Genomic DNA, 144,179 nt, shown 5'->3' on the forward strand with positions numbered 1-144,179 from the left:
AATAAAGATTCATCTATAGTTTCTAACTACAGGCCCATTTCTTTAATAAATGTCGATGTGAAACTTTATGCAAAAATTTTAGCTAATCGTATACTTCCTCTACTGTCCTCTTTGATTTCTCTGGACCAAGTGGGATTTGTCCCAGGCAGAGAAGCTAGGGACAATACCTTGAAGGCACTCAATGTTCAACATTGGCTGACATCTTCCAACACCCCTGCGTTTTTCCTTTCCCTCGATGCGGAGAAAGCGTTCGACAGAGTGGCCTGGGACTATATGACGGAAGTCTTACGCAAAATAGGTTTCAAGGAACGCATGATGAACTATATCTTAACCTTATATTCGTCCCCAACAGCAAAAATCAGAGTTAATGGTCTTCTGTCGGACGCTTTCTCTGTGTCGAATGGAACTAGACAGGGTTGTCCCTTATCCCCCCCTTATATTTATACTAACCATGGAACCTATTATAAGCAAAATTAGAGCCAACAGAGATATTAAAGGAGTTGAAAAAGCAAATACTCATTAAAAATTAGCGGCTTACGCAGATGATATTCTTCTTTTTCTTACTGATCCCATCATAACAATTCTGAACTTATTAAAGGATTTTGACCTTTTCAAAAAAATCTCCAACCTCCAAATAAATTTATCCAAATCGAATGCACTCAACATTTCTCTGTCAGATTCCATTGTATCGCAATGTCACTCCAATTTCCCATTTCGGCTGGGATGCTTCAGCCATAACCTACCTAGAGATACAATTACCATCAAAACTAACTGATCTTTACAATAAAAATTTTGCCACCCATTTTAAAAACCATACAGAAGAACTTTCAAGACTGGAACAAAGGCAATTTTTCCTGGTTTGGTAGGGCAGCGATTATAAAAATGAATGTACTCCCTAGACTCTTATATTTACTCCAAACAATTCCTATAAAACTACCGTCAGCTTTCTTCTCCACATACAAAAGATTATGTTTAAAATGTATCTGGGCAGAGAAACCATCACGTGTCAAATGGGGTAAGCCAGTGTCCCCAAAATTGAAGGGGGGAATAGGTCTTCCAGATATTCAAAAGTATTACTGGGCTTGTCATCTGACTAGAATATTAGATTGGCATTTACATCACAAGACAAAGGCCTGGATAGGTATGGAAGAAGCTGTCCTCCATTTACCAATGTCTTATTTACCATGGATCAATCCACAAAAATTAACACATGAGTTCAGATCACATCCTCTAATAGCTCCCACGTTACAAATCTTCCATTCGGTTCGCAAGAAGCTACACATTGCCTCAGTTCCGGGCCCACTAACCCCAATTGACCAGAATCCGGACTTCCCTCCTGGTATTTCGCCTAAATCCGATGCTGACATATCTGCAGTGGAACCCATGAGAGCTAAATCCTTCTATCCCAATGGTCTGATATTATCTTTTCAAGAAATTTTAGCTCGTTTCCCTGGAATGAAGATTTCTTTCTTTAAATACCTTCAAATAAGACATTTTTTGCAAAGCTCTAACTCCCAATCTCTGTGGTATAGAGACCATACGCCGTTCGAAAACTTATGCTCCAAAAACAGACCCTCAAAGACACCTCATTTCATTTACCTATTCTTTAATGTTCCCAGATGCTTCTTTCTCAAATGACACCACATGTAAGAAATGTGGTAGAGAACTGTCCTTGGATTTAACACACGAGGACTGGCAAAACATATATACACACATACATTCAGGCTCCCTAAATGTTACCGCTCAAGAAAATGGATACAAATTATACTCTAGATCAGTGATGGCGAACCTTGGCACCCCAGATGTTTTGGAACTACATTTCCCATGATGCTCCACTACAATGCAAGGTACCAGAGCATCATGGGAAATGTAGTTCCAAAACATCTGGAGTGCCAAGGTTTGCCATCACTGCTCTAGATGGTATAGAACGCCTGACCGAATTCACAAATTCCATTCTACTATCCCTCCCACATGTTGGAGATGTAATCTAGCGCAGGGTTCTCTTCTCCACATATGGTGGGATTGTCCTTTAATCCAACCATATTGGAAGGAAGTCCATAAGCGCATCACTAAAATCACAACCTATACCCCAGACTACACGCCAGCTCAATACCTCCTGCATCATACATCTATTCAGCAATCGACTTATAAAAGATCCCTCACATTACATCTTATAAATGCAGCAAAGCTTTGTGTCCCCGTTCATTGGCGTTCTTCCTCTCCCCCCACTGTTTCTGAATGGCTCTGCAGAATAGAGAAAATAGCTGAAATGGAGGGCTTGATCTCTCAAGCGAAAGATACCCATACTAAATTTCATAAAACGTGGTCATGTTGGTCACATTTTAAGTGCTCGACTACATATAACACCCTAATATCTGTCTTTGTTTAGCTTGACCTGGGGACCCCAACTTAATATAATAGAATAAATTACATTTCACTGCTTTTATATAGCAGCTTGTACTCAATTCTGGATACTAATCCCTTATAAGGTAGACAACCATGTTGGTTGTTGCTCAGATTAAAGCCATACAGACCACTACCTTATATATAGTCTGATGTTAGGACTCAAATTATTTTCGCGCACAGTTTGATCCCATTAGGGGTGCGTGAGATAATATGGAATTTATAGATTCATTGTTACTCTAGTTTGTTACACCTTTTTTTGGTTTCTTATGAGATGTAGGTATGTGACTAATATGACTCCATATATACGCATGTGTTGTTTAAATCAATTTAATCCAGCTTGGAGTAATTTCATCTATATGATAGATATTTACAAGTCTGTTTTTTTTTTGTTTAATTTTTATTTTATTGATCTATGCATTTCTATCTTATGCCAAATATCAATTCATATTGTTGCTTTATTTTCAAATTCTGTATTTCATAATTACAATGATATTCAGATTTATGTTTTACTATGTGTATGTAACATGCAATTTTTGTTTTATCAATAATAATCAATAAAAACATTGAAACAAAATACTGTAGATGATGATGATATATTTAAAGACTGGAATTTTACATTGAGAAACATTATTCTGAAATTCGACAATTTTAAGATGTAGTTTTTCACAGATTGATGCATCTCTACCCGTCTTAACTTTTCAAACACTCTGACTGTCGAAAGCCCTTGTACACACGGTCGGAGATTCCGACAACCAAATCCGTCGGATATTGTCCGTCGGATTTTGTCCGAAACTGTTGCATACACACGGTCGGACAAAGTTGTCGGAAAATCCGACGTGATGACGTTATTTCGTTACGACGGGACTACGTTCACGCTAGTAGCCAATAGCTTTGGTGTAGGAATTTGATCTGAGCATGCGTGGCACTTTGTCCGATCGGAATTCTCTACACATGATCGGAGTATGTCCGATCGGAGCATTTTGTCTGAAAATTTTACGGACAAGTTGGAAAACTTGGTCCGATGTAGACCACACACAGTCGGAATATCTGACAAAACGGTCCGATCGGACACATTCCGTCGGAATCTCCGACCGTGTGTACAAGGGCTAAGATGCCCTTTTCTTTATACCCAGCCATGTTACTGACCTTTTGCCAATTCAGATAATTTGTTGCAAAATGCTCTTCTAACTCTTCCTAGTTAGTACCATTTATTTTGCTAGCTTTTTCTTGCCATATCCCCACTTTTTAGAGAGGTGTTGCTGCCATCAATTTCAAAATGACCTTATTTTTTTCTTAAAATTATACATTTTCTCAGTTTAAACATGTGATATGTTTTCTATTTTGAATAAAATATGGGTTTAGGAGATTTGTAAAACATTGCATTCTAGTTTATTTTAAATTTTACACAGCATCTCAACTTTTTTGGAATTGAGGTTGTACATCAGTTCAGGGACCTAGTACTCTTTACTCTGATAGCTACCCCCATTCAGAATGCCTGCCTTCCTCTGGTCCTTCAACCAGGCCATTGGCCACACCTGCCGCACTTTTTTCTGGAGAATCTCGTGCCACTGTGTAAGAGTTCTAAGCAGAATTTCTGGGTTTGCTGAGGCCTTAGACAGCAGGGTCACAGCTATGCCCATCAGACCTCACATTCTGAATCTGATCTTTGACTTTGCTCTTATACCATATACAGTAAGAAAAGAAGGTATCAGATGAGGAAGAATACTCTCCTTTTGGAGGCATCTGATGAGGACGATGCACCTGTCAGGGAAATCTCTTAAAAACTCAAGGAAATTATTGCTACGCTACTTTCAATGATATACTTGTTGTTTTTGGTTGAGCTTGTCTTATATGGAGACTGGACTTAACCGCATAACATTTTTTTTCTTCTCCTAAAGTGGGAGAGCCATTCCAGCCATTCACCTACCTCAAGAAAACCTTCATGAACCTCTGTGTTAAAGATCTAGGATATGAGAGGTTAGAGACATTCTTTAATGCTATCTGTGATCTGATAGCCTAAGCCATGCAACCTAGGAGATGTAAGTTGTGTCTATAGCAGTTTGTCATATTATTGCTTTCTGGACTCTGAGTGTGTCCCGAAATCCCAGCTCTTATACTTAGATAAGTACATCAGGGAGATTATGAGCTTTAGGAGTACGCTTCCCCCAGAAGAAAAAGGCTAATGCCTCTTTGAGTAGATTTTTCATCTGTCCCAGACATTCCAATGCAAAGTCTAAGACAGGAACTGACTTTTGCAAGAAGACTTGGCCTTCCAAACCAACCAAGGCTTTTGCACGGTGAGGGGGAGCCCCTACTTCTCAAAGTTAGGGGGACATTTTCAGGCTTTCTTGACCTTCTGGTCTCAGAACATTATCACCTGCAATTATAGTCTCTGAGTTAGCAGCCTTATCCTGTAAGCAGTCTTTCTTATTGTAAAAGGCCAAAGTTGTCTTGAAGCCTAATGCCTTCTTTCTTCCAAAGGAGGTCTCTACTTTCTACCTGAGGTGGGATATTGCCCTACACTACCTGTATGAGGTGTGTTCTGTGACAGTACACCTCTCTGTTACTGCTTCCTTTTCAGAAATTTCAAATCTCCTTGTCTCTTGTTCCACCATCACAAGTTGGATTACACAAGTTATCACCAGAGCCCTAAGTCTGAAGGATAGGGTTCATCCTTTTCTTGTTAAGGCAAACTCTACCAGGTCTGTGTTTCATGGGCAGTAAAAGGCACCCATTTTTTAGATTTGCATGGTTGCCACCTGGGTTTCTGTTGCACTTTTTTGTTTCATTCTCACAAGTGGATGCTCAAGACTCCTCTAAATCCAGTTTCGGGTGTAAGGTGCTACAAGCTGCTCTCCTAGTCTTTTGATCCCATCATGGCCTGTTTTTATATGGGCCTGTTGACATTTGTTTGCTTTGTTGCTCACCTCACAGTTGGGCTGCTTTTTGCTGTCCAATTTGGAATGTTTTAAAGAAGCCTGTGTTCTGTACTGTGCAATCAGTTAAATATGATTTCCTTTATGTATAAGGAAGGCAAGTCAAAGATTAATTTTTTTTGACTGACCAGTGAAATCTGTTTAGTGAAGTACAGTGGACTATATATGTCCCTCCCATGATCATATAATTCCCCTATTGCTTGACACACAATTGAGGTTAGCTAGAAGTGGGAGAGGTTGTATTTGGGGGGGAATGGGGGGGGGGACGACCCGCCCTGCCCCTGTAGTCTTTCTTGTAGCTTTTGCCAGTGGCCAATCACCTAATGGTAGCTGCATATAACTTAGTTTTAATGATTTAAAGAAGCATGGGTCCTCTACTATACTCCAGGAAATGGATTTTAACGGTAAGTGAAAAACCTTGTCTTTGTTACTACCCCTCTTCACACCATCCTTCAATATTACTAGACCAATCAAGTCACCTGAAAAACACAGAAGTCATTTGGTATTTTAGGGTTGTCTTCCAAGAACTTTACTAATCTCCTTCAATCTACCATGTCTCTATGTTTCATCTGATCATTTCCCCCAGTGTTGTGTTCTCAGCATGTGTGTATAATTGTATGCCTGGTTCCCAACACACCAACTGGCTCTTTGTGTATGCCCCATCAGTCCCCCACCCATTGGCCAGTTTGTAGAGCATCAGTTGGGTGCCAGATGCTGGAATGCTGTCTGTGTTCCAACATATGGCACTCAAACAAAGCCAGTACTGGCATAAGAGAAACCGCATTACCGCTGATCAACTAATGCAGGGAGGCGGTAAGAGCACTGCCAAAATCTTCCAATTTTGGGTGGGGACTGGGGAGTTTAAGCAATACTGTAAATGCGTTTTTTTTCCCCCAATCACTAGGGGTGGAACTGATCCGTGATCCGAACGGGTCACCCTGTTTGGATCAGCACACCACGCCGTGGAGCGCTCTGCTGAACGCGTGGCTTTGGAAAGGTCACGGCTTTGGCCTAGCATCAGAGCAGCGGCCATCTTGGTACACCCTGCGGCGGCCTGCTGTCTGATCAGGAAGTGATGTTTCGGCACCGCCATCTTGCTACACCCCACACTCCAGCACAGTAATAATAGAGTGAGAAGGGGCAAGCGGACATCTTGTTACACCCACCGGAGTTTTCGATTTCACAGTTATTTTCAACACAAATGGAGCTTATATGCTTAAATACAGTATTTGTAAATCTGATGGACTGTTTAGATCATGGGTCTTCAAACTATGGCCCTCCAGTTGTTCAGGAACTACAATTCCCATCATGCCTAGTCATGTCTGTGAATGTCAGAGTTTTACAATGCATCATGGGATGTGTAGTTTCACAACAGCTGGAGGGCCGTAGTTTGAGGATCCCTGGTTTAGATGTTAAATTTTAAAAGCAGCAGCAAATGTGACAGAACACCTCTGATTTTCACATTTAACATTTAGTCCGTCAGATTTACAAATACTTTATTTAAACATATAAGCTCGGTTTTGTGTTGAAAATAACTGTGAAATCAAAAACTCGGGTGCGTGTAACAAGATTTGTCTTGTTTTGCTGATCCGAAAAGCAATCCGATCCGTGACTCTGATCCGAGGAACGATCCGATCCGTGAGTTTTTTGATCCGTTGCACCCCTACCAGTCACTGATCCCAAATGCGGGGAGTTTCTTGCTACACCCACTGACACCAATGTGGGGGAGTTACTAATACTGAAACTGACACCAACACTGGAACTTATTTTACTTCCACTTTCTTTTCTGTGTACATTTATACTGCAAAAAATGCAGCATGGGCAAAACTTTTGCACGCTGGGAGTGCTTTTCGATCCATTCATTTTGAAAGGGCTGCCTAACTCAGTGCTAGGCACAGTGGTGTATTTTTGTTTTGTGCTGCCCTAGGCAAGAATAAAATCAGGTGCACCCCCCCTATCTAAATTTGTCCCAGCCCAGGTGTAGTCTACTGTTTTTCTCTCGGGGTCTGGTGAGGAAGCTGCATCCATTCACAGTGAACAGCTGTAGCTTTCTCATCATACCCTAAGCCATGATTTCTCCAAATGCCACATATGCGGTCAGTGGAGCAGAGGATGGGCACAGCAGGACATAGGACGGGGTCAGCAGGGCAGAGGATGAGGCTGTACTGAAGGGCAAGGCCATCGTTAATATTGACTGGACCCTGGGCAAGCATTTCCTTGGGGCCCCCCCATGTAATTTTGCCCCCCCCCATCATTACACAGGACTCCCTCCCCCATACTACCCTAATTGCTACATAGGACCTCCATTCCCCATATTACCCCCATAATTACAGGGTCCCCCTCCCACATCATTACACAAGACCCCCTCCCCGTACTACCGTATGCCTATCACTACACAGGACCCCTCCCATACTACCCCCCATTATTACACAGAATACCCCTCCCACAATACCACTATCATTACACAGTCCCCTCCATACTGCATTGCCAATCATTAACCATCAGTGCTCTGCTGTTTCTGCAGAAAGGAGGGGTATTGCTGAGTGTGGAGAAGCGGGGAGGGTTTTTTTTGCTGAGGATGGAGAAGCGGGGGGGTAATTATTGAGGGTGGAGAAGAGGGGAGGGGGGTTATTGAGGGTGGAGAAGAGGGGAGGGGGTTATTGTTGAGGATGGAGAAGGGGGGGGGTTATTGTTGAGGGTGGAGAAGCGGGGAGGGGGGGTTATTGTTGAGGGTGGAGAAGCGGGGAGGGGGGTTATTGTTGACGGTGGAGAAGCGGAGAGGGGGGTTCTTGTTGAGGGTGGAGAAACGGAGAGGGGGGTTACTATTGAGCCCACAGTTGTCAGTCACTGCCCTGCACTACAACCCACAGCAGCCCTGCACTTCCCCAAAAAGTTCTGCAACAGCTGAGATTCCCTAAAAAGTTATCACGGGTGGTGAGACGGGGAGCCCGGCTCAGGACAGCACAAAGTGTCTCCGAGGGATACGGTATACTCACTGTGCAGAGCGACGTTCTCTGGCAGCCTGCAGAGGAGGGATGGGAGGGGCGGAATGCAGCATGTCACCGGAAAAGAGACTCCGTCCACTCAGACTGAGATAAGGGGAAGGGGTGGGCCAGTAGGAGAGACACTGTGGGGACGTGATTTCACTAAACCTGTTCCGGTGTTCTGCTGAGAAAGTTCCCCAGCGGATAAGGACCCCCCCTGTACTTGCGGAACGAAGCGGAACACAGTCAACTATACACGGCACGACGACCAAGGAGAAAGCCGGGCTCCTCCGCTAGCAAAAGAACAGAAGATAGTGGAGGAGCCCGGCGAGAAGACCCCTGAAATTGGAAGAAGACCCCCGGAGCTGCCTAATAAACTACTTTAAAAAACTGTGTTGTGTGATTTTTTTTTTATTACCACTTTTCCCCCCCAGGTGAATGGGTAGGGATATGAAGTCCGGCGGACCTCCGCCAAAAGTCTGGCGGATTGTCCCCCGAAAATGTATGGTTGTGTGTGGGCAAGTCCGCTCGTTCAGAAAGTCTGGCTGCTTGTCCGCCGGATAGTCTGATTGTGTGTACTCTATGTCCACTTGGATGGTGGGGCTTAAACCTGGACATAGGTTAGAATGTAGTGCGCAGGCGCCGTGTACAGCTGACTGACTGTGTTCAGCTTCAGCTATTTGCAGAGACTCTGTTGTGCTTCCTACTGCGCAAGCACAGTACAGGGGGTCCTTATCCGCCGGGGGAACTTTCTCGGCAAGACACAGGTCTGGATAGAAAGGAGGAGAAAATCAATGCACTTGACTTATCAGCATTTGAGGCCCTCCAACAATGAATGGGACCTGGGCAGATGTCCCACTTGCCCTGCCTTAAAGACTTCCCTGCTGATGGGCCCTAATAGGTGGCACTGATGATCAGTGCCCTGATTATCAGTGTAAATATCCCCTTTTGCACTTGCTGTTTGCCAGCTCTCTCCTCTCATACTGTGACAGTGTGAGTAAAGGAATGCCGATACCCGGCAAGTTTTTTGCAGATCGTTATCAGCTGTGATTGGACACAGCTGATCATGTGATAAAGAGCCTTTGTGATTGGCTCTTTACCCCGATCTGTGAGCAGCTGTGTTCAAAGGACACAGCTGCTCACAGATCGCAAGAGATGCAGTTCTGGGAGGGCATCAATAGGCACCCTCCCAGAGCTAGATAACTGCGCTGTAGCAGACATTTGCTATCACGCGGTCGCCTGGTGGGGGGGGCAGCGCGATAGCAAAAAAATGCTGCTCAAGGCAAATGCCTTGTTTCTCTTGTGGCAGATACCCCCCTGGCTAGGCACCCTAAGCACACGATAAGTCACTGTCATTTTGCAGCCCTCTAGTGTCAGGGGCCACACTAAGGCCCTCTAATTTTCAACTTGACCACCAATGATTTATACAATGCAACTAGTCTTCTGGACAACCATAAATATGGTAATGATAGGGGCGCTGGAATATAAACCTTAATTACAAAAAGTGTAAAACTTATTAATCATAAACTACTAAAGTGATAGACAACCTGTCACCATACAATAATAATCATGTAACAATTGCAAAACGCTAATAAATAATAAAGTCCCAATTGAATGCTAGAGAACAACATATATCCACAGTCCATACAGTGATTCATTTAGTGATAAACTCCGACTATATCCATTTGCCAAAAAAAGACTGAAATCTTCTAAAGAATTGTGAAATGTCCCTTCACCAAGATTTGGACACGGACAACACCCAACCGTGAAGATATAGTTGTCTTCTTACCACATGATGTTGACTACTTTAATTAAAAAGATAGTCAGCTGAGCTTGTGCAGGTAAATCCCAGCTCACGTGGAATAAGATGGGTCTCTATGGAAAAAACCTTCCTCCTCATAGACTCAGACGGGGCATAAAAAAGGAGAGCAAACAATATCCATAGTGTAACACCGATTTAATTTAAAAAATTTAAAAACATAAAGCCAAAAGGCTGCTTACATTTCCCAGTGCCCGACCTGGCACTGGGGCTGCTCGCTTAAACAAATCGTTTCATGGTAGGTTCGTAGTTCCTCGTTGTGTACGGCGTGCGTTCCACCGAATGCGGCTGACAACCAAAACGTCCGGAACTGTGCGTATACGAACGTGACCAGGTACCGCCTCGACGTACGTTTTGTTTTCACGTCCTCAGGAAGCGTACCTAGTCACAGGGTCAACGTTCTTTATAGTGTACCGATCAATCGTGTAGACCAATAGGATACACAACATTTTTTGTGCGCAGCCTCAGTCCCACTCAAGGCTTAATGGATAATCTATTGTTCACAAAACATAACTTGCTTACATAATACAGTTAAAAATTCGTACTACAAATAAAAAATAATTGCTATTCACACTATATCAGAGGGAACAGAGAACCATAAATAACAAAAATTACAAAAATTAATATTAATTAAATATCTTATCAATTCGTTCTCATTCATTGCCAAAAAAAGGAGAGGGATTTACCTTCTCGTAATTTACATGGTTGGCCTCTAGATGTCAGTCTACAGGCGAAAATATCTTATGCCACTGATTAAACTAATAATTGTTTTTTAAAAATAGATGTTTAATTGCACTTTCTTTAATTTTGTTGATACTGTTCCCAAAGAAAAATATATTAATAATCATCACAATTTGGCCTTCATATATTTCCCAAATAATTTAAAAAATTATAGAAAATCCTTTCATAACCATCATCAACAATCTCATTTTTTATCCAATTTATAATCTCTATATTATAAATTGATTTAAAAAATTCCTCCTATAAATATATTATTAACTAAACTATGTGTTCATCTTGTCTATAAATATATGGAAACCTATCCTCTATAATGAGATGGATTCCATTCCAAAAAGAAACGCTCTAGATCGAAAAAAACGGCCTCAATTATTTGACAAAAAACAATTTAGGTTGAGCTCTATGTTCATTCCCAAAGGCTGCATTGTCTTTAATTTATATATCCATTTTGTTTCATTTTTTGATATTTCCCTCTTCATATGTGTCCCTCTCCAATGTTTTGAAATCTTATCAATCCCATAAAATTTGCAAAGTGAAGGCTCACTTCCATGATGTGATTTGAAATGTCTTGACACGCTATGATTGGGAAAACCTTTCTTAATATTTGTGAGATGTTCATTGATTCTAATTTTTAACTGTCTGGTGGTTCGGCCTACATACTGTATTGAGCATTGGCATTCTAGCACATAGGTGACATGATCCGAATTACATGTGATTAATGGTTTGATTTTATACTCCATTTTCGTAACTTGTGATTGAAACTGGGTAACCTTTTTCGATGAGCCAGGTTTTCTAGTTAGCCTACAGGCTTTACATCTGGTACAATAATGAAAACCAGACCCATCCAGAAAGATTGAAAGCTTTTTTGGGGGATTTGGGACATTACGGGCTATTTGGTTTCTCAAACCTGGTGCCCTTCTGTAAATAAATTTGGGGTTTTGTGGAATTATAGATGCTAGATCTTTATCTTGCTGCAAAATGGGCCAATCTTTTTTAAAAATGGTTTCCACCTGTCTGTACTGTCTATTAAACCCTGTCACAAAGGCTGTGGCTCCTTGGTGCTCTGGTTTGGCTTTTGATACCAATAAAGTTTGTCTATCCATCTGAGACACCTGTGTTACAACTTTCTCTACAGTTTTTTGGGAGTAACCTTTTTCTAAGAACCTACTGGTTAGAACCTGAGCCTGTGAGTGGAAGTCAGACTCTTCCTCGCAGTTACGTTTTAATCGCATATATTGTCCTTTTGGAACTGCTCCTATCCATTGTGGATGGTGACAACTATGTGTAGGCACGTAACCATTTCTATCTGTAACTTTGAAGTAAGTTTTGGTAACAAACTTCTTATGCTTTTTTGTAATAGTGAGGTCCAAATAGTTCACTTCTTCCTTACTATGTTCGGCTGTGAACTTCAAGCAGTAGTGATTACCATTCATCTGATTCAAAAATTCTTTGAAGATATCCAAAGTACCTTTCCAGAAAAGAATCACATCATCGATGTATCTTTTATAAAAAATTAGGGATTTATTCATGTTATAGATGGTTTCTGATTCCCATCTATTCAGAACAATATTGTCTACACTGGGAGCATAACGTGCTCCCATGGCCACTCCTGCTATTTGATGATAATAATCATTATTGGCCCAAAAAAAGTTATTACTCATCGCGAGGTCAAGGCCTTTAATTAAATAATTTATTTGAACCTTCTTGAGTTTAGATTCTTTTGTTAGTGCCCACTTTATTGCTGCAAGTGTGTTCTTATGTTGGATATTAGTGTACAGTGGACTCAATGTCCACCGTAATTATGATGGTGTCTTCTGTTGCTACTAAATCCTGTAGAAGCACTAACAGGTCTCTACTGTCTTTCAAATATGAAGGACTTTTTGTCACCAGTGGTTTAAAAAAACCATTTAGATATTCCCCTAGTCTTGCAAACAAGGAGTCCATCCCGCTTACTATAGGTTGGCCTGGTGGGCACTCATTATTTTTATGTATTTTTGGTAATATAGACATTACTGGAATTTTTGGAGCATATGGTATAAGGTAATCAGCTTCCTTTTGGTTTAAAATTTCTTTATATAGGCCCTCTGTTACCCAATTTGTGAGTTGTATTTTTAATTTTGAAGTAGGATCTCCTTTTAATTTATTATAAGTGTTTGGATAATTTAATAGTCGTCCCATCTCCTGGTAATAGTATTCACGAGATAATATCACCAGGCCTCCCCCCTTATCTGCTGCTCGTACCCCTTTCTGTTTGTTTTCCTCTATCATTTTTATACCTTCCAAATAGTTTTATTTTTAGCGTGTCCTTTAATTTCCAAATTCCTCACATCATGCTGCACCATATTTTTAAAAACTTCTATATGGTGATGCATTCCTTTGTTAGGATTGAATACAGAATAGTTTTTTAACCCACTATGTACATATAAGGGCTCTGTAGTGGAAATATTTGTTTTTATATTAGGGTTTGCAAAATATTTTTTAATATTGAGTTTCCTCACATATTTCTCGATGTCAACAAATAATTCAAACTTGTCCACATCTTTATTCGGTGCATATTTTAAACCCTGATTTAATACTTCTAATTCTTTCTCTGAGAGCTCAACACCTGCCAAATTAAAGATACCCTCATTTATTTGTCTCTCTTTCTTTTTTTTTTCTCCTGCCTCCTCTCTTTCCTTGTTTTCTATAAATTCTTGTGGAGGGTGGGGGGTAGTAGGAGGAATACGGTAAGGTCCTTTCCATCCTCTCCATTCCCCCCCTGGTGTTGGTTTTGATAGGGCCCAGGCCTCCCTCTAAAATTACCTCTAAAGGAGCCTCTAGGGGGTCTCGGGGGATATTGATTCCTCGGAGGTTCATAATAATTATAATCAGGCTGTCTATTTTCCAAAGGACCGTATCTATTATAAGTCTGTGTTGGATAGGGAGAAGTATGAAGATAGGGATTGGATGGTGGATAGTGATGAATTTTGGAATTTCCTCCTTGTTTACTAATTGTTTTCTTGGGGGTGCTAAAAACTTTTTTAGCTTTAGCTACTGGTTCTAAAGTAGATTCCCTAGCGCCTGAAGTTTCGCTACCAGATGTGGCTAAAAGAGTTTCCTGCCATTTATATACTTTATTTTGTTCAAAATCTTTAATATCCCTCTGATACTTTTTAATTTTTTTGTTTTTGATTTCACTTTCATATTTAGCTAGATGGCTCTGTAGTTTTTTTGCTCTTTCTGAATATTCATCAGTTGTACCAAATGGCACCATTCTTTCTCTAAGATCTGCGATTTTGGCTTCCAAAATCGCAGATTTAGCTTTTCTTTTTCTGACCATGAGTTGCATCAAATTTTGCTCACAGGCATTGAAAAACTGGTACCATTCATCCAACATTTGTAGGTCTTCAGTCCCTTCATTGGGACTGATGTCCCACCTGAGTCTCCTTGGAGTCAGGTTCTTTTCCATACACATATCAAATGAGGCTACATCCCACCACAGCCTTATTTGTTTCTCCATGTCTGCTTGCAATTGTCTAAAGCCTTTTTCTAAATCTAAATTGGGACTAGGAGTCTGTTGAAAAACTTCCTCTAAATGAATGTGCCTTTCTTTCAGTTAGTTCTGAGTCACAGATTATTTATATTTTTTTCACACAGTGTTTTAGTAAGTGGCGCAGAGTTTATTTACTGCTGTTTTTCAGTTGTATGTACACATTTATTCTGGACAACCATGCCATGCCATTAATTGAATTATTCACAACTTTTAATAACCACTGCCTTACCGCCTGCAATGTCCTGTGGGCAAGAGGGTAGTGTAGACAAAGGGATGTACCCATATATCGTGGCCTACATCTGGGTTTATGGCGCGCGCATGCCCCCCACCAGTACTTGCAAGTCCCAGCCAATGATTCAGGGCCTGGATCTGCTGTATACAATCACAGGCCAGAGCTCTGCACAGCCGGATCTGTCATTTTCTCATCCTAGCAAGTTGTAGTATACTGTACAAATAGTTAAGCACACATTTAGCCCCTTGCTAACCAGTGCCATTAGTACAGTGAAAGTGTATAGCAGGGGTAAGCAACCAGTAGATGGCGGCCAAGTGATTGGTAGATGACAGTCTGGGCTTGCTGACCCACTATTCCAGAGCACCACACAGTGCAATGCAGAGAGGTGCTACTTGTAAAGTTGGAGCTGTAGTAGGGAGCAAGAGCTGCATAAGCCGTCATATGCCTCATCTGTGGTGTCGGCTCCTGTCCCATGCGGAGTGATACCAACTGCACTCCACCTCTTATTTTGGCCGGCGGCCTCTAGAGTGGTGCAAGCAGCAGGAAATGGTGGTTCCCTGATGATATAGTGTAGACATATATAGATTTAAACAAATGTTTATTCAAAATATTTTAAAAAAAGACATCCATATAAGGGATTGGGTTATCAATAAAGCCCATAAACATATAAAATCACATGGCATAACATCACATCAAACGGTGTTATATGGAGCTTGCCAACACGGCACGCAGGCTGCTTCTTCAGGGCTTCATTCCAAAGAATCTGGCTCCACATGTCAAATCAAATTGTCCAGCGTGTTCAAGCTAAGGGGAGACCAAAGATAAACTGTCTTGCTGGTATCAGACATATAGAAAAACTCCCAGCAAGATCACAAATCGATTAATATATCCACTCCCATCTGAATGCAACAAATTGCTCGGGGTCAGATCGATGGTTCTACAGTCTCTTCGCAGGATGAATAATATCAGATGAATCCACAAGTGAGGGTTCCTTGTGTATACATAAACGAGACATTCATTAAAAGCAGAAAGTCCACACGACCCCTATACCAAAATGGACGGGAGGGCGTTGGGTTATATGTGTAAAGAACCCACAGCGGTATGTATCAGGGTCTCCCGAGGACCCAGTGATCCAGCATATATATTGTTTGAGATGTGTAGAGCCATTGATCTGACCCCAAGCAATTTGCTGCATTCAGATGGAGTGGATATATTCAGGGCTGCTGTTAGAAATCATGGGGTCCCATACAACCTACCTGCTGGGGTCCACTTTGACTCCACCTTTGGTCCTGTCTTTAGCCCCACCCCCTCCCCTGACCCCACCTGCTGTGTGCATCTTCTAATGTTGATGTTCATAAGACAGTGAGGATTCTGGGGACTCTATTCAGATAGTAGTATCACTCACTGTGTGATGCACTGCTGCCACTCCGCTGCCTCCGCCGCCGGGACTAGTGCTGCTGCTCCCTGTCAGTGTCAGCAGCCTCAAGTTAGTCTCAGCATCTGTCCTGAGGAAGCCGAGCATGTGCACAAAATCACTTTGTCTGGGAAGGCAGCCGGATGACCTGAATTATAATCTAGCAGAGCAGGTTGCAGTGTGGGGTATGTACTTACACCAGTCCCTGCAATGACCACCTGGAATCCACAACTCACCTGATGGGGCCCAGGAAAATGTGTTTATACACCCCCAAAGCATGTAGGAGTGGGGGGGCTTACTTTAGTCCGCATGAAGTGTCTCTTAGAAATAGTTTGCGCAAGATGAGATACTGCCCGCTCACCAATCCTGCGACAACCTGGCCCAAGGGAAAGAAGTTTTGGAACAGACTCTTGGGAATGCCCGACTGGCAACCCAGCAACCGGAAGGGCCAGCGGCATTTGTATAGGTGCCCCACACAGCAGATCAGGGGGTCTACTACAAGTAACCTGTGGCGGACTGTGTCGCTGCTTCCAGGAAAAGGTCACCACCTTGCTTAGGTGTGATGTCTTCTCAGCAGGGAAAAACTTCTTCCCTCCCAGGCTTCCTCCAACTCGTCCTCACCACATGTTCTCTTCTCATCTCCCTCTGTCTTCTTTGCAGCCTCCTGGTGTTCTCCACCCTCCCCCTGGGCATGCTGGGGGCTACAGTCCACTCTTAGGCAATTGCTATTTGACCACTGGTACCCATGACTACATGTCCCATGATCCTCTCCTGCTCTGACACTTCCCTCTCATTGGCTCTGGCCATGGCCAATGAGCAAAGATAGAGAGCAGACGGAAATCCTGATCGGCCCTGTTCTCTGCGTGAGGAGGAGGGTGAGGAAATCCCCCAGCAGCTGCGGCTCTGCCTGAATCCCTTCAGTGAGCTTGTCAGTGTCAGCACTGCTGTCTTGTGGATCCTGTGGCAGCGGTGGCTGGTGGTATTTGGGGGGTGTGGCTTGTGTGGGCACTCGCTACATTATTATGCCCTTTTCTTTTTTTGCCAGACAGGAACTATACAGCTGCCACCTGCCGGGGCCCCTGATGGGACGGCCCAGTACAACAGGACAATTTGATTTGAGATGTTTGGAGCCAAATTCTTTCAAATTAAGCCCTGAAGAAGCCGCCTGTGTGCCGTGAAACATGTTGGCAAGCGCCATATAACACTGTTTGATGTTATGCACTGTATATGTGATTTTATATGTGTATGGGCTTTGATAGCCCAATCCCTTATATGTATGTCTGTTTTTTTAGATTTTGAATAACTGTTTGTTTTAATCTATATATGCCTATGCTATATCATCAGGGAACCACCATTTAACGCCCAGCTTTTCAATTTACCTCCTTGCACTGTTCCAATATACAGGGCTGGTGCTCCCTGATAGCCGCTAAGCTGTTTTAGCCTTTGGCCTTGACTATATATTCATATGACTTGACTTCTATTATATTCTGTGGGTTTGGTGCACTTTGTGAATTCAGGAGTTTTTTGTGTGCTTTCAGAAAATGTACCACGCCTCCAGGATATAATAGAAGTCTATGGCAAAGCTAACCCAGGAAAGTTGCAGATGCACTGCGCTGCACAGTGCAGGGAAACCACAGCACATTAAGGGTTTATTTACATTTGCAGTTTGGGGGGGTAAAACCCCATAGTTAAGACAGTGGCCAAGGGTGTACACATGTCGCAGCCACAGCAGGAGTTGCCCTGTCATGGTTGGTGGGTGTAGCACCTGCCAAGCATGACCCATTCAAATGAATGAGGCCACTCTGCAAGTGCCCTGCAACCTTGTGTAGTACAGCAAACAAGGGGTTAAAGCAGGCATCATTGCATCTCACCACCTGGTTTAACCCTGCGGAAGCATGCACTTGTGGGGAGATTGCAGAGTGGCCCCATTTACTTGAATGTGTCATGATTGGCAGGCGCAGCACCCACCAAAAGCAACAGGGGGGCTTTTTGTGCACCTTTGGCTGATGCCTCAGCAGCTAAAGTGGGTCAGGATGGGGGGCAGTAAAACCATGACTAAATCGCAGTTTTACCCCCCAACTTTACGTGTGAACAACTACTGAGGGTTCCACTGCTGAATGCAACTAGGGGCTCATTCACAAGTACAGCAGGCATTGCTGCTCCCCTGAAAAGCGATCTGAGTGTGTTTGACAGGTGGTGAGGAGGCGATATCTTGCCTCCTCACCACCTGATTTATTATTATTTAACCACTTGCCGCCCGCCCTATAGGCAATTGACGGCGGCAAAGTGGTTTCATAATCCTGACCGGACGTCATATGACGTGATCAGGATTATGAGCCGCTGCGCGCCCCCGGGGGCGCGCATCGCGGCGATCGTTGTTGCGGGGTGTCAGTCTGACACCCGGCAACTACGATCTCGGTAAAGAGTCTCCGACGGAGACTCTTTACCATGTGATCAGCCGTGTCCAATCACGGCTGATCACAGTGTAAATGGGAAGAGCCGGTAATCGGCTTTCCCTCACTCGCGTCTGTCAGACGCGAGTAGAGGAGAGCCGATCGGCTGCTCCTCTGACAGGGGGGGGTCTGTGCTGATCGATTATCAGCACAGCCCCCCCGAGGATGCCCACACTGGACCACCAGGGACGCCACCAGGGAAAAGGTAATAAAGGTCATAATCCTCCCTAGACCACCAGGGATGCCAGTCAGCACAATGGGTGCCAATCAGTGCCCATAATGGATGCCAATCAGTGCCCACAATGGGCATCACTGATTGGCATGCATTATTGTTTGGCACTGATTGGCATCCATTACTATAGTATAACACCGATGCCGCCTATGAGTGCCCACCTGTGCCGCCTGAGTGCCCACCTGTGCCGCCTATGAGTGCCCACCTATCCATGCCCACCTGTGCCGCCTATCCATGCCCACCTGTGCCGCCTATCCATGCCCATCCGTGCCAGCTATCAGTGCCAATTTGTGCCACCTATCAGTGTCCGTCCGTGTCGCCCATCAGTGCCACTTCATTGGTGCCCATCAGTGCCGCCTTATCAGTGCCCATCAGTGTAGCCCCATCAGTGCCCATCAGTGAAGGAGAAAACGTACTTATTTACAAAGTTTTGAAACTGAAACAAAAAAAAAACCTTTTTTTTTTCAAAATTTTCTGTATTTTTTTATTTGTAGCGCAAAAAATAAAAACCGTAGAGGTGATCAAATACCACCAAAAGAAAGCTCTATTTGTGGGGAAAAAATTATAAAAATTTCATTTGGGTACAGTGTAGCATGACCGCGCAATTGTCATTCAAAGTGTGACAGCGCTGAAAGCTCAAAATTGGTCTGGGCAGGAAGGTGTTTAAGTGCCCTGTATTGAAGTGGTTAAAGAGGAAGTAAACCCTGATGAGTTTACTTCCTCTTTCATTCCCTGCAAAGGTAAAGCATAATGGACTACTATGCATTGCATAGTAGTCCATTATGTGTCACTTACCTGACACAGGAGCCAGCGAAGTCACCGCTGTCCCCTGTAGTACGGCGCATCCATCTTCTCGGTGGGTCTCGCTGCTCCGCCGCTGTCATTCGGCGAAGCCGCGATGATGTAACTCCTGTGCATGCACACGGGAGCCGCCACTCGCGGCATATCGCCGCTGACTGCGGCGCGCTCAGTGCGCCGCTGTCTATGGTGCATGCGCCGTAGACAGCGGTGCCTGTCTTTCGGCAAATCTCTCCTAAACTGTGTAGGTTTAGATGTTTCTTGGACCTACAGGTAAGCCTTAATCTAGGCTTACCTGTAGGTCAAAGTTGGTTGAAAAGGTTTACAACCACTTTAAGGTACTTATATAGTGCTGTCAATTTACAAGTATATATACCATAGCTTGTAGGAGCTATAACTTTCATGTAAACCAATCAATTCATGTAGCCATTTTCTATTGTATATGTCTTATAGCAGAAAGTAAAACATGTTTTCTTCATGCCACACTTCCCCATTCTTGCACCCCTCTTCATGCCACCCTTCCCCATTCCTGCACCTCTTCATGCCACCTTTCCCCATTCCTGCACCCCTCTTCATACCACCCTTCCCCATTCCTGCACCCCTCTACATGCCACCATTCCTGCACCCCTCTTCATGCCACCCTTCCCCATTCCTGCACCCCTCTTCATGCCACCATTCCTGCACCCCTCTTCATACCACCCTTCCCCATTCCTTCACCCCTCATCTTACCACCTTCCCCATTCCTGCACCCCTCTTCATGCCACCCTTCCCCATTCCTGCACCTCTTCATGCCACCTTTCCTGCACCCCTCTTCATGCCACCCTTCCCCACGCCTGACACTCTTCCCCATTCCTGCACCCCTCTTCATACCACTCTTCCCCTTTCCTGCACCCCTCTCCATGCCACCCTTCCCCATTCCTGCACCCCTCTTCATACCACCCTTCCTAATCCCTGCACCTCTCCTCTCCCCCACTCCCCATTGTTCCATCCCTTTCCTTTCACATTGCTCGGATCTCCTACAGTCACGTGTCTAAGCACAATGCATCGCCAAGACACGCCCCTTCGCCCAATTCGCGCGCTTCAGCCATCCTCCTCCACTCAGCCCCGCCTCTGCCCCCACCGACGCCGTTTGACGTCATCGGCTGGAGCCGGTCTCGTTAAGTCATACTGCGCGACGCGGGAGAGATGGAGCACCGGCTGGCGAGGGAAGCCGAGCATTCATTGTGTGATCGCCGTTCCCAGGGAGAGGAGAAGGAAGAGGAGGTACACCTCGGGGGGCTGGGAGAGAGGTGTATGGCAGGATCGGGGGGGCTGGGCTGGGACAGGCAGCATGGAGTTTGTGTGTTGTACAGGTGGGAGGAGTACAGGCCACATGCAGCCCTCCAGCTACACGCCCCAGTATTCCATGACCCCCACACAACTTCAGAGCTCGCTGGGACTTGTAGTTCTGCTACCTCTCTGGGCCCAGTCTGTCTGGTGCCTTCTTCTGTCCTCGCAGCTGCTGTGAGATTGGGAAAGTAGAACTATGGGCACTTCTTTTTCATTTTGGATAGAGCAAGGGAGTATTATAACCTCTGTCGGTTTTTTTTTTTTTTTTGCCATCTGTGCCCCATCGGGGAGATTCCCTTCACTTCCTGTCTCGTAGCCAAGCCGGAAGTGAGAGGAAATCCCTCCAAATTAAGGGAATCTCTTGGGGGCCCCCAGGGTACCAGAACCAGTGTCCCCATTGGAAGATTTCCCCTCTTAATTTTCTGGAGACAACCCCAAATGTTGGGATTTTTTTTTCACTTTTAATGGTAAAAAGCACAATTCTAGAGGGTGAATCTCATCAATGGGGACACAGAAAGCAATACAAATTGACAGATGCTCTACTCCAATACTAAGAAAAACAAACTTGCGTTTATTTATGCATTAAGTGCCTTTGTCTTGCCAGCCATACAATATCCCAGCCTTATCTGCTAGCTGGGACTTGTAGTACCTCTGGAGTGCCCCCCTGTAGTTGTGGACATCTGGTATTGGCTCTGCTCTCTGTGACTTGCTGTGCTGGCTCTAGTAGTTCCACGTCTCATAGAGAGGCACAGGTTACTGATCCTGCTGTCCCAATGTGCCATGAAGATGCCTGTTCACATAGCACTGCATGCTAGATAGGGCACACGCAGGCATGGATTGTTGATGCATTTTTTTTTTTATCATCACCTTGGCTGCAAATGTCACAAAATACAGAGTTTGGGGTAAATGAGTCCTTGAGAGAATGCATCCCTAGTGGGGGCATGGGCACACACAGATTTATTTTCTCTATTCAAAAGAATTGGGTCGCCCATGAACTTTAATGGCATCCCAGTCTTAGTCCGGAGGGTTCAATATTGAGTTGGTCCACCCTTTGCAGCTATAACAGCTTCACCTCTTCTGGGAAGGCCGTCCACAAGGTTTAGGAGGGTGTCTATGGGAATGTTTGACCATTCTTCCAGAAGCACATTTGTGAGGACAGGCACTGATGTTGGATGAGAAGCCCTGGCTCACAGTCTCTGTTCTAATTCATATCTTGTATTGGGTTGAGGTCAGGGCTCTGTGCAGTCCAGTCAAGTTCCTCCACCCCAAACACGCTCATCCATGTCTTCTAAAGATCTTGCTTTCTGCACTGGTCTGCATCATTTGGTGGAGGGGGGATTATGGTGTGGGGGTTGTTTTTCAGGGGCTATGCTTGGCCCCTTAGTTCCAGGGAAGGGAACTCTTAAAGAGGAAGTAAACCCTGATGAGTTTACTTCCTCTTTCATTCCCGGCAAAGCATAATGGACTACTATGCATCGCATAGTAGTCCATTATGTGTCACTTACCTGACACAGGAGCCAGCGAAGTCGCCGCTGTCCCCTGTAGTCCGCCGCATCCATCTTGTTGGTGGGGTCTCGCAGCTCCGCCGCTGTCATTCGGCGAAGCCGCGATGACGTCACTCCTGCGCATGCGCACGGGAGCCGACACGCGCGGCAGCTCCGTCGCTGAGAATGCTGCGCTCAGTGCGCCTGCGCGCCGCTGTCTACAGCGCATGTGCCGCAGACAGCGGTGTCCGTTTTCGGGCAAATATCTTCTAAACCATATAGGTTTAGGAGATATTGCTTGGACCTACAGGTAAGCCTTAATCTAGGCTTACCTGTAGGTCAAAGTGGTTTGTAAGGGTTTACAACCACTTTAAGGTGGTGTCCGCATACCCAGACATATTGAACACAATTTTGCTCCTAACTTTGAGGGAACAGATGGGGGGCGGCCCCTTGCTGTTCCAACGTGACTGCGCACCAGTGTACAAAGCAAGGTCCATAAAGACACGGATGAGCGAGTTTGGTCTTGCCAGCCTCTACTCTGTTCTGAAGATTTGCTAGCTGCTATCTGTTAGCTACTCTTTTAGAGTGTGGATGTATAATGCTGATATGGGGCAGCTGGAGGTGAAAGAAGGCCAAAATCAGGCCATGCACATCCACATTCTCAGACACCAACTCCACCATGTGCTGTGCGGTCCCACCACCTTCAGTCATATGCTGTTTCCTAATACCTTTTAGGTCTAACGTGCCTTCCCTTTTTAAAAGGGTGTTTAGTATCAAATCTCTTTTTAATTTTAAGAAAAACATGTTTACAATTATCCAACTACCGTCATTCATTAAAACATACATTTCTCCTTTTTAATATATGAGCAAAGGGTTCTCAATTTTGTCTATTAAATTTCTTTGTTAACTTTCCCGTTACCCTTACCTTCTTATTCATTCTCACCACATTCATAAAAAAAAAAAAAAATCCAACCTTCCTCTCTCCCCCCTCTCCTCCTGTACCCCCTATTATCCCCTATGGGACAGTTGTTCCCCCTCTATTTATGGATATTAATAGGGTTTTAAGAATCCCAATTGGATGCCCATCACAGATTTCTCAATCTACCTCCACCCAGCTATTTTTCACAGGTAGATGTCCACCTCACAATAGCTCAAGAAAATTAATAATCCTAGTGCTTTCCATCTGAACACTAGCTTTTATTATGAACAATTCTTCAAAAATTACACTCAGATTCACTAAAGTATATGTAAGCCCTCTCTTCATAAAGCCTGTTCAATTTAAAATATAAATAAAGGGCGACATGCTATTGTATTAATATATAACACATTAATACTTTTTTTTTTTTTTCGTATACCCTCTAGTCTCAGCTACATAAGGCCCTGAGAGCTAGGGGATGAGAAACGGCAGTACACTGGTCTTGGTGAATGGCTGTGAAGCGGGGACGGGGGGGGGGGGCATGTTGGCACAAGTCTAATCATTAAAAGAGAACAGACTATTTCCAGGACAGCAAGAAAACTGGCCATGCTGTGCTCTCATGCTTGGTGTGGTCCGCTCTTAATGGTGAAGCAAATGGACTGGTAGGGTCTCTAGGTCTTTCACACAAAAGAAGCAATACAAAGATCAGGAAACATTATTCGTACATGGTACAGCAGACACAGATCAGGAATATGAAATGTTGGTAACTTCTGACATTCCTGTGTCCAGTAGAACATTCGTAGTTGTCCTCCCCTTCCAAACCTTATTTTACCTGATCTTTAGGTCACTGTGGTTCCCCACAAACCTTTTAAAATGAATACATTTGAGATTGAATAAAGCAAACTCCTTGTCACTGGTGGGCAAGTTCTGGAGCTTCCATACTTCAAATAGCAAGTGGCCAGTTGATGAGCTTAACCACTTCATGCAAAATCACATACATATACTTCATTTGCTTGCAGTGGTTATACGGGGGTGATGCCTGCAACACCGTTAACGTTTTTTAGAGCTAGTGGTTGGCTAACGAGCCGCACGCCTGTTATGACCAGCGGGGGGGACTTCCGCTGGTCTCACCAGAGCGACCATCCTACACATCCGCCAGCTGTTTGGCATCTCGAACAAAGCCAGAAACTGGTTTGAGTCCCCAATGTAAAAACGTGGAAGCAACGTCACTTCCGGTTTACTCGGCTGCCAATGGCGCCAATTTAAAAAAGACAGACCGTATTCCAAAATGCAGATTTTGGTGTTTTGAATACGTTGAAGTGCAAAGGAGGTATTTGGGTTCTTTTAGACCCCGATCCCTCCATAAAGTGTACCAGTCACCACCTATTACTGTCAAAAAATATGTTTATATTCCTTGTGACAGCAATAAGTGATAAGATTTTTATTTTTTATGTTCACCAAAAATATAAAAAAAAATTTAAGCGCCCGTCCCCACGAGATTGCACACCAAAGAAACCGCATGCGCAAGTCGCGCCTCCAAATGTAAATGGAGTTGAAATCCTATCCCACACTCTGCTTGAGTGCTTCCGTCAGTATATCCCACTTCCCCGTAACATAAAAGGGCCTGAAAGGAGACAAAACAAATTTGAAACAGTAATACCAATAACTAAGGCTATATTTGAGTAAGGAGGGGCGGGGGTAAATGGGGGAGGGGGTAAAGAGTATAGTGGTTGTCCTTAATAAGGGAGGAGAGCTGGGTGAATGAGAGGGGAAAGAGAAATTGAGCAGATGTTAAAAAAAAAAAAAATGTAAATCTACATTAACCTCATAACACCCAAATTCAGGTGCAGTGCGGGTAAACGGCAGCGCATCAGTGTGAAAGCAGTCTTATAGGGGACAGGAAGGGCTCATTAACATTTGTGGTTTGAGGAGCGGTAAAACCGCATGGCTCATTATGACCCCCAAGCGGTTATTAAATCACTTAGGTGGCCCTCACTCTTTAAAAGGTTTGTTACCCCAATGTAACATGCTCCAGCCTCCTCTTCCCCTAATCCCACCTCCCTGTGCCAGTGGGCAGGGTATCTTCTCCCCACACCCACTGTCGCCATTTATAAGTAGCTTGGCTGTGCAGGGCTCCACCCACATGGCCCTGTCATTCAATCATAGTCTTGTATATAGTCCTATCGCACATGTTCCTGGGAAACAAGGCTCATCAATAGTGGGTGTTACAGCAATTGGCAGCCGGACCCTGGAGACATCTAGAAAGTGTACATATTCGCCAGCACACCATGGATCACCACAATGCACCTGTGGGTTAGCTGCACTGAGCCATAGACTTTTAAGACCTCTTGCGGGTGTGGTGCACTTTTGGAAAGCTCACCAAAACTCCTGCATTTGCTGTGCTGCAGATCAGTGTGAAAGCAGCCTAATGACCCTTTTTTTTTTTTTTTTTATAAGTGCTAATGGGCTCCTTACTAAAGTGCTGTGCATGTGATGTTTAACCACTTCAATACCGGCGTATAGTAATATGACGCCCGCAGATGGGATCTCCCATCCTGGGCGGGCATCATATGACGTACTCCCTTTTGCAGCCGTCTAGGGGGTGTGCCTGCCGCGACGATCGGGACCCGGCGTGCGTGCCCGGTGGCCGCGATGTCCGCCGGACACCCGCGATTGCCCTGGAACACGGCAGGGCAATGGTTCTGTGTGTGTAAATGCACAGATCCCTGTCCTGTCAGAGGAGAGGGGACTGATGGTGTGTGCCCAGTAGAGAGGAACACCGATCGGTCTCCTCCCCTTGTGAATCCCCTTCCCCTACAGTCAGAATCAATCCCAGCTAACATAATTAACCCCTGCCAGTCACATTTATACAGTAATCTGTGCAATTTTATAGCACCGATCGCTGTATAAATGTGCATGGTGTCAAAAGTGTCCGATATGTCATCACAAAAAAAAATCGCAGATCGCTGTCATTACTAGTAAAAAAAGGCATAAATCTATCCCCTATTTTGTACACGCTATAACGTTTACGTAAAATTTATCAATATACGCTTATTGGAATTTTTTTTTTTTTTTTTTATCGTAGCAAAAGGAGGTGATCAAATGCCACCAAAAGAGAGCTCTATTTGTGGGGGAAAAAAGGACGTCAATTTTTTTGGGTGCAATGTCGCATGGCCGCAATAGTCAAAAAGTGTGACAGCGCTGAAAACTAAAAATTGGTCTGGGCAGGAAGGGGATGAAAATGTGCTGTGAAGTGGTTAATACACTGACATTTTTCCTCTTCCAGCTTCTACTTGCATCACTCGCCAGGCTGCTGGAAAGGTCCCGGGTGAAGTGAACTTTCCATCACTCTGCCTGGAATAGGAGCCGGTGATAGAGGAAGCATCAGCTTATGCAGCTTCTGCTTCCTCTGCTGTCAGCATCGGCTCCATGCACTCTGTCACTCTAAGATTGCGGTTTGGCAACCCGTTGATTGTGACCTGGGCTTGCCAACCCGCCATCCCTAAGCATGCTTCCCTGGTTTGAGGTCACGGGCCACATGGCATATGACATGTTCCAAAGGTGAACTTGGCTTTTAAATGTCAATCAGGACTATAAGTGTTAATGGAATAATGACAGCTCTGAGATTGTCATTGGCTAACATCAAGAATAAGGTGGCAGCACTTGTTCCAAGCTTTTTCATCTGCACTAGACGGGAGGTTTTTACATGGAGATAGACTTCCAGCCCTAAGGAAAATGGATATAAAATGTAATTGGGTCAAATAATTTTAAATACAGACTAGGGATAGGGTCTAATTAAGCATCCAGTGGCTATTTTTACAAATTTTCTTCTCCTGTAATCTAAGCACTAGAAATGAGGGGTGCGATAGGTACTGACAGAAGGTGCAATCATTCTACCCCTCCCTGTCCTGACAGGAAGTCGGAAGAAACATTGCCAGTGGGGACACGCAGGCAATTACTCAATACAGGCTCTAAACCTTCTCTGCTTTTATTTAAAATATACAATTCTGGAATTGGGGTATACATAAATGTTTACAGTCTCTTATGCTCTGGAAATATTAATCTCTGTTCCATTTGGGGATCAGCCACATGCACAATTGTGCAGTTTAATGTGCCCAGAGCGGTCACTGACAGCCGCCTGAGCAGACTGGTGACTGGAGGGCGATCGCATTTCTTTATTTGCAAACAAAGCTGCTTGGCGGGCAGCCATGTATCGTTCGCTCTCTTCCCCCAGCACTGTGTTGGCTGTGTACAGAGTTGGGGTGAGGGCTACACTGGTGCTTTCACTGGCAGGTAGAGTGTAAAATTAGAAGTGTTAAAGGATCACTCTTCCCAAAAATGTATATTTTAATCATAGGTGGTGGTGGGGTCCTTTTAGCCAACCTACTTTGTATGCTTTTAATATTACAACTGTGAGATTTCCCTGCCTATCCTATGAAATTGGTAATTTTTTTTATTTTTATTCTCTACCTATTGCAGAAGAATACAGGAATAAAAATTTCTTGTTTCCTCCCCTGGTTTGTGTGATATGCAGGCCCAAAAAAATGTACAGTTAACGTTCAGCCAGAAGTTTTGAGAATATAAATATATATTATATTGTATTCATGCATGCATTAGAATAAAACCTTTTGTGTGTAGCAGCCTCCACAGCACCCCCTATTTACTTACCTGAGCCCTTCTCTATCCAGCTGTGTCCTGTCCAGGAATGTCTAAGCGTCTGGGACACAGCAGTGGCGTCATTGGTTCCCACGGCTGTCAGTCAGCCAATCGGGGGCTGGGTTAGGGCTTCATTTCTGAATGTATACGCACGGAGCTCTGACTTGGCTTGGTCGGGCCCCATAGAAAGCTGCTGGCTGTGGGGGCACTCGATAGGAGGGAGGGGCCTGGAGCAAGAGAGAGGGACCTGAGAAGAGGGTTTGCGCTGCTCTGTGCAAAACCAACTGCACAGAGCAGGTAAGTATAATATTTTTGTTTTATACTTAATTTTTATTTTTTTATTTAAAGCGATTGTAAAGTCTCGTTAAAGACTAAGCCTTTTTCTGACACTTGTTTTCTTACAAGTTGTATATTTTATATAATATATTTTAATTATACTGTTTGTTAAAAAAAAAAAGAGACCCTAAAGAATAAAATGGCGGTTGTTGCAATTTTTTGTCACCCTGCATTTGTGCAGCAGTCCTTCAAATGCAATTTTTTGGGCAAAAAAATACACTTGAATGAATTAAAAAAAAAAAAAAAAAAAAAAAAAAAAAAAAAATTAGTGATAACTTTGTTTAGATTTTTATTTTTTCGTATAATGTGAAAGATGATGTTGTGTAGAGAATCATGATCTTCTTTTTTTCTAAGAAAAAAATAAATTGTGATTCTCATTTTAACCGGAATCGTGCAGCTCTGCCAAGCCACTTTGGTCATCACTACTTTTGCCTTATGGCAAGGTGCTCCATCGTGCTGGAAAAGGCATTGTTGGTCACCAAACTTTTTTTGGATGGTTGGGAGAAGTCGCTCTCAGAGGATGTTTTTGTACCATTCTTCATGGCTGTGTTCTTAGGCAAAATTGTGAGTGAGTTCACTCCCTTGGCTGAGAAGCAACCACACACATGAATGGTTTCTGGATGCTTTAGGCCAGGGGTTGACAAATTTGCTTTGAATTTAGGAGCCAGTTTTTTTTTTTTTTTTTTTTTTTGAGTGGTATGGATTGTCAGCTCCTGGGGTAAGGCCACTCATTTTCACCCCCTATCCCTAACTCACTATGGAGCACCCAGTCAATAACTCCATTGAAACGCTGTTACATCAGGGTTATGGGCTGACCAGAAAGAGAGTAAGGCTGGCAACAGATGGAACTGGCAGGTGGCACTATTGGCCCTGGTTTGGTGTTGGCAGGTGGCCCTGGTTTGGTGTTGGCAGGTGGCCCTGGCAGGTGGCCCTGGCAGGTGGCACTGGTTTGCACTGGCAGGTGGCACTGGCAGGCACGTGGAACTGCCAGATGGCATTGGCAGGTGACACTGGTTGGCATTGGCAGGTGACACTGGTTTGGAACTGGCAGGTGGCATTATTGGCGGTGGCACTGGTTTGGAAGTGGCAGGTGGCCCTGGTTGGTGATGGCAGGTGGCCCTGGTTGGCGGTGGCACTAGTTGTCACTGACAAATGGCACTGAATGGTGGTGGCAGGTGGCACTGGCAGGCACGTGGACCTGCCAGATGGCATTGGCAGGTGACACTGGTATTGGCAGGTGACACTGGTTTGGAACTGGCAGGTGGCCCTGGTTGGCGGTGGCACTAGTTGTCACTGGCAGATAGCACTTGTTGGTGGTGGCAGGTGACACTGGTTGGCGGTGACACTGGTTGGTGGCAGGTGGCACTGGTTGGCGGTGGCAGATGGCAGGTGGCACTGATTGGCGGTGGCATTGACTGGCAGGTGGCACTGGCGTTTGCAGGTGGTATTGATTGGCGGTGGCACTGATTGGTTTTTCTGATCATTTTAGCGGTTATCACCAACTCTGTTTTTGGTTTCCTCTGCCCATGGGTGCACTCGGCGACTACAGGCACCACTTGTGGACAGCGCAGAACTCCCCAGGGTGGTGAGTCCGGAGGGAATGAGCCCCTCAGGCAGCAGGGAGGGTGGGACTGTCACTGTCCTAAGTCCCCTTCGGGTGGCAGACGGGATAGGGTCACCATGGTTTAGAAACTAGCGTTTCTTCCCCCAAAGTATAGGCAATGGCAACCGGGTCACCTGCAGACTGCGCAGTGCCCATGGACACCCTGATGGCGTTCCTCAACTCGTTCATTGCTAGATGGAGGCGGTGCGTGGGAAGATGGGTGCAGTTAGGTGGCCTCTGTCCCCCCCCCCCCCCCCCCCAAGTCCTCTGGGGAGAGCTCTGGCACAGACTCGGGCCCCGATGAGGCTGGTGACCCCTGCTCTGTCTTGTTAGATGAAGCTGACAAGGACCGTTCAAACAGTAAGGATGAATCCGGGCCCAAAAAAGCACTTGTTGGAGCACTTATCACAGCTGTGCGTTATACCCTGAATATTCAGGAGCCAGCAGGCCCCCCTGCTGAGGTACCAGTCCCCTTTGGGTCCCGCAAGCCAGCATGTTCACCTATGGTGTTCCCGTATCTGACTTATTTGACAAATTCACCTACAGAGAATGGAGTTGCACGCAAAGGACCTTTTTTGGTCCCCAGACACAGGGCGGTGCGTTGCCCCTTTTGAGGAATGCCTTCTCGCAAAGTGGTCGGCTCCTCCGGTCGTGGACCCTCCAATATCCAAGTTAAATAAGTAACCAGGATCCCGGTAGTTGGAACTCCTGCATTTAAGGATCCCATGGACAGGAAGGCCGAGGCAGTGGCTCGTTCCTTGTTTACGGTTGTGGGGTCCGCTGTGCGACCAGTACTGGCATCTGCACTTGTGTCGCAGACACGGTCTGAGTGAGCAAAACTTTTGCACCGCGAATTGGGAGAGTGGCAGGCTTTTCCTGTCTGCGTGAAACTGGCAGACCAACTAGTGCAAGGCCTTATAGTACGTTTGTGACATGGCCCTGGATACCTCCCTCTGGTTCTGGGCTTCAATGTCAGCTGTGGTGCTGAGGCGCCTGATTGGCTGAAATGCTGGTCTGTTGACCAGGCATCTAAAGTCTTGACGGATTTTCCCTTCCTTGGCGAACAGCTCTTGGGAGCTTCTTTGGATGGCATTAATAAGCATGCCACCGGTGGTAAGTGTATTACTCCCACAGGCCAGGAAGGCTAAGGAGCCACGCTGTAGGCAAGGGCCCTCTTGTTTCCGTTCACTAACAGCTTTTCCGTCCACCTGGAGCTTCGGTGTATCGTCACCAGGACGACCACGGATGGACAAAAGCGTCCCTGGAACCGCAAGCCTGCGAGTATAAGGCTACTTGAAAGCCACAGCGGGATAAGCAGGGATCCATGGATTCAATTAAAGATTTAATCGGTCCAACTGGAATTAGCCCTGTCTCAAGATCAATTAGTTCCGCCTGTGGAAGAGAGAGCAGGGGAGGGCCATCTCGCCAACCCAGTTCGGAGGCTAACTCAGAGGACAAATCGGGTACAGCTGAGGAAAGTTCATCAGCATTTGATTTTGCCTTAGTGAATCCATTTATTACCGCAGTTAAGGATGCGATTCAGTGGGAAGAAAACCCGGAGCTTCCGTCCAAAACTAAAATATACTTTCCTCACCTGACCAAAAGGTTGCAAATTTCCCTCTAATGGATGAAATTAAGGAAGTGGCAGAAAGTGGACAAGAGACCCGTCGCCTACAACCGGTTTCTCAAGCTTTACCCGCTGGCAGAGGCAGACACCCAGCTCTTTGACTCCGTACCAACTTTGGACGAGTCGGTCATGCGATTAGCCAGGAACACAACGCTGCCTTTAGAAGATGCAGTCTCTTTCAGGGATCGCAGGATCGACTCAGATCTTAACGTTTATTAGGCGGCAGGGGGAGCCTGCAAACCAGCAGTGTCACTGTCTTTGGTCTCCAGAGCTACAAAAGTATGGGTGGACAATATCGAGAAGACCCTCAGGCGAGGCCTGGATCCAAACAAAATCATCAAAGCTCTGGATGAATTAAAACTGGCCTCTGATTTTATGGCAGAAGCTGCCATCGATATCCTGAGATGCTCCTCCAGGACTATGCTTTACTCTATCACAGCCAGAAGAGCATTATGGCTAAAGCCATGGTCTGCGGACCCATCTTCAAAGCAGTCATGGTGTTGCATCCCATACGATGGTAAGGCCCTGTTCCGCGAAAAGATGGATACAGCCATTACCCGAGTCACAGGCTGCAAAAGTGGCCTTATCCCTCAGGATAGGAATAGGGAAAAGAAGGTTCACTTCGCGACCAGCCACCCAGCAAAGATCTAGGGATGCCAGATCATACCGTCCCGGGAAAAGAATACAAAGGAGTTTGGAAGGGCTCACAAGCCACTTTTCTTAAGTTGGGAAAGCCTAAGGCTTCAGCTTCAATGGTTGAGAGCCAGAAGTCTTTTTGACTCCTTACCTCCTTACTCCTTTTGACTCCTTACCCACCCAAACCAAAGTTCAGTAGGAGCAAGACTCGGGTCTTTTGCCCAGGTTTGGGTGGAAAGTTGCACGGATCCATGGGCAGGCTCCATGGTCCGGCAAGGACATTTCTGGAGATTCAAAACCCGTCCTCCACCTTTTTCATTCCAACCCACCAAGATTCCGACCTCCGGAGAAAAGAGACAAGTTCTCTTTCAATATATCCAATTACTCCTTCACCAACAAGCGGTTCGGCCAGTTCCCGACTCGGAAGTTCACTCAGTTCTAGTTCCCAAGAAATCAGGAGGTTGGAGGCCTGTTCTGGACCTAAAGAGATTAAACTGTTACATACAGAAGAGCATTTCAAGATGGAATCCCTGAATACAGTAATTCTGTTGGTACATCCAGGGGATTGGATGGTCTCTATAGATCTTCAGGATGCATACCTCCACATCCACCATCATTTTTCAGGCTTTTCTCTGTTTCAAAGTGTCTCCCATTTGGAATCTCATCAGCTCCCAGGACTTTCACCAAAGTGTTTTTTTTTTTTTTTTTTCTATCCTAGCTCCCCTCCGGGAAAAAGGGGTCAGGGTCCTGCACTACCTGGATGACCTATTAATCCTGTCTCAACACAGAGAAACTCTGCAGGTGCAGCTAGTCCTGAACACTTTGACCAGATTCGGGTCGCTTATCAACTATGCAGAGTCAATTGACACCTACCCAGAAAATGACATGCCTGGGAGCTTTATTCAACACCCCAGAGAAAGCCGCGTCGCTCCCACCAGAAAAGATCCCGATATTGACCCAGAAGGTGAAGCAGGCGTTAGGGAGCCGATCCATGCCAGCATCAGGTTGTCTGAGCCTCCTAGAGTCCCTTTCATCCTGTATACCAATGTTGAAGCTGGTCAGGTGGCACCTGCGAGACTTCCAGTCAGGCTTTCTGGCGCAGTGGAGAAGGAAGCACCTGAGGCAATTAAGTCATCGCCTTGTCAATGAAGTCCAGCCTCTGGTGGTGGACAAGACCACCCAACTTTCTGGTTCACCGTTCCCTGGGACCCATCTCATAGTCAGTCCTTACTTTTAGTTGCAAGCCAACTAGGATGGGGGGCACACTTCCAAAACCAGCTAATGCAAGGGAGGTGGCGATTCAATGCAGAAGGGATGATTTCCAACATCCTAGAGCTAAGGGCAGCATGGATGGCTATCTTACATCTGGCTCCACTGCTCAGGGGCAAGGCCATATTGCTCCAGATGGACAACAGAGCGGCAGTGGCCTATGTTCGAAACCAAAAGGAGATGCGCAGCAGGTCCCTAGCCAGTGTGGTAGCCCTAATTATATCTTGGGTCGAGAACAACTTGATCGACTTTCGGGCCGCTTACATCCCAGCCCCCAAGAATCAACTAGCCGATCGTCTCTCAAGGTCTTTTAACAACATCGAGTGGTCACTGAATCCACAAGATGCCCTAATCCAGCCTTGGAATTTCCTGAAGGGGTATGCATTTCCTCTGGTTCCTCCAGCAGCTGACATCGGAGAAGGTCACTCTCCTGGGGGTCACCCCATACTGGCCGAGGAGACCATGGTTTCCGCTTCTAATCAAGATGGCTTTGTGCAATCCACTTCCCCACTCCGACAACCTCCTATCGCAAAACGACTTCTTGCACCCGCATCCGGAGATCCTGGACTTGAGGGCCTGGAAATTGAGCAGAAGAGACTGGGCAGCCTAGGGTGCTCACATGAAGTTATGCAAACTTTGTTGCAAGGAAGTCATCTACCAATACCACCTACTACAGGGTATGGAAAAAATTCACCCAGCTGGCAGAATCCAGCCATTTCAATCTGCTGGACCCTGGAGTTCATAATGTTCTACTCTTCTTGCAGTCGGGCCTGGACTTGGGTCTTAACACACTGAAAGTTCAGGTTTTGGCCTTATCAGCCTTAAGACGCACGCTGGGCACTGGAGCCCCTCATAGACCACTTTTTAAAGCGGTACTAAGGTTGTGTCCTAGGAAAATTCTTTACCCCAAGTGGGATCTGACAGCTGTCCTCAACGTCTTAGCCAGTCCACCCTTTGCACCCACTGAAGAGTGTACATTGGAAGATATTACCTGGAAAACGACATTTCTGATCGCCATCACATCAGGGTGCAGGGTGTCTGAAATCCAAGCTTTGGGAGTTAGAGAACCCTACGTCACATTTTTTTTTCCCCAGATAGGATGGTTCTGCAGCCTATTTATCAGTTTGTCCTGAAGGTACCATCAGTTTACCACCTTAATCAAGAATGGGTTCTCCCGGCCTTCGGAGAAGATCCCTCTTCAAATCTACATGAATTGGATGTGGCCAGGTCCGTAAGGCATTATTTAGAGTTGACACAGCAATTGCGCAAGGATCAACATCTGTTTATTATTCCCAAGGGTGAAAGGAATGGCGGCCTCCAAGACAACCTTAGCCAGCTGGATCGTAAAAATAATTCAGAGGGCATATCGGGCTAGTGGGCTCCCAGTTGCAGTGAATGCTCATTTGACGCAGGGAATGGCCTCTTCCTGGGCAGTCTTGGCGGGGGTCTCCCCTGAGACAATTTGCAGAGTGGCTAGTTGGTCATCCTTCAACACCTTCATGTCGCACTATAGCCTAGATCCGGCAGTCCTCACCTCCTGAGATTTTGGGGGAAAAACCTTAGAATTATCAGATCTGTAAAATCATTTTTGCAGTACCCTCCCTGTAAGCGAGTTATTTACCATTGGTATGCTGCCATGGAGGCACATGGAAAATTGAATACTCACCTTTCCATAATTTTCCTTTCCTGGTGCCTACCCATGGCAGCATACACCCTCCCTTCAATAATCCTTAATGTTCTGAAGACTAGTTACAAAGAATACCTGAGGGAGGAGTAACTCTGTATTTAAAAAAAAAAAAAAAAAAAAAAAAAAAATTACGTGGTCTTGTGGGTTGATCGAGGGTGGAGCCATCAACCATTGGTATGCTGCCATGGGTAGGCACCAGGAAAGGAAAATTACGGAAAGGTGAGTATTCAATTTTCTGTTTTTGTAGTTTCCAAGAAGGAAGGGGTACATCCAATCTTGGACCCAAAAGCCCTCTATCACTTTAAGGTGTAGATGTTCAGAATGGAATCAGTCGCCCAGTAGTTGCTGCACTCCAAGGGTACTCCCTGGCGCCCTTAGACATCCAGGATGCGTACCTGCACATATCCATATGTCTGTGGCAGCAGAAGTTTCTGCGATTTGCAGTCGGAAAATCCCACTACCAGTTTGTGGTTCTCCCTTCAGTCTGACATCAGCCCCCGTGTCTTTACTAAGGTTTTGGCTCTGGTTTTGATGTTGCTACAGCAACGTGGGATATCTAGGCTATCTCCTCCTGAGAGCATCGTCCACCTCAGAGTTGGAGGATGTAGCGATCACTATGCAGACTCTAAAAGAATTTGAGTGGCTGTTGAACCTAAAGAACTCTGATTGTACCGACTCAGCGTTTGGAGTACCTAGGCTTGCTGCTAGACTCAGTTTTCTCCCTTCAGACAAGCTGCAGACTTTCAGATCTACGGTAAGACTGCTGATGTACCGCAGGTGGTCATCTCTTTGCTTTTGCATGCAAGTCCTGGGGCTCATGATGATGGTCTCCTTTTTGAGGCTGTGCCATTTGCCCAGTTCTACACCAGAGTCCTGCAGTAGGACATCTTGTCTAAATGGGACAAATCTAAGTTGTGCCTGGATTGTCGGATTCAGGTGAGCCAGTCAGAGTCACTGATCTGGTGGCTGAGGTCCCTGGTGATTCAGGCCGGAAAGTCGTTCCTACCTCCTACAGTGGACAGTGATCACAAAGGACACCAGCCCTTTCGGCTGGGGAGGAATAATGGGGGTTAAGTCCGCTCAGGGCCTCTGATCGGCAACTCAGATTCTTTCGTTGACCAATCTGCTCGAACTGAGAGCGATCAGGCTGTGCCTCTCCACATGGTCAATGAGACTGCAAGCACGTCCGTTTTTAAGGTCCAGTCAGACAACGCCACTGCAGTGGCATACGTCAATCACCAAGGGTGGACAAGAAGCTCAGCTGCGGCGTGGGAGGTCCCTCCCATACTTCGGTGGGTAGAGCGCCATGTACCGGTTTTGTCGGCCATTTACATTCCCGGAGTGGAGAACTGGCGGACTATCTGAGTCGCCAGATACTGGACCCAGGAGAATGGGCGTTGCATCGGGAGGTATTCAGGCACACCAGACGTGGATCTTCTGGCCTCCCGTCTCCATCAGAGGTGGCCAAGATTCGGGTCCAGGACAAGGGATCCGTGGACGGACGTGTCAGACGCGCTGGTGGCTCAGTGGGATCCGCACCAGCTGATCTATGCCTTTCTTCCACTGAAGCTGTTACCACGTCTGATTCGCAGAATGGAAGACAAGGGGATCCCAGCAATACTGGTGGTCCCAGATTGGCCTTAGCGCCCATGGTACTCAGACCTCATGTGTCTAGTGGCAGACGCTCCCTGGCGACTGCCATTACGAGAGGGCCTTCTGTCTCAAGGTCCGATTCTCCATCCTGCTTTAACGGCATGGCTATTGAGAACCAGGTGTTGAGGAATCGGGTCTGTCGGACTCTGTGATCCCAACTATGTTGAGAGCACGGAAATCTTCTAGGAAGATATATCATTGTACCTGGATGGCCTACATCTCCATGTGTGAGGAGAAAGGTTGGCATCCGCGCTCTTTTTCCATATCCCAGGATCCTGCTGGCTGTTCAGCAAGGAGTAGACCAAAAATTGGCATTAAGCACTATTAGAGGGCAAGTTTCAGCTTTTGGTGACCCCTGGCGTCTCACTCATAGTGAGTACCTTTTGTTCAGGGGGTCTGTCATGTAGTCCCTCTGGTGCGTCCACCGTTACCCCCATGGGATTTAAACCTGGTGTTATCAGCGCTTCAAAATTCGCTGCTTAAAAATATCAGGGTGTCCCCCTGTTTGACGTTTTTTCAGAAAGTGGTCTTTCTAGTGGCCATCACATCGGCCAGGAGGGTCTCGGAACTGGTGGCCTTGTCTTGCAAGTCGCCTTATCTGGTTATCCATAAGGCTAAAGTGGTGTTGCGTTCGCAACCGTCCTTTCTACCGAAGGTGGTCGCGGCTTTTCCCATTGAGGACATTGTGTTACCATCTCTCTGTTCTAGGATAAAAACACCCTAAGGAGGTGGCCCTTCATGCTCTGGTCATGGTTTGGGCTCAAAGTGTATTTGTCTACCACTGCTCCCTTTCGGAAGTCAGAGTCGCTTGTTGTTTCAGTAGCTGGTTCAGAAAGGCATGGCTGTCTCATCAGACAGATTGTGGTACAAGCCTATGCCTTTAAGGGGCAGGTGCCCCTCTTTCTGGTTACGGCCCACTCCACAAGGGCAATCGGAATGTCTTGGGCTTTCCGACACCAATCGTCAATCGCTCAGGTGTGTAGGGTGGCGACCTGGTCGTCTGTCCCAGCGTTTACCAAGTTCTACAAGGTAGATGTCAGTGCATCGGCTGATACCTGTTTTTGGCCCGCAAAGTTTGCAGGAGGCTGTATAATTGCAATTGAATATGCAATATTTTACTTATTATTTTTTTTCTCTCTAACGCAGTACCTTTAAGTTAATACATTTGTTGCATTACATTCTGCAGTTTTTTGTGCGGTTGTGGGTAGTCGCTCCTGTTGAGGGTACCCTGATTTTGTGGTGGATCTCTCCACACACACGTGTGTGTGTGTGTGTGTGTGTGTGTGTGTGTGTGTGTGTGTGTGTGTTTTTTTTCTTCTTCTTTTTTTTTTTTTTTTGTAAAGTTTTACTTGTTCCCACTTGCCATGGTGGGTGAAGTTTTTTTTTTATGCTGTTTTTCCCACCCCTCGTTTGGCACTGCTTGGGGACGTCAGTGTCAGTCGGTGAATAGAAAAGAAAATAGGTTTTTTTTTTTTTTTTTTTTTTTTTGTATTCGCCGTAAAATCCTTTTCTGTAATTCACCGACCGACACAGAACCCGCCCCTCCTTTTATCTTAGTTATACTGCTTGTTGGCGTACTGAGGTCTGCTAGCAGGCAGGAGGGTTGATACCTGAGGGGACCGCCCCCCCATGGGCGGAACTGAGAGTTCTGAGTGTTGTATTACAACTTTGCCTAGTATTCTCCTAGAGGGGAGGTATACAACCCAATGGCTGAGAGGAGCTGTGTCGGTCAGTGAATTATAGAGAAAAGGATTTTACGGTGAGTACAAAAATCCTGTGTTTCGTGCTCTTCCCACGCCTCTGTCTCTGGGGCACGTGATCTGCAGCTGTCAGAATAGACGCGGTGGGGGCGTGGTCTATGCCCTGCAAAGTGTGGCCCACCCTCCCACTGTATTATAAGGAGGGGGTTAGCTGGACTACTCTGCCGCTGTGCTGGGACAGTTGTGGGTTATCTGGACCTCAGTGTGCTGAACCCCAATGGGCAGGGAGTGGTCCTTTTGGGTGTGCGTGCTGAATGTCAGGCGTTTCCAGGTTGTAACATGAGCCGAGTCACCACCAATGCGGGCTTGTCAGTCGTGTGGGGGAGTGTTCGTCTGTCCAGATTTGTGAAAATTGAATGGTGCGCTCCAGTGTGAAACGCAGCGCCATTTTAATCCGAACTCACAGGAGTGGCTGGGTGCGGTCACGTGAGTTTGCCTGCAGGATCGTCATCTTACACTGGAACACGTGGTCCGAGCTGTCAGAGCAGACGCGGCGGAGTAGTGGGTGCGGCTTTTTCTCCTATTGGACAGTATGCTGCCCGCCCCTGCTGTATATTGATGAGGCCGGGCGCGCTACGCTCTTCTCTGCCGTTTTCCGGGCGGCCGCCATCTTGTTTTTGTGTTAGGCCGAAGCCGGGTGTGAGGAATCGGGGAAGTAATGTGGGACGAGCCCCGGGGGGATTGGTGAGTACTTACCGCTGTGTCGGGCGGGCTGGGGATCGGGCGTTTCCAGGGTGTTTCTGTAATGGGGGCAGAGTCACTCCCAGATCAGTGGCAGCCCGAGATTTCCCGACACCCTGAGTCATCCGTGCAGAGGTGTCATTTCCGTGTGATCGCAGCCCGAGGATCCTCGCCTCCCCTGCAGGATGGTATAGTGTGTGTGTGTGCAGAGATCTATTACCCCCCTCAATAATATATAGATTGTGTGCAGAGATCTATTACCCCCTCTATAATATATAGATGTCTCTATAGTGTTGTGTTGCTCGGTTTTACGGTGGAAGATCACCTCGGACTTTGTCAGAATAGAAGATCGCCTCGTATTTTATAAGGGTGTTACTTTAATTTGTACTGTGTGTGGATGGAAGATCGCCTCGCACTGTGTGTGTGGCGGCGGTGGGAGATCGCCTCGCACTGTGTGTGTGTGTGTGTGGCGGCGCTGGGAGATCGCCTCGCACTGTGTGTGTGTGTGGCGGCGGTGGTGGGAGATCGCCTCGCACTGTGTGTGGCGGCGGTGGTGGGAGATCGCCTCGCACTGTGTGTGGCGGCGGTGGGAGATCGCCTCGCACTGTGTGTGGCGGCGGTGGGAGATCGCCTCGCACTGTGTGTGGCGGCGGTGGGAGATCGCCTCGCACTGTGTGTGTGGCGGCGGTGGGAGATCGCCTCGCACTGTGTGTGTGTGGCGGCGGTGGGAGATCGCCTCGCACTGTGTGTGTGGCGGCGGCGGTGGGAGACCGCCTCGCACTGTGTGTGTGGCGGCGGCGGTGGGAGACCGCCTCGCACTGTGTGTGTGGCGGCGGCGGTGGGAGACCGCCTCGCACTGTGTGTGTGGCGGCGGTGGGAGACCGCCTCGCACTGTGTGTGTGGCGGCGCTGGGAGACCGCCTCGCACTGTGTGTGGTGGCGGCGCTGGGAGACCGCCTCGCACTGTGTGTGGTGGCGGCGCTGGGAGACCGCCTCGCACTGTGTGTGTGTGTGGTGGCGGCGGCGCTGGGAGACCGCCTCGCACTGTGTGTGTGTGGCGGCGGCGCTGGGAGACCGCCTCGCACTGTGTGTGTGGCGGCGGCGCTGGGAGACCGCCTCGCACTGTGTGTGTGGCGGCGGCGCTGGGAGACCGCCTCGCACTGTGTGTGTGTGTGGCGGCGGCGCTGAGAGACCGCCTCGCACTGTGTGTGTGTGTGGCGGCGGCGCTGGGAGACCGCCTCGCACTGTGTGTGTGTGTGGCGGCGGCGCTGGGAGACCGCCTCGCACTGTGTGTGTGTGTGGCGGCGGCGCTGGGAGACCGCCTCGCACTGTGTGTGTGTGTGTGTGTGTGTGGCGGCGGCGCTGGGAGACCGCCTCGCACTGTGTGTGTGTGTGGCGGCGGCGCTGGGAGACCGCCTCGCACTGTGTGTGTGTGTGGCGGCGGCGCTGGGAGACCGCCTCGCACTGTGTGTGTGTGTGTGGCGGCGGCGCTGGGAGACCGCCTCGCACTGTGTGTGTGTGTGGCGGCGCTGGGAGACCGCCTCGCACTGTGTGTGTGTGTGGCGGCGCTGGGAGACCGCCTCGCACTGTGTGTGTGTGTGTGGCGGCGCTGGGAGACCGCCTCGCACTGTGTGTGTGTGTGTGTGTCAGCGGTGGGAGATCGCCTCGCACTGTGTGTGTGTGTGTGTGTGGCGGCGGTGGGAGATCGCCTCGCACTGTGTGTGTGTGTGTGTGGCGGCGGTGGTGGGAGATCGCCTCGCAATGTGTGTGGCGGCGGTGGGAGATCGCCTCGCACTGTGTGTGTGTGTGTGTGTGTGTGTGTGTGGGGCGGCGGTGGGAGATCGCCTCGCACTGTGTGTGTGTGTCGGCGGTGGGAGATCGCCTCGCACTGTGTGTGTGTGTGTGTGTGTGTGTCGGCGGTGGGAGATCGCCTCGCACTGTGTGTGTGTGTGTGGCGGCGGTGGTGGGAGATCGCCTCGCAATGTGTGTGTGTGTGGCGGCGGTGGGAGATCGCCTCGCACTGTGTGTGTGTGTGTGTGTGTGTGTGTGTGGCGGCGGGAGATCGCCTCGCACTGTGTGTGTGTGTGTGTGTGGCGGCGGTGGGAGATCGCCTCGCACTGTGTGTGTGTGGCGGCGCTGGAAGATCGCTTCGCACTGTGTGTGTGTGTGTGTGTGTGTGTGTGTGGCGGCGGTGGGAGATCGCCTCGCACTGTGTGTAATGATCCAACATTGATAATTCGGATGGATCTTGTCCTCCTCATCCAATCACGGACTGCAGTGTTTGCTGTCATGGCAGATATTGGGGGTGTGTCCTAGCTGGGCACTAATAGATATAAACACGGCACATTCACCCACTACTAGTGGTGGGTGGGGTGTGGTGGGTGCGGTGTAGTAGCCTCTGCAGTCAGAGATCAATGAGGTGAAAATGGCATGCGGTCAGTTCGGTGTATATAGAGATGGGTGAGGTGGATACGATCTAGTTTTCTATGGGGTGTGAGAGATTATATATATATATATATATATATATATATATATATATAATCGATAGTTATCTCTTGTGTATTGTATTTAGAATGATCGGTGTAAACGTGCTCTGTGTGAAATGCCATCTCATTCATCCTACTGAGTGGCAATGATGTGTAATGTGGAGCATCTTCTAAATGTCTTCCTTCAAAAACTTGCTGTGATTTGGTCAGCCATTGATGTCATTATTTCTTCTTCTTCTGATCTTCAGTGACCTGCTCTGGGTGGATGTAACCTCTGAGCCAAGTCCATGTTTCCATCAATCCTAGTAGAGGGTCACATGGGGGGGGGGGGGGGGTCGCAGCACCTCTGATGTTCTGGCAGGTTGCTCAGCGAAGTGTCTTTCTAATAGGTATACAGGTTACATCAAGTAGATTTTGTGCCCTCTGCCTCCACCCTGAGTCATGGTAACCAGGTTTCATGCATTTCTTCTGGATAGCCGCTCTGCCAGCCCTTGGCTGAGTGACTTTGGGGATCAGCATAGTACAGTTTTGTAGCGCAATATATTTTTAGTCAAAGTGAGTTTAATCACTTATAAAATATCAGATTCCCATTCTGGGCGTCTGGTGTGAAGCGGACCCCACCCCGAGCTCCAATTACCTCTTCCTGGTACGGATTAACCCCTTAGTGGCCAGCCTGTGACTCGAGGTCATGGCCCGTATAGCAGCAAAGGGGATTTCCAGCTGATGACAGATGGTGTGTTTGTGCAGCATCATAGTTTAAGGCTTTTGCTTTCTCATTTGTTGGTGTAATCTCCCTTCCTAGAAGCAGATCACATTGATCATAGTTTACATGCAGCTCCTCCATCAACTAGGAATTAATGTTGGCATTGTAGCTGCAGGTTTTCCTGGCATCACTTTTTTTTTTTTTTTTTTATTTATTTATTTTTATTCTATAGAGTTCTGCCATTCATGCATAGTGGCAGGGACATGCATGTGTTGGGTTGGAGGAGAAGCACCAAAGGGTTTTTTAAGTTTATTTTCTGTGAGTACATTTGCAGTAATGTGTGGGTGATTGACACTATTGTGCACAATTTTTGGTTTTCCCCATGTCCATTGTGTTTATATTTACTGGTAATTGGGGAAAACTTTTTTTTTTTTTTTTTTTTCCCCCCAGTGTTGACAAAGTGAGAATTTGTAGGCTGCAATTACTGATCTGTCCATAAAATGCTAATTTCCTGGTTGTCATGAGGCTTCGGCTCGTGTGTGTGTGTGTGTGTGTGTTTTTAATTTTATTTTTTGAGTCACTGACCAGCAGCAAGAATGGAGATGAGAAATTCTGACACTCCTTTATACCAAAACTGTTCAGGTTTGTGACTCAAAAGAATTGAAAGTATTGGGCTGCAGCATGGATCCAAGCATCGGCTGTCACCTGCCGCCTCTAACATAGAGAACCGAGTGATCACATGACCGCTGATCACTCCGTTCTGGGTCTTCAGGGAGAAGAACATGTGACTGTTGGCTCTGTAATGTCAGCCTACAGCACTGGGACGGTGCTGGAATAGCTGTCCAGCGCAGTCTGACCGTGTCTAGTGTGAATGTAGCCTAAAGCTGCTGCAGATGGCAGTCGATAAGATGCTTGATTTCAGATGGATGTAATCTGGATCAGCATAGTTGTTGCTTGACCTGGCCTCCTATTGGTAATAGTTTTCCTCTTTCTAGTCTTGACACTAGAGGCCTAGTGAATTGAATGACTCTGTACACAAAGTGCTTAGTGAGGTTGTAGTTTTGTTGCATACTTTGCTGACATTGCAATGTTAGGTCACTAGAGATGCAGCACTTGTGTTTTGCCCTATGTAATCCTGTCAGAGTAAATGAGCTGCCATTTGCTTTTCTTTTCCCTTTTTTTTTTTTTTTTTTTTTTTATACCTTTTTTGCCTGGCTGATAAGTATCCATAACAACCAGTCATTATCCATCAGCTTCCGTACTTTGTGTCATTCATCTAGAACCAGCATGCAGATGAGGAAAGCCATCTTTGTTGCCTCTCAAGGGGAGTGACACCTTGCACTTATGGATATGGAGTAGAATGTGACAGTCTTTGATGGTCCTAGGCCCAACGCTGTACTGTAGCTCATGTTTTTGAATACTTAGTTTCCCAAGGACCCTGCAGTGAGGTTGAATGAAGTCAAAGGTGCCTAGATGAGCTGACTGGAAATCGTAGTGATAAAGCAATAGCAAAGTCCGCTTTTGTGATTTTTGTCTACGGGTAAGCCTCTAATAAGGCTTACCTGCAGTGTAGGTAAAACTAATATCTCCTAAATGTGCACCTTTTTAAGGAGATATTTACACTGGATGCAGCTGGTGATGTCACTAGCACATGTGCTGTGAAGGTCTGGAATACTGTGCCGTATCTTCAGAGCTCCATGCCGGAGCCGAGCGCTCCCGCGTGCAAGTGATGCCCTTGTGACTCGACCACTAATGCAGCTGGAGCTCGCAAACCACCCATAAGGAAGACCGGGGGAAGATGGAAGCCCCATCAGTGACATCATGTTGCTGAAGGAGTTCATTCCAAGGTAAGTATTTCATAATGTGCTAGTATGCAATGCATACTAACATGTTATGCCTTTGCCTTACATGGAAACATTTTTGTCTAACTGCTGTGGTTTACTACTGCTTTAATGCAAGATCTTTTTTAACAAATTATGTCTTTACTGTTTTACCTTTTGCACTTCAGGTGTTGGAGCTTCCAGTTCCAGCATTCCATACTTTGATTTGTATTTTATAGTAGGAAAGGTTAATTGTTGGCTCATACTTAACAGAAGCAAGCAACTACAGATTATCTCTATCCTGACTTCTTCATATTCTCCAATTTTAGAGGTCCACCTCACCGCTGTCCAAGAAGCGACGTGTGGCTGTATCGGAAACTGGTTCAAGTAGCTCCTCCACTGTTTATGTGAGCACAGTAGCGGAACTGTCAGCCAACGTAAGTGCCCCACAAACAAGACCTTAAATAACTATCAAATACTATCCCGGTCTTCAGAGATTTTAATGATTTGGCTTTCTTGCAGGGAATGGCTCGAAACAGCACTGAAGCAGAGATTGATGAGGGTCTCTATTCCCGTCAGCTGTAAGTATCCTTTCAGTTGTGTGCCTCTTAATTGAATCTGTAGACCAGATGAAACTTCTGTTGTGGCAGGGTGGGGAAAGGATGGAACCTGTAAGGTTTTTGCTTTCTTTTTCTATTGGGGAGATTTTAACTCGCTGCCTCTCCCAGGTGAGGAGGATTACAACTCCCATTGGATGCTCCTTTTGGAGATTTTCCTTCACGTCTGTCTGGTAAGAGGGTTGTCCCCGAAACAAAGTGACCAGAAATCTCTATAATTGCTCCCTAGATGGCAAAACTGACAGGGTTTCTAATCTGTTGAAAAAGAAGCAGTTTGTAACCTAACAAGTCTCTATATAGGTTCTTATTAGTTGGTTGCTTCTGCAAAAAGCTAACATGAGTATCTTGAAACCAAAGACGGCACTTCTGGTCACTTTTCCATAAAGACTAGCCCATGGATAACTAGCACCTTTTTCCAGATGCAAAAGAATAGGACAGTAGAAAATTGAAACCAAATGGGCAATCCCTTAAAGTGTGTTAGCACAAAAGAATAAAGATCTTGTTTCCTTGGAGCCTGTTATACAGCACAGTGCTTGTGCAGTGTCATTTGGACTTTTGTATTATCTGAAATACCCGACTGATCCTGACAGCTATGCCCTCCCCTCTGCAAACTGACCACGATAATCATGGCTGCTAAGCCCTGACATCGTGGTCCGTTTGCGTGCCTCCGTCATCTGTAAAGGGACTGACCCCTTACCATGTGATCAGCTGTCAGCCAGTGAGAGCTGAGATCACATGATGTAAACAAAAGCTCAGTAATCGTGTGTTGTGGGTTTTTTTAAATTTATTTTTTTCCCTCCTCGTGCTGTGAGGATAAAAGCCGATCACCAGCTTATGTTAAAGGGACATCCTTTTCTGTTTATAAAATTTAGTAATTTTTCTTGGTATATTTTGGCCAAAATTTGTACCGCTACATATCTTTGGTAAAAATAACCCAAGTTGGTGTATTTGAACTTTGTGAAAGTTAGAGTCCACAAGCTGTGCCAATCTCTGAAAATGTATCACACCTGAAGTACCTATCTAATTTCTTGAGACCCTAACAAGCCAGGAAAGTACAAATACCCCACAAATAATACCTTGGCATGTCTACATTCCAAAAAGGTGTCAAGAGGCATGGTGAGTTTTTTTATTTATTTATTTATTTATTTTTTTTGAAGTTGTCGTTTTCCCCCAAAATTTTTTGCAAAATCAAGAATTATTTTTTTTCACAAAATTGTTATATTAGCAGGTTTATTTCTCACATACAGCATATTCATAGCACAAATTACACCCCAAAACACATTCTACTATTCCTCTTGAGTATGGCGATGGTACATGTGTGAGACTTTTACACAGCGGGGCTACATACAGAGACACAACATGCAGGGAGCACCGTCAGGTGTTCTTGGAGCATAAATTATACATATAATTTCTTGACTACCTCTTACACTTTTGAAGGCCCTGGAGATCCAGGGCAATGGAAATGCCCCAAAAATTACCCCATTTTGAAAAGAAAACAAAATGAAAAGGCTTTTATATTTTACACAATGTTTCTAACAAGTCATGTACATACCAAAAATTACACCACAAAATAGATTCTCCTACTCTTCCTGCGTATGGCAATACCACAAGTCTGAGACTTTTCCACAGCGTGGCCACATGCAGGGAGCACCGTCGGATGTTCTAGGGACATAAGTTTCAAATCTAATTTGTCTACCTATTGCACTTTTGTGAGCCACTGTAGTGGCATGGATGAGAACTGATGTGGCATCAACGAGTATGCTCAGTTTGGAAGGCCGAGCTGAATGTGGCCGGGTGGGTATCCTTTCTACCGAAGGTGGTCTCGGCTTTTCACATTAACGAGGACATGGTGTTACCACCTCTTTCCTAGACCGAAACACCCTAAGGAGGTGGCCCTTCACGCTCTGGACGTGGTTTGGTCTCTGAAAGTGTATTTGTCTACCACTGCTACCTTTCGGAAGTCGGGGTAGCTGGTCCCAACAAAGGCATGGCGGTCTCATCGGCCACCATTTCCAGGTGGATCAGACAGATTGTAGTACAAGCCTACGCCTTAAAGGGGCAGGGGCCCCTCTTTCCAGTTACGGCCCACTCCACAAAGGCAATCGCGATGTCTTGGGCCTTCCGACACCAAGCGTCTGTCGCTCCAGGTGTGTAGGGCGGCGACCTGGTCGTCTGCCAATACGTTTATCCAAGTTCTAAAAGGTAGACGTCAGTGCATCGGCTGATACCTGTTTTTGGCCCGTAAAGTTTTGCAGGTGGCCATATAGTTGCAACTGAATATGCAATATTTTACACTTTTTTTTTTTTTTTTTTTTTTCAAATAAAAACGCAGTAGCTTTAAGCTAATACACTGTTAAACATTAACATTACGGGGGGCGTGGCCTGCAGCTGCATGGTGTAGGACGCTCTTTCCATGAGCTCCGGCTGCCCTTCATCCTTTCTACCATCCTTGCGGACCCAATTGGCTCCTTTACCCGGTGCACTGCTCTGCCTCCCTCGGGAGAACCGCCCGTGCTCATGTCACCGCCGAAAAAATCTCAGGGAGCCCTCGCTAAGCTGGGAAAGTTCCACGCGGACGCTCCGGACCTCGTGGAGGAAGATGGCGCCGCCCCGGGCTCGGCCGCCGAGAATCCTCCTTCAGGCGACACGGCGCGCATTCTCGAGGCCGTAACCCTCTGCTGAACCTCTCTCACCTCCAGGATTGAGGAGATGAAAGTTGACATCTCCCTCATCCGCCAGGATCTGTACAAATTGAGGGAGAGGGTCGGTGAAACGGAGCGCAGGCTGGGGCAGGTGGAGGATGACATCCCTCCCCTCCAGATCTCCACCGAAAGACTGCAGCACCAGCTCACTGCTGTCCTGTGCAAACAGGACGAATTTGAGAACAGGATGCGACGCTGTAACCTTCGCTTTGTGGGGTTGCCTGAGAAAGCAGAGGGCTCAGACCCCCCCCCCCCCCCCCCCCCGCATTCCTTGAACGTCTGCTGATTGCAAACTTCGGTCGCGAGGCCTTCTCGCTCACCTTCGCGGTCGAGCGTGCCCATCGCCTGGCCTCAAGACCTCCGCCTCCGGGTGCCCCACCGCGCACATTCATCGCCAAGATGCTCAATTACTGCGATCGGGACGCGGTCCTGCGCCTCACCAGGGAGAAGGGTAATATCCCCTACGAAGACAAGTGTATCGCGGTGTTCCCGGATTTCTCCGCTGAGATTCAGAAGAAGAGGGCCCAGTTCACGGAGGTCAAGCGCCAACTCCGCATCCGTCATCTGGTGTACGCAATGATGTTCCCTGCTCGGCTCCGCGTTGTGCGTGACGGCAAGGCTCACTTTTTTGAAGATCCTTCGGCTGCTCTTTCCTGGCTGGAGCAGCGCCCAGACGATGCCCCTGCCTGACTCTGATGGTCTCTACGTGACATCTATGTGGCCCTGCCTTTGTTTCTTCTACATGACAGTCAGCCGTGCCACTAGCCGTGAGTAATTTTGAACCCCTGACACCTTCCCCTGGTTTGCTGGGCCCCCCCTCTTCCCTGTTACTTCAAAGTACCTGCGTGCCATTGATTGCACCCTGCATGCCCCTGCTCATGCTGCATGTCACTCTGGTCTTGTTTTACATGGGTCCCCTCGTTCCATAAACATTTTTGCAGCCGGGGACATGGACACCGCTTTTAGCAGAGACTCCTCCATGCCGAACCCCCCCCTACCCGGCCGCACAGCACAGTTGACTTATGTTCGCCCCCACTCCCGGCTGGGAATGTGCCTGGTCACGTATGCTCTAAGTTCCTGGTTGTTTCTCCTGCCGCCCATGGTGGCCGGGCGCATTCCCCACTGCCACTTCAAGAAGTGTTTCCCTGGCCGGCCTCAGTTCCCCTGTGTTTTGTGGGTTACTGTGTATTTTGTTTGCCTTGCCGGTCCAGTGTAGGCACTGTTATGTTGTTCCTTACCATTTTTAGTTCCTGTTTGATGCTAACGCACCATGTTTTTTCTATGTCTGTACTTACCAATTCATGTCTGACAGATACTCCGCTGCTTGTTCATGTGTCTCAAGTATTGCCTGTATTACCTCTGGCTTTTGTTTGTGCTATGGGGGTAGCCCCTGTGATGGGTGGCGGTGGCGTTCCCACCCTATACGCCGTCCCTCGCGGGGGCTCTCTCTCGGGGGTAGCTGGGTCAGTCTGGTTACCATTTGTTTCATTGATCCTGCACTGTGCCTTCCATTTGTTATGGCGACCCTTAAGGTAGTCACGTGGAACGTGCGCGGCCTGCGGGAGAGATCTAAGAGGGTTGCGGTGCTCTCCCACCTTAAACCGCTACGGGCTGATATAATGGTGCTGACTGAGATGCATATCACAGGTCAGCTGCAGTTATCCCTTAAAAAACCGTGGGTGGGGTGGATGTATCATGCCCCCTTTACTAATAATTCTAGTGGTGTTGCTGTCCTGGTGGCCAAATCCATCCAATTCCGTCTACATGATTTACACTCCGATAGACGGGGTCGCTATCTATTTCTGCATGTCACGGTTGGGGGTCTTGAATTTTTGTTGTTAGCCTTTTACATTCCCCCACCCTTTCAGTTTGAGGCCCTCCAGCAGGGAATTGATTTTATGCTGCAGCACCCCTCACTGCCGGCTCTATGGCTGGGTGATTTTAATTCTGTGGTGTCCCCTGTCCTGGATAGACTCACCCGTTCCCCTGGTCCCTCCTCTCCCTCGGGTCGGACTAGATTCGGCAATTTTCTTGCCGAGTTTGCTTTGACAGATGTATGGAGGTATAGATATCCTACCCGTAGGGAGTACTCCTGCTTCACGCCAGCGCATGATGCAATGTCCAGGATAGACCTGATTCTGTGTTCCCCCTACCCTGCTTCCATGCCTTTTGGATGCTGGGATCGGGACTAGGGTCTTGTCTGATCACTCGCCTTGCTGGGCCCGGTTTCGTCTGCCCTCCACTCCGGTATCCCGTCTGTGGAGGTTGAATCCGTTCTGGCTGACGGTTTTCCCCGATTTGGAGGCCGTTCAGAGGGAGTGGGTTCATTATTTTCGGACTAATACGGACTCTGCACCATTTGGGCTGGTTTGGGAAGCTTTTAAATTGCACGCCCGCATGTTTATGTCTATTCGTATCAACCAGTTTAAGAAATCCACGGGACTAGCGGTACAGCAGGCTGAGAAGTTGCTGGGGGAGCTGGAGAGCGCGTTTCTTGCCCATCCCACTCCCTCCAACTCCTCTAAACTGAGACTACAGTCTAGACTCACCGATCAGTTGCACCTAGATGGAGCGGGGAGGAAGGTTTTTTTCAGCAAGCAAAAAGTTTACGAATATGGGGAGAAGGCTGGGAAACTGCTGGCCTGCATGGCTCATCTGGATCACAGCCCTCCGGTTGTGGTCCAGCTCAAGTCTGCGGCGGGAGCCACGCTGTCGGATCCACAGGAGGTGGTTCAGGAATTTAGGCGCTTTTATGCCGAACTATACACCTCTGAGGCCGTCGGCTCCCTGGACGACTTGCGTGCCCTGCTGCAGACGGTAGACTTCCCGGTCCTCACGGACTCCCAGGTGGAGCTCCTGGAAGCTCCCATCACAGAGGAATGTATAGCGGAGGCGATAGCTTGCTTGCCACCTTCTAAGGCCCCAGGTTCAGACGGCCTGCCTCTGGAGTTTTATACCCAGTTTCAGGAGGCCCTGCTCCCCAAGCTCCATTTGTTATACACCCACGTATTTGATACCGGTGTACTCCCATGAATGAAGCACTGATTGTTCTCATTCCTAAGCCAGGCAAGGACCCCCTTTCCCCTGAATCATACAGACCCATCTCGCTTCTGCAACTGGACTTTAAAATCTTGGCCAAAATCCTCGCCCTCAGACTCAACAAGGTAATACTCCATCTCATACACACGGATCAGACCGGCTTTATGCCCAGAAAAAATACGGCCTTTTACCTAAGACGACTGTTTATGAACCTACAAGCCTCTCATGTTAGCCTAGATGCCGCCAAGGCATTCGACTCGGTGGAGTGGGGGTACTTGTGGGAATGCTTGCACAGTTTTGGTTTTGGCCCTAAATTTGTGCGCTGGATACAGCTTCTTTACCAGGCCCCCACTGCCCGAGTCCTTGTCAATGGCCAGATCTCCAGCCCCTTTTCCCTAGCGAGGGGCACGCGCCAGGGTTGCCCCATTTCGCCCATGTTGTATGCATTGGTGGTGGAGCCCCTGGCAATCGCCATCAGAGCGCATCCGGCTATCCGTGGTCTCCGTGTGGGTCAGCTGTCGGAGGTTATCAGCCTCTATGCGGATGACATGTTGTTATATTTGGAGGATGCCGGCCCCTCTCTGGCGGCGGTTTTGGAGGTGGTTCGTCGTTTTGGTGCTTTTTCAGTTCTCCGCATCAATTGGTCCAAGTCTCAAATTCTCCCCATTGATATCGCCGCCCCCACGAGGGCGCAGGCCTTATTGCCTCTTGAGCGTACGGACCGCATCAAATACCTCGGCATACACTGCTCTCGCTCCCTCGCGGACTACATCAGCCTTAATCTTGAGCCCCTCTACCCCCTTTTGAAGCGGAAGACCCAGGTGTGGTCCAGGCTCCCCCTCGGGGTCATGGGCCACCTGGGTCTTGTCAAAATGATTCTTCTCCCCAAGCTCCTTTACATTTTTTGGCATGCCCCGCTCCATGTACCGTCGCGACTGTTCGGTGATATGGAATCGATTCTTAACTCATTCATTTGGGGCTCTTCCAGGCATAAGTTGGCCTGGCAGACCCTCAAGTGTCCGGTTCGCCTCGGCGGCGCTGCCCTTCCCGACCTAGAGACGTATTATTTGGCCTCCCAGCTTTCCCATTTTTATTATTTGAACACATATTACAAACTGAGGTACTCCCTCCTGGTGTGCGCCTCGATTACAGATGTCATTGCGCATCCCTTCCAAATACTCTTTTGCAGACATAGAGCTGTCCCCTGCCCGACTTATAAGCATACCATGATTGCGCACCATTGCTGATTGTGGCGTGTGGTGCAGTCTAGGTCTGGGGCCCCCTCCTTGCACGCACATACACCTCTCTGGGATAACCTTGATATCCCGGAGCTGCTGGGGATCCCGGATTACAAAATATGGATATGTAGAGGGGTCATATATTTGTCTCATTTTTACACGACTCAGGGTGTTAAGACTTTCCAGGCTCTTAAGGATGAGTTTGGCCTCCAGAACCATGTGTTTTTCCGCTACCTGCAGGTCCGCCATGCACTGCAAACTCAGTTTGGGAATGCGCCTCCGATCCTGGCGCGTGCCCCCCTGGCGAGCCTGGCCTTTGGTGGTGATTCCCATAAGCTCACTTCCACCATTTACGCACACCTCACCCCTCGGGCTACGGCCCATGCTTATAGTCTTAAACCTAGATGGGAGGCTGATGTTGGACCGATAGAGGACGAGCATTTGGGTGAGATGCTGTCGGTGTCGACTGAGGTCTCCCCCAAATTGTCGGATAGGCTGACCCACCTATATATACTTCATCGCTCCTATGTCACCCCTGGACGGTTATCTAAGTACAAACCCGGTCTTGACCCTGCATGCCCCCGCTGCGGCGACCCAGCCAGCACATTTTATCATCTCATTTGGACCTGTCCCCCCATCCAAAGGTATTGGGCTCAGATAATCCAATTCCTGCACGACCATATGGGGTCTCCCCTCACACTCTGCCCACGCCAATGTATTCTCGGTCTCCTCCCCCTTCAGGAAGAAAGTAAATATCTTAGGATACTTTTACAAGAGACTCTCTTCGCTGCCAGGATGCAGATAGCTCGATTATGGCTCAGACCAGACCCCCCGACGGTCCAGCAGTGGAAGAGAGCTGTTAACCAAACTCTACCCTACAAAAGACTTATTTATTCCAACCGAGGATGCCCTACAAAATTCCATAAAATATGGGATGGGTGGCTGGATACTCCCCATAGCTGCACGGGGTAGACGATGTACACAGGGGGTTGGCAACAATTCTGTCTGGGCGCTCTATTGCATGTATACATGTATTACCCGCAGTCATGATTCTTGTGTACACTGTTTCTTTACCTGTCATGTCGGACATGGAATGTATCCCTCTTCATGGTGTGCGGCGCCTGTTGCGCCTACTTTTTGTTTGAGTATTGCTATGTCATCTTTTTTCATATACCGTATATACTCGAGTATAAGCCGAGATTTTCAGCCTCTTTTTTGAGGCTGAAAGTGCCCCCCTCGGCTTATACTCGAGTCATCGCTGTCTGTCTGCCCGATCAGCGTGTCGAGCAGACAGACAGCGGCCATTCTAGGATTCAAAGGCCGCGCCTCCGTCTCCGCCTTCGCCTGTGATAGGCGGAACACTGAATTTCCCAGCAGTCTGTGTTCCGCCTATCACGGACGTCCTCTCATCCTCGTCCGTAGTATGAGGATGAGCGGACGTCCATGATAGGCGGACCACTGACTGCTGGGAAATTGAGTGTTCCGCCTATCACGGACATCCGATAGGCGGAACACTCAATTTCCCAGCAGTCAGTGGGAAATTGAGTGTTCCGCCTATCACCGACGGAGGCGCGGCTTTTGAATCCTAGAATGGCCACCGACGAAGAGCTGCGGGCCGGGACGGGACGCAGGCCGGGACGGGACGCAGGCCGGGACGGGACGCAGGCCGGGACGGGACGCAGGCCGGGACGGGACGCAGGCCGGGACGGGACGCAGGCCGGGACGGGACGCAGGCCGGGACGGACACACACACACACACACACACACACACACACACACACACACACACACACACACACACACACACACACACACACACACACACACACACACACACACACACACACACACACACACACACACACACACACACACGGATGGATGGACACACAGGGATGGATGGACACACAGGGATGGATGGACACACACACACACACACACACACACACACACACACACACACACACACACACACACACACACACACACACACACACACGGATGCATGCACACACACACAGGGATGGATGGACACACACACACAGGGATGGATGGACACACACACACAGGGATGGATGGACACACACACACAGGGATGGATGGACACACACACACAGGGATGGATGGACACACACACACACAGGGATGGATGGACACACACACACACACGGATGCATGGACACACACACACACACGGATGCATGGACACACACACACACACGGATGCATGGACACACACACACACACGGATGCATGGACACACACACACACACGGATGCATGGACACACACAGGGATGGGCGACACACAGGGATGGACAGGCATGTCTCACCCTCGGCTTATACACGAGTCAATAATTTTTTCCAGTTTTTTGGGGGTAAATTGGGGACCTCGGCTTATATTCGGGTCGGCCTATACTCGAGTATATACGGTATGCTCAATAAACTTCACTGGTTAAAAAAAAAAACATTAACATTACACTTTGCAGTTTTTTTGTGCGGTTGTGGTCACTCCTGTTGAGGGTACCCTGATTTTGTGGTGGATTTCTCCATGCACTGTTCTTTTTGTGGGTAAAGTTTCACGTGTTTTATGCTGTTTTTTTCCACCACTCGTTTGGCACCGCTTGGGGCTGTCCCAATGGCTAAGAGGAGCTGTGTTGGTGAATATAAGAGAAAATAGGATTTTTTTGCACTCACCGTAAAATCTTTTTCTCTGTAATTCACCGACCGACACAGCACCCGCCCCTCCTCCTTTTATCTTTACGTTGTACTGCTTGTTGATGTACTGAGGTCTGCTAGCAGGCAGGAGGGTTGATACCTAAGGGACCACCCCCCATGGGCAGAACTGAGTTCTGAGTGTTGTATTACAACTTTGCCTAGTATTCTCCTAGAGGTGAGGTATACAACCCAATGGCTAAGAGAGGAGCTGTGTCGATCAGTGAATTAGAGAAAAGGATTTTACGGTGATTAAAAAAAAATCCTATTATCCTTTTACAGGCGAGGAAGCTGCTTCTGTTTGAGTGTACTGCACATGTGATCCGTTATCACACAGGCCATTTGATGGTTTGGTTGCGGACACAAACCAATGTGAAGGTTGGCAATCCTGTGGTTGTTTTTTTTTTTTTTTTATATATATATATATATATATATATCGATGGGTTTAGTGCCGTTTATGATTTGCTGCTGTTTAGGGGCTCTGGGCTTCAGCAAAATGGCAACCTCCAGCAAGAAGAAACCGGAATAATGCTGAAGGCAATTTACAGCACACGCTTAATTTTGGTTACATTTATTTATAATGTGGAATATTTGTTCCTTGCTAAAGAGCATTATTATATATATTTTTTTTTTTTTTTTTTTTTTTTTTTTTATCAAGTAGTTATGGGTAAAGTTTTGCTTTAATGCTAACCTGTCACAATTAAAAACTCCTGGCTTGTGGCGTTTTACCACACACCCTAATTAATTGTGCAGAATTTGGTGGCATCTTGCATAGCAGCACGGGGGAATTTTGAGCCAATGGCTCTGTGCTTTAATACCTGCTTTAACAAACGCTTGTAGCTTTTACTGGGTGATAGTCTTGTTAGGCAGGGTGTTTGAACATTTACTTGTTTATAGAACACATGCAGAGCTATTATCATGCCTCTCAGCTGGTGCAGGGCTTTTCTTGGTGTCATTACTTTAGCAATTTTGGTTGCTTTTTTTCAGCTATGTCTTGGGCCATGAGGCGATGAAGCGAATGCAGAACTCCAATGTTCTCGTCTCGGGAATGGGTGGCCTCGGTGTTGAGATAGCCAAGAATGTTATCTTAGGAGGTGTGAAGTCCGTCACCATCCATGACCAAGTAAATGCTGAATGGAGGGACCTTTCCTCTCAGGTATCCAGAGCTTTGTGAAACCTCTGCTCCTTTTTTATATAGCCAATGGGTTATTCTAAAGTTTGTAAATTTAACTTGTCTCTGGCAGTTCTATCTCCGAGAGGGAGACATCGGTAAAAACAGAGCCGAGGTTTGTCTTCTAAGTTTGGTTGAGCTGAACCGTTATGTGTCTGTATCGGCTTCCATCAAGCCCTTGAGTGATGAGCTTCTCTCGAACTTTCAGGTAAATAAAGACAACTTTAGTACAGAATGTCAATATTCTAATGTTTGCTTACCATTTTAAAACTATTGGATCAGGCATACTAGCATTTTCAGGAGAGGAGATCAATGGCCGACCACATTTCTCGTAACACTTTTTTCCCACATTTTAGTGGCAAAAACAATTGACAGCATGGATCAATGCAGTGCTAGTATGCTTGAGATGTTGAGCCAGACAATATTCCCTGCGTCCTCCTTGTAACCTTTTTTCTCTTCTACCCATTCCATCCCTTTTGCAGTTGGTGATCCTCACAGATTCCACTTTGGAGGAGCAGCTACGAGTGGGTGACTTCTGCCACAATCACAACATCAAGTTTATTGTGGCTGACACCCGGGGCCTCTTTGGGTGAGTGTTTTAATTTGTACATGGTTTTTGCTTTCCTATTAAAGTTTGCACAAAACGCAGAATAAACATGAAAAAAAGGTGGCTAAATGGGTTTTCTAAGACTAGAACTCCACAGTATCTCCAACCGGGTGTTCTGTCTGAAATTTTATATTTAAGGCATATGTGCACCCGACTAGAGCTATATGCTGCTGTTCCCAGTGCCGCACACAGGTAGACTAAAGCCAGGTACACACCAACAGTTTTTAGTTCCTACAACCCAGCGGGTTGCAAAAAAACTGACAGCTCCTGTCGGAGCCTCTGTACTAGCCATGGCTTTAGTTGACGCAAGCTGCAAATATGCTCCAAATCAAAGAATTGAAGGCAAATTAAACTTGACTAAATGACTCATTCATCCAGTCTATCCAAAAAAGTCTTGTCAGTAACTGGGATATAAACCTAGAGATATGGGTATATCATTTATTTTTAACTTTTTTTTGTTTGTTTTTGTTTTTTTACAGGCAGCTGTTTTGTGATTTTGGAAAGGAATTTGTTGTGCTGGATCCCAATGGAGAGCAACCTCTGAGTGCTATGATTTCAATGATAACAAAGGTATTCAACAATTCAGTTTCGCTTATGGAGCTATGTGAATTCTGATGGGACCAATTGCTCTCAGCTCATAATTTTAGTTACAGGTTGCTGTAGCTACTGTTTTATGAGATCTCTCTGGGACTTTGACACACCCTTGAAGTAATCACCTCTTTGCTATGCAGACACAAGAACTGTGTTTTCTTTCTATATTTCCTCACTCAGGATAATATGCAGGGTAAAGCGGGACTTTTACTGGATCTTCTTAGCTCAGCTTGTTTTTAATCTGTTTATGCCTTCCAGGATAACCCCGGTGTTGTCACCTGCCTAGATGAGGCTCGTCACGGCTTTGAAAGTGGCGACTTTGTTACTTTCACGGAAATACAAGGCATGACCGAGTTAAACAGTTGCGAGCCTGTGGAGATCAAAGTGCTAGGTGAGAACTGCGTTCAAGTCTAGAAAGCCCCATTAGAACTCTGTAGACTTTCTTAGAGCTTCTTTTCTCCTGATATTTTTACTCTTCCGAGATGTGAGCCCCCTAGCTTCTTGCATTGTGAAATCTGCACTCCAGGCACAAACTTTCATTCCAGTATTTTCCCCCTTCATTACAATGGTTGTAAATCCACTTGTGTTCACCAAATGTCATAGTGAATCCAGATATGACCATGTAAAAACAAAAGGGACATAATCACCCAGGCACCCAGTGAGTCCACCCACTACAAGCGCTCTGCAAATATTCAGAGGATGGGGGAGGATACAAGACCAGTCACCCTGGACTAGGAGAGAACTGAAGTGACTGGTCTTCATTAGAGGAATCTTATGCACAGAAAATATTTAATGCCAAAATATTGCACAGAACTGTAAAAAATACAGAAAGCAGACCATAACCTGAAGGATACGTTCACCAGTATGGAATGGAAAAAATGCACATTTTATTTATTTTGCAGGTAAAAAAAATTAGCTTTTTTAGAAGCCTTTAAAGCATTGCACCCACGATCAATGCATTGCAGGTGCCATTTCAGGCTCCAGCTGACTCAGTGCAGCTGTTTGCCCGTACCTCATGTGGGCAGGAAGACTCGATGAACTACTAGGAGCGCTCATGAGTGCCCCGGTAGTTCATTGAGAACTAGAAGTTGTCAACCGCATTGGCTGGTAGCTGTGGTTCTCCTATTTACTGAACCCTGTGAATGAATGGCATCAGGTGGGCAGAGCCCTACATGGTTTAGTGTTGTTCAAATGGTGACAACGGGTGCAGGGAGAAGATCCCACACTTCAAATGAAGTTCATACAAAAAAGCTGCGTGATGCGCTGTCAACAGTGACTTGGGGATAGAAAAAGGGATCCAAGGCTATCGATGACAAGTAGCTGCTAGTGTGTCCTCTCCCAAAGCTTGTATGGTTTGAAAGCTGTCTGGTATGGGGTAAAACTTTTTTAATTTTTTCTTCTCTTGTAGGACCTTACACGTTCAGCATCTGCGACACAACCAGTTTCTCAGACTATGTTCGTGGGGGAATTGTCAGCCAAGTCAAAATGCCAAAAAAGATTGGCTTTGTAAGTTTTTTTTTTTTTTTTTTTTTTGTGCACATGGGCTGAGAACTATTTACTACATGTGGCTCTCCCTTGCCTCTCTCCTTTATACACTGACTTTCCCATTACTGCGCTTTCATCTTACAGAAACCCATGCGGGAGTCCCTCAAGGAACCAGAGTTTCTGATCACAGACTTTGCCAAGTTTGACCGCCCGTCCCAATTGCACCTAGGCTTCCAGGCCCTTCATGCCTTCCAGAAGAAGCATGGCCGACTTCCAAAGCCTCGTAATGAGGTGAGTGTCAATTAAGATTTATTGCTCATTTACCTAGAAGGATATCAAAGCCCTTTCTGTCTAATTTATGTGTGTGCTTTTTTTTTGGTCATTTCAAGGCTGATGCAAATGAAGTTTTGGCTACTACCAAAGACCTTAATCAGCACTTAAATGGATCGGCAAAGCAGGAAGAACTAAAAGAGGATCTGCTGAGAAAACTGTCCTTCCAGGCTTTTGGAAACCTGGCTCCTATGAATGCTTTTATTGGGGGGCTTGCTGCACAGGAGGCTATGAAGGTGCATTTTGTGAGCACTTATTTCTTTTGGTTTTCTTCAGTTTTGCTGACTTTGCTGACTGTCCTTTTTGTCTTCAGGCACTTTCAGGGAAGTTCATGCCAGTTATGCAGTGGTTGTACTTTGATGCCTTAGAGTGTTTGCCAGAGGAAAATGCAGATGCCGTACTGACTGAGGAAAACTGCAGCCCTGTAAGTTTCATTGGTGGCCTACAGATCACTAACCCATTTCACTCTGGGTTTTATCTAACTGGACATGTCTGTGTTTTACTCGATAACAGAAAAATTGTCGTTACGATGGACAGATAGCTGTGTTTGGGTCTGAGCTGCAACAGAAGCTTGGAAAACAGCGGTATTTCTTGGTGAGTTGCTCCCTTCGATTTTTAATTTTTTTTTTCCAACACTTGTCTATTCATCTGTAAATGATATGTTACGTTTGGTTAAAGCGGCTGCAGTCAAGACACACACACACACACACACACACACACACACACACACACACACACACACACACACACACACACACACACACTTTCTCGCTATAGATGGATATTTTCACTCTATTTCTGCTGGCAATGCAGTACAAATTAAAAGGCAGAAGGAGGACGCCCCTCCTCTTCTCCGTACTGTGGAATTGCGTCCATAGACAGCGCTGCCCCACGCTCCCTCATGGGATTTGACTGATGGCAGTAGGAGCCAATTACTTCTGCTGCCTCAGCAAAGCCTGAGGAGAGCCGCTACAGATGGACACCGCTCTAGATCGAGTAAGGGCTCAGGTAAGAACAAAGTGGGGTTGAGGGTGCATACTGCTACCTAAGTGTGTGTGTTTTTTTTTTTTTTTTACTACCTTTTAATGCAGGGAATGCGTTAAAGTAAAACATGTTTAGACTTTAGAACAGCTTTAAAGGGTTACTAAACCAATGTTTTAAAAAAAAAATAAACACATCCCCCCCCCCCCCCCCCCAGCCTTTCTCAACCTCTTCAACATGGTGAAACCCTTGAAATGCTTAGAAATCTACAAATCATGATACATTAGTGTATTTGAGAGGCAGAAATGGCCCAATGCTGAAGGAACCCCTAGCAAACTCTGGAGGAACCCTATGGTTCCACGGAACCCTGGTTGAGAATCGCTGGGATAGATTGATAGCAGCGCAGCCATTGGCTCCCGCTGCTGTCAATCAAATCCAATGACGGGGGGGGGGGGGCGCGAGGCTGTCATTTTGTGTCTAGGGACGCAAATGCTGGACTCGGACATGCCCCTGACCCCAGGGAGAATGCTTCTAGGGGGTTTCTGATGCGGGGAGGTGCCGTGAACGCTGTTGGACCCCAGAAGGCGACGAACGGGGCCACTCTTTTCTAAACTAGCTGCACAGTGGAGGTAAGTGATATACTAATTAAAAAAAGAGAAGGATGCATTAAGGTGACAAACATGAGAGGGTTTACAACCCCTTTAAAAAAAAAAAAAAAAATGTACCATTTGTTTGTATTGCTGTTCTAGGCTAGATGTTTTGAATTTGAACATGTTGCAACAAAGCTGTTATGACATGGATCGAGTATCTTCAAATATGTAGATGTTTGTCATAATGGGTTCATTGTTAAGTGATCTTGCTCTGCTGTGTTTTTTTTTTTTTTTTTTTTTTTTTAACATCCCTATTTTGTGCAGGTTGGTGCTGGTGCCATTGGTTGTGAGCTGCTGAAAAACTTTGCTATGATTGGTTTGGGGACTAAAGAAGGCGGAGAGATCACAGTCACTGACATGGACACCATAGAAAAGTCTAACCTGAACAGACAGTTCCTTTTCAGAACGTGGGATGTTACGGTGAGTGGTGGCACAAGGGCATGAGCTTTTTTACCTTTCATCTGCTGGCATCGTTTTTGTTTTCATAAAATGACAGCCTTTTGGTGCATGCTAAAAAAAACAAAAATTTTGCCAAAAATAGCTCAGAAACCTTTAACTTTGAATTCTGTCCCAACAATAAACAGAATGTAATTACTGTGTCATCTCTCCTAACAGAAAATGAAATCTGAAACTGCTGCACAGGCCGTCAAACAGATGAATCCTGACTTGCATGTCACTGCTCACCAGAATAGAGTGGGACCAGACACTGAGAAAGTTTATGATGATGATTTCTTTGAAGCACTAGATGGTGTAGCTAATGCACTTGACAATGTGGATGCCAGTGAGTGATCATCATTACAAGTTTTATTTTTCTGCCTGACATGACTATTGCAAACAGAGCCCCTTGCTGTTACTGTGTAACTTTGACCTATTTGATAACAATGACTTTATTTTTAAGGGTTTTTGGCTAGCTGTCACAGAAGTTACTGATGTCTGCTGATACCCTAATGGCAGGAACTTCAACAACTTTGTATATACTGGTGTTTCATTCCATTGTGCATCACATTATCCCTTAGCATGGTTGGACTCCAAAGGTCAAACACTTTGGAATGCTGCCTTTGTAACTAATGGTGATGGGTTCACTATAATGAGGTGTTAATTAAAGTGGTTCTAAAGGCACAACTTTTTTTTTTTTTTTTTTTTTAATCTTACTGCGTTCTATGCGTTAAGATAAAAATCCTGTGTGCAGCAACCCAACCCCCCTATTAACTTACCTGAGCCCTGTCTTGATCAATTGGCTGCTGTGAGCCGATGGGGAGCAGGGCTGAGCCGCAGCTCTGTGTACAAATGGACACACAACCTGGCTTGGGTGCCCCCATAGGTAGCTGCTTACTGTGGGGGCACTTGGCGGGAGGAAAGGGCCAGGTGCGCCAGCAAGGGACCCGAGAAAAGGATGATCTAGGCTGCTTTTGTGCAAAACCACTGCACAGACCAGGTAAGTATAACTTGTTGGTTTAAAAAAAAACAAAAAAAATAAATAAAAAAACTTTAAAAGCGCTTGTATACCCTTATATTCAATTTTGCCGTGTAAACCTATAATAAGGCTTACCTGTAGGTAGAATGAATATCTCCTGAACCTCTCTGGTTTAGGAGATATTCACTTTTCATGTAGCCGCTGGACCTTGCTGGGAAGAAGACATTTGACGTGTGCAGAAGTGACATCTTCGTGGCTCTGGAGCCTCACAGCTCCGGAGCCATGAACACAGAAGAAACGTCTAAGGTAAAATGTCAGCTCCCTTGTGGTGGAACGGCCTGCAATACGGGGACCTCGTTCTAAGGCAAATATTTCATAATGAGCTAGTATATGGTGCGTACTAATTATGTCTTTGCCTTACTGGGCTGATTGGGGTGGGGTTTATTTATTTTTTAAATACATGTGTGGGTATACAAGCTTTAATATCACTTTAATGACATACAAAGGCCTTAATGTGATGATGTTGAAAGCCAAATGATTTTCTTAAATGGTTAATAAGGGAACTCTTAAAGTGGTTCTAAAGGCTCAAGATTTTGTTGCCTTCATGCATTTTGTGCAGTATCCTCCCCATACCAGAGCCCCATTGCAATCCAGTGATGTGCACGAGAGCCTCGGTTCTCTGGGGACTCGCCCACATTGGCTGCTTTTAGTCATAGCCAGTCAGCCATTAAGAGGGGTGGGGCTGAACCATGGCTCAAGAGCGAGCCTGCTCGGGTACCCCCATACAATCTGTTTTCTCTGGGGGCAGGAGGGAGAAGCCAGGAATACCAGCGGAGTATTGGGGCTGCTCTGTGCAAAAGCACTGCACAGAATGGTTAACTAACTTTTTGTTTAAAAAAAAGAACCTTCATTCTTTTTAAGCCCTGTCCCTTAGAGCAGAGGGACATTTTCTACACCAGATTTTGAGGTTCACAGGAGAGTATATATATTATGTGTATGTATGTATGTATGTATTTTCCCCCCCCCCCCCCCCCCCCCCCTCTCAAAAGGTATGTTGGGGAACCAACATACCTTTGGTATATTTTGCAGGGCACCCTCTATTAGCGTAGATTAATCTTTTTATAGTACAATGTGCTATTAACGTCTTCCAGACCGTCTAGGGGGAGCCTGCTGCATCCAAAGTTTTTAGCTATGGTTTTACAGGCGGAAAATAGGGTCTTGTGCATTTGTCCATATCAGCATCTGCTAAAAATATCCAGTAGGAACGGTTTGTAGGGCTAGAGTTAGCGGAGACCCCATGTTGTCATGAAGAAAATCTACCGCTTGTTTCCAGAATCCCTGTATGTAGGGTCAGGACCACAGGAGGTGGTAGAATGTAACTGTTTCTGTGTCCCTGATTAAATTTAGCCATTCTTGCGGGTGTGAGCTAATGTGCGTTTGTAGAATGTATGTTTTGGTTAGTCTGTCAGATAGTTTGGGTCAGATACTTTGTGTCCAATGCCTCATTCCAGTCTTCGGCCTCAAGGTTCCCTAGATCTCCTTCCCATTGTGTTTTTATATTGTAGGCTATTTTCGTTGATGAGGGAGTATGTCATTTCTGGGGGTCTTCACGTGACGCTGATTCCTTCTCTCAGGGTGGAACTGTTCTGATACAATACAATCTGTGTCTTGGGGTTCCAGTATTAAATGCAAAATCAGTCAGCGCAAAACAAAACCTTCTGTTTAAAGTATAAGTAACAGAGCAGCTGAACACTAAAGGTAAATATAACAAAAACCTCAAAGAAACATAAACAGAACAGTGCGGCGCTGGAAAAAAAAAACCCTATTGGTATTACCGTATATACTCGAGTATAAGCCGAGATTTTCAGCCTCTTTTTTGAGGCTGAAAGTGCCCCCCTCGGCTTATACTCGAGTCATCGCTGTCTGCCCGCTCGATCAGCGTGTCGAGCAGACAGACAGCGGCCATTCTATAATTCAAAAGCCGCGCCTCCGGCTCCGCCTTCGCCTGTGATAGGCGGAACACTGAATTTCCCAGCAGCCTGTGTTCCGCCTATCACGGACATCGTATCATCCTCGTACTACGGACGAGGATGATACGATGTCCGTGATAGGCGGAACACAGGCTGCTGGGAAATTCAGTGTTCCGCCTATCACAGGCGAAGGCGGCGGCGCAGCTTTTGAATTTTACAATGGCCGCCGAGGCGCCGACGAAGAGGGCACGGGACGGAGGCACGGCACGGCACGGGACGGGACGGAGGCAAGGCACGGCGGCAAGGCACGGCACGGGACGGAGGCAAGGAGGCAAGGCACGGGACGGAGGCTCGGGACAAAGGCTCGGGACACAGGTAGGCTGGACACACACACACACACACACACACACACACACACACACACACACACACACACACACACACACACACACACGGATGGATACACACACACACGGATGGATACACACACACACAGGGATGGATGGATGGATGGAGACACACACACACAGGGATGGATGGATGGAGACACACACACACACAGGGATGGATGGATGGATGGACACACACACACACAGGGATGGATGGACGGACACACAGGGATGGACGGACACACACACAGGGATGGACGGACACACACACAGGGATGGACGGACACACACACAGGGATGGACGGACACACACACAGGGATGGACGGACACACACACAGGGATGGACGGACACACACACAGGGATGGACGGACACACACACAGGGATGGACGGACACACACACAGGGATGGACGGACACACAGGGATGGACGGACACACACACAGGGATGGACAGGCATGTCTCACCCTCGGCTTATACACGAGTCAATAAGTTTGCCAGTTTTTTTGGGGGTAAATTGGGGGCCTCGGCTTATATTCGGGTCGGCCTATACTCGAGTATATACGGTATATAAAGTCTCTCAAGATGAACAACATAAAAAGGAAAATGATACAAAGTGAAAGAACCGTCTATGATGGTACTGATCGACAATCCTTCATTCTTCTCAGTGGATAGAATGCATACTGATATCCTTATACACCAGAAAACAGGTGCCAAACCGCTCACCTTAAAGAATTGACCCCTGACTGAACAGATGGGTCACATGGAGCATTCACCACTGCCAGTGGTCATATACCAGGATTCAGGCGGATCAAAAAGGTGCAACTCCGCTCCTTGGATATCACAGCGTTGTCATCAATGATGGCTCAAACTCCCCACATGGACATTATAAAATAGAAAAACATGTATAGTACAGACCGTATAGATAAAAACAAAACAAATTTATTGCCAAAAGACAGGTACTCTCATACATACAGAGCACTACAGCTAGTGCTGGATTATAAGCATGGATGAACGAAGTTCACTTAAACAAGGTGGTTGCAGTGACTTTCCAGGGTCCTCCCGCACGTGTATCGTCCTGAACGGGACTTCATCAGCGGATAAAGAGGCCCTCGCAACCATTTTCAAATTTATAGCCACCCACTAATTATCCCCAGCTGAATGAATCATGATTAAAAGCCTGTAGCCAATCAGGGGACAGATATTCACAACCATTTCCATCATCCCCATTAAGTTAAAAATAATCAACATATATAATCATTCACATGATTTAAAACATATAAATCACACTTACTAATATCAAAAGTCATCAATTCAGCTTAAAATTCATCTTGCTCAAAGGTAATGTAATGTTATACTCGTCAGTGTCAGTACATGTAGGAAAGCCAAACAAACTCAAGTCACATGTTCCGGTCACATGATCGGAATACAGTCACATGAGTAAGGCAGAGCCAATCACAAGAGAGAAGGACTCAATGTGTCACTTCTGCCCACGCTGTATCCACGGCAACATGGTAAACACAGCATGGCTGAGCACAGCAATGGGCAGGCCTGTAGCCACATGATGATCAAGTCATGTGACCGGTCTGTCATGTGACCGGAAGTCTCACACGCTCACTTTCCGCCCCCACCGTGCTACCGACATCTCCATCCGTACAGCACAATGAGCGCGGACGGGCGACGCACGATCACGTGACACGGCTCAATATCTTGTCTAGAGACACCTCACTTCCACCCACATCGTTGGTATTATCACTACCCTGACATAACAGTAAAAGATGTAATCCCTACCCTCCTTATATTGCCCGCATCGCCGAGGGCACCTAAACATTACTACAGATAGAGGAGAGGGCAGGGCATACACTGTCATCACCCTAAACAATAATCATTCTCCACTGCAGTAAAAAGTGCCCATACATTGTGCTATACAGCGCCATCTAGCGTGAGAAAAGGAGATTACAATATAGAATCCAAAAGGGGATTATAATAAGATCCATCAATATTACCAGGGATCACTCCCAAAGTAAAATGTTCTAAAAAAAAATTGATGTGTGAAGTGGCCTCTGGTGAATAAGAGTCGGAAACCAACTCAAGAAGCCGGACCAGGTCACATTAATTTAAAATGATATATTAAAATATAATTTTAACATTTAGAAGACCCAAATATTCAAAATCTGGTGTCACTGCAACCACCCTTTACAATACTAATAAAATTAGACATATATTGGCAATAAAAAGTAAAACATTAACAGTCACAAATAAAACAATTTGAATCAAATTTGACGTTGAGTCCCGTAGGGACTCCCACTTGGGTCTCATAAACCCAGAAGGATTCCCGGCGGCTCAACTGTCTGAATAAAGTTGCCCCCCCCCCTCCAATGTCGGGTAACCTTCTCAATACCCCACAATTTTAGTTTGGCCGGATTCCTATCGTGGAACAACTTGAAATGTTTTAGAGACGTTATTTGTTACAACGCCGTTTTTAATGTTGTGTTCTCCAATACGAATGTGCAAAGGTCGTGATGTTCTTCTGACGTATTGGAGACCACACTCACATTCCATCATATAAACCACTCCAGGCGTGGAGCAAGTAATCGATCTGATAAACTTTTTTCGTGGCATTCGCTACAAACTCTTTTCTTGTCTTAGGGTTGCAAGGTAGGGATCTGGTCGTCTGTAGAATTTAGTAAAAGCACAAAGTTCATGTGCTGGCATTTTTGGATGCTAGTTTTGGTTTCAAAGTTTTGCAGGCTGCTGTTTACAGATCTCGGTGTTGACATCTTTGCCTAGTTGCTCTGTTTTGTTTGGGTTGCTCAACCCCTCAATGTTTCACTGCTTTGGGCTGTCCCAATGAGCCATCAATATGAAGAGGAGCTGCGCCCCTCAATGAATGCTAGAGAAAAAAAGGGTTACTATCTGTTAAAGTGGTTGTAAACCCTTACAAACCACTTTGACCTACAGGTAAGCCTAGATTAAGGCTTACCTGTAGGTCCAAGCAATATCTCCTAAACCTATATGGTTTAGGAGATATTTGCCCGAAAATGGGCACCGCTGTCTACGGCGCATGCGCCGTAGACAGCGGCGCGCAGGCGCACTAAACGCGGCAAGTCCAAGAATGCAGCTGCCTAATTTGTTGACTCCCGTGCGCATGCGCGGGAGTGACGGCTTCGCGGCTGTCATTCGGCGGAGCTGCGAGACGCCACCAGCAAGATGGATGCGGCGGACTACAGGGGACAGCGGCGACTTCGCTGGCTCCTGTGTCAGGTAAGTGACACATAATGAGCTACTATGCGATGCATAGTAGTCCATTATGCTTTACCTTTGCAGGGAAAAAAAGAGGAAGTAAACCCATCAGGGTTTACTTCCTCTTTAAGGCTCTTTTCCAGGAATCTTTTCAGCATGGCTTACACAGAGAGAGGCGCCCCCCCCCCCCCCCCCCCCAACCTAGCTCTCGATAGATACAAGAAGATTCTGGATAGTGTATGTTTTTTATTTTATTGAACACCAACTAAGGGAGAGTTCCCAGCAATGCAGAAAAAAAAACATTTCAAATGTATAGCATGTTACAGACCTCAATATGTCTCCATCATAACAAATTTGGATGTAAATTGACTTTTGTTCACTGCCAATCAATTAGTCTATACTCGGTTTTAGCCGGTTCTCCTCCCTTCATTTTCCATTTTCTGACAAACATAGAAAGGAAGTAAGTATAGTTGGGGTAGGGGGACGGAAGGGAGCAAGGATGGAGAGAGGAAGAAGAGAGAAAAGAGGAGGCGGGGTGAAGGGGAGCAGCTAGGGCATGGGTGAGCATACTACCGTTGCTTTCGGAGTTTTGGTAACCTAAACTATGTGTGTTCAGTCAAGGGTTCAGGAGTGAGTTTCCTTCATCCAAATAGATGAAGATTTTCCAATTTGTCCAGGTTGCTAAATATGTCTTGTGCTTATGCTGAGCTGTGAGAACCAGGTCTTCCAACTTACTGACTTCCTCCACCTTCCTCAGCCAATCTATTACTGTAGGGGGGCAAGTTTGTTTCCAGTGCAGTGAAATGCATGCCTTTGCGGCATTTAGCAGGTGGCGAGTCAGCGATTTACATTAATTTTTTTTTTTTTTCTTTTGATCGGCACTTCGGATAAGTGAAGGAGGAAGAAAGCCGCATCCTCAGAAGTTTACGAAATACCAGAGTGATGCGTCTAACACCCCCCCCCCCCCCCCCCCCGAATCTCCATAGGTCAGGGCAAGACCAAAGCACGTAAAGCATTGAGCCCTCTTCCCTCCTGCACCAACAGCAGCGATCCGAGGTGTTGGGAAAGAACTTATTTAATTTAGATGGTGTGACATACCAATGCGACATGATTTTATAATTTCTTGTATTTTGGTGCATATGGATGTTTGGAGGGCACAATTGATGATCTTTTGTTTTTGTGTCTTAGAAAATTGTGCGATTGAGGTCTCTCTCCCACTTAGTGTTGTAGAGTAAGGGCGGTGGGGACATAGCATTGCTGAGCATGGAGTACATGCAGGATAAGGTTTTCGTGATCGAGTCAGTACCCCGGCACAACTCTTCAAACTCCGGTTGTCTAGTGAAATCCCTAGGGTTGGGTAATGAGTGAAGAAAATAATGCAACTGTACTGCCTTCCAGAAGGGGAGACGCAACACTCCTGTCAAATCGGTCAATTCCAATATGAAGGGCCAGTGCCCGTCTATCACAAATTCAGCGGCACAATCCAAGCTGGCTTCCCTCAGGCTGCTGTACTCATTGGGTTCTATACCCGGCAAGAAGTCCGGGTGACCCAATACCGGGTAGAGTGGTGAATGTGTTGAGGTCAAGGAATATTGGAAGGAGCACTGCCTACTGTGACGCAAGGTGGTGTCCAGTAGCGGGTGGCTCTTCAGATCTCCAGGGGCGGAGGGAAAAACACCAGAGCGTGCTTTTTTACCGATGTTCGTTTGGGTCTGCTCAATTTTTACAGAGTTTGGATTTCCCATTGCGCCTCCAGTCTAAAATGCAACCTAAGTGCAAGGCCATGTAGTATTGCTTGATGTCTTGCAACGCCAGACCTCCCTGTCATTTTGGCAGGGAGATGTAGATTCTGCTGATACGGGGCTTTTTATTTGCCCAGACGAAGCGGGTGAACATTGCGTGGACTTAAAAAAGGATCGGGGGATGTATATAGGGAGAGCCTGGATAAGGTACAGAAATTTAGGTGGGATGCTCATCTTTAGGAGATTACATCTCCCAAACCAGGAGTGCAATCCACTTTTCCAGGAGGACACGAGTCCTTGACAGAAATGGTGGGAAATTTAGATCAAAAGTACATTTTAATATTTGATGGGATAAGAGTTCCTAGGTATTTTAACGCTTCACTCGTCCATTTAAAGCGGAAGTGCGTTTGCATAGGGAGTAAAGATCGGGGGGGCACAGCAATTGCCAAGGCCACAGATTTTGAAAAATTGTTTTAAGTTTGACAGCCTACCGTACGTGTCAAATTCCTTAAGGAGGTTAGGGAGGGAAATCGTGGAGTTGGAGTGAACAGTAGGTCGTCGGCGTACGCCGCAATCTTAGTGTGTCCCCCACCATGAGTCCCCGGATGTCTAGGTTTAGTCTGATCTTACATAGAAATGGCTCCAAGGAGAGGGCAAAGAGGAGAGGTGATAAGGGGCATCCCTGTCTCGTGCCATTGGAAATGGCAATGAGAGAATTCCATTTGCTTTCACTTGCGCTGTGGGATTTTGAATATATTTTAACCCAGTTGAACAGCCTGTCTCCTAGAGCAATGTGTCTAAGAACTGCAAGCATGAAGGTCCAGTTTACCCTATCAAACGCCTTTTCGGCATCTGTGCTCAAAAATACACAGGGGGAATTCCTTTTATTGGCTACATGAAGGAGGTTAAGGACTCTGATCGTGTTATCCAGGGCTTCCTTGTTTGGTATGAAACCCACTTGGTCCAGGTGTACTAGGGTTTGGAGATGGTGCGCTAACCGGGATGCTAGAATTTTGGAGAATAATTTTAAATCTACCTTTAGCAGGGATATGGGTCTGTAGCTGCCGCACTGAGTGGGGGCTTCATCTTCTTTGGGAATCGGGGATATGTGGGCTTTCAGCATCTCTCTAGGGAAAGTTGTGTCGGACCCGATTGCATTGAAGAATGACACCATGTGTGGGCCTAATATGGGGAGGAACATCTTATAATTTAAGATAGGGTATCCGTCTGGTCCTGGGGCTTTACCTGATTTCGTGTGTCCAATGGCGGAGCCAAGTTCCTCCATGGTAATGGGAGCCTGTAATTCTTCTCGTTTTGTATCTATTTTTATTAAACTTAACCTTCCTTATTTTTAGGGTCTCCACCAAAAGACAGGATTACTATTTCCTCCATTTGATGGAATATGGAAGCTACTTTGGGCAGGAAAGCAGGGTTAAGAGAGAATAATCTTGTCCTGAGATATTATGCAAAATTGTTCCTCAATCGAACGCTTGAATTTCTAAAACCCTTCTAGTGGAAGCAAGTGCCACCAAAAGGACAGTTTTTTTTTTTTTTTTTTTTTTTTTTTAAGGTCAATCGTTTTATGGAACAGTCTATCGAATGGCTCCCTGCAAAGACTGTAGTACTGTGGATAACTCCCAAGAGGGGAACCGCCTAGATTTGGAAAACCTTTTTTGACTTCTAGCTGTAAGAAACCTTTTGATTAGAGGTTTTTCTACTAGCCTTTAATTCAGGAAGCGCTATAGCCGATACCTGTACCTCAAGGGTACTGACTGCAAGGTTTAGGTCTGCACCTACTTGGAGGAATTCTATAACCGCCAGGATCATAGAGCCTGAGATTCTGTTGATTGTACGCTACACCCCAGACTTTTTTAGTTCTTGTATATAGCATTGGTGGTGGCTTTCCTGCTAAGGATAGTATCTCTTACTCTTCCTGACACCAGGAATTGTGGTGCTATATGTGACTCAACCCTCCAACTAGGGGGAGGTTACACTTGTGCATCTACAAAAAGGCCCCCACAATCCCCCTGTGCCCCCACGAAAGGAGAGTAAGAAAAGATGGGAGCCCCCCCCACACCTTAGGGCCAAAGTCAAGAGTGATGGGACCTCCCTGACCTGAATCAACAGTCCCCGGCTGTTCCATGTTCACAGTCCAGGAAGTAACCCAGTGCCTTTTTATTTTTAATGGCTTAGAGGACCCGGGACTGTGCTGTGGATCTGGTGCTCCCCCCGTAGGTGTACCAAGATGGCTGCCACATGACTTCCTGTGACTGCGTCACTTCCTGCCTGTGCACTGGAAATTACGTCAGCTGTCCTTGCCAGTGAGACTGATACGGCCACACAAGGATGCCAGTCATGGAGAGAGGCTTACTGTGCTTTCCACTCCAGCGACGGCGGGAATAACCTGGGAAAAGCGGGCTACCCCCTGCTGTCGGCACGCTACCACCAGGGATGGACTGATCATGAGCACACATCCTCCTGCAGCTAAGGCACCTTACGCTGAAGGTTCAACTAATGGGGATATGAGAGGAGGCCCTTCTTTCTCATCTGAGTCCCTAGCAGAGGGGCCCATGGTGACCCAAGCCAACCTGCTCCCCAGAAGCACTGCCCCTGTTAGAGGACCTGGCCGCCGGGAGGCCCCTGCTACCTAGCATGTAGGCCAGACAAAATAAATAACTTGCTTGAAATTCCTGTCTGGTCAGAGGAAAATCATAATACTGAGGGGCCGTGGCCTATGGGAAGTCTTTTATAATGTGGATCATGTGTTTCCTGTGCTAGGTGGGAGGAGTCTCTGTGTAAGCTATCCTGGAAGATAACTGGGAATGCCAGAAAATTTAATTTGTTACTCCTCATAAAATCCTTTTGACGGCACAGCACTCTTTTGGAGTTTGCTTCCACTGCTTTATTATGAACTGGTGGCCTATACAGAGAGGCTTTTATGCAGAGGACTGCTCATAGGAGGGGGTTGAGTTTTCTTGCCTAGTGCCTCTTGGTAGTTGGCGCTATTTAAATCCCATCCGTAACAAAGAGAAGCTGTTTTTGTCAACTCAGAGAGGGATTTTACGGTAACACAAATCCTGTGGTGTGGTGTCCCCCCCCCCCCCCCCCCCCCCCCAATTTAGAAAACCAAAGCCTTCACTTGTAGCAGCAGCTGCCTTTGTTGGTGTTTTGCATTCATATTCATCAACCAGACTTCGATTTATTTATTTTTTTAACAAAAAATTTTGTCTAAAAATTACCTGTTATTGGAGCCTAAAGCGGAGTTCTGCCTGCAAATAAAAAAAAATAAGTCAGCCGTTACAAATACTGCAGCTGCTGACTTTTTTAAAATAAGGACACTTATCTGTCCGGGGTGCCGGTGATATCCTCACCCGAAGCCGACCGTCCCTCGGCTCTGGGTGGAGGCGCCGGTGATGTATCCAATAGTGTCCCCCATCGGATTGGTGTCCGCCCTGTACTGCGCTTTGAGAAGCCGAACATCTCGGAAGATAAACGGCGCCTGTGCAGTGAGTCCAGGTTCAAGTCCCACCATCCAAGTGGACATAGATTTAGAATAAATGGCTGAGCGAGGCCGCACCCGAAGCGTGGCGAGCCCGCGAGGGGCCTTGTTACTATGAGCAACCCTATGTCCACTTGGATGGTGGGGCTTCAACCTGGACTCGGTGCGTAGGCGCTGTTCTTCTTTGGAGACTTTAGGAGTCTCCTTCTCCTCCGTACTGCACAAGCGCTGCACCTGAGCAGTACGGGGTAGACAGTATTCGATGGCCGGGCACTTTTTGACGGAACACTGGCATCTTAAGGGAATCGGGAAGTGAAACCTTGCAGCTTCACATCCTGTTTCCCTACTGTGCATGCATGAGTCGCACTGGTCCCTGCTGTCTTCTGGGACTTGTCTCCCATACATGGCGTAGATCGCCGCAGATACTGCAGGGATCTTTCGCCGGAAGTGGAAGCAAATACCTGGATTAGCCAGGTATCTGCTCTCCCCTCCCACCTGAAAGGTGCCAAATGTGACTCCAGAGGGGGGGAGGGAACCGGATCAGCGAAAGTTCAATTTTCTGGGTGGAACTCCACTTTAACCACTTGCCGACCGCCGCACGCCGATGTACGTCGGCAGAATGGCACGGGCAGGCATAAGGGCTTACATGTACGTCCTTGCCTGCCCGCCGGTCGGGGGCCCGATCGGGCCCCCGCCCGGTGCCTGCGGTGGTCGGTATTCGTTCGGGAGCGATCCCGGACGAGGGGACGGCCATTCATTCATGGCCACCCCCTCGCGATCGCTCCCGGCGAATGAAAATGTCCGGTGACATCACTTCCTCTCCTGTAATGTAAACACAGGAGAGGAAGTGATGTATTCTCTCCTCCGTGTCGGTAGTTTTCGTTCCGGCACCGAGGAGAGAGGTTCGGTGAGTTGCACCAACACACCCCACATACAGTAGAACATGCCAGGCACACTCACACCCCCCCCTTTACCCCCCGATCACCCCCCAATTACCCCTGCCCCCCCAGTCACAGTGACACCAATTGCTTTTTTTTTTTTGTTTTTGCATTGGTCTCATTTGTGACTGTAGTAACTGTTAGGGCAGTTAGGGTTAGCCCCCTTTAGTTCTAATGTGCCCCCCTAACCCCCCCAATAAAGGTTTAACCCCGTGATCACCCCCCGTCGCCAGTGTCACTAAGGCTGGGTTCACATTGCAGCGGTTTATGAGAACGAATGTGATTCGCACTGCAGTGCAAATCACATCCGATCTCTGTGCGATTCGAGTTCAGCCATACAGATAGTATGGCTGAATTCGTGTCGCACCCGCCGCAAATTCGCACGGGACCCTTTTTTTGGCCCGCAGCAGAATCGGATCGCATGGGTGTTCACACCATGCGATCCGAGTTTGCAGATCGCACTGCGATATGCGAACTGATCTGGGGGTGTCATTAACATTTCACTGACACTCCCAGCAGTTCGCATAGGGCAGTGTGAACTGCCGCCGGGAGGCATGCGATGCGGGAACCCGCCGCGGATTCATGGCGTTCCCGCATCGCTCCAGTGTGAACCCAGCCTAATAAGCGATAGTTTTTCTGATCGCTGTATTAGTGTCACAGGTGACGCTAGTTAGGCAGGTAGGTATTTAGGTTCGCCGCAGCTTTTTATAGCGCCAGGGACCCCCATATACTACCGCATAAAGCCCCCTGATTGCCCCCTAGTTATCCCTTTCACCAGTGATCACCATATAACTGTTACAGGTGACGCTGGTTGGTTAGTTATTTTTTTATAGTTTCAGGGCACCTGCCATTTATTACCTAATAAAGGTTTAACCCCCTGATCACCCGGCGGGTGTCATTTGTGACTGTAATAACTGTTAGGGCAGTTAGGGTTAGCCCCCTTTAGTTCTAAGGTACCCCCCTAACCCCCCCAATAAAGGTTTAACCCCGTGATCACCCCCCGTCGCCAGTGTCACTAAGGCTGGGTTCACATTGCAGCGGTTTATGAGAACGGATGTGATTCGCACCGCACTGCAGTACAAATCACATCCGATCTCTGTGCGATTTGAGTTCAGCCATACAGATAGTATGGCTGAATTCGTGCCGCACCCGCCGCAAACTCGCACGGGACCCTTTTTTTGGTCCGCAGCAGAATCGGATCGCATGGGTGTTCACACCATGCGATCCGAGTTTGCAGATCGCACTGCGATATGCGAACTGATCTGGGGGTGTCATTAACATTTCACTGACACTCCCAGCAGTTCGCATAGGGCAGTGTGAACTGCCCCCGGGAGGCATGCGATGCGGGAACCCGCCGCGGATTCGTGGCGTTCCCGCATCGCTCCAGTGTGAACCCAGCCTAATAAGCGATCGTTTTTCTGATCACTGTATTAGTGTCACAGGTGACGCTAGTTAGGCAGGTAGGTATTTAGGTTCGCCGCAGCTTTTTATAGCGCCAGGGACCCCCATATACTACCACATAAAGCCCCCTGATTACCCCCTAGTTAACCCTTTCACCAGTGATCACCATATAACTGTTACAGGTGACGCTGGTTGGTTAGTTATTTTTTTTTATAGTTTCAGGGCACCCGCCATTTATTACCTAGTCTCACTAGTGTATCCCTAAATTTAGGGGTGTCTACTTTCCAAAATGGGGTCATTTGGGGGGGGTTTGTGCCATCTTGGCATTTTATGGCCTTCAAAACTGTAACGCCCTTAGAAAGCCTGAAGGCGGTGCTTGGTTTTCGGGGCCCCGTACGCGGCTAGGCTCCCAAAAAGTCCCACATATGTGGTATCCCCGTACTCAGGAGAAGCAGCAGAATTTATTTTGGGGTGTCATTTCACATATGCCCATGGCATGCGTGAGCAATATATCATTTAGTGACAACTTTGTGAAAAAAAAAAAAAAAAACTTTGTAATTTTCCCGCAACTTGTGGCAAAATATAAAATATTCCATGGACTCAACATGCCTCTCAGCAAATAGCTTGGGGTGTCTACTTTCTAAAATAAGGTCATTTGTGGGGGTTTTGTGCCACCTTGGCATTTTATGGCCTTCAAAACTGTAATAGGTAGTGAGGAGTGAAGTCAAATATTTACGCCCTTAGAAAACCTGAAGGCGGTTCTTGGCTTTCGGGGCCCCGTACGCGGCTAGGCTCCCAAAAAGTCCCACATATGTGGTATCCCCGTACTCAGGAGAAGCAGCAGAATTTATTTTGGGGTGTCATTTCACATATGCCCATAGCATGTGTGAGCAATATATCATTTAGTGACAACTTTGTGTAAAAAAAAAAAAAAAAAAAAAAATTTTTTTTGTCATTATTCAATCGCTTGAGGCAAAAAAATAAAATATTCAATGGGCTCAACATGCCACTTATCAATTTCCTTAGGGTGTCTACTTTCCAAAATGGGGTCATTTGGGGGGGTTTTGTACTGCCCTGCCATTTTAGCACCTCAAGAAATGAGATAGTCGTAAACTAAAAGCTGCGTAAATTCCAGAAAACGTACCTTAGTTTGTAGATGTGACAACTTTTGCGCAAACCAATAAATATACAATTATTGACTTTTTTTTTTACCAAAGACATGTGGCTGAATACATTTTGGCCTAAATGTATGACTAAAATTGAGTTTATTGGATTTTTCTAATAACAAAAAGTAGAAAATATCATTTTTTTTCAAAATTTGCGGTCTTTTTACGTTTATATCGCAAAAAATAAAAATCGCAGAGGCAATCAAATACCATCAAAAGAAAGCTCTATTTGTGGGAAGAAAAGGACGCAAATTTTGTTTGGGTACAACATTGCATGACCGCGCAATTACCAGTTAAAGCAGCGCAGTGCCAAATTGTAAAAAGACCTCTGGTCATTTACCAGCAAAATGGTCCGGTCTGAAGGTGGTTAAAGTAGAACTACAAGCAAAACTTTTATTTTTAAATTTTTTTTTTTTTTTTTTTTTTTTTTTTTTTTTTTTACATTTTGGTTAGATTGAAGAGGGATTAGAACACCTGTCAGTTTTTATTGCTTTCTGTGACCCCATTTAGAAGATTCACCCACTTTTTGTCCGGTTTACCATTACCAGTGAAAGAAGAATAAAATCCCAAATTTTGGGTTATCCCCAAAAAGTAGGAGGGGGGAGTCTTCCAATGGGGACCTGGGGGGTCCAAGGAATTCCCTTAATCTTCAGGTATTTCCTTTCACTTTCTGTTTGGCTATGGGACAGGAAGTGAAGGGAAGTCTCTGAAATGGGGCACAGATGGTGAAAAAATTTGACGGGTTATAACCCTCACTTGCTCTATCCAAAATGAAGAAAAAAATATTTTGCCAATAGTTCCACTTTAAGACAAGCACGTTACAGTTTTGAAGCCATTAAATGGAGACCTGTTCGTTTTTAGAGACAAGCACTGCAGCTGGACTTTGACAGACTGCTTTCTCTCTTGTGGTGTTAATTAGGGATGTATATGGACCGTCGCTGTGTCTACTACCGAAAACCGCTTCTGGAGTCTGGAACGTTGGGAACAAAAGGGAATGTCCAAGTAGTCATACCTTTCATCACAGAGTCCTACAGCTCAAGCCAGGATCCACCAGAGAAGTCTATACCCATCTGTACTCTAAAGAACTTCCCAAATGCCATTGAACACACATTACAGGTAAGCTGATCTATAATGGGCAATGTGACAAACATGGGTAATGCACTGAGGTTTTCATTAAAGCCAAACTGGGCAGAGCTGTAGCAGCACTTTTATCAATCTACTTTGAAATAGGATGTTTTTCATTACGCTTCAGCAGCCACTGGGAGATCTCCCTCACACTCCTGTATTTTTATGGCTCAGTGTCTTATATTTCCTGTTAAGGGCTGGCTACCATGCCTGCTTTTTGCCGCATTACTAGTTGTGTAACTGTCTCTTGGTAGTTCTACTGTACTGCATCATTGATTCCTCCTAGGGACCAGGCATTGCTGTGCTTTCATCTGAAAACCAATTGTGTGTGTGTGTGTATATGTATGTGTATATATGTATATGTATATGTATATATATATATATATATATATATATATATATATATATATATATATATATATAAAAAAATTTTTAACCACTTACTGTCCACAGGCTGTTTAAATAGGCCTGTGACTCAAGTGGTTAAAACCAGTTAACAGTTGCAGTAGCAACTGCAATCTTGGTAATGTTTTATTCCGCTGGGGATTTAGCCAAACAATTTCAGGGATACATGCTCAGTTAAAACACATGGTTAAACTTCTCTTTTTAAAATGTAGCCCTTCCAGCGCTGAGGTGTCAAAGCTGCAGGTGCTTTAATCTTCTCACCCGTCTTGCTTCTGAGTTTGCCAACTCTGGGACTGGCGCAGTGGTGACATCTCGCGCATACGCTGACATTTATGCCACAGTGCTCTGAAGGAATGCCCAACTGGGATGTCACTAGCTGCATGGACAGAAAAATCTCTTAAATGCTGCAAGTTTAGGAGATATTTACAATAACTATAGGCAAGCCTGATTATAGGCTTACCTATAGGTAAAAATCTGAGATGAAAGTTTGCTTCCACTTCACTTTTTTTATATATGCTTTACCAAAGCATCCATAAAGGCTCTTGGTTCTTTCTGTTAAGGTGCTGTTACCAATGGAGGTGGCTGACAAGTGTCGATGCCTCATGAAAGTGACACACTGCCTAATTTTTAACACCACTCCACCACTCCTATGTGATCAGCACTGTGTGGTGCCATTGTTTGTGGCAGGTGTTGAAGGGTGGCTATGAGGCTTAGAAAATGCTGAATAAATGCCGCATAAACACATGGTATTGACACACCTGTGAACAAGCTCATAGAGATTTGTTTGTTTGCCCATCCCTTACTTGAGCTGCTTATTGCTGACCCAAAAGTTAAACTGCCTGTTTCTCAATGGATAAAGGAAATTTTTATATTTTTGTTCTCGCTGTAAAATCCTTTTCTTGGGGTCCATTTAGGGAAATGAGTCCCACCCACTGTACATTTGATCATGCTATCTGTACTAGAGGTCAACCGATATATCGGCCGATATTTGGCGTTTTTTAATTATTCGGCATCGGCCGATTGTGCTGTTAAAAAAGGCCGATGATATATTCAGCGCGACTTGCAAATGACTTTAGTAAAAGAAGTCAGTGCAGGTTGCCTGGAGACTTGAGTGAAAGCGGGAGTCCGCCGGGACTCCGCCTTTTTTTTTTTTTTTTTAAGCCAGCAGCTACAAATACTGCAGCTGCTGACTTTTAAAATAGTGACACTTACCTGTCCAGCGCGCCCGCGATGTCGGCACCCGAAGCCGGTCTCTCGGGTGCTGCCGCCGCCATCTTTGGTATGGGAATCAGGAAGTGGAGCCTTTCGGCTTCATTTCCCGGTTCCCTACTGCGCATGCGCGAGTCGCGCTGCGCAATAAGGATGGACCCGCTGCCTCTGGTATCTGTATGTTTCCCAGCAGGCAGCGGGGGGACTTTCGGAAAGGGGCATAATCTACGCCCCTTTCCGCAGAGAGCTATCCCGGAAGTGGGTGCAGATACCTGTACTGTACAGGTATCTGCACCCCCCTGAAAGGTGCCAATTGTGGCGCCGGAGGGGGGGGGGGTTCCGATGAGCGGAAGGTCCACTTTAGGGTGGACCTCCGCTTGAAGCAACTTGTCTCCTCTCTGGGCTCTGCCAAGAAAAGATCAAAAAGATACAATGTTTACACTTGAATGAATGAACTCATCTCAGTGTGTAGAGTTCTCAGTTTAACCATTTTAAAGACTAAATCTTTTTTGACACTTGATGCTTACAAATAAAAATCATGTATTTTCTGCTAGAAATTCACTTAGAACCCCCAAAACGTGTGTGTGTGTGTATGTGTGTGTGTATGTGTGTATATATATATATATATATATATATATATATATATATATATATATATATATATATATATATATATATATATATATATATATATATAAAATAATTTTTACCAGAGATCCTAGGGAATAAAATAGCGGTTGTTGCAATATTTTATGTCACACGGTATTTGTGCAGCGGTCTTTCAAACTCCATTTTTTGGGGGGAAAAATACACAGATAAAAAAAAAAAAAAAAAAAAAAAAAAAACAGTAAAGTTAGCCCTTTTTTTTTTTTTTTTTTTTTTTTCATCCAAAAGTTTTGATTTACCTGTTTTTGTATTTATTTCATTCTAAATTATACATACAAGTGAACTGTTTGGATGTTTTGTTTAATAAATGTAAGAAATTTTCTGTATCACTTAAGGCTGCTTTCACACTGGAGCGAGCAGGCGTTGACGGTAAAACGCTGCCAGTTTTAGCGGCGCTTTACTGTCATTTTAGCAGGGTACTTATAATCAGCTAGCGGCCCAGGAAGGGGTTAAATGTGCCCGTGAAGCGCCGCTGCCAAATCGCATTGCAGGTGCTTCGGCAGCAGTGCCCATTCATTTCAATGGGCAGGAGTGGTGGAGGAGCGGTATACACCACTCGAAAGATGCTGCTTGTAGGACCTTTTTTTTTTTTTTTTTTTTTTTTAACGTCCTGCCAGCGCATCTCCTCAGTGTGAAAGCACTCAGGGCTTCCACACAGACTGCAGGGGAGCCGTTTTGCAGGCGCTATTTTAAAGCTCCTGAAAAACGCCCCAGTGGGAAAGGTGTCTAACTGTTAGATTTTGAGATGAAGGGGAAAAATAAACGGCCTAACATATCGGCCCAAAAAAATCAGCATCATATATCAGCCATCGGCTGTGGCGATTTCTAAATATCGGTATCTGCATCGGCCAGAGAAAAACCCATATCGGTCGACCTCTAATCTGTACTGCTTTGCTTCAAAGAGCGAAACATTCTGTTTCGTGGACTTGCCTGTGTGGTGTTTGGAGAGAAAAAAAAAAAACAATGTCCATTCCTCCTCCTGTAGATGGCATAACCCAAAGGGGGAAGGCTGTGTGTGCCCTTAGTAGAATTCAAGAAAATGATTTTACAAGGGAGTACAAAAATAAGTTTTTCTTTTAATTACCGTACATCTTTTTCACTTTTTAGTGGGCTCGAGATGAGTTTGAGGGTCTCTTCAAGCAACCTGGAGACAATGTTAATCAATATTTAACGTGAGTAACACATTTTATCTTAACATAATCTGTCTGCGATAGTCTTCTAAAAACTGCTCTCGTTTGTAGGCATGTGGAGAATAGGGCGCTCTGTATAACAAGGTTACTTAACCACTTGAGACCCGCGCTATAGCCGAATGACGGCTACAGCGCGGACCTCCTTTGCCGGGACGTCGTCCCGTGCACGAGCGGCCTGAGACTCGCCTGATCACCGATCCGAGCAAGGGGTCGATCCCGACCCCTTATCACGTGATCAGCTGTAAGCCAATGACAGCTGATCATGTGATACAACGGAGCCGGTAATCGGCTATTATTCCTCCTCGCGCTGACAGCGCGAGGAGAAAAAAGAGCCGATCACGGCCAGCCCTGCCAGTGCCACCTCATTAAAAAAATAAGTGCCACCCAGCAGTGCCCACAATCTGCCTCAACAAAGGTGCTGCACCCCAGTGCCACATATCCGTGCCCATCAGTCCCATCTATCAGTGGTACCTATCGGTGCCCCTTAGTGCCACCCATCCATGCCATCTTATCTGTGCCCACCAGTGCAGCCTATCAGTGCCGCCTCATCAGCACACTTCAATGAAGGAGAAAAATGACCTGTTTGCAAAATTTTTTAACAAACTATTAAACATGATTTTTAATTTTTTTTTGCATCTTTTTTGTTTAGCAAAAAATAAAACTCCCAGCTGTAATTAAATACCACCAAAAGAAAGCTCTATTTGTGGAAAAAAATGATAAAAATGTCATTTGGGTACAGTGTTGTATGCCCGCGCAATTGTCATTCAAAGTGCATCAGCGCTGAAAATTGGTCTGGGCAGGAGGGGGGTTTAAGTGACCAGTAAGCAAGTGGTTAAACAGTACATGGCTGGGTCTTGAAAAGTGGTGAACCAGAGCAGTACTTCTGTAGAGGGAAGTGCACACTATAGGAAAAACAGCTGATGAAGAAAGCGATTTTAAATGCAGTAGTAAAACTATTTCATGAGAAGAAAGGGTTAAAAACACTTACAAGATGGAACAGAAACAGCCATACCAATGAATCTATAACGTCCAGCAGGATGTCCCCTGTGAGTAAAGACAGCTACAGGTGGAAATTCCAGCCAACCAGGGGTGGAAAACACTCGCTGATCCAAGATGAAGAGGCAACCGGAAGGGACATCAGAGTGGACGGGACATGTTTTAGGAGCATGCTCAGTCGCTCCTTCTTTAAACCAATGAGCGACTGGGTGTGCTCAAAACATGTCCTGCCCACTGACGTCCCTTCTGGTTGCCTGAATTCCATGCTTGTCCTAACAGCACGCCTCTCCTTGGTTCAGAGACAATGTTTACCACCACTGGTTGGCTGGAACTTCCACCTTCAGCTGTCTTTACTCCCCAGGAGACTTCCCGCTGGATTCATTGATATGCCTTTATTCACTTCAATCTTGTAAGTGGTTTTTAACCCTTCCTTGTCATTAAAGTATTTTATTACTGCACTTGGAAGCACCTTCTCTGCTTTGCTCTCATTTGTAGAGTCAGATGTTCGCAGATTTTCTCCAGAGCCAAATGTGAACACTTAACCATAATCTTCTCCAGTGGTTAATTCTTATCGTGTAAGTCGAGCAAAAAAAGACAAATGGAGAACTGATGTGTTCTAGCCCTTTTTTCTCACCTAGTTTAGGGATAGGAAGTGACCATTCTTGCTTTCTTGACTTCTAATTTTTATTTTTTTAATTCTTCTTTCTCAGAGATCCAAAGTTCATGGAAAGGACTTTGAAGCTGCCAGGCTCTCAACCCCTCGAGGTGATCGATGCTGTTTACAAGAGCCTAGTTACAGACCGGCCTAAGAGCTGGACAGACTGCGTGTCCTGGGCTTTTAATCATTGGCACACTCAGTACTCCAATAACATCTGTCAGCTGCTGCACAATTTCCCCCCTGAGCAGGTGTGTATGTCTCCTTTAAATCAAACGTGGTGAGGTCTGAAAAACTTTGTAAAACATGCAGAGTTCTAAGAAATTCTAATAGTGTGTGTAATATCTGTGTATATATGAGATGTGTATTTTCAATTAAAAAGCAGACGCTGCTATAATTGTCATCTGACAATGAGCCTGAATGTTTTTCTACAAGAAATGACAAAAAACAGTACCTGGTATCTGATTAGTGTCTGTTTATTTAGCTGACCTCATCTGGTGCTCCTTTCTGGTCCGGCCCCAAAAGATGTCCCCATCCTTTAGTTTTCAGTGGAAACAATGTAAGTTCTCCAATATATTCTAAGACCTTTCTTCTAGTGTGTTGTGTGTTTTTTTTTTTTCCAAGTGGAGCTTTAAAAATCTCACATCTTTTTTTTATTCCTAGTCATTGCACTTGGATTACATCATGGCAGCTGCTAACCTCTTGGCAGAGACCTACAATGTCAGTGGATCCACGGACAGAACCGCTGTGCTAGAAATTCTAAAATCTGTCAAAGTGGTAGCGTTTACACCCAAATCCGGGGTCAAAATCCATGTGTCGGACCAAGAGATGCAAAATGCACATGCCTCCCTAGGTATAATCACTACACATGTGCGCTTTGGTAAATTGTGGCATGACCTCTATTAAAGGGACTGCAACAAGTCGAATACTCTATTAACTTGTCAATTTTATCACACAGCAAATGTCCGTATAATGGGGAAAGAAAATGGGGGCGACTAAAAATGAAAATCATTTAATTGACTTTGCAGCACAGGTTATACTGAACGTTGTTGAAAAGTACTGAAAATGGCAGGCCATCTGTAATCTGATTTTATTTAGCAGCTCAGTGCTGCTGTCTGTCTGACTTGTGTAGTGAAGGAGGGGCTTTGCTGACTAATTTCTTAGTGGGATACTAGCCAATTTTTTTTTTTTTCTTTATCCACAACCACCTTCCGATTGCTATGGGTTGCAGCATTTTGTACATTTTGTTTCTTGCTGATGAAGACTTGATCAGTAGAATTATTTTTTTTTTTTTGTCCCACTGCCATACAGGCTACCATAGCTCACTAACTGTAATACTTTTTCTCTCTGATAGATGACAGCCGTCTAGAGGAGCTGAAAAACAGCCTACCCCTACCAGACAGTCTTTCCGGCTTCAAAATGTTTCCTATTGAATTTGAAAAGGTAAAGTAATGTGCGTGTGGTTTTTTTTTTATTTTTATTTTTTCCTCATTCACACCATATGTGCAGAAAAACCGGGGGAGGGGGGGTTTTTCAGAGACCCAAGTTTTCATGTGCGTTTCAGTGAAAATGTTCTGCATGTTCAGTTTTTAATTTATCTACAGATACATCTAATCATCGCCTCCTTCCCTTGTACAGAGAGAAGAGGATAGTTTTTAATGCTAGTGTTATTGCAGAGCCTCCATTTACATCAGAGTCCTCTGTACATTGCAGTACAGTCCCTCATGAAACCCCTCTTACATCCTAGTCCCCATCAGATCTCACATTGCGCCCCCCTCATCAGGCTAGGTTCACTAGGTTTGTGGGTGGGGAATGCATGCATAATTGCATGTGTCCCTGACCCACAGCCAACGTGCTGCTGTTTAGCAGCAGTGTTGGGTTCCAATAATTCCTAAAGGCACTCCCACACGTTGGAAAACGCATCACATTTTTATGTGAGCTAAACTGCATGGTGTTAAAAAAATAAAAAAAAGAGGGGGGGGGGGGGGACGGACATTTTCCCCTGCTTCATCTACAGCGGCCCATTCGGTTGAATGGGCTGCTGTGCCCACACTAATGCGGCACGCAAGACCTGTACAAGTGTCAACCTAGCAATGCCCTCTTTCATCTGAGCCATTCTTTAGTCTCCTTTACAGCTCTCCACTATCGGTGTCTCCCCATTAGATGTCCTCCAATCAGTGATGCCCTCGTCAGATTCCTTCATTCTGCCCTTACCAAGGGCTCGATGGGAGCCAGGACTAAGTGTAGTAGTATATTTATTTTCTATGCAGTGAGCTTCTTTCAGTTAGTTTTGGTGTGGAGCTGTGCAGAAAACCAGAAATGCTGTATCATTTTGCAGAGCTCTGCACAACACATCACACCATCGTTTTTGTGTGAACAAGAGACACAGAAAACAGTGGTTTTCTGTGTGTCTTGCCAAGACTTGCGTTTTTCTAGTGCATAAAAACACAGGTCTCAGTTTATGGTGTGAACAAGCCCTTCATCTAAAGTGCTGGGCGTTCATGATTGATCTCGTCTGTTACAGGATGATGACACCAACTTCCACATGGACTTCATTGTAGCCGCTTCTAATCTGCGGGCAGAGAATTACGACATCCCACCTGCAGATCGACACAAAGTAAGTGTAATGGGCTGGGTTCCTGATCACCTTATGGTGAGATCTGTCCCTCACACCTGTAAAATCAAAGCCCTGGAGGGCAGGGTTAAGTCCTTAACACATTTTCAAGGTGTAATTTTAGGTTTATGAGCAGAATGTACTTATAACTTGAGTCCCTGAGCGACAGCATGGAATAATGGCTTTTTTTTGTGTGAATGGCGTTCTCCATTGAGGATGAAAGAATTGTCTGGGGTATCTGGCAATAAGAATTGCTCATGCCTGATGCTAAGCGAAAAAAACAATATTTTAAAAAAAAATTAAATCAACTTTTTTGTTTTTTTTATAAGATTTTGCAAATTTTATTTATTTTTTTCCCTCCACTGATGTGCTTTGGGCTGCACTAATGGGCACTGATGAGGCGGCTTTGAGGTTGGAACTTATGGGCACGAATAAGCAGCACTGAGGTGGCACTGGTTGGCAATGGCAGGTTTCACAGCTGATGGTGTAACTGTGTGAAATTGAATGCTCTCTGCAGCGCCAACGGTATGTGAAACTGGAGAGAGGAGCTGAGAAATTCAGCGTGATCCCAGAGGTCGGTGGGACCCTGCCAATGATTGGGCTGTTTAAGAAAGGGGTGGGACCACATACACGGTGGCCTGCCCAGATACCATCCCATTGGCTGGTGTTGCATAGCTGGGTCCCACCCATCCCCAACATCCCACCTCAATTTTGACAGCTCCTCTCTCCATACAGTTTCACACACCGCGGCGCTGCTCTGCCAACAGTGTGGAGAAAGGGAGGAGGAACCTCTCACCTCTTCAGCTGCTGCTGTGCTGATCTCTTCCTGCTCCATCCCCCACGACTGCCGCTAATCACGTTACCAGACAGTGCTCTGTGTCTGGAGGCCCGTGAGGCTCCTCCACTTACCCTGCCAAGACCCCACAGCCCACCCTGTAGCAGAGGCACCCGTCACTGACAAAAGCCCAGGCGCCAGGGCACAAGTTCTAGTCGCAACAGCAACCTGGCGCCTTGGATTTGTCGAGGCCAGCTGTAGGTTATGATGTACAGTTGATGGTGTTAAGTTTGAGATAAGACCCCTTTTTGTTGGAAATAATGGCTATTCTGTGACATGTATTTTTATTTGTTCAATTTTACCTTTTTTGCAGAGCAAATTGATAGCTGGGAAGATCATCCCAGCCATTGCTACAACCACAGCTGCGGTGGTTGGCCTTGTGTGTTTGGAGCTCTACAAGATCATTCAGGGACACAAGTCACTGGAATCCTACAAAAATGGCTTCATGAACCTAGCTTTGCCTTTCTTTGGCTTCTCTGAACCCATTGCTGCCCCTAAGCACAAGGTAAGGCTCCCGTGAGGTCTGTACCTCACACCAGATCCTATCTGGTTAACGTTTTGACTTTTGAAATGTGGGTAGCGAACCAGGTCATGGGCAGGGGTGGGGCATAAACCCTGCTTTTCTTCATCCAAAAAATCTCTTCAACCACTTCAGCCCTGGAAGATTTGGCTGCTCAATGACCAGGCCTTTTTTTATGCAATACAGCACTGTGTTTAACTGACAATTGTGATGCTGTACCCAAACAAAACGGACTTCCTTTTTTTACTACAAATAGAGCTTTCTTTGGTTTTTGATCACCTCCAGCGGTTTTTATTTTGCGCTATAAACAATGCGACAGTTTTGAAAAAAACACGGCTTACTTTTTTGCTATAATAAATATCCCACTTTTTTCAAAAAACATTTTTTTTTCTCAGTTTGGGGCGATATGTAGTCGTCTACATACAAATCACAATAAGCGTATAGTGGCTTGTGCAAAAGTTATAGCATCTACACCATAAAAGATTGATTTATGGCTTTTGTTTTTTCTTGTTTTACTAGTAATGGCGGCGATTTTTTATTTTTCTTTATCGGGACTGCGATATTACGGTGGACAAATTAAACACTTGACACATTTTTTGGACCATTGACAATTATACAGCCATCAGTGCTATAAAAATGCACTGATTACTGTATAAATGTCACCGGTAGGGAAGGGATTAACACGAGGGGGCTTGTGCGATCAAGGGGTTAATGTTCCCTCTCTGTTCTAACTGTGTGGGATGGGACTGTCTAGGAGGGGAGAGAGATCGGTGTTCATACTTGGTATGAACACACGATATGTCACAAGTGATCGCAGGTTACCGGCAGTCATCTCGCCCGCCGGGCACTCGTATCGGCTGCGGGCACATGCGTGCCCCTGGTGGGCAAAAAAGTGACGTAAGGCAACGTCAATTTGCCCTGCCGAGCCAACCTGCTGAAGTAAAACTGCGGCGGCTAGTACCAAAGTGGTTAAAGCGGAACTCTAGTCTAGTCTAGTTTTTAAAGCCCTGATTATTTTAACTGTGACATTTCTTCCATTTCTAGTACTATGAGAATGAATGGACTCTGTGGGACAGGTTTGAGGTAAATGGCATCCAAGACAATGGGGAGGAAATGACACTGAAGCAGTTCTTGGATTATTTCAAGGTGAGTCACTTCCCTAAGCCTTTCGTCTTTGAGACAAGGAACCTAATTGCAGGTTGCCTTTATGCTTTTAATAGTGGCACGCTTTCCTATGGATAAGAAGACATTTGATTTGTCCCTGCCCACAGAGCTTTGCACTCTGGAAGCCAGTTGTCTTCCAGAGTGAAACTGATGTTTTTGCATCTGTTCTCTGCCACTAACTGGGAAAGAACATACCAACTTTGTATATGATTTTGCTTGCTAATGTACTCGGGACTCCAGTGTTGCTTATTGCAGTTCTAGAGTTTAAGCCCTGGTTCACATATGCATGCTAAAATTGCTTTGACATTTCTGTCAATAGCATTGCAGTTTTGAGTGCGATTTCACCAGTCGTGAGATTTTTGGATTCTGCATTTTTCTTGACTTCAGGGCAAAATTGCAAGTTGCTCGCAATCCAATGAATGCTGACATCTGCATGCCGCTATACTCACGAGTCTTGAACGCACTGCTTCAAACTCCCACAGGACCATTTTTTGGGATTTGCACTCAAAATGCAGTGCCTGTGGATGGCATTGGTGTGAACCGTCAATAGGAGCACATAGTATCTAGCCTGTCATGCAAATCTGTGCATTTGAAAACGCTTCCAAAATCGCTTGTGTGAACCTGCGCTTTCTGAGAGAAGGCAGTAGTCTGTAGCAACTGACAGAAGGCAGAACATGGAAGACCCCCACTCAATTGTTGAAACTAAATCTTAGATCATACAAACTGTTACATGCGAATGGAGGTAACCAATAAAATGAGGTTTCTCAGCTGTTTGATATCCTTGGTTCACGTGATGTCTACCGACTAGAATGGACTGTAGCCTGTTCTGCTTGTAGGTTGGGCTAGATGGCTGCTCTTCTGTACTTTCCTCTCCTCCCTTCCTTTCTTCTTTCCTTTCCTCTCCTTCCTTACTTTCTTCCTTACTTTCTTCCTTACTTTCTTCCTTACTTTCTTCCTTACTTTCTTCCTTCCTTCCTTCCTTCCTTCCTTCCTTCCTTCCTTCCTTCCTTCCTTCCTTCCTTCCTTCCTTCCTTTCCTCATATGTCTGACTATATCCATTTTGAAACATTGTTTGAGCCACTGCATATCTGTAGTTCCTTTATACTTTGCAACCTGTTGCTGAATAATATCATTGATGGTGTAGTCCCTTTTTTACTGTCCTTGTTTTTTGTATGAATATTTCCATATATTCTTGACTACCCTACTACTTGCAGTCTATGTCTATAAAAATGTATTGAACTGTAATGGGCAGCAGAAGCACTTGTGCTTGTGGGCCCATTCATGATTAACCACTTCGCATCCAGGCCAATTTTGACATTTCTCTCCTACATGTAAAATTCATCTTTTTTTTTTGCTAGAAAATTTCATAGAACCCCCGAACATTGCTAAAAACAAAACAAAGACCCTAGAGAATACAATGGCAGTCGTTGCAACTTTTTATCTTGCACGGTATTTGCGCAGCAATTTTTCGAACATGTTTTTTCAGAAAAAAGTTTTTCATGCGTCCCCTCCTGCCGCCCATAAGAACGATCAAGCGGCGGAACAGCCACTATGATCGTTCTTATGGTTCAGGGAATCGCCGACTGAAAGTGCCGATATATCTGAATGTCTGTCTGTGGCCTCAGGCATCATTCACAAAGCCCACAACGTCATATGACGTAGTATGGGTGCCAAGTGGTTAACAATGTACAAGCAATGGCCACTTTGTTCCCTTCAATAGTTAAGGAGCCATTTTGGGTGCTGCCTTTCATGAGATTATTTCAACCAATTCTGCTTCAGACAAATTAAAGTGCTGATCACTCTCCAGGCCTGATCGATGTTAGAGATGTTTGAATTCACTGTCCATGATTGGTCTTCTCTACAGGCTGTATCTGATGCTAACATTTTTTGTTTTTTGAAGTAACAGTAATGTCTGTTTGCAGAATGAACACAAGCTTGAAATCACCATGTTGTCCCAGGGAGTCTCCATGCTGTACTCATTCTTCATGCAAGCTGCTAAGCTGAAAGAGCGTCTCAAGCTACCGTACGTATCACTTTTTCCTAAATCCTGAAACTCCAAAATATTTGTTGCATTTACCATGAGACTCCTGGCTAGGGAAGCAAGTTTAGAAGAAGTTGCATCATAGCGCAAAATGCTTTTGATTTTTTTTTTTTTTGGGGTATTTGGTATACTGTATATAATGAATGTCTTGGTTGGGGACCTTTCCTTCTCTGCTTATTTAACACACTTGTTCTGTTTGCAGGATGACTGAAATTGTGACTAGAGTGTCAAAGAAGAAGATTGGAAAACATGTTAAAGCGCTGGTGTTCGAACTGTGTTGTAACGATGATCTTGGAGAAGATGTGGAGGTCCCATATGTGCGCTACACCATTCGCTGAACATAGAATATTGGTTTTGATGCATATGTCGGGGGATTTGAGGCAGCATGGAAAAAGGGCACTCTACCCAAGTACCCTTCTAGGAGTGCCCATTTCAGGCTCGGTCTGCTTCCCCTTGATGTATCCAGATTAATTGGCCCAAGAAGTACCAGCCTGCAACACATTCTGTTCCATGTCTTTTGTCTCATTAACTTGTTTCATTCTTGTTTTGTTAGCTGTGTAGTGCACACATTTGCTTAGTGTTTCTAAACCCAAGACTTTCTAGATTTGGATGGAGTGGAGAAGGGTTAGAACCTCTCTCTTTTTTTGTCTGTCACCTCTGGCAAGTTTAACCCTGGAATTGTCCTGGGGACCATTGTCATAGTGACATATAATAATGGAGGTGTCTTCACATTGAAAAGATTTTTCACTTCATATTGTGTCTCCAAGGGAAAGCTCCCCAATTGAATGCAGACAGAAAATGAAGTTCTCATACTCTATCCAAAACTACCAAAAAAAAAAGTTTTGCATTTAGATATACTTTAACCCTTCATACCGGCTGCCTTCTGGCAGAAGGGTTAGTGACCGACTGGAGCTTAACCACTCAGAGTTCTGGTTGTACAGCTGCATGGGGGAGCGTCCTTGTCTTGCCCACACCACCACCCAGAGCGTGCCAGTGATCTGAGGGCCTTATCTTATAGAATTGTTTCTTTATACTGTGAGTTCTGAAAAGAAATTAAAAAAATTTAAAACTCCAGCTATTGCTTCTGTCATCTTTTTATAAAGTGTCTGGTCCATCTTACTGGGAAGGTGCATTTATAGAACTGCAGATTGATAGTACCGTGGGCGGCAGATGCTTTTGCCATGAATGGGTTTTGACACCATTACCTCCAAAGTTTTCTCTATTTCATCAATGAGGGCTGTGCTCTTTCCCTGGCTGATTCACAGGTGCCACCTTTACCAGGGCTTCTTCTGTTAGCTACCGGCCACATCTTTTCTTTACTGTCCACTGAAGCACACTGGTCAGGTTATCCTGCCACCTAGAAGTTGATGGTTCACTGGCAAACTAAAAAGCAATAAGCCAGCCACTGTATAACTCCTCCTTTACTCACCATGCCTCCATTTTTTTTTTTTTTTTTTTTTGCTGGTGTCCTACAAGGTTGCACACCTTTTTTCTTTAGCTGAAAAAAAAACTTGGACGTTTTTACAGCCTCACCTGAACGATTTAATTTGATAGATGGTAAACAACGTTTAAAACGTCTGTTTTTGCTGTGATTAGGTGCCTTGTTTAGCATGTGTGGTTTGTTTGTTTTTTCTGGGGTGTTTTTTTTTTTTTTTTTTTCTTCCATTCCAAAAAATGCTTCTAAACTCAACTGAATATAAATGGCCATGTACATGGACAGATAAGATAAAATAGGAGAGTTCAGGAGCAGCTGAAAACGCTGCTTCCCAATGTCTGTTTACCAGCAGCAGTGTACAGGAGGCCTCAAAGGATAATTTTCTCATTTTTACAGGTAAAATAAAAGTGCATTTATAACTTGTTTTTTTTTTTTTTTTTTTTTTTTTTTGTCCTGCATTGCATCATGATCATCAGATGGTAGATGCAATGCCAGAATACTGCAGACTGCCATCTTTCTACCCATACCCCACCCGTTTGGGCAGACCGCTACTGAACTGCAGGAAGAATTGTGAACTGAGGGTTTGTGGGTAGGTGCTCCCTAAATAAGAGTAACCATTTAACATGTTATCAAAGATGAACTTCATTTAAAGTGGTTGTAAAGCTAGAGGGTTTATCTTAATGCATTAATATAAAAATCCTATGTGCCTCAGCCCTCCTAATACATACCTGAGATGCATCTCGATCCAGTGATGTTGCACGAGAGACTTTGCTGTCCGGAACTCCAACCCCCCTGACGCTATGGCGCCGTGCTGCTCTCTCAAAGTCAATGTGCTAATAAGGAGGGAAAGGGGCCGTGCTGCGGCTCCATGTCTGACTGAACACACGGAGCTTCGGCTCAGGTGCCCTCATTGCAAGCTGCTTGCTGTGGGTGCACTCAGCAGGAGGGAGTGGCCAGGAGCGCCGAAGTGGGACCCGAGTAGGGGATCTGACAGAACACTTATATGGTTGCAGCCTAAAGTTAATATTCTAAATGATGGTGAGCTCAAATCAATTTTCTATCCACTGCTCTAAAGAGGTATAAGTACTCCTCATGCATCTAAAGTGCTTAAGTACAATAAAACATCCTCACAAACATACACCAGGTGTTAATTACTGTGCAAAATGCGCAAAATAATTGCACCAAATATTACTGTGCAAAAATTGTTAAATATGTGCAAACATACATCAAAGGTGCTTCATAATGTGCAATAAAATATATGCAAAAAATTGCTATGTAAACTCAGATCACACACCCACATAAAGAGATATACCTATATACTCCTCACTAGTACCTATATCTCTATGTGGGTGTGTGATCTGAGTTTACATAGCAATTTTTCTCCCTACGTCTTTCAGGACAGCACCTTGGAGAGCGCAGCTCCACCCACTTTCCCAGGAAACACTGCAGTTTTTCTTTAAATCCGGATGCTTCCACCATGGCCTCAGTTTGTAGTGTTTCCTCCGCCATGGTGGAAGCGCTGCAGGGAACCAGGGGTGTGCTGCGCTCTCTCCAGGTGGTGAGAGTAGGAGGCATACCGGTTTTTTAGCAGGGTTCTGCTTTCCTTTGGTTGTTCCAGGACCAGCCCAGCTTCCTCCCTCTACGCGTGGTGGATGCTCCGGTGTCCCCTCCTCTTCATACCCAGCGAGGGTCAGGCTGCCGGGAGGTTTGCGGTCCTCATAGACCGGAGGCATAGGCTGGGAGGCTCGTATTTGTATTTCGCGCCTCCCTTCCCCAAGCCTCATGCCTTCCGGGTCCCGTGGACGAGCGCGTCATTACGGCGAGGGCGGAACTTCCGGCGGCGCGACGCGGCTTCCGGTTCCGGCCGTTGGAACGCAGGAGGAGGGGGCGGGTCGTACTTGGCTGATGTCATTTCCGGCGCTCGTAGCGACGAGCGACCCGGGAAACTTTAAATTTGGGGCAGAACACCGTCCAGACCTCGCGCAATGGAGGAGGAACAGACGGTCGTGGCGGGAGCAGGAGCCACCCACGTCAGCCAGCCTCAGGTAAGCAGAGACAGCGGTCTCTGTTCACTTACTGTAGGGGCATAGATTTGTTTCTCCCTTCCTGGATTGAATGTTTTCCTAGGAAGCCTGCAGCAATCTTCCTGTTTGATGTAGCAGGAAGATTGTGCTTTGTTTATTATTCTGGTGAATCTGTGGGGAGATTTGCTGGTGGGAGTGTAGAAACAGGAGTTAAAGGGATAGCTCCTTTTTTTGTTTATCTCCCTTGTTGGTATACAGGATGTTAATGAATGTGGTTTTGGTGTATTTCAGAAAGCTAAAGAAAAGACCAAGCATTTGTCTCCTCCTATTAAAAGGAAATGCCCGTCTTGTAGAAATGTTCTTAAAGAGTCCTGGTCCAAGGTGTTATGCAGAGCCTGCATAGCAGACTTGGTTAAAGAGGAAACTACTCCTGCTGTGCCGACTCAGCAAGGGGAGTTATTGAACTCCTTCCGGAAGGAACTAGCGGACACCTTTGAGTCGTTCCGTTCCTATCTGGACAGACGCCCAGCTACAGATAGCACGGTACCCCGCTCTCTCCCTTCTGTTGCTGCATCCAGGGCGGGCAGTATATCAGAGGATGAAGAACCAGGTGTTTCTTCAGGTTCTGGGGAAGATTCGGATGAAGGGAAAGAAACCTCTTCCTCTTCCCGTTATAAATTATCTCTAGAAGAAGTCGATGATCTCTTGAAGGTTATCCACACTACCCTCAACATCTCAGAGGATAAGGCCCAGCTTTCATTACATGATAAAATGTTTCAGGGCCTAGGCGAGGTAAAACACAGGGTTTTTCCTGTACACAAGTTTTTATCGGAAACAGTAAGGAGGGAATGGAAGGACCCAGAGAGGGCCCCTTTCTTTTCTAGATCCCTAAAGCGGAGATTTCCGTTTGACGAAGATAGCTCGCAAGTATGGAATAAAAAACCAAAACTTGACTCAGCTTTCTCTCAGGTCTCAAGAAGCACAGACCTCGCATTTGAGGACATGGGCATACTGAAAGATGCCATGGATAAAAGGGCAGATTCCTTATTAAAAAAGGCATGGGATTCTACCTTGGCGAATTTAAAGCCAGCTATGGCCTCAACGGTGGTGGCAAGAAACCTGGAACATTGGCTTGAACAACTAAAAGCACATATAGAGGCAGGGACGCCACGTAAGGATCTGCTGGAGACGCTGCCAGTGTTACTTAAAGCAGTGGGGTATATGGCGGACGCCTCAGCTGAATCAGTAAGGATGTCAGCTAGATCCTCAGCTTTGGTGAATTCAGCTAGAAGGGCTTTATGGGTTAAGACGTGGTCTGGCGATTCCGCTTCTAAAGCCAAATTATGTGGTTTGCCTTTTGAGGGGGACTTGGTCTTCGGGCCTAATCTTGAGGCCATATTAGACAGAACAGCTGATAAGAAGAAAGCCTTCCCAGTGAAAAAGAAGGTGATCCCTCAAACCAGCAAAAATTTTCGTACTTTTCGAAAATCCCCGGACTCAAAGGATTCAGGCTACAAGAGACCGTGGAGGTCTCAGAGAGGCAGGGGTAAGTCGGGGGTCCTCTTTCGCCCCCCTACCCCCAATACTAAAAGCCAATGACCAGCCTCCGATTGTGGGAGCAAGGCTGCAGTCCTTCTTCCCACAATGGGAGTTGATAACAACCAGTCCGTACATCCTCAAGACGATTTCGGAGGGTTACAGACTGGAGTTCTCCCAGACCCCACCTGCCCGTTTTTATGTCACCCAGGCCTCCCGAGAGGTAGAGAAGGCTATGGCCATGACTTCAATCCTTCAGGAATTGATTCAGCAGAAGGTAGTTGTGAAGGTTCCCCCCAAAGAAGAGGGACAGGGGTGCTATTCCCATGTGTTTCTGATAAAAAAGCCCTCAGGAAAATTCCGATTGATTTTAAACCTGAAGATACTGAACAGGGCAATCAAATACAAAAAGTTCAAGATGGACACCATCTTTTCAGTGAGGAATCTCTTGACCCCAGGCTGTTTTCTAGCGTCCATCGATCTGAGGGATGCATATCTCCACGTGCCCATAGCCTTACTTTCTCAGAAATATCTGAGGTTCGCGGTCAGGATGGGAGCCTCTACTGTGCACCTCCAGTTCAGAGCTCTCCCTTTCGGGCTATCCTCCTCCCCGAGGATATTTACAAAAATTGTAGCGGAAGCTCTAGCCCCCCTCAGACTAAAAGGCATTTCCATTGTCCCTTATTTAGACGACCTACTAATATTTGCCAAGACAAGGGAACTATTAGAGGAGGACCTAGCGGGGACAAAGAATCATCTAGAGAATCTTGGCTGGATAATAAACATGGAGAAATCAAGTCTGATCCCATCTCAGTCAATAAGATTCCTCGGATATACCATAGATTCCGTAAGGGAAAAGATTTTTCTCCCGGAGGAAAAGATAGAGAAGGTACAGGAGGCCGTGAAAAAGGTCCAGACAAATCGACCAATTTCGGTAAGGTCAGCTATGTCAGTACTAGGTCTCCTCACTGCGTCAATCCCAGCAGTGGGATGGGCAAGACTTCATGCAAGGGAGCTCCAGCAGGCAATTTTAAAAAATTGGTCCTATGGGGAATCCCTGGAAAAATGGATCAGATTGCCTCCTCGAGTTCAGAGGAAACTCTGGTGGTGGAGGAACCGCTCAAACCTGGTCAGGGGCCTGCTTTGGTGTTTCCCCATGGGAACGAGACTGACAACAGATGCGAGTTCCTGGGGTTGGGGCGCCCACCTGGAAGGCCAAATGGCCCAGGGAAGTTGGTCAAACCAGGAGGCCAGGAGATCATCCAATTGGAGGGAGCTAAAAGCTATACTCCTAGGATTAGGGGCCTTCGAGAGTCTGGTTCGAGGGCAGCATGTCCAGGTGTTATCGGACAATGCGACAGCAGTGGCCTACATATCAAAGCAAGGAGGCACGAGGAGCAGTGTTCTGCTTTCCTTGGCCCTTCAGATCCTGTCCTGGGCAGAAAACAACTTGGGGTCCCTAACAGCGGTACACCTGAAAGGAGATCTAAATTTAGTGGCAGATTTTCTGAGCCGAGAGAGAATTCTGGAATCAGAATGGAGCCTAAATGCGGAAGTATTCCTAGAACTAAAAAAGAGGTGGGGTGCTCCACAGGTAGATCTGTTTGCTTCTCGGAGCAATGCAAAGGTGAAGAACTACTTTTCACTAAACGGACAGGATCAAGCCAAGGGTCTAGATGCGCTGGCACAACCGTGGAGTTTCCGTTTGTGTTATGCCTTCCCCCCTTTTCAGCTGATACCCTTGGTATTAAAGAAACTACAGAGGGAAACCACAAGCATCATTCTGGTGGCTCCTTTCTGGCCCAAAAGGGCCTGGTTGGCAACCATTCAAAGGATGGCGATAGAGCCTCACTGGTTTCTTCCTCTTCGCAGAGATCTACTAACTCAGGGACCCCTTCAACATCCAAACATAGAACACCTGAGACTTGCAGGGTGGTTACTGAAAAACAGATCCTAGAGGGGAAGGGTCTGTCGGATAAGTTGGTTTCAACTCTTTTGAATAGTCGAAAGAAGGTCACTGGTGCAATTTATTTTAAGACTTGGAAGCGCTTTAATTCATGGTGTATAACCAAGAAGTTATCACCAACAGAAATCCCTTCGGTTTTAGAATTTATCCATGAGGGAATGGAGTTGGGATTGGCGACCAGTACCTTAAAGGCCCAAGTGGCCGCCCTATCGGTTTTCCTGGAGAGGCGTCTATCTCAGGAGCCGCTTATTATTAGTTTTTTTAAGGCATTGTCCAGAGTTAGGCCAGTGCCTTTTAAGTTTTTTCCAAAATGGGACCTATCCCTAGTTCTACAAGGTTTGACTAAAAAACCTTTTGAACCACCAGAGAAAGCGACGCTCAAATTATGGTCGCTTAAGCTAGCCCTTTTAGTAGCGGTTACTTCAGCGAGGAGGGTTAGTGAATTACAAGCCCTATCTATTATGGAACCTTTTTGTTATATTTTCCCAGATAGGGTAGTTTTGAAAACTGATCCAAGTTTCCTACCGAAAGTTCCGAAAAGCCTTTCACCGGTCACAGGAAATTATACTTCCTACCTTTTGCCCCACACCAGCTAGCCCTAGGGAAGAATCTTTTCATAGCCTGGACGTGAGAAGGTGTTTACTACACTACCTGGAAATCTCAAGGGAATTCAGAAAATCGAAATCGCTCTTTGTGTTATTTTCAGGACCACGTAAAGGGTATGGTGCCTCTAAAAACACTATAGGTAGATGGCTGCGGACAGCTATCAGTGAGGCATATAAAACGTCAGGGTCTGATCCCCCCACAGGGGTAATGGCCCATTCAACAAGGGCAGTGGCAACGTCCTGGGCGGAGAGAGCAGGAGCTTCCCCAGGTCGGATATGTAAAGCGGCCACATGGACAAGTTTCTCCACCTTCACCCGCCACTACAGATTGGACTTGCTATCAGCAGCAGAACAATCGTTTGGCAGAAAGGTGCTGCAAGCGGTGGTCCCACCCTAGAGTAAGTACTCTCTTATCATCTCCAAGGTGCTGTCCTGAAAGACGTAGGGAGAAAAACCCTAGTTAGACTTACCGGTAACGGTGTTTCTACGAGTCTTTCAGGACAGCACCGATGACCCACCCTAACTGTATGATGTGGTGTTATTTGCTATGTTCTGCTTACATATTTTTCAGCATGGCTGGAGGTACTCTTAGACAACTGAGGCCATGGTGGAAGCATCCGGATTTAAAGAAAAACTGCAGTGTTTCCTGGGAAAGTGGGTGGAGCTGCGCTCTCCAAGGTGCTGTCCTGAAAGACTCGTAGAAACACCGTTACCGGTAAGTCTAACTAGGGTTTTTTGCATATTTGCACATTATGAAGTACCTTTTTGATGTATGTTTGCACAGTAATATTTGGTGTAATTATTTTGCACAGTAATTAACACCGCCTGGTGTATGTTTGTTTTTTTATTTAATTTTTTCTGAGGATGTTTTATTGTACTTAAGCACTTTAGATGCATGAGGATTAAAGAGGAAGTAAACCCTTTCAAACCACTTTGACCTACAGGTAAGCCTAGATTAAGGCTTACCTGTAGGTCCAAGCAATATCTCCTAAACCTATATGGTTTAGGAGATATTTGCCCGAAAATGGGCACCGCTGTCTACGGCGCATGCGCCGTAGACAGCGGCACGCAGGCGCACTAAATGCGGCAAGTCCAAGAATGGATTTGCCTAATTTGTCGACTCCCGTGCGCATGCGCGGGAGTGACGTCATCGCGGCTTCGCCGCTGTCATTCGTTGGAGCTGCGAGACGCCACCAGCAAGATGGATGCGGCGGACTACAGGGGACAGCGGCGACTTCGCTGGCTCCTGTGTCAGGTAAGTGACACATAATGAGCTACTATGCGATGCATAGTAGTCCATTATGCTTTACCTTTGCAGGGAAAAAGAGGAAGTAAACCCATCAGGGTTTACTTCCTCTTTAAGGATGAGCCGAATACAGACACCCCCCCCCCCCCCGGTTCGGTTCGCACCAGAACCTGCAAACAGACCTAAACTTCGTGTGAACTTTAGAACCCTATTAAAGTCTATGAGACTCGAACGTTCATAATCGAAAGTGCTAATTTTAAAGGCTAATATGAAAGTTATTGTCCTAAAGTGTTTGGGGACCTGAGCCCTGCCCCAGGGGACATGGATCAATGCAAAAAAGTTTTAAACTGCTGTTTTTTTCGGGAGCAGTGATTTTAATGCTTAAAGTGAAACAATAAGTGTAATATTCCTTTAAATTTCGTACCTAGGGGGGTGTGTATAGTATGCCTGTAAAGGGGCGCATGTGGCGCATGTTTGCCATGCTTAGAACTGTCCCTGCACAAAGTGTCATCTGCAGGAAAAAGTCATTTTAAAATCACTCGCGGCTATAATGAATTAGCGGCTCCCATAATACACAGAACAGCCATTGAAAGTCATTGATAAAAAAAAAAAAAAAGCATGGGGTGCCCCCAAATTCAATTACCAGGCCCTTCAGGTCTAGTATGGATATTAAGGGGAACCCTGCGTCAAAAAAAGTGGCAGGCCGCAGGAAAAGGGGGGGGGGGACAAGAGAGCGCCCACCTCCCCCCAAACCATACCAGGCCACATGCCCTCAACATTGGGATGATGCTTTGGGGGTCACAGACCCCTCAAAGCACCTTGTCCCCATGTTGATGAGGACAAGGGCCTCATCCCCACAACCCTGGCCGGTGGTTGTGGGGGTACAATTCATTATTGCCACGAATGATTTTAAATGACTGTTTTTTCCTACACACCCCCCAGATACGAAAATGAAAGGAATATTACACTTTTATTGTTTCACTTTAAGCATTATTAAAGTCACTGCTCCTGAAATGTCGGTTTTTAAAACTTTTTTTTTTTTTGCATTGGTTCATGTCCTCTGGGGCTGGACCCGGGTCCCCAAACACTTTTTATGACAACTTGCATATAAGCCTTTAAAATTAGCACTTTAGATTTCTCCCATAGACTTTAACAGGGTGCTCCGCGGCTTTTTGAATTTGCTGCGAAACCCCCAAATTGTTCACTGTTTGGCGATCAGGCAATGTTTGAGTTGAACATGAGTTTGACTCAAACTCAAAGCTCATCCCTAGTCTTGACCTGTTCTGGGAGCGATATGAGGCTTGGTGCAGGTCAGGACCTGAATGGGAAAGTCTGGCCCCAGTTGCGGTTTCTCAGAGGTCAACAGTCAAAAACAATTATTCTGACTGAGAGCGTTCCCTCTTGGGATCTAGAGGTTTGGTTACGGAACAATGGGGAGGGTTTGACTAAGCCCAACAAAATCCTTGATGAGCGTAACATCTGGACTGGGGCTTGGTCAGTAACAGTCAGGTTGGCCAGGGATGAGAATGTTGTCCGTCACCTTCCCTCCTCAGCTTTTATAGGATAGGAGGACTATTTTCTACCCTGGTCAGCTGAAGCTGTGTCACCGCTGTGGAGAAAAGGCATTTGAGCTCCTCCTGTTCAGCCTTGATATGTTCAGTGTGTCGGGGTCAGGGTCATATGGCTAAGGACTGCACTGATATGACCTGGTGCAGCCTGCGCCTTGGCCAGCCCTATAGCAGATGTCCTGAAGCCTGGCACAATATGGAGAAGGTAATGGATGACTTGTCAGGGCAGGACAGGATGGAGGGTGAGGCCCTTGGTGTACCATCCTCTGCGGTGACTGACTCCCCTGGTCCTGCTCAGGATCCCTCTCCAGTTGCTGTGGCTACCCCTCCTGTGTCTGTAAGTATTCCTTCTGTATCTGTCTGTCCTTCCAACCTACTGTACCCTCTCCCCTTGTGTCGGAACCTTTCAAGTCTGTGCCTCCCGGGTCAGTTAACCCCAGGTGTCTGTCCCTTCTAAGCCTGACTCAAAGGGAACCCCCACACCCCACCAGGAGTGGTAGCATGTACTAAAAAGGTTGCTTCTTCCTCTGTAAAGAAGTCTTCTGTGAAGACTTAAAAAAAAAAAAAAAAAACAAGAGATTATGGCATCTCTGAAGCTGACCTGCAGTACCTGGAGGAGAGAAGGAAGTTTGGGAAGCAGAAGCAGGAACGGACTCCAGTGCCTGTCTCCAACCATCATAGGCCCTCTAAGTGGGATATTTCTTTATCTGGAGCTTCTTCGGAGCAAAATTCCGATTCTGAAATGGAGTTTGAGGCTGCCTCAAAGAGAGCTCCCCTCTGCTGCTCATCACCAGAAGCCTAAGAATCAATCCACCCAATAACCTAAAGGGCGGTTCCCCCTCATTTAAATGTGGTGACAATAAATGTCGCCAGCATTAAGTCAGTAAGAGCTCATTCCATGGCCTTTTTGTTCAGCCAATTAGACACTGAAATTTTATTTTTGCAAGAGACTAGGCTCAACTCCTCGGCAGATATTCATATGGCCAAGAGAGAGTGGAGGTATGGTCCAGCTTACTGGTCTCATGCGGCCGAGCCTTACAGCGGTGTTTAAACCCGGCATGGTAAATGTCCGGCGGGTTACTGAGGTGGAGATTGGGAGATGTATGGTCTTAGACGTCCTTGGGGGGGCGGGGGGGGCAGGACCTGCACTTAATGTTTATGGGCCACACAAAAAGTGGGACAGGAAATGCCTTTTTACAAGGCTCAAGCCATTTCTTTTTACATCCTGACAAGTGGTCTTTGGAGGTGACTTTAATACAGTAACTAGGCCCAAGGACAGAAAGGACTTTAAGGACAGGCTGGGATATGATAGCGTTTTTTAAATAGTATTGTTAGGCATGCCGGTCTTGTGGATGTTCATATTAAGCACCTCACGGGTGACACCGGGTTCACCTTTCATCGAGGTCGTAGTCAGAGTAGAATAGATAGCTGTTTTTTTTATTTTTATTTTTTTTTTTTGAGACCTCTACTGCCCGCACCACTGGGGGTGAGAAAACAGAGGTCTCTGATCAATGTATGCTATTTGTGGTCTTGAATGCTTCAGAGGGGCAAGGGCATCTGGAGAATGAATTTGACTCTATGCAAGGAAGAACATGTTAGACAATCCTTTAAGGCAGTGGTCATCAACCCTGTCCTCAGGGCCCACTAACAGGCCAGCTTTTATGTACTACCTTGGGGAGATGCAGACTAGAATACTGCAATCACTGAGCAGCAATTGATATCACCTGTGATGTATTTCAGTTATCTTGCAAACCTGGCCTGTTGGTGGGCCCTGAGGACAGGGTTGATGACCCCTGCTTTAAGGAATTCTTTCAGGCTCAGGTGACCATCCTGGACTTTTGTAGCAGCAAGGCTGAGTGGTGAGAGCTGACCAAAAAGAGTATAGTTGGATTCTTGAGGGGCCTAGCCAATGGAAAACCATTTAATAAATACATGACCTACCAATGTTTATGGAGGAAGCTGGATATTCTTGTCTCGAGAGGAGGAGATCCTGGGGCAATCTCCGAAGTAAAACTCCTTCTCAGGAAGTGTCAATATGACCGGCATGCTTCTTTGGTTCTAGAGAGGGAATATGGGAAGTACCACTCGCCTTACCTTTACCAGAACTGCAAACAAGGTGTAGCTGTTAAAATGGTCGTCGATCTTAAGGACAGTACAGGTTCCTTGACAAAGTCCAGGTCAGGGATCCTGGAGGATGTGAGGTCCTTTTATGCCGACCTTCTTGGGGAAAAAAAAGGCTTGACTGTGACGAGATGGAAAGCTTTTTTCACTCTGCTCCAGGTCTAAATGGTGGAGATTTTCCATTGATCAATTTGACAGAGGAGATCATGGTTGAAAAGCTTGCCATCAAAAAGTCACCTGGTCCGGACGGCTGAGTTTTACAAAGCCTTTAAGTCTATTCTGGCCCCACATTTGGTAGAGGTTTTTAACAGTTGCCTTGCTGAGGGGGTTCTTTCTCCTTCCATGAGGCACTCGGCTGTGATTCTTCTTTCAAAAGGTAAAGATCCTTCAATGATTGAGAATTGGTGCCTCATCAGCCTTCTTAATGTCGATAGAAAGATACTGGCAAAGTTTTTTTTTTTTTCTGGCGCCTATCGTCAGTAGCAGTCTTTGCTTTCTTGCCACCATCACTGTTCGGTCCAGGGTAGAAGCATCTTCAGAGCGGCTTTAGCTGTGCGGGAGGCCTTGGAGCAGTGCAGGGCTGCAGGCTGGGGAAAGTATTTGCTAACATTGGATCAGGCAAAGGCTTTCGATCGTGTTAACCATGAGTACCTGTGGTTTCTCCTTAGTAAGTACGGTCTGCCGGGTGGTTTTGTCGATTGGTTAAAGGGGTTGTAAAGGTAAATGTTTTTTCACCTTAATGCATTCTATGCATTAAGGTGAAAAAACATCTCACACTGCCGGCGCCCCCAGTCCCCCCGTTTTACTTACCTGACCCCTCGAAAATCCCGCGCTCGCCCCCGCCGTCCTCTTCGCCGCTCAGCCTGGCCGCTGATTGGCTGGAGTGGATGGATTGAAAGCAGCGCAGCCATTGGCTCGCGCTGCTGTCAATCACATCCAATGACGCAGCGCGCCGGGGGGCGGGGCCTTGTGATACAGCGAGCGGCTATAGCCGCCGGCTGTATCACGGGAGCGCGCCCGCAGTGCTTCTCACCAATGCGAGGGAGCTCGCATTAACGTGAGAAGCACCTGCGGGAGGAAGCTGAGACAGCCGCCGAGGGACCCCAGAAGAGCAGGTTCGGGGCCACTCTGTGCAAAACGAGCTGCACAGTGGAGGTAAGTATGACATGTTTGTTATTTTAAAAAAATAAAAAATTTTACTTTACAACCCCTTTAAATATCTTGTATAAGGGGGCAGAAAGCTTTCCTTGTGTTAATGGTTGGACAGTCCGTTGAGGTTGGCTCCAGGGTTTTGCCAGGGTAGTCCCCTGAGTACCCTGCTCTGTGTTTGCAATCGACCCGTTCATTGGGAGATTAGAGAGCAGCATGTTGTGTGGGGTACCAGTGGGGCTCCCGGGTGAGCCGCCTTTGAGGGTTGTTGCCTATGCGGACGATGTGTCGGTGATTGTCACTGGGGCAGGTGAAGCAGAGGAGGTGGTCTCTCTGACATCACGTTATTCTGAAGCATCAAGCTCCAAGATCAATCAGGAAAAGAGTGAAGTTTTCTGGATGGGAATGGAAGGTGAGGGGTTTGATCTCCCGGACACCTTTCCAGTGCCCCAGGAAAGAATTAAGATTCTAGGCATTGAATTTGGACCCGGCGATTATGGTCTCAAAACTGGGAAGGAAGCCTGGAAATTGCCAATACTAAGGTGGTCAGTTGGAAGAGATGGAAGTTATCTCCTGAGAGAAAGGGTTGATCTGATTAAGACTTACCTGATTCTGATCTTCTTGTATGTCAGCTTGGTCTGCTTCTTGCCTGTTTTTCTCTATGCTAGGGTCAGTAGTGTGTTCTTCCAGATGCTGTGGGTGTCAGGTCTGCACACGGCATAAAATCCTTCCTGTTGAGGCGGTGGTGTATGACATTCCGCATGAGACTGGAGAAGATTTGGGTGTCGGGGCTTGGTTGAAGGCATGGAGGGGTTTCATGCCCCCCTGACTGGCAGGAGTCTCTTTCCTGGGTGTGGCTGTCTCTTATCACCCTAGATTTTATAATTTATTGTTAATTTGATAAATGGCTGCGTACATAGGTGATGGGTTGTGCCTCTTATGCCCTCTGCTGCTTTATGTAAATAGTTTTCTAAAAATGTTTTTGTAATGGACTGTATATATTGTAAATATTCTGAACATGGATGTGTATGCCTTTGATTTCTGTTGAAGTACCCCATCATTGGTATCAGTAGGAGGAATAGTGCTCCATCATTGGTGTCAGTGGGAGGAATAGTGCTCCATCATTGGCGTCAGTGGGAGGAATAGGGCCCCATCATTGGTGTCAGTGGGAGGAATAGTGCCCCCAATGGCCAGACACAGGCAAGCAAAATGCACTTCTCACATATCCAAGTTAAAAGCACATACATGGAGAACATCAAACTCGATACGTTGCCATGTTTCATTAGGAGAGGTAAGCTAAGGACTGGAGTCTGGCAATGAACAAATAGCAGGCAGAAGTTTTTGTTCCAGAAGCCTGGAAACTTAGAGGGTGCAACCCGGATCAATGCCCATACAGTATCGCCGGGTCGGCTGAAAGAAAATTGGTACTGTATGGCAGTTCTTTAAAATCTCTGAAGAATGCTTTAGTTCAATTGACAAGTCTGTGGAGCATCTCACCCGCTGCTAGGTCAAGTGAGACTGGCCTATCTGATGGTTGCTGGATCCAGTCTGTGGAGCTGTTTCTCCTCTGGATCTGACCAATACCTCTAACCCGTAATTATCAGGTGGCTGAGTGCCCCTTATCCTCTAAACCTCTATTGAAGGACTTCTGCTTATCCTGAATAAATCTTTTGAAAAAGGATTAAGTGTGGATTCAACATAATTTGGGCTACTTTCCAACGGGACCCCTGAGACGGAGAAGCGAGCAGGTGAGGTAACGGTGAGCCCAAATAAATCCAGCAGCTCCTTTGGGGGTCAGTGCTACATTTGTATAGTAGAAAACTTGAATAAAGCATATATTTGTACTTGTATACAGTGGGAGCGGGGGGATACTGATGGTCTCCCCTGCAGATTGTGTAAGTTTTTCCCCACTTACAAAGAAATGAAGGGTCTATATTTTTTTTTTATCATAGGTGTATTTTATATGATAGAGACAGAATATCAACCAAAAATCCAGAAAAAAAAAACACCACATGATACAAATGTGATAAATGGAGTTGCAGTTCAGTGAGTAAAATAAATATTTGATCCCCAAGCTAAACATGACTTAGTAGTTGATGGAGAAACCCTTGTTGGCGATCAGAGGTCAGATGGTAATGAAAAAAGTGAGGGATCAGCCCAGAACTACACGGGAAGAGCTTGTTAAGGATCTCAAGGTAGTTGGGACCACAGCCACCAAACAAACCATTGATAACACAATACACCGCCATGGATCCTGAAATCCTGCAGCCCCCGCAAGGTCGTCCTCATCAGGAAGACACATGGACAGGAACATCTGAAGTCTGCCAATGAACATCTAAGTAATTCAGAGAAGGATTGGAAGAAAGTTCTGTGGTCAGAGGAGACCAAAATTCAGCTCTTTGGCAGTAACAGAGGGGGAGTCATACCAGATACAACCACAAGGGGGCAGAGTGACGGTAATATGTCTATAGTAACAGGTGCAGTCATATCAGATATAACCACAAGGGGGCAGCATAACGAATGTTATCTTCGTATATTCTACTGCACATGCCTGAGCCGCCATTTTTTGTTAGACCATATGCAGTGATCCTCAATAAGATGGCGGCAACAACGGACACAGACTCGCTTACATTTCAGAAAACAAAACGAGGAGGACCTCAATAAAATGGTGGATTGGTCGTTCTATAGAACCCACTTCTCGTAGCTCCGGGTTCATTAGGTAAAAATAAACTCCATGCGGGTCATTTTCTCTATAACAAAATAATTTCCGGTGTTCTGGCAGATAGTGTCCTGCCATCATATAGTGTCCGCCCCGTACTGCGCATGCGCAGTACGGAGCAGACGAAGCTGCGCAGTACACAGCGGACACTATCCGATGGGGGACAGTATATGATAGGACACCGACTCCAAGTCAAAGAAACATTATAAACTGTCCAATTAGATTGTTGAGGTGGAGCATGGCCACTTTCCCCGCCTTTGTAAACCACAGCCACTTGGACATGGTCACGCCCACCACACAGTAATTGGTGCTACATTTTCTACAAAGAGCCTGACAGGGAAAACTAACTGCATGAGGAAAATGTCTGTGATGGCCGCCATATTACCGAAGACCAGAAAATTATTATGCGTGTTATAATGGTAGCTGCTCTGGTCACACGCAATACATTAAACAGCCGCCATTTTCTTGAAGAACAAAACAATTATCTCCCATATAATGACGGTGGACTCATGCGCTGTATCTCATGCAACCACTATGCTGACACCTTTTGGCTGATCCTGGTAGCGCTCACACTGATTTTCTATACATGGAATATAACAGGTACTCTGTCGCCGCCTTGTGGATGAATGTGGTAGTACACTATATGACAGTAAAATGCTGCCATCTGGTGAATGTCCCGCATAGAATATTATCTTTCCCTAATACAATCCGGTGTAGTGTCATACTTTGCTCCCCATTGTAGAATGCTCCATAAGTGATGTTGCGGCCAGAAATGTGCGATGCGTTCCAAAGGATTTGCGGCAATGCAGTTCAGTGAAACTGTCAGATAATGTCACGGAAGTGACTTGAAACTTTAGACGGAGCGGAGAGAGAGCGGGTAACCATGGCTCGGAGAGGGGATTACCTCCCCTATGTGCATTCGGGGAGGGAATGATCTGATGGTTTCAGTGGTCTGCATTGCCGCAAATCCTTTGGTACGCATGGCGCAAGTGTTTGCAAAGCATCGCGCATGCGCAATGCAAAATTTCTGGCCGCAACGTCACTTCCAGAGCATTCTCCGATGGGGAGCAAAATATGACACTACACTGGGCTGGTGTAACAACATATTCGGCGTCCCATCACAGTTTGCTACGGAAGTGACGTTTCGTCATCGCCATCTTGCTACACCCCACACTCGTCCACAGTAAGGATACACTAAGAAGGGGGAAAGCAGACATGTTGTTACACCCAACCGGAGTTTTGCATTTTACATGTATTTATAACAATAAAGTGAGTTTATATAGTGAAATACAGGCCTTACAACTCTGTCTGACTGCTTAGATGTTTAATTTTAAAAGCAGCTGCAACCCTACTCATCTCACAGGTTTGCTAATCTGAGAGAAGTTCGCTGGTTTTAAAATTCAACATCAAAACATTCAGATGGAGTTCTAAGTCCTGTATTTCACTATAGAAACTCACTTTACTGTTATAAATATGTGTAAAATGCAAAACTCCCGTGGGTGTAACATGTTTGCTTTACCCCTTCTTACTGTATCCTTACTGTGGACGAGTGTGGGGTGTAGCAAGATGGCGGCGACGGAAAGTCACTTCCATAGCAAAGTGCAATGGGTCGCCGAAAATGTTGTTACACCAGGAAGGAGCACAATGTGTCAGGTCCACAACAAACATTATTTTCTTGAGGATCTGCTTAGTTTACAATCGATAGGAGAAGAACTTGCTGTTCGGAGAAGCAGTTATTCTAGGATGTCTGCGGCTGACATCTTGTTGAAGACCAATGCATAGTTGGTATATGGGGGATTAGGGGTATGGAATGGGGGCCTGGGGTAGATGTGGGTAATAAGGGGAATGAAATGGAAAAGGGATTAGGGGGTGGAATAGGGGTGATGGGGGCCTCGGGTTTATATGGGGTGATAGGGGTATGGAATGCCAGAGATGGGGGCATAGGGGGATGGTTTAGGCAAGATGGGGGCCTGGGGTTGATATAGGTGTTATATGGGGATGGAATGGGGGGTGGTGGAGGTCTAGGAGGCATGCATGGGGATAGTAGGGGGATGGAATAGGGGAGATGAGGGCCTGGGGGGGTGAATGGGGGGAGTAGAAGGATATAACATTGGTGGGGAGGGAAAGGGGGATGGAATGGGGTGATGGGGGTGTATGGGGGGGGAATAGTCGGTGGAAGGGGGAATATATGTATAGTAGCACAGGAGAGTTATACCAGGTCAAACCACAAGAAGGCAGAGTGATAGTAATATTATATGTATAGTAACACAGGGGAGTCATACCAGATCCAACCACAAGGGTGCAGAGTGACGGTAATATATGTATAGCAACACAGAGGGAGTCATACCAGATCCCACCACAAGGGGGCAGAGTGACGGTAATATTATATGTATAGTAACACAGGGGGAGTCATACCAGATCCAACCACAAGGGGCAGAGTGACGGTAATATTATATGTATAGTAACACAGGGGAGTCATACCAGATACAACCACAAGGGGGCAGAGTGACGGTAATATTATATGTATAGTAACACAGGAGAGTCATAACAGATACAACCACAAGGGGGCAGAGTGACGGTAATATTATATGTATATTAACACAGGGGAGTCATACTAGATACAATCACCAGGAGGCAGAGTGACGGTAATATATGTATAGTAACACAGGGGAGTCATACCAGATACAACCACAAGGGTGCAGATTGACGGTAATATATGTATAGCAACACAGGGGGAGTCATACCAGATCCCACCACAAGGGGGCAGAGTGACGGTAATATTATATGTATAGTAACACAGGGGGAGTCATACCAGATCCAACCACAAGGAGCAGAGTGACGGTAATATTATATGTATAGTAGCACAGGGGAGTCATACCAGATACAACCACAAGGGGGCAGAGTGACGGTAATATTATATGTATAGTAACACAGGAGAGTCATACCAGATACAACCACAAGGGGGCAGAGTGACGGTAATATTATATGTATAGTAACACAGGGGAGTCATACCAGATACAACCACAAGGGGGCAGAGTGACGGTAATATTATATGTATAGTAACACAGGGGAGTCATACTAGATACAATCACCAGGAGGCAGAGTGACGGTAATATATGTATAGTAACACAGGGGAGTCATACCAGATACAACCACAAGAGTGCAGAGTGATGGTAATATTATATGTATAGTAACACAGGGGGATTCAAAGTCTTCCTGAAGAGTAGCTTCCCATCGAATGGAACTGAACATAGACTGTGCTTAGAAGCCTTATCGGCCGACCAATGCTTCAACCATAAGGCCCTGCGGGCTGTGACGGAATGAGCCATTATCTCTGTCAACTTGACCTGGTTGACAGCCACAAACTCTACAGCAGTCTTGAAAACTGCAAAGGAGAAGAACTGCCACTTCCCAGACTTTCATCTGAACATCCATCCACCAGCTCCGCTACCCACAATCTAAGGCTGGATTCCCACTCATGCACTCCCAGCATTCCGCAGACCCGCACCACAGAACGTGTTCCATAGGAGACCATGGCAAATGAACGGTAATGCAAATCTGCAAAAAGCACCAAAAACGTACAGGTGCAAATCCAACCCAAGTGCTGCTGCCACAGAAGTGAGTAGTACCGCTGGTCTGCAGGCTGCACCGACCAAACCATACAACCTCTTTTAACAAAAAAATAAATAAAATAAACTTCTCCATCCGAATCTTCACTGCTAAGGCAGCTAGACAGGCAGGTATAACTCCCCAGACATATAAGGCACAGGATAATAAAACACTCTGACAGACAAGTAACACAGCAGTAAGTAATGAGAGTCCCGGAAGTCAGGCTTACCATAGCATAGCAGCAGATTGATCAGCTGCAGGCTGAGATTAGAGGACAGAGCCTGCTGCAAATCAGCAGTGAGCATTCTGGTGTTTGCTAGGCAATCCAAGAGGAAGCTACCTCTGACCTCACCTACTCAACTCCGAGCTTTCTGAAAGGAATACATGTGGAGGGGTGAACTACAAGTCCCAGCGAGCCAAACCACTGCCTGAACACACAAAAACATTAAGGCTAGGTTCACACCGGAGCGATGCGGGAACGCCGCGAATCCGCGGCGTTTTCCCGCATCGCATGCCTCCCGACGGCAGTTCACACTGCCCTATGCGGACTGCTGGGAGTGTCAGTGAAATGTTAATGACACCCCCAGATCAGTCCGCATATCGCAGTGCGATCTGCAAACTCGGACAGGAATCGGATCGCATGGTGTGAACACCCATGCGATCCGATTCTGCTGCGGACCAAAAAAAGGGTACCGTGCGAGTTTGCGGCGGGTGCGATGCAAATTCAGCCATACTATCTGTATGGCTGAACTCGCATCGCACAGAGATCGGATGTGATTTGCACTGCAGTGCGGTGCGAATCACATCCGATTCTCGCTGCCGCAGCGGTGTGAACCCAGCTGGAAGGAGAGAGTGCCAGCGCCTGCCTAACGAAGGTATATACAGTCATTTATACTGTACCATACAATCCCAGCACCACGGGAACCCACATCCTCAGGAGATTTACAGCTTATATGGGGGGGTCTTCTGATCCGGGAGAGGCTGAACCTGAACAGGATGGATGGTGGATGGAGAAAAAAATTTAAATAAAAATAAACTTTAAAAGGCGTCCAGAGCGAGGACGAAAAAAGAACACTGGTGTGGGCAGACAACCGCCTTTTATGGGCTAAGAAAAGAGTGGTCCTGGATTGGTCAGAGGAGGCAGAGCAGAACCATAGTAGGCTGACATGGGGAGGTCCAGGAAAGCTCTATTTGGGGGAAAAATTATAAAAATTGAATTTGGGTACAGTGTTGTATGACCGCGCAATTGTCATTCAAAGTGCATCAGCGCTGAAAATTGGTCTGGATAGGAGGGGGGTTTAAGTGCACAGAAAGCAAGTGGTTAAAATGCAACATCTAAACATTCAGACGGAGTTCTAAGTCCTGTATTTCACTATATAAACTCACTTTACTGTTAAAAACAAGTGTAAAATGCAAAACTCCGGTGGGTGTAACAAGATGTCCGCTTTCCCCCTTCTCAGGGTATCCTTACTATGGGGGAGTGCGGGGTATAGCAAGATGGCAGCGCCTCAACGTCACTTCCGTTACACATTCTGATGGGTCACCGAACCACCGCCATCTTGTTGTGGACCACTGCTTATGGTATAATAAAAAATGGCCCCATACATACCTCTAGGCCTCCGTCACCCCCATTCCAGGCCTGCGCAGTCGAATATGGGAAGATAACACTTATTATGCTGCCACCTTGTGGTTGGATCTGCTATGACTCCCTCTGTGTTACTACACATATAATATTACCGTCACTTTTCCCCTTCTCAGTGTATCCTTACTATGGAGGAGTGCTGGGTGTAGCAAGATGGAGGAGAAGGAACGTCACTTTTGTTACACATTCTAACAGGTCGCCTACTCAGACAAAATACCGGTCCTCAATAAAATGGGGGACTAGTCGTTCTATAGAGCCCACTTCTCGTAGCTCTGGGTTCATTACGTGAAAGTAAACTCCATGCGGATCATTTTCTCTATAACAAAATAATTTCCGGTGTTCTGCCAAGAAAATTCCCCCCAGTGGATAATGACCCCCCTGAACTGCGCAGGTGCAGCGCTTGCGCAGTACGAACCACAACGGAGCCACCGAAAATAGTTGAAGCTGAACGCCTGTGAGTCAGCTGTACACGGCACCTGTAACAGGGCCCCTCGCGGGCTCGCTTCACTCACCACGCTTTGGGCACGGCCCCACTGCACTCAGCATATTAATATTCTAACTCTATGTCTACTTGGATGGTGGGGCTTGAACCTGAACATAGGGCAGAATGTAGTGCACAGGCGCCGTGTAGAGCTGCCGATCAGCCAGGAGAATAACTTGCTGTTCAGAGAAGCTATTATTCTGGGATGTCTGCGGCCACCATCTTATTGAAGACCAATGCATTCTTCTCTACTTTCCAAAATGGCAGCTCTGTGATCACACCGGAAGTAGGATTGGGGAAGTTGGTGATATGTGGGATTATGGGGATGGAATGGGGGTGATGGGGGGCCTGGGGTAGATATGTGGGTAATAATGAGAATGAAATGGGGGTGTTTATAGTCTAGGGTTGCCACCTCATCCCTTTAAACCTGAACACATATGAATTACACAGGTTCTGTGGATGGTTAAGGTGGTAATTAAACTCACTTGGTGCCTTGGTGCTGATAAGGCACCAAGTGAGTTTAATTACCACCTTAATCATCCACAGACCCCGTGTGATTCAAAGGTGTGCGGGTTTAAAGAGATGAGGCGGCAACCCTAGTATAGGGGGATTTAATGGAGGGGATGAGGTGTATGGGGGGGATAAGAAGATGGAAAATGGATCCGGGGCATAGGGGGATGAAATGGGGGCAATAAGGGGATGGAATAGGGGCGATGGGGGCCTGAGGTTTATATGGGGAGATATGGAATGCCAGAGATGGGGGCCTAGGGGTGTCTAGGGGGATGGAATAGGGATGATGGGGGCCAGGGGTTCATATAGGGGTAATAGGGGGATGGAATGGAGGTGATGGAGGTCTAGAGGTATGTGTGGGAAGAGTAAAGGGATGGAATAGGGGAGATGAGGGCCTGGGAGTGAATGGGGGGAGTAGAGGGATGGAACATTGGTGGGGAGGGAAAGGGGGATGGAATGGGGGTATGAGGGTTATATTTGGGGATGGAATGGGGTGATGGGGGTGTATGGGGGAGACTCGTCAGGTGGAAGGGGGACTATATAGTAACACAGGAGAGTTATACCAGGTCCAACCACAAGGAGGCAGAGTGACGGTAATATTATATGTATAGTAATAGGGTCATAGCAGATCCAACCACAAGGTGGCAGCATAACGAGTGTTATCTTTGAATATTCGACTGTGCATGCCTGAGCCGCCATTTCTTATTATACCATAAGCAGTGGTCTTCAACAAGATGGCAGCGTTTTGTCAGGTTCGGTGACCCGTCAGAATGTGTAAAGGAAGTGACGTTCCGTCAGTAAAGTGAGTTTATATAGTGAAATACAGGACTTAGAATTCCATCTGACAGAGTTTACTGTTATAAACATGTGTAAAATGCAAAACTCCGGTGGGTGTAACAACATGTCCACTTTCCCCCTTCTTAGTGTAGCAAGATGGTGTAACAAGATGACGGCGAGGGAACGTCACTTCCATAGCAAACTGCGATGGGTCGCCGAATATGTCGTTACACAGTACATTAAACAGAAAAGTCCTCATCCCCGCCATTTGCTTGAAGAACAAAACAATTGTATCTCATATAATGGTGGCGGACTGGACATGCGCTGTATCTCATACACTTTCCTGACACCTGCTGGCTGATCCTGGTAGCGCTCACAATGATTTTCTATACATGGTTATAACTGGTACTCTGTCGCTGCCTTGTAGATGAATGTGGTAGCACACTATATGACAGTAAAATGCTGCCATCTGGTGGCTGTACCTGGTATGACTCCCCTATGAAGGTCCTGCATAGAATATTATATTTCCCCAATACAATACGGGCCGGGAAGGAGCACAATGTGTCACGTCCACAGCAGACAAATTTTTATTGAAAATCTCCTCATTTGGGAAGCAATAGGAGAAGAACTTGCTGTTTGGAGAAGCTATTATTCTGGGATGTCTGAGGCCGCCATCTTGTTGAAGACCAATTAATTGTTCTCTTCTTTCCAAAATGATGACTCTGTGATCACACCAGAAGTAGGACTGGGGAAGTTGGTGATATGGGGGATTAGGGGGATGGAATTGGGGTAATGGGGGACTGGGGTAGATATGTGGGTAATAAGGGGAATGAAATGGGGGTGTTTATAGGCTAGGGTTGCCATCTCATCCCTTTAAACCCAAACACATATGAATTACACAGGTTCTGTGGATGATTCAGGTGGTAATTAACCTCACTTGGTGCCTTATATGCATTAAATTTGTCTCAGAACCCGTGTAATTAAAAGGTGTTCGGCTTTAAAAGGATGAAGTGGCAACCCTAGTATATGGGGATGTAATGGAGGCGATGGGGTGTATGGGGGTTGAAATGGGGGTAATAAATGTATTGAAATAGGGGTGATGGGGGCCTTGGGTTTATATGGGGGGATAGGGATATGGAATGCCAGAGATGGGGGCCTGGGGGTGTCTAGGGGGATAGAATGGGGATGATGGAGGCCTGGGCATGACATAGGAGTAATAGGGGAATGGAATGGAGTGATGGAGGTCTACAGGTATGTATGGGGAGAGTAGGGGGATGAAATATGGGAGATAAGGGCCTGGGGGGTGAATGGGGGTTGTAGAAGGATGGAATATTGGTGGGGAAGGAAAGGGGGATGGAATGGGGGTATATTTGGGGATGGAATGGGGTGATGGGGGTGTATGGGGGGACTAGTTGGGTGGAAGGGGGAATATATATATATATATATAGTAACATAGGGGGAGTCGTACCAGATCCAACCACAAGGGGGCAGAGTGACGGTAATATTATATGTATAGTAACACAGGGGGAGTCGTACCAGATCCAACCACAAGGGGGCAGAGTGACGGTAATATTATAAATATATAGTAACACAGGGGGAGTCGTACCAGATCCAACCACAAGGGGGCAGAGTGACGGTAATATTATATATGTAACACAGGGGGGTTGTACCAGATCCAACCACAAGGGGGCAGAGTGACGGTAATATTATATATATAGTGTATATTATGTGTATTCCAGGTCAAACCACAAGGCGGCAGCATAACGAGTTTTATCTTCGTGTTTTCGACTGCGCATGCCTGAGCCGCCATTTTTTGTTATACCATCTGCAGTGGTCCTCAACAAGATGGCGGTGTTTCGTCAGGTTCGGCGACCCGTCCCAGTGTGTAACGGAAGTGACGTTACATCGTCGCCATCTTGCTACACCCCGCACTCCTCCATAGTAAGGATACCATGAGAAGGGAGAAAGTGGACATCTTGTTACACCCACTGGAGTTTTACATTTTACACCTATTTTTAACAATGGAGTGAGTTTATATAGTGAAACGAAGTTCTAAGTCCTGTATTTCACTATATAAGTTCACTTTACTGTTAAAAATAAGTGTAAAATGCAAAACTCCGGTGCGTGTAACAAGATGCCCGTGTAGTGTCACAGTTTGCTGCCTATCACAGGATGGTGCGGAAGTGACGTTGTTGCGTACTGCGCATGCGCGATGCGTTCCAAATGCTCGCGCCGTGCGTTCCAACATAGTTTCGGCAATACAGTTCAGCGAAACCATCACATAATGTTACGGAAGTGATGTTACACACAACACAAACACGGGCCACGTTGTTGCGTACTGCGCATGCGCGATGCGTTCCAAACACTTGCGCCGTGCGTTCCAACATAGTTTCGGCAATACAGTTCAGCGAAACCATCACATAATGTTACGGAAGTGAAGTTACACACAACACAAACACTGGGCCGTTCGTTACAACACTAATACTTCCCTTGTTACCTAGTAGGTTTTGCATTGCTGGGACTTGTAGTGCCTATCCTGAGCTACATGCTTCAATGTTCAGTGTCCTCATCCCTATCCCCATGCTTCAATGTTCAGTGTCCTCATCCCTATCCCCATGCTTCAATGTTCAGTGTCCTCATCCCTATCCCCGAGCTTCAATGTTCAGTGTCCTCATCCCTATCCCCGAGCTTCAATGTTCAGTGTCCTCATCCTTATCCCCGAGCTTCAATGTTCAGTGTCCTCATCCCTATCCCCCTGCTTCAATGTTCAGTGTCCTCATCCTTATCCCCGAGCTTCAATGTTCAGTGTCCTCATCCCTATCCCCCTGCTTCAATGTTCAGTGTCCTCATCCCTATCCCCGAGCTTCAATGTTCAGTGTCCATCCTTATCCCTGTGCTTCAATGTTCAGTGTCCTCATCCCTATCCGCAAGCTTCAATGTTCAGTGTCCTCATCCTTATCCCCATGCTTCGATGTTCAGTGTCCTCATCGAAGCAGGGGGATAAGGATGAGGACACTGAACATTGAAGCTCGCGGATAGGGATGAGGACACTGAACATTGAAGCAGGGGGATAGGGATGAGGACACTGAACATTGAAGCTCGGGGATAAGGATGAGGACCCTGAACATTGAAGCAGGGGGATAAGGATGAGGACACTGAACATTGAAGCTCGCGGATAGGGATGAGGACACTGAACATTGAAGCAGGGGGATAGGGATGAGGACACTGAACATTGAAGCTCAGGGATAAGGATGAGGACACTGAACATTGAAGCACAGGGATAAGGATGAGGACACTGAACATTTAAAGCTTGCGGATAGGGATGAGGACACTGAACATTGAAGCACAGGGATAAGGATGAGGACACTGAACATTGAAGCTTGCGGATAGGGATGAGGACACTGAACATTGAAGCATGGGGATAGGGATGAGGACACTGAACATTGAAGCACAGGGATAAGGATGAGGACACTGAACATTGAAGCTCGCGGATAGGGATGAGGACACTGAACATTGAAGCATGGGGATAGGGATGAGGACACTGAACATTGAAGCACAGGGATAAGGATGAGGACACTGAACATTGAAGCTCGCGGATAGGGATGAGGACACTGAACATTGAAGCATGGGGATAGGGATGAGGACACTGAACATTGAAGCACAGGGATAAGGATGAGGACACTGAACATTGAAGCTCGCGGATAGGGATGAGGACACTGAACATTGAAGCACGGGGATAAGGATGGACACTGAACATTGAAGCTCGGGGATAAGGATGAGGACACTGAACATTGAAGCACGGGGATAAGGATGGACACTGAACATTGAAGCATGGGGATAGGGATGAGGACACTGAACATTGAAGCAGGGGGATAGGGATGAGGACACTGAACATTGAAGCTCGGGGATAAGGATGAGGACACTGAACATTGAAGCAGGGGGATAGGGATGAGGACACTGAACATTGAAGCTCGGGGATAAGGATGAGGACACTGAACATTGAAGCTCGGGGATAGGGATGAGGACACTGAACATTGAAGCAGGGGGATAGGGATGAGGACACTGAACATTGAAGCTCAGGGATAAGGATGAGGACACTGAACATTGAAGCACAGGGATAAGGATGAGGACACTGAACATTTAAAGCTTGCGGATAGGGATGAGGACACTGAACATTGAAGCACAGGGATAAGGATGAGGACACTGAACATTGAAGCTTGCGGATAGGGATGAGGACACTGAACATTGAAGCATGGGGATAGGGATGAGGACACTGAACATTGAAGCACAGGGATAAGGATGAGGACACTGAACATTGAAGCTCGCGGATAGGGATGAGGACACTGAACATTGAAGCATGGGGATAGGGATGAGGACACTGAACATTGAAGCACAGGGATAAGGATGAGGACACTGAACATTGAAGCTCGCGGATAGGGATGAGGACACTGAACATTGAAGCATGGGGATAGGGATGAGGACACTGAACATTGAAGCACAGGGATAAGGATGAGGACACTGAACATTGAAGCTCGCGGATAGGGATGAGGACACTGAACATTGAAGCACGGGGATAAGGATGGACACTGAACATTGAAGCTCGGGGATAAGGATGAGGACACTGAACATTGAAGCACGGGGATAAGGATGGACACTGAACATTGAAGCATGGGGATAGGGATGAGGACACTGAACATTGAAGCATGTAGCTCAGGATAGGCACTACAAGTCCCAGCAATGCAAAACCTACTAGGTAACAAGGGAAGTATTAGTGTTGTAACGAACACTTCCGTAACATTATGTGATGGTTTCGCTGAACTGTATTGCCGAAACTATGTTGGAACGCACGGCGCAAGTGTTTGGAACGCATCGTGCATGCGCAGTACGCAACAACGTGGCCCGTGTTTGTGTTGTGTGTAACATCACTTCCGTAACATTATGTGATGGTTTCGCTGAACTGTATTGCCGAAACTATGTTGGAACGCACGGCTTGAAGCTCGGGGATAGGGATGAGGACACTGAACATTGAAGCAGGGGGATAGGGATGAGGACACTGAACATTGAAGCTCGGGGATAAGGATGAGGACACTGAACATTGAAGCAGGGGGATAGGGATGAGGACACTGAACATTGAAGCTCGGGGATAAGGATGAGGACACTGAACATTGAAGCTCGGGGATAGGGATGAGGACACTGAACATTGAAGCTCGGGGATAGGGATGAGGACACTGAACATTGAAGCATGGGGATAGGGATGAGGACACTGAACATTGAAGCATGTAGCTCAGGATAGGCACTACAAGTCCCAGCAATGCAAAACCTACTAGGTAACAAGGGAAGTATTAGTGTTGTAACGAACGGCCCAGTGTTTGTGTTGTGTGTAACTTCACTTCCGTAACATTATGTGATGGTTTCGCTGAACTGTATTGCCGAAACTATGTTGGAACGCACGGCGCAAGTGTTTGGAACGCATCGCGCATGCGCAGTACGCAACAACGTGGCCCGTGTTTGTGTTGTGTGTAACATCACTTCCGTAACATTATGTGATGGTTTCGCTGAACTGTATTGCCGAAACTATGTTGGAACGCACGGCGCGAGCGTTTGGAACGCATCGCGCATGCGCAGTACGCAACAACGTCACTTCCGCACCATCCTGTGATAGGTGTAGTGTCACAGTTTGCTGCCTATCACAGGATGGTGCGGAAGTGACGTTGTTGCGTACTGCGCATGCGCGATGCGTTCCAAACGCTCGCGCCGTGCGATTCAACATAGTTTCGGCAATACAGTTCAGCGAAACCATCACATAATGTTACGGAAGTGTCCTCATCCCTATCCCCGAGCTTCAATGTTCAGTGTCCTCATCCCTATCCCCGAGCTTCAATGTTCAGTGTCCTCATCCTTATCCCCGAGCTTCAATGTTCAGTGTCCTCATCCCTATCCCCCTGCTTCAATGTTCAGTGTCCTCATCCTTATCCCCGAGCTTCAATGTTCAGTGTCCTCATCCCTATCCCCCTGCTTCAATGTTCAGTGTCCTCATCCCTATCCGCGAGCTTCAATGTTCAGTGTCCTCATCCCTATCCCCGAGCTTCAATGTTCAGTGTCCTCATCCTTATCCCCGAGCTTCAATGTTCAGTGTCCTCATCCCTATCCCCCTGCTTCAATGTTCAGTGTCCTCATCCTTATCCCCGAGCTTCAATGTTCAGTGTCCTCATCCCTATCCCCCTGCTTCAATGTTCAGTGTCCTCATCCCTATCCCCGAGCTTCAATGTTCAGTGTCCATCCTTATCCCTGTGCTTCAATGTTCAGTGTCCTCATCCCTATCCGCAAGCTTCAATGTTCAGTGTCCTCATCCTTATCCCCATGCTTCGATGTTCAGTGTCCTCATCGAAGCAGGGGGATAAGGATGAGGACACTGAACATTGAAGCTCGCGGATAGGGATGAGGACACTGAACATTGAAGCAGGGGGATAGGGATGAGGACACTGAACATTGAAGCTCGGGGATAAGGATGAGGACCCTGAACATTGAAGCAGGGGGATAAGGATGAGGACACTGAACATTGAAGCTCGCGGATAGGGATGAGGACACTGAACATTGAAGCAGGGGGATAGGGATGAGGACACTGAACATTGAAGCTCGGGGATAAGGATGAGGACCCTGAACATTGAAGCAGGGGGATAAGGATGAGGACACTGAACATTGAAGCTCGCGGATAGGGATGAGGACACTGAACATTGAAGCAGGGGGATAGGGATGAGGACACTGAACATTGAAGCTCAGGGATAAGGATGAGGACACTGAACATTGAAGCACAGGGATAAGGATGAGGACACTGAACATTTAAAGCTTGCGGATAGGGATGAGGACACTGAACATTGAAGCACAGGGATAAGGATGAGGACACTGAACATTGAAGCTTGCGGATAGGGATGAGGACACTGAACATTGAAGCATGGGGATAGGGATGAGGACACTGAACATTGAAGCACAGGGATAAGGATGAGGACACTGAACATTGAAGCTCGCGGATAGGGATGAGGACACTGAACATTGAAGCATGGGGATAGGGATGAGGACACTGAACATTGAAGCACGGGGATAGGGATGAGGACACTGAACATTGAAGCTCGCGGATAGGGATGAGGACACTGAACATTGAAGCACGGGGATAAGGATGGACACTGAACATTGAAGCTCGGGGATAAGGATGAGGACACTGAACATTGAAGCACGGGGATAAGGATGGACACTGAACATTGAAGCATGGGGATAGGGATGAGGACACTGAACATTGAAGCATGTAGCTCAGGATAGGCACTACAAGTCCCAGCAATGCAAAACCTACTAGGTAACAAGGGAAGTATTAGTGTTGTAACGAACACTTCCGTAACATTATGTGATGGTTACGCTGAACTGTATTGCCGAAACTATGTTGGAACGCACGGCGCAAGTGTTTGGAACGCATCGCGCATGCGCAGTACGCAACAACGTGGCCCGTGTTTGTGTTGTGTGTAACATCACTACCGTAACATTATGTGATGGTTTCGCTGAACTGTATTGCCGAAACTATGTTGGAACGCACGGCGCGAGCGTTTGGAACGCATCGCGCATGCGCAGTACGCAACAACGTCACTTCCGCACCATCCTGTGATAGGCAGCAAACTGTGACACTACACCCGCTTTCCCCCTTCTCACTGTATCCTTACTGGGGAGTGCTGGGTGTAGCAAGATGGCGGCGATGAAACGTCACTTTTGTTACACATTCTAACAGGTCGCTTAATCAGACGAAACACCGGTCCTCAATAAAATGGCGGACTAGTCGTTCTATAGAACCCACTTCTCGTAGCTCCGGGTTCATTAGGTGAAAATAGACTGCATGCGGGTCATTTTCTCTCTAACAAAATAATTTCCTGCTCCAAGTCTCAGAAATATTATAAACTGTCCAATTAGATTGGTGGGGCGGAGTCTGGCCACAACGCCTTTGTAAACTACGGCCACTTGGACATGGTCACGCCCACCGCACAGTGATTGGTGCTCCATCTAACTTCTACAAAGCGGCAGCAGAGCCTGACAGAGAAATCTAACTGTATGAGGAAAATGTCCGGGACGGCCGCCATAATACCGAAGACCAGAGTATTATCCCGCTCGTTATAATGGTAGCTGCTCTGGTCCTCTGCAATACATTAAACAGAAAAGTCCTCATCGCCGCCATTTTCTTGAAGAACAAAACAGTTATTTCCCATATTATGGCGGCGGACTGGTCATGCGCTGTATCACATACAAGCAAAATGCTGCCACCTTCTGGCTAATTCTGGTAGTGCTCACACTGATTTTCTATACACGGAATATAACCCTGTTGCCGCCTTGTGGATGATTGTGGTAGCACACTATATGACAGTAAAATGCTGCCATCTTGTGGCTGTACCTGGTATGACTCCCTCTGAAGGTCCCGCATAGAATATTAGATTTCCCCAATACAATCCGGGCTGGAAAGGAGCACAGTGTGTAAACGTCCACAGCAAAAAAATGTTTTTGAGGATCTGCTTAGTTTACAAGCACTAGGAGAAGAACTTGTTGTTTGTAGAAGCTATTATTCGGGGATGTCTGCGGCCGCCATCTTGTTGAAGACCAATTCATTCTTCTCTACTGTCCACTATGACAGCTCTGTGATCACACCGGAAGTAGGATTGAGGAAGTTGGTGATATGGGGGATTAGGGGGAAGGAATGGGAGTTTATTGGGGGAGATGGGGAGTGGAGTAGGGGTGATGAGGGCATGGGGTAGATATGTAAGTAATAAGGGGAATGAAATGGGGGTCTGAGGGTGTGTATGGGAGGAGTAGGGGAATGTAATGGGGGCCTGGGGGTGTATAGGAGGATGACATGGGGGTGTAAGGGGATAAGAAGATGGAAAAGGGATCTGGGAGGTTTATGGGGGGATAGGGTGATGAATTGGGGGTAATAGGGGGATGGAATAGGGATCTGGAGGGTTTATGGGGTAATAGGGGCATGTGATGGGGAGTGGAGGTATGTATGGGGAGAGTAGGGGGGTGGAATAGGGGAGATGGGACCTAGGAGGTGTATGAGGGGAGTAGAGGGATGTAATGGGGGTTATGGGGAAGGGGGTTATGTGGAGGGAGTTGGGGGATAGAATGGAGTGATGGGGGTCTGAGGGGTGTGTGGGGGGAATGTGGGTGATGGTGACTGGGGGTATAGGGGTGAAGGGCGGTGTATGGATGGAATAGGGGTGATGGTGGGGGGGTGTATGTGTGAAGGGGGTGATGAAATGTGGGGTTGATGGTGGCTGGGGTGGTGTATGGAGGGAAGGAGGGGTGGAATGGGTGTGATGGGTGTATACAGGGAAATAGAGGGATATAATGGGGAAGGGGGGTTATATGGGGGGAGTTGGGGGATAGATTGGAATGATGGAGGTCTGAGGGATGTAGTGGGGAATGTGGGTGATGGTGGCCCGGGGGTATATGGGTGAAAGGCGGTGTATGGGTGAAGAGGGTGATAAAATGGGGGGTGGGGGTTGATGGTGGCTGGGGGGGTGTATGGAGGGAAGGGGTGGATGGAATGGGTGTGATGGGTGTATACGGGGAAATAGAGGGATATAATAGGGTAGGGTGGTTATATGGGCGAGTTTGGGGATAGAATGGAGTGATGGGGTCTGAGGGGTGTATGGGGGAATGTGGGTGATGGTGGCTGGGTGTGTATGGGTGAAGGGCAATGTATGGATGGAATAGGGAGGATGGTGGACGGGGGTGTATGGGTGAGGGGGGTGATGGTGGCCGGAGGGTGTATGAGTGAAGGGGGTGATGGAGGGATGGAATGTGGTTGATGGGGCTAGGGGGTGCATGTAGTAAATGGGGGGGTAGATGGTGGCTGGGGGGGGTGTATGGAGGGAATGGATTGATGGAATGGGGCGTGATGGGGACCAGAGGGTGTATAGAAGGAATGAGGGGGTGATGGTGGCTGGGGGGTGTATGGCATGAAGGTGACCAGAGGTGTGTATGAGTGAAGGGGGTCATGGAGGGATGAAATGGGGTTGATGGGGCCAGAGGTTGTGTATGGAGGGAATTGGTGGATGAAATGGGGGGATGACAGTGGCTGGGGGATGACAGTGGCCAGGGGTGTGATGGAAGCAATGGGTGGATCAAATGGGGGGGTAATGGTGGCCTGGGGGTGTATGGGGGGGTCAGGTTATAAGTAATGGCGTCTGTAGAAAAATCTGGAATGTAATCACCAGCACTGCATGTTAATAATACAGAAATAGGAGATTTATTGCCCCCAGATAGTGTGCCATCTCAGGTCCCCCGAGAACCCTTTTCTCAGGTTGCACTGACAATGTTTGCTGGATAATAAATGTATTTTTGTATTTCTACAATGGTGATCTGGAGAAATCCAATTGTACATAATGTGATGACGTTATTTTATTACGACGGGACTACGTTCAGGCCAGTAGCCAATAGCTTTGGTCTAGGAATTTGATCTGAGCATGCGTGCCACTTTGTCTGTCGGAGTAGGCTACACATGATCGGAGTATGTCCATTCAGAGCATTTTGTCGGGAAATTTTACGGACAAGTTGGAAAACTTGGTCCGTCGGATACTCCGACGGAAACAGTCCGATGGAGACCACACACAGTCGGATTATCGGACAAAACGGTCCGATAGGACACATTCCGTCGGAATCTCCGACCGTGTGTACAAGGGCTAAGACTTCTGAATTACTGTGAAGTGTACTCTCTGCAGCAATCAAGCTGTCAGTGAAGTCAAAAGAGTTGGGAACTTTGTCTATATTCAGAGAGATGAGTGGGAAGTACTTTGTCTGTAAAAATAAAACTGGCCTGGGAACCATTAAACCATCCCTGGTGAGTCTCACTAATTGATAATAATAATCTCTTTGCAGCAGAATAAAGAAACAACCTGAGGAGAAAATCTGGGGTGACACCATAAGACTGACCCCCCGACTGTAGCATCAAGATGGATAGAAGAGCTTTTGCAGGAGTGGAGCAGTGGCTGGTAATAGCTATTACGTGGGGGGTGTAGGGTGCCTCCAGACATAGATAGACAGATGGGTGGAGGGATGGCAGATAAACAGGCATGGAATAAGAAGTTGTCCCGAGGTGCTGACACTTGTGTATTGAAGCCAGGTGTTATTATTTTAGTTTTCAGCCAGTAAAGTAAGAACTCACAATCTGCATTATTTGGGTTAGAGGCTCTGGAATTAGGGAATCAAGTCCTTTGGGGATGATAGCCAGGAGGCAGCATTTCCAGACTCTGTGTTCAGCTTATTACTGTCATCTCATGGGGGGTAACTCCCTGTCTTATAATGCTTTTCTCTGACCCAGAATACTGTCACATTTCAGAGGGTCTGTGGAGTGAAGAGCCTTCTGAGGACAGAGAAGGAAGAAGCTGTGATCTGCCTTCCCTGTCAGATGTCAGAGACGTCCTGTCATCTACAGAGGACTTCATCTGGATTGGACTATGGGAGGAGGTGAAGGAGCACGAAGGACATCCTGTGATGTAAGGTAGGGCGATTTTACCACCACATATCAGAAACCGGCCTCCTCGCTGCTGATATTCCTGAGCTAGTGATGGGACTGTGCAGCGGCTAGGATGTTGTCTCTGACTCAGCCACACTCACACATTCACACTCTGTACCAACCTCTTCTCTACTGCTAAGTCTGAACAAGGAAAAAAGACATTGACTCGGGCTTCCCCAGCCAATCACACTGGAATACCAGTGCCTCCATAACAGTGCCACCTCCTGGTCCTGAGCCATGCGTTGTGTGTCTATTGATACACGCAGCGCAGATTGACCCTGTCCCAGACTCTCTGCTCCCATGATGTCATAGACCGCAACAGGAGCCATTGTCTTCCACAGCTGCCTCTGTGAGCAGAGAGAGAGGAGAGAGCCACTGTAAAGGGGCACAGCACTGAATCATGATAGGACTCAGGTAAATATAAGGGGGGGGTGGGGTGAGAGGGCAACACAGTTACTCTACCTGAACAAGCAACAGGACTGTGCAACAGCTTAGTCGTTGGTCCGGGTTTACTCAGCCACATGCACAAAACTAACTGCCAGCCTCTTTGCTGCTGTGTCTGAACAAACAGGACTGTGCAGTAGTGAAGATGTTGGCCTGGCCTCAGCCACATGCACACAATAGAATGTCAGCCTCTTTGCTGCTGCACAGTCCTGTTTCTTATTCAGATATAGCAGCAAAGACTTCAGCCGTATGGACACATCACAATACCAGCCACTTCTGCATAGTCCTTAAGCTAGGTCCAACGTCTTTGAACAAACAGGACTGTGCAACAGCTACGTTGTTGTCACGACTTTACTCAGCAAAACACAAAACTAAATTCCAGCCTCTTTGCTGCGGCCCTACAGTCCTGTTTGTTCAGACACCGCTGCAGAGAGCCTGCCATTCCATTGTGTACATGAGGCTTAGTAAGGCCGAGCCAATGTCTTCGCTGCTGTAGTGTCCTGTAGAGCTTAGCCTTCTCCCTGCTCCCCCAGAATGGTAGCTTAGCCTTCTCCCTGCTCCCCCAGAAATGTAGCTTATCCTTCTCCCTGCTCGCCCAGAATAGTAGCTTATCCTTCCTCCTGCTCCCCCAGAATTGTAGCTTATCCTTCTCCCCAAAAATAGTAGCTTATCCTTCTCCCCAGAATTGTAGCTTACTCTTCTTCCTGCTCCCCCCGAATGGGAGCTTATCCTTCTCCCTGCTCCCCCAGAAGTCTAGCTTATCCTTCTCCCTGCTTTCCAAGAATGGTAGCTTATCCTTCTCACTGCTCCCTCAGAATAGTAGCTTATCCTTCTCCCAGCTCCCCCAGAATAGTAGCTTATCCTTCTCCCAGCTCCCCCAGAATAGTAGCTTATCCTTCTCCCCACTCCCTCAGAATGGTAGCTTATCCTTCTCCCTGCTCCCCCAGAATGGTAGCTTATCCTTTTCCCTGCTCCCCCATAATAGTAGCTTATTCTTCTCCCCACTCCCTCAGAATAGTAGCTTATCCTTCTCCCGCACCCCCAGAATGGTAGCTTATGCTTCTCCCTGCTCCCCCAGAATAGTAGCTTATCTTTATCCCTTCTCCCCCAGAATGGTAACTTATCCTTCTCCCTACTCCCCACAAATGGTAGCTTATCTTTCTCCCTGCTCCCCAGAATGGTAGCTTATCAATGTCCTTGCTCCCCCAGAATGGTAACTTATGCTTCTCCCAGCTCCCCCAGAATGGTAACTTATCATTCTCCCTGCTCCCCCAGAATGATAGCTTATCCTTCTCCCCAAAAAATGGTAGCTTATCTTTCTTCCTGCTCCCCCAGAATGGTAGCTTATCCGTATCCTTGCTCCCCCAGAATGGTAGCTTATCCTTCTCCCCCACTCCTCTAAAGTGATAGCTTATCCTTCTCCCTGCTCCCCCAGAATGATAGCTTATCCTTCTCCCTGCTCCCCAAAAATAGCTTATCCTTCTCCCAAAAAATAGTAGCTTATCCTTTTCCCCAAAAATAGTAGCTTATCCTTCTCCTCCAGATTGTAACTTATGCTTTTCCCTGCTCCCCCGGAACGGTAGCTTATCCTTCTCCCTGCTCCTCCAGAATGGTAGCTTATCCTTCTCCCTTCTCCCCCAGAATGGTAAATTATCCTTCTCCCTGCTCCCCCCACAATGGTAGCTTATTCATCTCCTTACTACCCCAGAATGATAGCTGATCCTTCTCCCTGCTCCCCCAGAATGTAACTTATCCTTCTCCCCAAAAATGATAGCTTATCCTTCTCCCTGCTCCACCAGAATGGTAGCTTATCCTTTTCCCCCAGAATGGTAGCTTATCCTTCTCCCCCGGGACGGTAGCTTATCCTTTTCCCTGCTCCCACCAAATGGTAGCTTAGCCTTCTCCCTGCTCCCCCAGAATAGTAGTTTATCCTTCTCCCTGCTTCCCCAGAAGGATCACTTATCCTTCTCCCTGCTCCCCCAGAATTGTAGCTTATCCTTCTCCCTGCTCCCCCAGAATAGTAGCTTATCCTTCTCCCCAAAAATAGTAGCTTATCCTTCTCCCCCAGAATTGTAGGTTATCCTTCACCCTGCTCCCCCAGAAGTGTAGCTTAACCTTCTCCCTGCTTTCCAAGAATGGTAGCTTATCCTTCTCCCTGCTCCCCAGAAGTTTAGCTTATCCTTCTCCCTGCTTTCCAAGAATGGTAGCTTATCCTTCTCCCTGCTCCCTCAGAATAGTAGCTTATCCTTCTCCCAGCTCCCCCAGAATAGTAGCTTATCCTTCTCCCTGCTCCCACAGAATGGTAACTTATCCTTCTCCTTGCTCCCTCAGAATAGTAGCTTATCCTTCTCCCCGCTCCCTCAGAATAGTAGCTTATCCTTCTCCCTACTCTCCCAGAATGATAGCTTATCCTTCTCCCTGCTCCCCCAGAATGGTAACTTAGCCTTCTCCCCGAAAATTGTAGCTTACCTTTCTCCCTGCTCCCCCAGAATGGTAGCTTATCCATGTCCTTGCTCCCCCAGAATGTTAACTTATCCTTCTCCCTGCTCCCCCAGAATGGTAACTTATCATTCTCCCTGCTCCCCCAGAATGTAGCTTATCCTTCTCCCCAAAAATTGTAGCTTATCTTTCTCCCTGCTTGCCCAGAATGGTAGCTTATCCGTGTCCTTACTCCCCCAGAATGGTAGCTTATCCTTCTCCCCCACTCCTCTAAAATGATAGCGTATCCTTCTCCCTGCTCCCCCAGAATTGTAGCTTATCCTTCTTCTTGCTCCTTCAGAGTGGTAGCTTATCCTTCTCCCCAAAAATAGTAGCTTATCCTTCTCCCCAAAAGTAGTAGCTTATCCTTCTCCCTGCTCCACCGAATTGTAGCTTATCATTTTCCCTGCTCACCCAGAATAGTAGCTTATCCTTCTCCCTGCTCCCCCAGAATTGTAGCTTATCCTTCTCCCTGCTCCCCCAGAATAGTAGCTTATCGTTCTCCCTGCTCCCACCGAATTGTAGCTTATCCTTTTCCCTGCTCCCCCAGAATAGTAGCTTATCCTTCTCCCTGCTCCCCCCGAATTGTAGCTTATCCTTCTCCCTGCTCCCCCAGAATTGTAGCTTATCCTTCTCCCTGCTCCCCCAGAATAGTAGCTTAGCCTTCTCCCCAAAAATAGTAGCTTATCCTTCTCCCTGCTCCCCCAGAATGGTAACTTATCCTTCTCCCTGCTCCCCCAGAAAGTAGCTTATCCTTCTCCCCAAAAATGGTAGCTTATCTTTCTTTCTTCTCCCCCAGAATGGTAGCTTATCTGTATCCTTGCTCCCCCAGAATTGTAGCTTATCCTTCTCCCTGCTCCCCCAGAATAGTAGCTTAGCCTTCTCCCCAAAAATAGTAGCTTATCCTTCTCCTTGCTCCCCCAGAATGGTAGCTTATCCTTCTCCCCGCTCCCCTAAAATAGCTTATCCTTCTCCCTGCTCCCCCAGAATGATAGCTTATCCTTCTCCCCAAAAATGGTAGCTTATCTTTCTCCCTGCTCCCCCAGAATGGTAGCTTATCCGTATCCTTGCTCCCCCAGAATTGTAGCTTATCCTTCTCCCTGCTCCCCCAGAATAGTAGCTTAGCCTTCTCCCCAAAAATAGTAGCTTATCCTTCTCCCTGCTCCCCCAGAATAGTAGCTTATCCTTCTCCCTGCTCCCCGCGAATGGTAGCTTAGCCTTCTCCCTTCTCCCCCGAATGGTAGCTTAGCCTTCTCTCTGCTCCCCCAGAATAGTAGCTTATCCTTCTACCAGCCCCCTCAGAATAGTAGCTTATCCTTCTCCCTGCTCCCTCAGAATATTAGCTTATCCATCTCCCAGCTCCCCCAGAATGGTAGCTTATCCTTCTCCCTGCCCACTCAGAATAGTAGCTTATCCTTCTCCCCGCACCCCCAGAATGGTAGCTTATGCTTCTCCCTGCTCTCTCAGAATAGTAGCTTATCCTCCTCCGTGCTCACCCAGAATGGTAACTTATCATTTTCCCTGCTCCCCCAGAATGGTAACTTAGCCTTCTCCCCAAAAATGGTAGCTTATCTTTCTCCCTGCTCTCCCAGAATGGTAGCTTATCTATGTCCTCGCTCCCCCAGAATGGTAACTTATCCTTCTCCCTGCTCCCCCAGAAAGTAGCTTATCCTTCTCCCCAAAAATGGTAGCTTATCTTTCTCTCTTCTCCCCCAGAATGGTAGCTTATCTGTGTCCTTGCTCCCCCAGAATGGTAGCTTATCCTTCTCCCCCGCTCCCCTAAAATAGCTTATCCTTCTCCCTGCTCCCCCAGAATGATAGCTTATCCTTCTCCCCAAAAATGGTAGCTTATCTTTCTCCCTGCTCCCCCAGAATGGTAGCTTATCCGTATCCTTGCTCCCCCAGAATGGTAGCTTATCCTTCTCCCCCACTCCTCTAAAATGATAGCTTATCCTTCTCCCTGCTCCCTCAGAATGATAGCTTATCCTTCTCCCTGCTCCCCAAAAATAGTAGCTTATCCTTCTCCCCAAAAATAGTAGCTTATCCTTTTCCCCAAAAATAGTAGCTTATCCTTCTCCTCCAAAATTGTAACTTATGCTTTTCCCTGCTCCCCCGGAACGGTAGCTTATCCTTCTCCCTGCTCCTGCAGAATGGTAGCTTATCCTTCTCCCTTCTCCCCCAGAATGGTAAATTATCCTTCTCCCTGCTCCCCCCACAATGGTAGCTTATTCTTCTCCTTACTACCCCAGAATGATAGCTGATCCTTCTCCCTGCTCCCCCAGAATGTAACTTATCCTTCTCCCCAAAAATTATAGCTTATCCTTCTCCCTGCTCCCCCAGAATGGTAGCTTATCCTTCTCCCCAAAATGGTAGCTTATCCTTCTCCCCCGGGACGGTAGCTTATCCTTCTCCCTGCTCCCACCAAATGGTAGCTTAGACTTCTCCCCCAGAATAGTAGTTTATCCTTCTCCCTGCTTCCCCAGAAGGATCACTTATCCTTCTCCCTGCTCCCCCAGAATTGTAGCTTATCCTTCTCCCTGCTCCCCCAGAATTGTAGCTTATCCTTTTCCCTGCTCCCCCAGAATAGTAGCTTATCCTTCTCCCTGCTCCCCAGAATTGTAGCTTATCCTTCTCCCCAAAAATAGTAGCTTATCCTTCTCCCCCAGAATTGTAGGTTATCCTTCACCCTGCTCCCCCAGAAGTGTAGCTTAACCTTCTCCCTGCTTTCCAAGAATGGTAGCTTATCCTTCTCCCTGCTCCCCAGAAGTTTAGCTTATCCTTCTCCCTGCTTTCCAAGAATGGTAGCTTATCCTTCTCCCTGCTCCCTCAGAATAGTAGCTTATCCTTCTCCCAGCTCCCCCAGAATAGTAGCTTATCCTTCTCCCTGCTCCCACAGAATGGTAACTTATCCTTCTCCTTGCTCCCTCAGAATAGTAGCTTATCCTTCTCCCCGCTCCCTCAGAATAGTAGCTTATCCTTCTCCCTACTCTCCCAGAATGATAGCTTATCCTTCTCCCTGCTCCCCCAGAATGGTAACTTAGCCTTCTCCCCGAAAATTGTAGCTTACCTTTCTCCCTGCTCCCCCAGAATGGTAGCTTATCCATGTCCTTGCTCCCCCAGAATGTTAACTTATCCTTCTCCCTGCTCCCCCAGAATGGTAACTTATCATTCTCCCTGCTCCCCCAGAATGTAGCTTATCCTTCTCCCCAAAAATTGTAGCTTATCTTTCTCCCTGCTTGCCCAGAATGGTAGCTTATCCGTGTCCTTACTCCCCCAGAATGGTAGCTTATCCTTCTCCCCCACTCCTCTAAAATGATAGCGTATCCTTCTCCCTGCTCCCCCAGAATTGTAGCTTATCCTTCTTCTTGCTCCTTCAGAGTGGTAGCTTATCCTTCTCCCCAAAAATAGTAGCTTATCCTTCTCCCCAAAAGTAGTAGCTTATCCTTCTCCCTGCTCCACCGAATTGTAGCTTATCATTTTCCCTGCTCACCCAGAATAGTAGCTTATCCTTCTCCCTGCTCCCCCAGAATTGTAGCTTATCCTTCTCCCTGCTCCCCCAGAATAGTAGCTTATCGTTCTCCCTGCTCCCACCGAATTGTAGCTTATCCTTTTCCCTGCTCCCCCAGAATAGTAGCTTATCCTTCTCCCTGCTCCCCCCGAATTGTAGCTTATCCTTCTCACTGCTCCCCCAGAATTGTAGCTTATCCTTCTCCCTGCTCCCCCAGAATAGTAGCTTAGCCTTCTCCCCAAAAATAGTAGCTTATCCTTCTCCCTGCTCCCCCAGAATGGTAACTTATCCTTCTCCCTGCTCCCCCAGAAAGTAGCTTATCCTTCTCCCCAAAAATGGTAGCTTATCTTTCTTTCTTCTCCCCCAGAATGGTAGCTTATCTGTATCCTTGCTCCCCCAGAATTGTAGCTTATCCTTCTCCCTGCTCCCCCAGAATAGTAGCTTAGCCTTCTCCCCAAAAATAGTAGCTTATCCTTCTCCTTGCTCCCCCAGAATGGTAGCTTATCCTTCTCCCCGCTCCCCTAAAATAGCTTATCCTTCTCCCTGCTCCCCCAGAATGATAGCTTATCCTTCTCCCCAAAAATGGTAGCTTATCTTTCTCCCTGCTCCCCCAGAATGGTAGCTTATCCGTATCCTTGCTCCCCCAGAATTGTAGCTTATCCTTCTCCCTGCTCCCCCAGAATAGTAGCTTAGCCTTCTCCCCAAAAATAGTAGCTTATCCTTCTCCCTGCTCCCCCAGAATAGTAGCTTATCCTTCTCCCTGCTCCCCGCGAATGGTAGCTTAGCCTTCTCCCTTCTCCCCCGAATGGTAGCTTAGCCTTCTCTCTGCTCCCCCAGAATAGTAGCTTATCCTTCTACCAGCCCCCTCAGAATAGTAGCTTATCCTTCTCCCTGCTCCCTCAGAATATTAGCTTATCCATCTCCCAGCTCCCCCAGAATGGTAGCTTATCCTTCTCCCTGCCCACTCAGAATAGTAGCTTATCCTTCTCCCCGCACCCCCAGAATGGTAGCTTATGCTTCTCCCTGCTCTCTCAGAATAGTAGCTTATCCTCCTCCGTGCTCACCCAGAATGGTAACTTATCATTTTCCCTGCTCCCCCAGAATGGTAACTTAGCCTTCTCCCCAAAAATGGTAGCTTATCTTTCTCCCTGCTCTCCCAGAATGGTAGCTTATCTATGTCCTCGCTCCCCCAGAATGGTAACTTATCCTTCTCCCTGCTCCCCCAGAAAGTAGCTTATCCTTCTCCCCAAAAATGGTAGCTTATCTTTCTCTCTTCTCCCCCAGAATGGTAGCTTATCTGTGTCCTTGCTCCCCCAGAATGGTAGCTTATCCTTCTCCCCCGCTCCCCTAAAATAGCTTATCCTTCTCCCTGCTCCCCCAGAATGATAGCTTATCCTTCTCCCCAAAAATGGTAGCTTATCTTTCTCCCTGCTCCCCCAGAATGGTAGCTTATCCGTATCCTTGCTCCCCCAGAATGGTAGCTTATCCTTCTCCCCCACTCCTCTAAAATGATAGCTTATCCTTCTCCCTGCTCCCTCAGAATGATAGCTTATCCTTCTCCCTGCTCCCCAAAAATAGTAGCTTATCCTTCTCCCCAAAAATAGTAGCTTATCCTTTTCCCCAAAAATAGTAGCTTATCCTTCTCCTCCAAAATTGTAACTTATGCTTTTCCCTGCTCCCCCGGAACGGTAGCTTATCCTTCTCCCTGCTCCTGCAGAATGGTAGCTTATCCTTCTCCCTTCTCCCCCAGAATGGTAAATTATCCTTCTCCCTGCTCCCCCCACAATGGTAGCTTATTCTTCTCCTTACTACCCCAGAATGATAGCTGATCCTTCTCCCTGCTCCCCCAGAATGTAACTTATCCTTCTCCCCAAAAATTATAGCTTATCCTTCTCCCTGCTCCCCCAGAATGGTAGCTTATCCTTCTCCCCAAAATGGTAGCTTATCCTTCTCCCCCGGGACGGTAGCTTATCCTTCTCCCTGCTCCCACCAAATGGTAGCTTAGACTTCTCCCTGCTCCCCCAGAATAGTAGTTTATCCTTCTCCCTGCTTCCCCAGAAGGATCACTTATCCTTCTCCCTGCTCCCCCAGAATTGTAGCTTATCCTTCTCCCTGCTCCCCCAGAATTGTAGCTTATCCTTTTCCCTGCTCCCCCAGAATAGTAGCTTATCCTTCTCCCTGCTCCCCAGAATTGTAGCTTATCCTTCTCCCCAAAAATAGTAGCTTATCCTTCTCCCCCAGAATTGTAGGTTATCCTTCACCCTGCTCCCCCAGAAGTGTAGCTTAACCTTCTCCCTGCTTTCCAAGAATGGTAGCTTATCCTTCTCCCTGCTCCCCAGAAGTTTAGCTTATCCTTCTCCCAGCTCCCCCAGAATAGTAGCTTATCCTTCTCCCTGCTCCCACAGAATGGTAACTTATCCTTCTCCTTGCTCCCTCAGAATAGTAGCTTATCCTTCTCCCCGCTCCCTCAGAATAGTAGCTTATCCTTCTCCCTACTCCCCCAGAATGATAGCTTATCCTTCTCCCTGCTCCCCCAGAATGGTAACTTAGCCTTCTCCCCGAAAATTGTAGCTTACCTTTCTCCCTGCTCCCCCAGAATGGTAGCTTATCCATGTCCTTGCTCCCCCAGAATGTTAACTTATCCTTCTCCCTGCTCCCCCAGAATGGTAACTTATCATTCTCCCTGCTCCCCCAGAATGTAGCTTATCCTTCTCCTCAAAAATTGTCGCTTATCTTTCTCCCTGCTTGCCCAGAATGGTAGCTTATCCATGTCCTTGCTCCCCCAGAATGGTAGCTTATCCTTCTTCCCACTCCTCTAAAATGATAGCTTATCCTTCTCCCTCCTCCCCCAGAATTGTAGCTTATCCTTCTTCCTGCACCTTCAGAGTGGTAGCTTATCCTTCTCCCCAAAAATAGTAGCTTATCCTTCTCCCCAAAAATAGTAGCTTATCCTTCTCCCTGCTCCACCGAATTGTAGCTTATCATTTTCCCTGCTCACCCAGAATAGTAGCTTATCCTTCTCCCTGCTCCCCCAAAATTGTAGCTTATCCTTCTCCCTGCTCCCCCAGAATAGTAGCTTATCGTTCTCCCTGCTCCCACCGAATTGTAGCTTATCCTTTTCCCTGCTCCCCCAGAATAGTAGCTTATCCTTCTCCCTGCTCCCACCGAATTGTAGCTTATCCTTTTCCCTGCTCCCCCAGAATAGTAGCTTATCCTTCTCCCTGCTCCCCCCGAATTGTAGCTTATCCTTCTCCCTGCTCCCCCAAAATTGTAGCTTATCCTTCTCCCTGCTCCCCCAGAATAGTAGCTTAGCCTTCTCCCCAAAAATAGTAGCTTATCCTTCTCCCCAAAAGTAGTAGCTTATCCTTCTCCCTGCTCCACCGAATTGTAGCTTATCATTTTCCCTGCTCACCCAGAATAGTAGCTTATCCTTCTCCCTGCTCCCCCAAAATTGTAGCTTATCCTTCTCCCTGCTCCCCCAGAATAGTAGCTTATCGTTCTCCCTGCTCCCACCGAATTGTAGCTTATCCTTTTCCCTGCTCCCCCAGAATAGTAGCTTATCCTTCTCCCTGCTCCCCCCGAATTGTAGCTTATCCTTCTCCCTGCTCCCCCAGAATTGTAGCTTATCCTTCTCCCTGCTCCCCCAGAATAGTAGCTTAGCCTTCTCCCCAAAAATAGTAGCTTATCCTTCTCCCTGCTCCCCCAGAATAGTAGCTTATCCTTCTCCCTGCTCCCCGCGAATGGTAGCTTAGCCTTCTCCCTTCTTCCCCGAATGGTAGCTTAGCCTTCTCTCTGCTCCCCCAGAATAGTAGCTTATCCTTCTCCCTGCTCCCCCAGAAGTGAAGCTTATCCTTCTGCCAGCTCCCCCCGAATATTAGCTTTTCCTTCTACCAGCTCCCTCAGAATAGTAGCTTATCCTTCTCCCTGCTCCCTCAGAATATTAGCTTATCCATCTCCCAGCTCCCCCAGAATGGTAGCTTATCCTTCTCCCTGCCCCCTCAGAATAGTAGCTTATCCTTCTCCCCGCACCCCCAGAATGGTAGCTTATGCTTCTCCCTGCTCCCTCAGAATAGTAGCTTATCCTCCTCCGTGCTCCCCCAGAATGGTAACTTATCATTCTCCCTGCTCCCCCAGAATGGTAACTTAGCCTTCTCCCCAAAAATGGTAGCTTATCTTTCTCCGTGCTCTCCCAGAATGGTAGCTTATCTATGTCCTTGCTCCCCCAGAATGGTAACTTATCCTTCTCCCTGCTCCCCCAGAATGTAGCTTATCCTTCTCCCCAAAAATGGTAGCTTATCTTTCTCTCTTCTCCCCCAGAATGGTAGCTTATCTGTGTCCTTGCTCCCCCAGAATGGTAGCTTATCCTTCTCCCCCGCTCCCCTAAAATGATAGCTTATCCTTCTCCCTGCTCCCCCAGAATGATAGCTTATCCATCTCCCTGCTCCCCCAGAATAGTAGCGTATCCTTATCCCCAAACATAGTAGCTTATCCTTCTCCCCAAAAATAGTAGCTTATCCTTCTCCCCAAAAATAGTAGCTTATCCTTCTCCCGCAAAATTGTAACTTATGCTTTTCCCTGCTCCCCCGGAACGGTAGTTTATCCTTTTCCCTGCTCCTCCAGAATGGTAGCTTATCCTTCTCCCTTCTCCCCCAGAATGGTAATTTATCCTTCTCCCTACTCCCCCGGAATGGTAGCTTATCCTTCTCCCTCCTCCCCCCACAATGGTAGCTTATCCTTCTCCTTAGTACCCCAGAATGATAGCTGATCATTCTCCCTGCTCCCCAGTATGTAGCTTATCCTTCTCCCCAAAAATGATAGCTTATCCTTCTCCCCCAGAATGGTAGCTTATCCTTCTCCCCTGGAACGGTAGCGTATCCTTCTCCCTGCTCCCCCAGAATTGTAGCTTATCCTTCTCCCTGCTCCCCCAGAAATGTAGCTTATCCTTCTCCCTGCTCCCCAGAATAGTAGCTTATCCTTCTTCCTGCTCCCCCAGAATTGTAGCTTATCCTTCTCCCCAAAAATAGTAGCTTATCCTTCTCCCCCAGAATTGTAGCTTATTCTTCTTCCTGCTCACCCCGAATGGTAGCTTATCCTTCTCCCTGCTCCCCCAGAAGTCAAGCTTATCCTTCTCCCTGCTTTCCAAGAATGGTAGCTTATCCTTCTCAATGCTCCCTCAGAATAGTAGCTTATCCTTCTCCCAGCTCCCTCAGAATAGTAGCTTATCCTTCTCCCAGCTCCCCCAGAATAGTAGCTTATCCTTCTCCCAGCTCCCCCAGAATAGTAGCTTATCCTTCTCCCCACTCCCTCAGAATAGTAGCTTATCCTTCTCCCCGCTCCCCAGAATGGTAGCTTATCCTTCTCCCTGCTCCCCCAGAATGGTAGCTTATCCTTCTCCCTGCTCCCCCAGAATAGTAGCTTATCCTTCTCCCCGCTCCCTCAGAATAGTAGCTTATCCTTCTCCCCGCACCCCCAGAATGGTAGCTTATGCTTCTCCCTGCTCCCCCAGAATAGTAGCTTATCTTTATCCCTTCTCCCCCAGAATGGTAACTTATCCTTCTCCCTACTCCCCAAAAATGGTAGCTTATCTTTCTCCCTGCTCCCCAGAATGGTAGATTATTCATGTCCTTGCTCCCCCAGAATGGTAACTTATCTTTCTCCTAGCTCCCCCAGAATGGTAACTTATCCTTCTCCCTGCATTCCAAGAATGGTAGCTTATCCTTCTCCCTGTTCCCTCAGAATAGTAGCTTATCCTTCCCCCTGCTCCCCCAGAATACTAGCTTATCCTTTTCCCTGCTCCCTAGAATAGTAGCTTATCCTTCCACCTGCTCCCCAAGAATGATAGCTTAGCCTTCTCCCTGCTCCCCCAGAATTGTAGCTTATCCTTCTCCCTGCTCCCCAAGAATGGTAGCTTCTCCTTCTCCCTCAGAATGGTAGCTTATCCTTCTCCCTGCTCCCCCAGAATAGTAGCCTATCCTTCCCCCTGCTCCCCCAGAATTGTAGCTTATCCTTTTCCGTGCTCCCCAGAAGTGTAGCTTATCCTTCTCCATGCTTTTCAAGAATGGTAGCTTATCCTTCTCCCTGCTCCCCCAGAAGTTTAGCTTATCCTTCTCCCTGCTTTCCAAGAATGGTAGCTTATCCTTCTCCCTGCTCCCTCAGAATAGTAGCTTATCCTTCTCCCTGCTCCCCCAGAATGATAGCTTATCCTTCTCCCCAAAAATGGTAGCTTATCTTTCTCCCTGCTCCCCAGAATGGTAGCTTATCCGTATCCTTGCTCCCCCAGAATGGTAGCTTATCCTTCTCCCCAGCTCCTCTAAAATGATAGCTTATCCTTCTCCCTGCTCCCCCAGAATGATAGCTTATCCTTCTCCCTGCTCCCCAAAAATAGTAGCTTATCCTTCTCCCAAAAAATAGTAGCTGATCCTTCTCCCCAAAAATAGTAGCTTATCCTTCTCCAAAATTGTAACTTATGCTTTTCCCTGCTCCCCGGAACGGTAGCTTATCCTTCTCCCTGCTCCTCCAGAATGGTAGCTTATCCTTCTCCCTTCTCCCCCAGAATGGTAAATTATCCTTCTCCCTGCTCCCCCCACAATGGTAGCTTATTCTTCTCCTTACTACCCCAGAATGATAGCTGATCCTTCTCCCTGCTCCCCCAGAATGTAACTTATCCTTCTCCCCAAAAATGATAGCTTATCCTTCTCCCTGCTCCCCCAGAATGGTAGCTTATCCTTCTCCCCCAGAATGGTAGCTTATCCTTCTCCCCCGGGACGGTAGCTTATCCTTCTCCCTGCTCCCACCAAATGGTAGCTTAGCCTTCTCCCTGCTCCCCCAGAATAGTAGTTTATCCTTCTCTCTGCTTCCCCAGAAGGATCACTTATCCTTCTCCCTGCTCCCCAAGAATTGTAGCTTAGCCTTCTCCTTGCTCCCCCAGAATTGTAGCTTATCCTTCTCCCTGCTCCCCCAGAATAGTAGCTTATCCTCCTCCCTGCTCCCCAGAATTGTAGCTTATCCTTCTCCCCAAAAATGGTAGCTTATCCTTCTCCCCCAGAATTGTAGGTTATCCTTCACCCTGCTCCCCCAGAAGTGTAGCTTAACCTTCTCCCTGCTTTCCAAGAATGGTAGCTTATCCTTCTCCCTGCTCCCCCAGAAGTTTAGCTTATCCTTCTCCCTGCTTTCCAAGAATGGTAGCTTATCCTTCTCCCTGCTCCCTCAGAATAGTAGCTTATCCTTCTCCCAGCTCCCCCAGAATAGTAGCTTATCCTTCTCCCTGCTCCCACAGAATGGTAGCTTATCCTTCTCCTTGCTCCCTCAGAATAGTAGCTTATCCTTCTCCCTGCTCCCTCAGAATAGTAGCTTATCCTTCTCCCAGCTCCCCCAGAATAGTAGCTTATCCTTCTCCCTGCTCCCACAGAATGGTAGCTTATCCTTCTCCTTGCTCCCTCAGAATAGTAGCTTATCCTTCTCCCTTCTCCCCCAGAATGGTAGCTTATCCTTCTCCCCACCCCCTCAGAATAGTAGCTTATCCTTCTCCCCGCACCCCCAGAATGGTAGCTTATGCTTCTACCTGCTCCCTCAGAATAGTAGCTTATCCTCCTCCCTGCTCCCCTAGAATGGTAACTTATCATTTCCCCTGCTCCCCCAGAATGGTAACTTAGCCTTCTGCCCAAAAATGGTAGCTTATCTTTCTTTCTGCTCTCCCAGAATGGTAGCTTATCTATGTCCTTTCTCCCCCAGAATGGTAACTTATCCTTCTCCCTGCTCCCCCAGAATGTAGTTTATCCTTCTCCCCAAAAATGGTAGCTTATCTTTCTCTCTTCTCCCCCAGAATGGTAGCTTATCTGTGTCCTTGCTCCCCCAGAATGGTAGCTTATCCTTCTCCCCCGCTCCCCTAAAATGATAGCTTATCCTTCTCCCTGCTCCCCCAGAATGATAGCTTATCCTTCTCCCTGCTCCCCCAGAATAGTAGCGTATCCTTATCCCCAAACATAGTAGCTTATCCTTCTCCCCAAAAATAGTAGCTTATCCTTCTCCCGCAAAATTGTAACTTATGCTTTTCCCTGCTCCCCCAGAACGGTAGTTTATCCTTTTCCCTGCTCCTCCAGAATGGTAGCTTATCCTTCTCCCTTCTCCCCCAGAATGGTAATTTATCCTTCTCCCTACTCCCCCGGAATGGTAGCTTATCCTTCTCCCTCCTCCCCCCACAATGGTAGCTTATCCTTCTCCTTAGTACCCCAGAATGATAGCTGATCATTCTCTCTGCTCCCCCAGTATGTAGCTTATCCTTCTCCCCAAAAATGATAGCTTATCCGTCTCCCCCAGAATGGTAGCTTATCCTTCTCCGCTGGAACGGTAGCTTATCCTTCTCCCTACTCCCCCAGAATTGTAGCTTATCCTTCTCCCTGCTCCCCCAGAAGTCTAGCTTATCCTTCTCCCTGCTTTCCAAGAATGGTAGCTTATCCTTCTCAATGCTCCCTCAGAATAGTAGCTTATCCTTCTCCCAGCTCCCCCAGAATAGTAGCCTATCCTTCTCCCAGCTCCCCCAGAATAGTAGCTTATCCTTCTCCCCACTCCCTCAGAATAGTAGCTTCTCCTTCTCCCCGCTTCCCCAGAATGGTAGCTTATCCTTCTCCCTGCTCCCCCAGAATAGTAGATTATCCTTCTCCCCGCTCCCTCAGAATAGTAGCTTATCCTTCTCCCCGTACCCCCAGAATGGTAGCTTATGCTTCTCCCTGCTCCCCTGAATAGTAGCTTATCTTTATCCCTTCTCCCCCAGAATGGTAACTTATCCTTCTCCCTACTCCCCAAAAATGGTAGCTTATCTTTCTCCCTGCTCCCCAGAATGGTAGATTATTCATGTCCTTGCTCCCCCAGAATGGTAACTTATCCTTCTCCCTGCTTTCCAAGAATGGTAGCTTATCCTTCTCCCTGCTCCCTCAGAATAGTAGCTTATCCTTCCCCCTGCTCCCCCAGAATGATAGCTTATCCTTTTCCCTGCTCCCTAGAATAGTAGCTTATCCTTCCACCTGCTCCCCAAGAATGATAGCTTAGCCTTCTTCCTGCTCCCCCAGAATTGTAGCTTATCCTTCTCCCTGCTCCCCAAGAATGGTAGCTTATCCTTCTCCCTCAGAATGGTAGCTTATCCTTCTCCCTGCTCCCCCAGAATAGTAGCCTATCCTTCCCCTGCTCCCCCAGAATTGTAGCTTATCCTTTTTCGTGCACCCCAGAAGTGTAGTTTATCCTTCTCCCTGCTTTCCAAGAATGGTAGATTATCCTTCTCCCTGCTCCCCCAGAAGTTTAGCTTATCCTTCTCACTGCTTTCCAAGAATGGTAGCTTATCCTTCTCCCTGCTCCCTCAGAATAGTAGCTTATCCTTCTCCCTGCTCCCCCAGAATGATAGCTTATCCTTCTCCCCAAAAAAGGTAGCTTATCTTTCTCCCTGCTCCCCCAGAATGGTAGCTCATCCGTATCCTTGCTCCCCCAGAATGGTAGCTTATCCTTCTCCCCAGCTCCTCTAAAATGATAGCTTATCCTTCTCCCTGCTCCCCCAGAATGATAGCTTATCCTTCTCCCTGCTCCCCAAAAATAGTAGCTTATCCTTCTCCCAAAAAATAGTAGCTTATCCTTCTCCCCAAAAATAGTAGCTTATGCTTCTCCTCCAAAATTGTAACTTATGCTTTTCCCTGCTCCCCCAGAACGGTAGCTTATCCTTCTCCCTGCTCCTCCAGAATGGTAGCTTATCCTTCTCCCTTCTCCCCCAGAATGGTAAATTATCCTTCTCCCTGCTCCCCCCACAATGGTAGCTTATTCTTCTCTTTACCACCCCAGAATGATAGCTGATCCTTCTCCCTGCTCCCCCAGAATGTAACTTATCCTTCTCCCCAAAAATGATAGCTTATCCTTCTCCCTGCTCCCCCAGAATGGTAGCTTATCCTTCTCCCCCAGAATGGTAGCTTATCCTTCTCCCCCGGGATGGTAGCTTATCCTTCTCCCTGCTCCCACCAAATGGTAGCTTAGCCTTCTCCCTGCTCCCCCAGAAAGATAGTTTATCCTTCTCCCAGCTTCCCCAGAAGGATCACTTATCCTTCTCCCTGCTTTCCAAGAATGGTAGCTTATCCTTCTCAATGCTCCCTCAGAATAGTAGCTTATCCTTCTCCCAGCTCCCCCAGAATAGTAGCCTATCCTTCTCCCAGCTCCCCCAGAATAGTAGCTTATCCTTCTCCCCACTCCCTCAGAATAGTAGCTTCTCCTTCTCCCCGCTTCCCCAGAATGGTAGCTTATCCTTCTCCCTGCTCCCCCAGAATAGTAGATTATCCTTCTCCCCGCTCCCTCAGAATAGTAGCTTATCCTTCTCCCCGTACCCCCAGAATGGTAGCTTATGCTTCTCCCTGCTCCCCAGAATAGTAGCTTATCTTTATCCCTTCTCCCCCAGAATGGTAACTTATCCTTCTCCCTACTCCCCAAAAATGGTAGCTTATCTTTCTCCCTGCTCCCCAGAATGGTAGATTATTCATGTCCTTGCTCCCCCAGAATGGTAACTTATCCTTCTCCCTGCTTTCCAAGAATGGTAGCTTATCCTTCTCCCTGCTCCCTCAGAATAGTAGCTTATCCTTCCCCCTGCTCCCCCAGAATGATAGCTTATCCTTTTCCCTGCTCCCTAGAATAGTAGCTTATCCTTCCACCTGCTCCCCAAGAATGATAGCTTAGCCTTCTTCCTGCTCCCCCAGAATTGTAGCTTATCCTTCTCCCTGCTCCCCAAGAATGGTAGCTTATCCTTCTCCCTCAGAATGGTAGCTTATCCTTCTCCCTGCTCCCCCAGAATAGTAGCCTATCCTTCCCCTGCTCCCCCAGAATTGTAGCTTATCCTTTTTCGTGCACCCCAGAAGTGTAGTTTATCCTTCTCCCTGCTTTCCAAGAATGGTAGATTATCCTTCTCCCTGCTCCCCCAGAAGTTTAGCTTATCCTTCTCACTGCTTTCCAAGAATGGTAGCTTATCCTTCTCCCTGCTCCCTCAGAATAGTAGCTTATCCTTCTCCCTGCTCCCCCAGAATGATAGCTTATCCTTCTCCCCAAAAATGGTAGCTTATCTTTCTCCCTGCTCCCCCAGAATGGTAGCTCATCCGTATCCTTGCTCCCCCAGAATGGTAGCTTATCCTTCTCCCCAGCTCCTCTAAAATGATAGCTTATCCTTCTCCCTGCTCCCCCAGAATGATAGCTTATCCTTCTCCCTGCTCCCCAAAAATAGTAGCTTATCCTTCTCCCAAAAAATAGTAGCTTATCCTTCTCCCCAAAAATAGTAGCTTATGCTTCTCCTCCAAAATTGTAACTTATGCTTTTCCCTGCTCCCCCAGAACGGTAGCTTATCCTTCTCCCTGCTCCTCCAGAATGGTAGCTTATCCTTCTCCCTTCTCCCCCAGAATGGTAGCTTATCCTTCTCCCCCAGAATGGTAGCTTATCCTTCTCCCCCGGGATGGTAGCTTATCCTTCTCCCTGCTCCCACCAAATGGTAGCTTAGCCTTCTCCCTGCTCCCCCAGAAAGATAGTTTATCCTTCTCCCTGCTTCCCCAGAAGGATCACTTATCCTTCTCCCTGCTCCCCAAGAATTGTAGCTTATCCTTCTCAATGCTCTCCAGAATTGTAGCTTATCCTTCTCCCCAAAAATAGTAGCTTATCCTTCTCCCCAGAATTGTAGGTTATCCTTCACCCTGCTCCCCCAGAAGTGTAGCTTATCCTTCTCCCTGCTTTCCAAGAATGGTAGCTTATCCTTCTCCCTGCTCCCTCAGAATAGTAGCTTATCCTTCTCACAGCTCCCCCACAATAGTAGCTTATCCTTCTCCCTGCTCCCTCAGAATAGTAGCTTATCCTTCTCCCTGCTCCCACAGAATGGTAGCTTCTCCTTCTCCTTGCTCCCTCAGAATGTTAACTTATCCTTCTTCCTGCTCCCCCAGAATGGTAACTTATCATTCTCCCTGCTCCCCCAGAATGTAGCTTATCCTTCTCCCCAAAAATTGTAGCTTATCTTTCTCCCTGCTTCCCCAGAATGGTAGCTTATCCGTGTCCTTGCTCCCCCAGAATGGTAGCTTATCCTTCTCCCCCACTTCTCTAAAATGATAGCTTATCCTTCTCCCTGCTCCCCCAGAATTGTAGCTTATCCTTCTTCCTGCTCCTTCAGAGTGGTAGCTTATCCTTCTCCCCAAAAATAGTAGCTTATCCTTCTCCCCAAAAGTAGTAGCTTATCCTTCTCCCTGCTCCACCGAATTGTAGCTTATCCTTTTCCCTGCTCCCCCAGAATAGTAGCTTATCCTTCTCCCTGCTCCCCCAGAATAGAAGCTTATCCTTCTCCCTGCTCCCCCAGAATAGTAGCTTATCGTTCTCCCTGCTCCCACCGAATTGTAGCTTATCCTTTTCCCTGCTCCCCCAGAATAGTAGCTTATCTTTCTCCCTGCTCCCCCCGAATTGTAGCTTATCCTTCTCCCTGCTCCCCCAGAATAGTAGCTTATCCTTCTCCCTGCTCCCCCAGAATTGTAGCTTATCGTTCTCCCTGCTCCCACCGAATTGTAGCTTATCCTTTTCCCTGCTCCCCCAGAATAGTAGCTTATCTTTCTCCCTGCTCCCACCGAATTGTAGCTTATCCTTTTCCCTGCTCCCCCAGAATAGTAGCTTATCCTTCTCCCTGCTCCCCCAGAATTGTAGCTTATCCTTCTCTCTGCTCCCCCAGAATAGTAGCTTATCGTTCTCCCTGCTCCCCCCGAATTGTAGCTTATCCTTCTCCCTGCTCCCCCAGAATTGTATTTTATCCTTCTCCCTGCTCCCCAAGAATGGTAGCTTATCCTTCTCCCTGCTCCCCAAGAATGGTAGCTTATCCTTCTCCCTCAGAATGGTAGCTTATCCTTCTCCCTGCTCCCCCAGAATAGTAGCCTATCCTTCCCCCTGCTCCCCCAGAATAGTAGCCTATCCTTCCCCCTGCTCCCCCAGAATAGTAGCCTATCCTTCCCCCTGCTCCCTTAGAATAGTAGCCTATCCTTCCCCCTGCTCCCCCAGAATACTAGCTTATCCTTTTCCCTGCTCCCTAGAATAGTAGCTTATCCTTCCACCTGCTCCCCAAGAATGATAGCTTAGCCTTCTCCCTACTCCCCCAGAATTGTAGCTTATCCTTCTCCCTGCTCCCCAAAAATGGTAGCTTATCCTTCTCCCTCAGAATGGTAGCTTATCCTTCTCCCTGCTCCCCCAGAATAGTAACCTATCCTTCCCCCTGCTCCCCCAGAATTGTAGCTTATCCTTTTCCGTGCTCCCTAGAATAGTAGCTTATCCCTCTCCCCCAGAATAGT

The 144,179-nt window shown here is 46.8% G+C and overlaps 1 protein-coding gene across 4 annotated transcripts; it reads left to right on the forward strand.

Moving 5' to 3' along the window:
• Positions 1-20,646: 20,646 nt before the first annotated feature.
• On the forward strand, positions 20,647-90,568 carry UBA1 (ubiquitin like modifier activating enzyme 1). Of its 4 annotated transcripts, none has more exons than XM_077463250.1 (26): positions 20,647-20,807; positions 44,519-44,626; positions 44,712-44,770; positions 55,486-55,654; positions 55,743-55,877; positions 56,152-56,258; positions 56,756-56,846; positions 57,126-57,258; positions 58,276-58,373; positions 58,497-58,643; positions 58,742-58,918; positions 58,996-59,106; positions 59,196-59,276; positions 60,578-60,733; positions 60,929-61,094; positions 76,994-77,190; positions 80,587-80,651; positions 82,376-82,571; positions 82,805-82,879; positions 82,984-83,173; positions 83,675-83,763; positions 84,845-84,937; positions 86,083-86,274; positions 87,334-87,435; positions 89,376-89,476; positions 89,697-90,568. In XM_077463250.1, the coding sequence occupies exons 1-26, from the start codon at positions 20,730-20,732 to the stop codon at positions 89,830-89,832; spliced, it is 3,252 nt and encodes a 1,083-aa protein (XP_077319376.1). In that variant the 5' UTR covers positions 20,647-20,729; the 3' UTR covers positions 89,833-90,568. The 4 variants fall into 4 exon arrangements, with proteins under 4 accessions (XP_077319376.1, XP_077319379.1, XP_077319375.1 ...); XM_077463253.1 differs by lacking the exon at positions 20,647-20,807 and adding an exon at positions 38,364-38,499; XM_077463249.1 differs by lacking the exon at positions 20,647-20,807 and adding an exon at positions 38,700-39,184.
• The last annotated feature ends 53,611 nt before the right edge of the window (positions 90,569-144,179 follow it).

This window comes from Lithobates pipiens, unplaced genomic scaffold, assembly GCF_037356315.1.
Source record: "Lithobates pipiens isolate NorthernLeopardFrog02 unplaced genomic scaffold, aLitPip1_a1.2 Scaffold_3, whole genome shotgun sequence".
Classification (NCBI taxonomy): Eukaryota; Metazoa; Chordata; class Amphibia; order Anura; family Ranidae; genus Lithobates; species Lithobates pipiens.

What these genes read in the sequence shown, in the direction of transcription:
- UBA1 (XM_077463249.1), top strand. Translation starts at nt 39,059, where the DNA reads ATGAGGCCGGGCGCGCTACGCTCTTCTCTGCCGTTTTCCGGGCGGCCG. An exon ending in AATGTTAATCAATATTTAAC is followed by an intron (nt 80,652 to 82,375) that starts GTGAGTAACACA and finishes CTTCTTTCTCAG; the next exon opens with AGATCCAAAGTTCATGGAAA. An exon ending in TTCCTATTGAATTTGAAAAG is followed by an intron (nt 83,764 to 84,844) that starts GTAAAGTAATGT and finishes CGTCTGTTACAG; the next exon opens with GATGATGACACCAACTTCCA.